The sequence below is a fragment of the Pagrus pagrus genome, assembly GCF_965226575.1.
Source record: "Pagrus pagrus genome assembly, chromosome: 16".
Lineage (NCBI taxonomy): Eukaryota > Metazoa > Chordata > Actinopteri > Spariformes > Sparidae > Pagrus > Pagrus pagrus.
The window spans coordinates 1,001,052-1,143,820 of NC_140200.1; the positions used below are offsets into that span (position 1 = coordinate 1,001,052).

Genomic DNA, 142,769 nt, shown 5'->3' on the forward strand with positions numbered 1-142,769 from the left:
TTGTAAACATTTAACAAAGGTTGTAACTGTCAATACAGCATACCGGTAGAAATTGTTCTGGGCAGATTTGACCTGTTCCTGGACTTTGGTTTGTCCTCCATCCTAGTTTTACCGAAGAAATTACAGCAGTTAATTTAATGACAGTGCCATTGGCTTAGCAAACAAGATAATACACATCACATGTTGGTTGGCTTGGTGAACCTATGAAAATATTTACAGGCATTTTATGATTTCATGTTCACATATTGAACACTACAAGGTATGAATTTTTAAATAATAAATCTTACTTGATCAGGCGCTGGTTGTGGGCGTCTAGAAGGTCTGGAAATACCAAAAAACAAATTAATTTAAGTGCTGTACTGTCAATACATTACGCTTCTTGTGCAACAGGATATCATGTCGACAGTGTTGTATTTTACCCAGGCAAAATGTGCTCCATTTTTGGTGTGCTCACTTTATCTGGATCATCCCAAACCTGTATACAACACACAAATGACAGATTTGATCAAATGAAAATGTTATCAATTCACTTGGCTTAGAGAGAAATGCCATGATAGATGCAAACTGACCACGGTGTCAGAAAGTGGACTGTCTCCAGATGGCAAATTAATATGGACCACACTGTCATCATCACTTGAAGACTGTCCACTGCAACCTTTGAAAAACAATAATTGTCATGATTACTATGGGTATAAAGATGAATTTCATTAATCTCCCCAATTTTACCTGTAATTAAATGTTTTTTTGAATCCTTAAATCTTACATTTCCATCAATCATAAATGTTAAAATTAAAACTCACTATGTACATTTGGTGAAATGGTAGAAGCACGTGGTAACTGCACACTACAGTGTTCACCTCTGCCACCAGTCAAGGTTATTATAGTTAAGTAAAACTAAACTAAAAACTAAAACTAGGTGTGAAAAAAACATTTGAGTTAACTGAAATTTAAAAAAAAAACTAGACTTTAAAAAAAAGGATAACTGAAATGGTATTGTGTGCTTACAAAACTAACTTAAATAAAGTAAAAATTCATGGAAAATGTCTTTAGTTTTAGTCTTTGTCAATTTGGTGAAATTTGTCTACACATCAAGCATGAGGAGGAGTTGGCGCTTATGTTTATTGAAACTAGGATGTCTACATGAGTCAATTAACTTCACAAAGTGTATTGTATTTTAATACCTATTCTGAACTTCTTAAATCTTACCCCTGACAAATACCCCCATATTATAATTGTTTTAAAAACTAAATCTAATACTGAAACTAATAAAAACTAAACTATAACTTAACATTTTTAAACAATAAAAACTAAACTGAAACAAGCAAACCCACTATGGAAACTCACTGAAACTTTACTAAATTTAGAACAAAAATTAAAAACGAAATACAAACTAATGAAAAATACAAAACTATAATAACTCTGCCACCGTCATACCAGAACATTTGACAACACACATGTAAAACCAGACAGTGTAACAGATCATGGGTGGAATTTATCTTGTACAGAACATCAGATGTAGATTGAAAAATCTGTGATATTTAAATCTAGCATATAATAGAGTGGAGCTTAATACAAGGTGGAAGATGTGTCAGAAGCACTTACAAATGTTTTCAAAGTCCTCAACAGTACAAATGTATAATGTTAATCTTTGGTAGGACTTTCCAATTGCCTCCTTGTATTTCTGCACTGTGAAAGGGGTGTCTGTTCCTGGGATGTTTTTTACTTCCTTGGCATCAGGATACAACAAAACATGGGCACGATCTTCCATATCCTGGTTGAAATCTTTCTGCTTCTTTACAGCGGCAGCGAGCACTTGTTCAGATGACCATTGAGGTTGAATATCAAGGGGAAGTGCCTTCCCTCTCACGGGTTTAAGGGTGTCACCTTTCATCCTCATAACTCCAACATAAATCTAAAGAAAGAAAAGAAAATTAACATAATAAAATTATATTAATTGTTATTGTCTGTCATTTTAGTGTACGAGTCTACATTGGTCACTTGTGCGTGAGCATACCTTCACTATTTGCTGTTTCTGTTCCTTCCTAGAGTTCTGACGTGTCTTTGAAAAGAATGTCTTTCTCTCCCTCTCTTTGCTTTCCCTAAATATATTAAAGGACTCTAGAACTGAGATCCCTACTACAAGAAAAAATAAAATCAGACATTAGTAACTTATTATTAAAATCTCACTAGGAGTCTCATCATTTTTTCCTGCATGGCCTTTTAGGACACCTTGTTAGTTGTTGAACTAGGCAGGCTACATAGTGCTGAGATGTATTTAATACAAGAACATATTTGTCTATTTACCTGCACTAGTGCTTGGCTGTGCATTAGGTTGTGCACTGGTGGTGGGCATCTCCTCAGGGACTTTGTTTGCCACATCTTTTAGAAATCTGATGTTTCTGCCACACAGGCAACAAAAGCCAGGGGAAGCTGTCAGGGCAGATCCACAGAATGGACAAAACATCTATAGGGGAAATGAGGACAGTTTGCTAAGTCGTTGAGGTTATGTTTTTATGAAGTTTTTAAATAAGTTTTTTTTTTTTTTATCAATTTTCGGTTAATTATATGGGTTTTTACTGTGTTATATGTGTTTTGGTCTCCTTTTAACCTCTCTCCACCTTCCTCTTATTCATTTTCCCCCTCGCTGATCAATTAAGTGTCTCAGTGGTGTTGCTTATTTCAGCTAGCTAAGCTAAGCTAAGCTAGCTAAACTAAGCTAAGCTAAAAACAAACAAACAGAAAACGTACAATCAGCTAGCGTTAGGCCTACGTAAATCTGTTAATCTTTTTGAACTGTTATTGTTATATTATTGTAAAAGATTACAACCAAATGTTTAAACCACGTACCTTTTTATGTCGCCTCTGTAAAAGTTTTGCTCACTCTCGTCAGGTACAATACAGACTGGTCTATACAGTAATAGGTCCAGGTCGCGAGGTCGGGACCCCCTAGCGGCCTGGCGCTTTTCCGTTGTGTGGACACTTCCGTTGTGTTGACTCAATATGCCGCATTTCTCTATTGCATGTGTTTTGGGGGTTTGTGTCGTTTTGGTTTTGCATCTTTTCTGTATTTGCAGCATTTTGTTATCGCATTTGTTTTGTGTGTTTGTGCGTCTTTGGTTCTGCATCGTTTCTTTGTTTGCAGCATTTTTCCGTTGCAGCATTTTGTTGTTGCATGTGTTTTGTGTGTCTTTGGGTCTGCATCTTGTGTATTTGCAGCGTTTGGCCGTTGCTGCGCGTTTGTCCTTGTCGGCCACCGTACTTATCAGCTCAAAGCAGGTTTATTTTTGATTGTGCTCAGTGCCATCTAATATTCCTCCCTTGCTCGTGTTCTGATATGTTTTTCCGACAAATGTTCAAACGTGCCACTGTTATTTGCTTCTTGGTCAGACTCACCAAGTACACGCCTGTGTACTGAGCTCTGTCCTATCAGCTGAAACAGATTGACTCTATTATTCTGTTAAATCTTTTAGTTGGTCTACCTTTCATTTGTTCACTTCTCTACACGGAAATACAATAATTTAGTAATGAAGTTGACAACGACTCGTTTCATCACAACAAAATGAATCCCAAAGAGATGAAGTAGATATAGAAACAATATGAACTGAAGGTGTTGGTGTCTCACAGAGGACACATTTCAGCAGTGGTCTTCAGTCAATACTGTGTTTGTGTCCACAAGAGGAGACTCTTCCTCCTACACTGAACACAGAGACACTGAGGAACCGAAGTCCAAGAACCCAAACCCAGGATAAAGAGGTTCAGTGAATGTGGTGTTGAAGGTGTGGAGGTGGATCAGTTTACCAGAGGAGACTTTGTAGAAGGACAGAGTGCCAGCAGGACAGTCCACATACACTGCTACTCTACCAGAGGAGGAGGAGAGAGGGAGGACTGTTTGTCTGTTATTGTGCAAGACAGAGAAACCATGATCATCAGAGCAGAACAGACTCAAGGACTGATCATTTTTTCCAAACACACAGTCTGTTCTGATTCCTCTCCTGGTGATTTCTCTGTAAGTCACTGCTATATAAACCCATCCTCTCCACTCAACCTCCCAGTAACAGCGACCAGTCAGACCAGTGCTACACAGCAGCTGAGACCAGGGGTCAAATCTCTCTGGATGATCAGGATATGGCTGCTCCTCTCTCACATATGTCACCTTCTTGTTGTTGTCAGACAGTTTGAGGTTTCTGTTCACTGTGTTTGTGTCCACTGTGAGTTCACAGAGATCTGATGGAGAGAAAAAGACACAACACAGCAGCAGGTTATCAGCTAATACAACTGTTGGGTTGTTTATTTATTAATGAGTTGATCATTTCTATTAATTTATAGATTGTTTAAATATTACTAGGAGACTGTATCTTATTGCAGATACAGATTGTTAACACTGAGGATGGTACATATGTTGAGCCATCTATTGTTTGTCGGGTTTGAATAAACAAATATCACAATTATTGATGATATTGATTGTGATAACCACTTCGGCCGGCCAAACAACGCCCCCTAGCTGTGATATTATCACAGTATATCACAGCCTGTCATGAGCTATTGCTTTCATATTGTAAATATGATTTTAAAGACGACTTGACTGTGTGCTGTTGTGTTCTCATGAATCAAACTGGATCCACACTCACACTTCTTCAGACCAGGTTTCAGTCTCTGTTCTCCACCATGGTCCAGCCTGGAAGAAGAAACACAGTCAGAGCAGCTTATTAAACTTTATTGATCCCCAGAGGAGAAATTCAGGAATCACAGCAGCACAAGGACAGAAATGAGTCCAGATAAACAGAGAAAAGAAACAAACAATTAACAGAATATAAAATAAAACAATGAATAAAATTGAAACTATACAAGAAGATTTGGACTCAAAATGCAAAATTACAGGCAGTAAAGGAAAACATACAACTATGTTGTCGAACTAATAGAGAAACTGTTTTCTGTCGTCTGCTCTAGTGAAGTCGGCTCGTTCAAGCAGACTATCTGCTGTAATTCAGTCGTGTCTGTATGAAGCAGAACAAACTGAAGTTCCTGTAAACTCGCTGGCTGTTCACCATAGCAGTTCGTTCTCTACCTTGTTGGTGATCGACCTCACACCCGAGAGTCTTTTTTCTGTCCCTTTTGCTCCCCATGCCAACAAATCTGTACAAATTGCTCTTCAGTTCCTCTGTTTTCTGTTTGTAGTGTGTCATCCAAGGCACTACTCTCTTGCTCTGGGGACAGCATTGCCTCATATCTTGTGGTATGTGTACAGAAACAACTCCAGGTCCATGCCGGTAGTAAAGTAATAATATGTATTTCTAAGCGCTGTATCATAGGCAACTGGACTTGTTTCAGTTTCTTGAAGCAGTTTCACCTCTCATCCAAGAGGCTTCTTCAGTTCTAACTAGCTAGAGGGGAGATGCAGGCTTTTAAACTCTGTGTGGGAGTGTCCTTACAGAGTCGTTGAGGACACGTGTGAGCTATGAGTTTCAGAGGCGTAAGGGCCACTTGCAGGTCATTGACCCAAGCGACCTTCATGTGAGTTGCTAGGGCTAGGTGAGCCCAGGTGTAAATAGCTGTTAAGCTGTCTGGGGAGGGAACTCAGTACAGCATTGTAGGTGGGTGATAAGTAATGTCGTAGGCCATCTCCTATGCTAAAAGACGGCCGTTTCGGTTTGACATAGATGGAGTCTTAAAAACCATCTGTCTTCACTGGCCAAGATATTTATATTGTATGTTTAACAGAGAAACAGTGTGTGAGCTCTCGTACCTGAGAGTTTCCAGTCTCCAGTCTGGATCATCGAGTCCAGCAGTCAGCATCTTCACTCCTGAGTCTCCTGGATGATTGTAGCTCAGGTCAAGCTCTCTCAGATGGGAGGGGTTGGAGTTCAGAGCTGAGGCCAGAGAAGTACAGCCTTCCTCTGTGATCAGACAGCCTGACAGTCTGGAAATAGAAAATGGTTGACAACCGTTTAAGAAACTGCAGGAACCTGTTCTAGAGAGATGCTGATATATAGACATAAATCAATCAAGAATCGGACTAATGGCCCACTGAGAGAAGGCAGGTGACTAAGCCCCAGGAAAATCCTTTATTTTTGCAAAACTATAAACTTCAAAGCTGCTTCCATTACGACCAAATTGATGCAGGATCTATTGAAAAACCTAGTGTCATGCTCTTTTCAAAAAAGTTGATGCGAGTGGAAAGAAGAAGTGAATTGCCACAGCGGAGAAAACACAAAAGATCACTGAGGATAACCAGTGCCCTCGAGGACGCGATAACTCAAAAAATTGCCACTATGATCAAGGGGAAGTTTAATTACTTCACTTAAACTTTGGAGAAACTTCCTGAGTGCCTTTAAAATCATTCCATATGAATAGATGAAGCCAAAACATGCATTTCCAGTGCTGAGGATTAGGGATGGACAATGATTTTCGATTATTCGACTAGTCGTTAATTCATAAATAATCGATTAGTAAATCATGTCTGAAAAAAAATATTCCTTTGTTTGACTGGTGCCTGCCGCACGGGAGCAGTATAGCATTTGATCACTGTGTGATGAGCTGACGTTAGATGCCACCGTAGAAGAAGAAACAAGCAGGAGCCATGGAGAGAGTGCTGCAGCCGTCCAAAAGTTCAGTGTGGAACTATTTCAAAAAAACAAGTCGAAAAATAATCGATTAGTTCCCTGTGATTATCGAATTGTAGTTCTGCTTGAAATGCCCATCCCTACTGAGGATCTGACAAGTGAAATACAAGGCAGTCTCAGTGAATGGCAAGTAAAGTTAACAGCTGCGGAAAAGAACATTGAGCAGCTCATTGCAAAGCTGATCGAAATGGATGGACGTGGATGCAGGAATAATATTAGAATTTACGGATTAAGTGAGAAGACGGAAGGTGAGGATCTAGTGTGCTTCTTTGAATTCTGGGGGACAAAGAAATGAGACGCCTCGGGTGTTTGTTATCAAGCTCCATAACTATACTGACAAGGCCAAAGTTTTGGGGTTAGAGAAATTGTCTGGTGACTGGTATAATCCTGTGTTTTTTTGGTGAGGATAGCCTGGGTTTGTGGTTTTTTGTTCTTTTTTTGCAGACTGCTCTTTGTTAAACTTCTATTGGTATTAAATGTATTATGGAAACATTTCCACTGCTATGCGGACGACACTCAGCTGTATGTGCCCATCAAAGCTGATGATAAATCTCAAATCACCAAATTGGAGACCTGCCTGTGTGCAATGAAGAACTGGATGTCAGAAAATGTCCTGCTCCTAAATTCGGATAAAACTGAGATGCTGGTCATTGCTCCCCCTCGACAGAGACACCACTGATCACGTGACAGTAACTCTCGACAATTGTGTTATTTCTCAAAGTTCAACTGTTAAGAATTTAGTGGTTACTTTTGACTCTAGCCTCTCTTTCGATCAGCACATAAAAGAAATGACCAAGATCGCTTTTTACCACCTGCACAATATAGCCAAGTTTAGGTCCTTCCTGTCCACAGCTGACGCAGAGATCTTGATTCATGCCTTCATTTCGTCCAGGCTGGATTACTGCAATGCCTTATTTTCAGGTCTTCCACGTGAAAGCACTAAAAGTCTTCAGATGGCTCAAAATGCTGCAGCTAGAGTCTTAACACGTACAAGAAAATTTGATCATATTACACCAATCCTAGCCTCACTGCACTGGCTCCCAATACATATAAGATCAGACTTTAAAGCAACACTAGGTAGTTGGACTCATTACTACCCCCGGCTGGATGGAAAAGGGCAATTATCTGTTACTAGTGTCGTAAATACTTTCACTTTATGAACATCCCTGGGGAAAATGAATACAAGTGAATTTGTTGACAGAGCCGGCGAATCACGAAGCCTCATTTGGAAACATCAAAAACATGAAACCTCAATCGAGTGCCAACAACAAGCTAGATTCAGAGATAGCCGTTGGTAGTTTGTTAGCATATAGGCTGCACAGCACATTAGCATGCTAGAATTATTATCATACCGAGTTGGTTTTAGTGATTGCACCAACTAAGTTACTTCCAAAACACTACGTTTTCAGGAGTTACTGAATACAATCGCAAGTTGACGTTGTGTTCGGCGTAATAACTACAACCAACTCGGTATGACAACAGTAAGTAGCATGCTAATGTTACCTCCTGATCACACTGTTCAACAATTATGTTGATTATCTGCATGAACTAAGGAATCTGCAACTTTTCAAGACAAGACGTTCGTAGTGTTTTAGTAACTCATCGTTTACAGTCACTACATGAAAACGTGCAAGCTATCGAAACTGACAGCATTAGCTTATCTCCCGGCTTTATTACGGTTATAAACTGTGGACAAATAGTGCCCCAATGAACACCACATAACAACAAATCAACTCAAAGTAAAAGTCGGTAAGATAATAAATATGTATATATGTAATATATGACTTACAGATCTTATTATACCGTATACTCCAACTCGTGCATTACACTCTCAAAATTCAGGGCTCCTGATGGTTCCCAGGGTTAAGAAGAAGTCAGCTGGCTGCAGGGCTTTCTCCTATTGGGCCCCCTTCCTCTGGAATAACCTCCCAGCTGATATTAGACAATCTGGCTCTATTGACGTCTTTAATTCTAAACTCAAAACTCACTTTTTTGAATTAGCCTTTAATTAGTCCTTGACATCGACAGCGAGCTTCCTCAGTGGGTCGGTCTCAATCTCAATGAGTGAACTATAGTATTAGACTCCACATTGTCCTGCCGATGAGTAATAATCTGCTTATTCTGATTAACATTGCATTTCTATAACCTTGTTTTGCTTTCTGTTCCCAAAAGCTGCAAGCTGTGTCACTTTCTCCTCCTCTCTTTTCATTCAGGCTCCCTTCTGATGACCTCGGGCCCCAGGGACCATCTACCTCTCCTGGCTCCTACAGCCCCACATGCTGTCGGATCTGGAATGTCACACCCGGGCTCCATTGGATCATTTCCTCTCCTTGTTTCGCTATTTCCTTATAACTGTATTCCTGTATCCTGTTTGGCCTGCCCTCTTCCAGGTCACCACGGTGGACAGGAGGTCATGTGGCTCGGGCACCACCTGGCGATGCCTCGTCCCGCTCAGTCGTCTCCTGGATCGACAGACTTTACATATATAATTTATATATTTTGTATCAGATTTTCTGTCAATGCAACCTGTAAACTGTGATTTGCTGTTCTTTCTGTACATGCAACATCTATTGCATGACTGTCCGTCCTGGAAGAGGGATCCCTCCTCTGTGGCTCTTCCTGAGGTTTCTTCCATCGTCTTTTTTTTTTTCCCTGTTAAAAGGGTCTTTTTTTCCATCAAGATGGCAAGTTTTTACTCACTCGAATCGAGGGTCTAAAGGACAGAGGATGTCGTTCACTGTACAGACTGTAAAGCCCATTGAGGCAATGTGATTGTGATTTTGGGCTATATAAATAAAATTTGATTTGATTTGATTTATTAAATTACCTAGATTACCTTATTAGGTGTTGCAATTTTGGTACATAAATGTCTGCCTCTCACAATAGAAAAGGAAATAGTAGATGAAAAGGGCTGCCTTGTATGCATTTCTTGTTTCCTATTTGGAGAACATCTGTTAATTGTAGTGCTTATTCACCGACTATATATGAATCACAATTTTACTCTAGCAAGTCAATGTCTCAAATATTTCCACAAACTTGGTTATATTGGGATTGAACTACAACTGTGCTTTGACTCCTGTAGCTGATCGTCAATCTCACACACAACACTCAATTGTGTAAGGAGCTGACCTTATTTGATGTTTGGAGAATTCTTAATCCAAAATAGATTGACTTGACTTTTTTCTCACACACTCATCAATCATTTTCAAGAATTGATTATTATCCTGACTTCTAAGGCAATATTCGAAAGAACAGAGAATTGTAAAATTGGCTCTAGAACATTAAGTGACCATTCAACTATATTCTTATTCCCTTTCATACAGAGACTCTGCAAAGAGGCATTGATGACCAAATCCATATCTGTTAAATAATGATATCTTCTGTACCTATCTTAAAGAGCAATTAGATATTTATATTCAAGCCAGTGATAGAGAGGACGCTGACCCATCTATGGTATGGGAAGCTGCCAAATTATACACGAGAGGTTGTATTATGTAATTTATGGCCGCAAAAGAAAAAGAAGGAATCAAGCATCACAACCCAGCTGAAGCTTGAAAGTGAATTAAAAACTTTGGAGATACAGCTTAAAGCAAAGCCAACCAAGACTCTATGTAGACAGGAAAGTGAGAAAGCATTATTCTTTCCAAAACACAGGATATTTAAGGCAGGAAATAAACCAGGGAAATTACTGGCACAGCTTGTTAGGACAAGAGGGGACACAAACTTAATATCACAAATTAGGAATGATAACGGAGAACTGCATCACAAAAATTAAGACTTGTCTGATATCATGCAGGGTGTTTACAAGAACTTATATACACAAGTGAATGCTGTAAAGATGTGGAGAAAGTAAATACTTTTTTCAACAAAATTCAATTACCATGTGCGAGCAAGGACTATAGAGATAGTCTATGCAAACCCTTATCAGAAACAGAGGTTCTAGAGTCTATTAATTCTTAACAAAGCAGGAAAGCAGCAGGGCCTGATGGATATGGCCCAGATTTCTTTAAAAAGTTTGGGGCAAAAATATCCAGTCTTTTAACTAGAATGTATATTGACTCTTTCCAAAAGCAAAGGCTGCCTCAAACTATCACTATGGCAGATATTGTTTTGATTCATAAAAAAGGCAAATCACCTGATTAAAGTAGTGCTTAGAGATCTGTCAGCCTCATTAATGTTGAGAGTAAAATCATCTAAAAAAATCTTGCAAAACAAATTGAAAATATAATCCCTGAATTTGTCAAACCAGATCAAACAGGCTTAATCAGATTAAGAATGTCTAGTCACAATATGAAATGTCTAATAAACATCGTACATCAATCTTAAATTACCTCATCAAAATATCTGGTTATCTCTCTCAGTGCTGAAAAAACATTCGAGAGAATTGAATGGAATTACTTATTTAGAGTGCTTAACAAGTTTGGGGAAGAAGAAGTGGAGTTTAATAAATGGATACAGCTGCTGTACTCTGCGCCAAGGGGGTTATTGTAAGCGGAATACATTCACAGGATTTTCTCCTCAATTCTGACCTGAGCGTTTCCAGTTCACAGTGTGGACTCTTCAGTCCTGATGACAGCAGCTTCACTCCTGAATCCTGCAGGTTGTTGTTACTCAGGTCCAGCTCTCTCAGACTAGAGGACTGGGAGCTGAGGACTGAGGACAGAGCTTCACAGTTTCTCTTTGATAGGCTACAGCTACTCAGCCTGAAGAAGAGTTGGAAATGAAGACAAGAAACAACATTTTTTGTCAAATGAATGATGCCTATTTTAGATATAGTTGATTGATCTCATACCATTCCACCTACAGAGCTTTGTTGGAGGCTCTGACCACTGGCAGCAGCCTCAGAAGAGCCTCCTCTGAAGCACAGTATTTCTTCAGGTCAAACAGGTTCAGATCTTTTTCTGATGACAGTAAGATGAAGACCAGAGCTGACCACTGAGCAGGAGACAGTTTATCTGTGGAGAGACTTCCTGATCTCAGGTACTGTTGGATCTCCTCCACTAGAGAACGATCATTCAGTTCATTCAGACAGTGGAACAGATTGATGCTTCTCTCTGGAGACAGATTCTCACTAATCTTCTTCTTGATATACTGGACTCTTTCCTGATTGGTCTCTGAGCTACTTCCTGTCTCTGTCAGCAGACCTCGTAAGAGATTCTGATTGGTCTCCAGTGAAAGACCCAGGAGGAAGCGGAGAAACAAGTCCAGGTGTCCATTTGGACTCTGTAAGGCCTTGTCCACAGCCCTCTGGTAGAGATGTATAGGTTTAGGTTTACTTCTAAATAGTTTAGGCCACCATGTTGCTTCTGCCAGCAGATTGACTCCAGAGTTGATGAATGTCAGATGGACATGAAGAGCAGCCAGAAACTCCTGAACATTCAGATGGACGAAGCAGAACACCTTGTCCTGGTACAGTCCACTCTCCTCTTTAAAGATCTGTGTGAACACTCCTGAGTACACTGAGGCTGCTGTGATATCGATGCCACACTCTGTCAGGTCTGATTCATAGAAGATCAGGTTTCCTTTCTGCAGCTGCTCAAAAGCCAGTTTTCCCAGAGACTCAATCATCTTCCTGCTCTCTGGAGTCCAGTGTGGATCTCTCTCAGATTTTCCATGATATTTGACATTCTTCAGTTTGTACAGAACCACCAGGAAGTGGATGTACATCTGAGTCAGGGTCCTGGGCAGCTCTCCTCCCTCTCTGGTCTTCAACACATCCTCCAGAACTGTAGCAGTGATCCAGCAGAAGACTGGGATGTGGCACATGATGTGGAGGCTTCGTGATGTCTTGATGTGGGAGATGATTTTGCTGGCCTGCTCCTCATCTCTGAATCTCTTCCTGAAGTACTCCTCCTTCTGTGGGTCAGTGAACCCTCTGACCTCTGTCACCACGTCAACACACTCACGAGGGATCTGATTGGCTGCTGCAGGTCGTGTGGTTATCCAGAGGCGAGCAGAGGGAAGCAGTTTCCCCCTGATGAGGTTTGTCAGCAGCACATCCACTGAGGTGGACTCTGTAACATCAGTCAGGATCTCAGTGTTGTGGAAGTCCAGAGGAAGTCGACACTCGTCCAGACCGTCAAAGATGAACACAACCTGGAACTCTTCAAACCTGCAGATTCCTGCTTCTTTGGTTTCAGTGAAGAAGTGATGAACAAGCTCCACCAAGCTGAACTTTTTCTCTTTCAGCACATTCAGCTCTCTGAAAGTGAATGGAAATGTGAACTGTATGTCCTGGTTGGCTTTGTCTTCAGCCCAGTCCAGAGTGAACTTCTGTGTTAAGACTGTTTTCCCAATGCCAGCCACTCCCTTTGTCATCATTGTTCTGATTGGTTCATCTCCTCCAGGTGAAGCTTTAAAGATGTCTTCACATCTGATTGTTGTTTCCAGTGTTGCTGGTTTCCAGGTTGCAGTTTCAATCTGTCTGACCTCATGTTCCATGTTGACCTCTCCTGTTTCTTCCATCATGATATAGATCTCAGTGTAGATCTCACGGAGAGGTTTTGAACTTCCTGCTTTTGTGATTTTCTCAAACAAACAGTGAAACTTCTTCTTTAGGTTGGTTTTGAGTTTGAGCTGGCACTCAGCAAGAATCTCTGAATGAACAAAAATGATATGACACAATTGAGAAGACGCCCCAGCAAATGTCATGAGAAACATTTCCACATAAGTGTGCACATCTCTAAGTTTTCATTTACCCTTTATCAAAATACTTTTTGTATCTTGCTGCAACATACATACATAATCTGGTGTAATCCCCATGAGGTTGCTTGTTTTCAAGGCTGTTCAAAGTTCTGTAATAATTTTTGGTCTGACCCTGGGACTAATTTGCCTTTGGTGACCTTACTGGGCCCTTTCAGGGTCTTTAAGGTACCCAAAACCCTCCAACACGTTTTAGGGGTCCTTCTTGATATCAGAAAGGCAAAATCAATATCTTATTTTCTATCATGTATGTATGTATGTATCAATTATCACTGTAATGTAAGTTGACTAACCATAGTCTGCTATATGTTGCATACTTCTTAATTTTTCATATCCTTTTTTTAAACCAACCTGTTGGTTCTGAGATGTTTGATAATTTCTTCCGTAGATCATTCTGATTCATCTCCTGCAAAACCGTTCTGGTCACTTTGATGGTGTTTATACAGTAGGTCTGCACCATCTGATCCACTGTGTCCATCCTGTCTGCTTTCTCCAGTCGACTCTTTCTGATTGCTGCAAAGCCTTCCAGCACTCCCTCCTGCTGCAGGAGCCACTTGAATTTTTTGAAGTCATCCTCTCCCAAATCCTCCAAAGTTCCCAAGAGGGCCTGTTTAGGTGTCGCCATCTACCCTCCCTGCAGAGATACAAAAGAAAGATGGTTTGAAGATATATTTTATAATTTTCAAAATATCACAGGCCACAAACACAGAAGCACCCCATCAGCGGGACGCTGCCTGAATGGATGATCTCCTCTGAAAAGAGTGTATGTGAAAAATCTTGGTGAGAGTGCTTATGAGTGAAGCTGCTTGTCATGATAGCATCCCTGTCTGTATATTAAAAACATGGGCCAATGAGCTACATGTAACTGTAGGGTTGGGCAATATGTTAAAATTTTCCAACCAGCCACCATCAGCCCATCAATCGCTGATTGCCGATCAATTTGCTGAGGTGTGCACTAGTACATGCAGTGGGTGGGGAATAGCTTGTCACGATACTAAAATTTTCAACTCGATACCGATACTCAGGAAAATATTCGATACTCGATACCATTTTCGATACCACAAGGATAAAACAAAAGACCCCAAAATTTAAAAGAAATACTTTTATTAACGAGAAAAATGCAAAAATAACCTCTGTTACAACATGTAACAATTAACAGAACCACACGTTAAATATTCTGGGGACTTGGCATCATATTGTCAGTGTTGGTCACACACAGGTGGAGTCGGTGTGTGTGCTGCTGTTTGGTTGCAGGTCGACTTTTCTCTGCTTCATTCTGGGACTTTAACAGAGAAAATAACACTTTTCAGTCATCAACATCTATGTAAACTTAGTATACTGACACTGTGTCTATTAACGTAATATGGGCATGCCTGATTTTTTTTTAATTTTTTTTACGTTGTTTATAATCATTAACGTGACGTCAGTCTTTAATCGCTAGCTGCGGCTAATGGCTAATAATAACACGGACAACAACAATGCGGGCCACCGGCCACGATAACATCAGTAATAAGTTTGAAACGAAAGACACTAACTTGTCGACATTCACTGTAAAGGCCAGGGTGTCGGTCCTTAAGATGTGTCGCGAAGTTGGAAGTATTACTTGACTTGGTCGCCGCCGCCTTGTAGCAGAGTTTGCACACAGGCTTATCCACGTCCTTCGGCTTTCCGTGCTCGTTAGACCCGAAGGCAAAATACCTCCAAACACTTTTCCCTCTTTCATTTTCAACCAAAACTGGTTGATTTGGCCTCCTGCAGCAGCACCGGCCATGCTCTGTTGTTGTTGTGCACGTCACGATGAGGGGGAGGTGCCGCTGTGTGAAGGCGGAGGGAGGAGGACGCAGCGTCGGCGGCTCGGCGTCGGGGAGGGGAGGGGTGCCGGGCGGGGGGGCGGGGGGGGTATCGATACTTTTGAAAATGAATATCGTATCCGGATACAACATTTTAGTATCGATACTTTTTTGAATTTCGATACTTTTGACAACCCTACAACAGCGTGGCTCGTAGTAAAACAGCGCAGGTACTGGCCCGGCTGCAGTCCAGACCCGTCTCCCATTGAAAATGTGTGGTGCATTATGAATCGCAAAATACGACAGCTGAGACCCCAGACTGCCGAGGACCTGAAGTCGTACATGGAGCAAGAATGGGAAAGAATTCCACCTACAAAGCTTCAACAATCAGTGTCCTCACTTCCTAAATGCTTAGTGAGCATTGTTAAAAAGAAAGCTGATGTAACACAGTGGTAAACATGCAGCTGTCCCAGCTTTTTTGGGACGTGTTGCAGGCATCAAATTCAAATTGAGTGAATATTTGCAAAAAAATAAATAAAGTTTATCAGTTTGAACATTAAATATCTTGTCTTTGTAGTGTATTCAACTGAATGTAAGTTAAAAATGATTTGCAAATTATTGTATTCTGTTTTTATTTACGTTATACACAATGTCCCAACTTCATTGGAATTGGGGTTTGTATTTGGAGAACATCTGTTGATTGTAAGTGCTTATTCACCAACTATATGTGAATCACAATTTTACTCTAGCAAAATCCCTGCCAGCCTGGACCCTTACCAGTATCCATAAAGAATGCCATGTCCACTGCCCTCCACTTAGTCGTCAGGCATCCCGAAATTACGAGCACCCACATTAAAGCTGCTGTATGCATTGTTGTAATTTCAGCTAACTCCCTGTCCGTTTTGCTGTTAGCGATCCCCTCCCTTCACTCCACATCACCACACTTGCACAACTCCTTTCTTTTTCGGAGGCAGCTCTCTGTGCCTCCTCCTCCTGTCTGCTTGGAGAACATGAGACAGCAGCATCTTCCTGTTCTCATATCTGCACTGACAATAGCTGAACAGAGTAAGCTGCCAATTCCACCGCTCCCGGTGACAGTCTGTGCTACCAGAAAGGACTCGCATTAAAAACGCTTGAAGGAATGAAACAGGCACAGAGAGCTGATGAGAGCTCATGATTACACTACATATAATCAAAAATGAGTTGACAACTATTCCAACACAGCTTAACATATAGCAAGTGCAACCTCACAAGACATTATCAGGCCAACTAATATTACTAAGTTGTCAACTGCAACAAGTCCAGCTCAGAATCTGTCTTATGTAATTTTATTTCTTGAAGCTCTTACCAACAACTCAAAGCCAGTCCAAGATGCTCAGTCTCTCTTTCTGTCTTTCTACGGTTCCAGTGCCCATTCAGGCACTTGGGCAGTCCACTCCTATTTGCCAGATCTTAGCCACAAGCAGGCCATACCAAGGCCACATATCAGCCAGGAGCAAACCAAATAAACCAGAACTGGCAAACAGGAGCAGACCATCATTCTACATGGTATGTGGGTCATACAAGAGAGTCTGGTACAATTTTGTTATCTGGGCTGAAACCTCCTCCTGCTCTGGTGAGCCAAAGCTCCTATGCTAGCAGTGTAAACACCAAAAGTCACCCAGTGTAGGTAGAGTCAGCTTGGTAAACAGCTAGCACAAGCTAAGTTTAGCAGAAGATGGAGGTTACTTTAGCAACAAGAAAAGCTATCTGTACACCAGGAAACTCTGTAAATCACAAAGAGTTCAGGCAGAACAGCTGGAGGTCATCAGAAGGAGAACCAGAAAACATTTTCTCCATGAAATATGATTTTGTCATCGACATAGTTGGTGTTGGTAAATGTTATTCTTGACATGTTCCACTGATCACCAAGATGGTTTTTAGGGGTTGGGTTCAAAGAGCCAGTTTGGAATCCGACTCAAATTTCCAAGAAATGTGGATTCAATAAGACAAGTGTATTTCAAAGGTGCTCATCAGTTCCATACTTTCATATTTCAGCTGAGATCCTGAGTGAACTGCAGTGACCATTTTACAGTCCATAAAAACTACTTCTCTGCTACACCAACGTGAACATCACATCATCAGGCAATCAGCATTTTACTGTTACTACTGTGCAACATAGCAAACTCATGCTCACATAAATCTATCTGCTGAAAGTATGGGGCTATCAAACTATCACCTCTTGAGGTACAAAGTGGTATTAGGAGACAGAACGTTAGCATGCTAACTTCAGATAAAATGTCTGCAACGAAAGTACGCAGATGTCTTTGACAGGCTGTCAACATTGTTGTTTCTTCACTCTCTTGGTGATTATAGTTCGTTTTTTTTATATTTTGACTAAAATTCTTGGACATTGTCCCTTTAAGCATCAACTGTTGTGTTGCAACTTTTGGAAGAAACCAATACCTCAGGGAAAGAGGGTGTGTGATTTTTGAGATATTATCTCTTACATAATAGGAAGAATACATTTGACTCATAATGATCATGACTGCATCTTAAAGAAATAAAAGTGATGAAATGAAATAAAATGAAAATATAAAAAAATCTGAATGACTCGTTCAGTCACAGTTTAAGTGGAAATGATAATTGCTGCATTAAAGTTTCAGTGAAAGTGGTCTGTGCCATACAAACATGTAAACTGACATCTGGAGAATATGATCCATAGGCCGGGCGTCTCTGTAACACCACAGTACTTCATGTATATTAATGATATATCGAAACATATTTAACCTTCATAAAAATGTACAGCTCCTGCTTTTTTAATATTTTGTATCACACAGATTGTAATTTGGGTAACATTTAAATTAATTCTGCAGCCATGATTACATCACATGACACATTTCAGTAAAATGGGCAGTCATGTGTTATTTGTGTTTCAAGTTAATGTCAGATTGTTATATTCAAATGAAGCAGACTGAATGTCCACAATCTGTCCAAGAGAAAAGAAATCTGACAAAAACACATATTTTACATCATATAAATAAATAATATAAATAATGACTGAGCTATCATTTCATTTTTGTAGCTTACATTTGGTGTCAAGTAAATAAAAAAATAAAAAATGTGATTTTGTTTTTCTTCTTTCCTCCAGAGACACAGAAGCACCGTAGTTGAAGAGTCACTCTGAACCGTCATATTTCAAACTTCTACAGCTGTTGTGTTTTTATTCCACATACAGTCCTCACCTGTTCTCAGTGATTCAATTAGTTTGTGACTAACACGCCCGCAGCAGCAACATGGTGTCTTCTCTCTACTCACCTGAGCAAACAGGCCCCGTCCAGAAGCTACATACACCTGTCCACAGGTAGGAAGTCCGTCTTTACTTTCTCCACTTGTTCTAAGGAACCGAATCATCAGCTCTGGATCAACTCTCCAACAATCAGCCAGACTCCCCACATGTTCAAATCAACACCCAGAACCGACGACAGACCAGCTCCCTGAAGGACTACAGAGCTGCTCTATTAACAACAGGATGCTCACTCTCATCCGGTTCTGTTGGCGAACTCTTTGACTGAACTCAGCTCCTTCTCTCTTTATTGTATATTTTAACTTAAAGAGATCAGTTAATATTTCTCGTTGGAAAGCCAAATAATAACTACAAGTGACTTAAAAAAAAACCCATTTAATTTTCAATTTACCTCACAGAACATGAATTCAGGCAGATCCACATATTTTGTTCTGTCAAAATCCAGTTTTAGGTGTCAGTTCAGGAAGATTCACCACAAGAACAACATCATACAGGAAAAGTTGTGATTCATCAGTTTAACTCAAACAAAGAGACAGTTAGAGACACAGTGTTAGCAGCAGTGGACAGAAAGACGTTTTTAAAGTGTCTCTCAGTCATTTTAGAGCTTCTTACCGAATCTTTGTTTCAGAAGTCGTGTTCAGTTCCTGCTGGTGGAAACATTTCCTGATTTTCATTTCCTTCTTTATAATAAAAGCTTTTAAATAACTAAATAATGGAGACTTTTATTGTGAAGAGGTAATACGAAATTAAACGTGTGTCTGATTTAGCGGAGCTTTGTCAGCGGCTCTTCTTCGATACTGCTGGGAGGAAGAGGATTTACAGCCGCTCCTCTGACACAAGACCAGTCATCAGGTACGGACACACCTTCACACAGGTAGCTCTATTGTCATGGAGATGTAAATCCCTGCCGCGCTGAGCCGACGTGTTGAGTCAAACCGAGCCGACTTGTGTGTTTGGAAACACCCACGCTGCTGTTTGCCCCGGGGCCCCTCACAGGTTTCTCCGGCCCTGCTGGTGATGTATGAGCTCAAATCACAAACTTGCTTTTACTCAGCAAAAAACTAGAACTAAACTACTGTCATTATGCTTTTGCAATGCATGATGGGTAATGGTTAGATGCTGTGAACCTGAAGTTTATATGTTGTTATTTATAAATTCACTGATTTGAATGAAGACAGATGGTGTTTGTGTTGTTTCTGATCCATTTGTTATTTTGATGAAGTCTGCGAGAACAAAAGTGTTTTTATTCTCTTAATAAGTCGACGACATTGAGATAGTGTGTGAGGACAGTGTGTTTGTGTGAGGACAGTGTGTGTGTGTGTGAGGACAGTGTGTGTGAGGACAGTGTGTGTGTGAGGACAGTGTGTTAGCAGATCAGGACACAACCAAAGCACGAGAATCAGAGGAGCTGGACACAATTTATATCTTTTACAATGAGAAGATTAATATGAGATCTCAACAGCTGAGTCACTGAGCTCTGATGACAAAACCTAATGATGACGTTTGACAACGACTCGTTTCATCACAACAAAATGAATCCCAAAGTGATGAAGTAGATATAGAAACAATATGAACTGAAGGTTTTGGTGTCTCACAGAGGACACATTTCAGCAGTCGTCTTCAGTCAATACTGTGTTTGTGTCCACAGGAGGAGACTCTTCCTCCTACACTGAACACAGAGACACTGAGGAACCGAAGTCCACCAACCCAAACCCAGGATAAAGAGGTTCAGTGAATGTGGTGTTGAAGGTGTGGAGGTGGATCAGTGAGTCAGAGGAGACTCTGTAGAAGGACAGAGTGCCAGCAGGACAGTCCACATACACTGCTACTCTGTTAGAGACAGAAGAGGAGGGGGAGAGAGGGAGGACTGTTCTTCTGTTATTGTGCCAGACAAAGTAACCACGATCAGAGCAGTCCAGACTCCAGGACTGATCGTTCCAGCCAAACAAACAGTCTGTTCTGATTTCTCTGTAAGTCACTGCTATATAAACCCATCCTCTCCACTCGACCTCCCAGTAACAGCAACCGGTCAGACCAGTTCTACACAGCATCTGAGGCCAGTAGTCAAATCTCTCTGGATGATCAGGATATGACTGCTTCTCTCTCACATGTGCCACCTTCTTGTTGTTGTCAGACAGTTTGAGTTTTCTGTTCACTGTGTTTGTGTCCACTGTGAGTTCACAGACATCTGATGGAGAGCAAAAGACACAACACAGCAGCAGGTTATCAGCTAATACAACTGTTGGGTTGTTTATTTATTAATGAGTTGATCATTTCTATTAATTTATAGATTGTTTAAATATTACTAGGAGACTGTATCTTATTGCAGATACAGATTGTTAACACTGAGGATGGTACATATGTTGAGCCATCTATTGTTTGTCGGGTTTGAATAAACAAACATCACAATTATTGATGATATTGATTGTGATAACCACTTCGGCCGGCCAAACAACGCCCCCTAGCTGTGATATTATCACAGTATATCACAGCCTGTCATGAGCTATTGCTTTCATATTGTAAATATGATTTTAAAGACAACTTGACTGTGTGCTGTTGTGTTCTCATGAATCAAACTGGATCCACACTCACACTTCTTCAGACCAGGTTTCAGTCTCTGTTCTCCACCATGGTCCAGCCTGGAAGAAGAAACACAGTCAGAGCAGCTTATTAAACTTTATTGATCCCCAGAGGAGAAATTCAGGAATCACAGCAGCACAAGGACAGAAATTAGTCCAGATAAACAGAGAAAAGAAACAAACAATTAACAGAATATAAAATAAAACAATGAATAAAATTGAAACTATACAAGAAGATTTGGACTCAAAATGCAAAATTACAGGCAGTAAAAGAAAACACACAACTATGTTGTTGAACTAATAGAGAAACTGTTTTCTGTTGTCTGCTCTAGTGAAGTCGGCTAGTTCAAGCAGACTATCTGCTATCATTCAGTTGTGTCTGTATGAAGCAGAACAAACTGAAGTTCCTGTAAGTTCCTGTTGGTGATCGACCTCACATCCCCCAAATTAACCGATGGAAGGAACAGTGTAGGTATTTACTTTTCCACAAGGGTGCAGTATTGTTTCAGTTGCTTTCTTTTACCCCAGCTGCTTGAGATCAGGAGAGCTGATTAGTTTGAGTGGAGTGGTGGTGGGAAAAACACAGTTTTTCCACAACAGCCAGAGAAGTAATAGAAAACCTTTTGTTTTGTCAACTTACCTCATCTTTTTGTTGAAATAAACGGGAACCTCACCCAAAGAGATCACCTTTGCAACCTTTCTTTTTTATTCACTCTGGAATCGAGTCAAGAACCATCCCAAACCACCATCAGGTGACAAGTTTTGTTTTTTATTGAATAGTCACCACAAACAGTTTAAACTTCCTGTCTCTCTCAATCCTCTCTCTGACGTTCACACCGGCTCTCTTGCAGTGTTGGGCAAGTTACTTCCAAAAAGTAGTTATTATCATTTGAGAGTAATAAGTTACTTTACAATATTACTGTCTGTGCAGAGTAATGTGTGTTTGTGTCTCTTTCACCAAAATAACCTCAGAAGTGTGACTGTTACTACACTACAGCCTCAGATGAACCTGGTCTCTGTCGCCTATAAAACCTTTGACTATCATTCAAAACTTATTATCATCATTTTCCTTCTGTTCTGAGTTCAGCTGCATTTAGAAAACAACTGAAAAAGACGAATCTGACTGAAATAAATAAATGTGCTCTGTCTGATCACAGCTGATTGACCTTCCAAACTGGGAGTGCTTGCTGTCCTCCAGGGGCTGTCCTGGGGTAAAATTAAACAGAAAAAGGTAGAGAAACATTCATGTTGTAGGCAGCAACATGAAGAAAACAAATGAAGAAGAGGAATGTCTCCTGTTCTGTAAGTTAGTTTAGTTTTTTAATATTCACAACTTTTATGTTTTAAAGGTTAATGGTCATAATTCTCTTGGATGAAACAGGAACATTTCAAAACCCTCCCTGAGTGATTTTACATCCAACATGAGTCATAACTGCTGTCCAACAGGAAGCAGTGTTCCTCAGTTCATAAGTGTAACAGAGAAACAGTGTGTGAGCTCTTGTACCTGAGAGTTTCCAGGCTCCAGTGTGGATCCTCCAGTCCAGCAGTCAGCAGCTTCACTCCTGAGTCTCCTGGATGATTGTAGCTCAGGTCCAGTTCTTTCAGATAAGAGGGGTTGCAGCTCAGTGCTGAGGCCAGAGAAGAACAGCCTTCTTCTGAAAGCAGACAGCCTGACAGTCTGGAAATAGAAAATGGTTGATACCAGTTCAAGAAAATGCAGGAAGATGCAACCTGTTCTAGAGAGATGCTGACATACAGACATAAATCAGAGGATTGGAAATCGACTTGAAAATAACTCTGACTAATTCAACTAGTAAAGATCATCCTTTTTTGATACCACGTTTCAGAAAGTTATAGAAGAATCGGACAGATTTCAAGTCTTTTCATCAACATTGACCTGAGTGCAGTCAACAATTAAATGATCAATTGATAGCAAACAGCTGTATCCTGACCTTAGAGTTTCCAGTTCACAGTGTGGACTCTCCAATCCAGCAGACAGGTGCTTCACTCCTGAATCCTGCAGGTCGTTTTTACTCAGGTCCAGTGCTCTCAGACTAGAGGACTGGGAGCTGAGAACTGAAGACAGAGCTTCACAGCTTCTCTCTGACAGGTTACAGTCACTCAGCCTAAAGGCGAATCCGACAAAAGACAGGCAAACTAGTTTACGAGACAGCTTTAACTTATAAGCACATTTGATAATATTTATCCTTCAAGTGAGTCGCAGGAATGCAGGAAGATGCAACCTGTTCTAGAGAGATGCTGACATATAGACATGAATCAAACAAGAATCAGAAATCAACATATTAAACTCTGACTGATTCAACTTGTCAATATTATTCACAGTTGTGAGTGTGCAGCTTTCACATTATTTAACAATATTTCAGACAGTTTCGTAAGTAGAAGAATCTTACAGATGTCGAGTCTCTTCTTCAACATCGACCTGAGTGTAATCAAGATTTAAATGATTGACTGATAACAAACAGCTGCATTCTGACCTGAGAGTTTCCAGTTTCCAGTGTGGAGTCTTAAGTCCTGATGACAGCTGCTTCACTCCTGAATCCTGCAGGTCGTTGTTACTCAGGTCCAGCTCTCTCAGACTAGAGGACTGGGAGCTGAGAACTGAAGACAGAGCTTCACAGCTTCTCTTTGACAGATTACAGCCACTCAGCCTGGAGAACAATCAGATAAAAAGACAAAGGTAAAATTGTTTACTTGACAGCTTTCACTTTTATGTTTGATTACTTTTTGATAACATTAATCCTTCAAGTATCATATCCACCTACAGAGCTTTGTTGCAGGCTTTGACCACTGGCAGCAGCCTCAGAAGAGCCTCCTCTGAAGCAGAGTATTTCTTCAGGTTGAACAGGTTAAGATCTTTTTCTGATGACAGTAAGATGAAGACCAGAGCTGACCACTGAGCAGGAGACAGTTTATCTGTGGAGAGACTTCCTGATCTCAGGTACTGTTGGATCTCCTCCACTAGAGACCGATCATTCAGTTCATTCAGACAGTGGAACAGATTGATGCTTCTCTCTGGAGACAGATTCTCACTAATCTTCTTCTTGATATACTGGACTCTTTCCTGATTAGTTTCTGAGATACTTCCTGTCTGTGTCAGCAGACCTCGTAGGAGATTCTGATTGGTCTCCAGTGAAAGACCCAGGAGAAAGCGGAGAAACAGGTCCAGGTGTCCATTTGGACTCTGTAAGGCCTCGTCCACAGCACTCTGGTAGAGATCTGTAGGTTTAGGTTTACGTCTAAATAGTTTAGACCACCATGTTGCTTCTGCCAGCAGATTGACTCCAGAGTTGATAAATGTCAGATGGACATGAAGAGCAGCCAGAAACTCCTGAACACTCAGATGGATGAAGCAGAACAACTTGTCCTGGTACAGTCCACTCTCCTCTTTAAAGATCTGTGTGAACACTCCTGAGTACACTGAGGCTGCTGTGATATCGATGCCACACTCTGTCAGGTCTGATTCATAGAAGATCAGGTTTCCTTTCTGCAGCTGCTCAAAAGCCAGTTTTCCCAGAGACTCAATCATCTTCCTGCTCTCTGGAGTCCAGTGTGGATCTCTCTCAGATTTTCCATCATACTTGACATTCTTCACTTTGGACTGAACCACCAGGAAGTGGATGTACATCTCAGTCAGGGTCTTGGGCAGCTCTCCTCCCTCTCTGGTCTTCAACAAATTCTCCAGAACTGTAGCAGTGATCCAGCAGAAGACTGGGATGTGGCACATGATGTGGAGGCTTCGTGATGTCTTGATGTGGGAGATGATTCTGCTGGCCTGCTCCTCATCTCTGAATCTCTTCCTGAAGTACTCCTCCTTTTGTAGATCAGTGAAACCTCTGATCTCTGTCACCATGGAAACACACTCACGAGGAATCTGATTGGCTGCTGCAGGTCGTGTGGTTATCCAGAGGCGAGCAGAGGGAAGCAGTTTCCCCCTGATGAGGTTTGTCAGCAGCACATCCAGTGAGGTGGACTCTGTAACATCAGTCAGGATCTCAGTGTTGTGGAAGTCCAGAGGAAGTCGACACTCGTCCAGACCGTCAAAGATGAACACAACCTGGAACTCTTCAAACCTGCAGATTCCTGCTTCTTTGGTTTCAGTGAAGAAGTGATGAACAAGCTCCACCAAGCTGAACTTTTTCTCTTTCAGCACATTCAGCTCTCTGAAAGTGAATGGAAATGTGAACTGTATGTCCTGGTTGGCTTTGTCTTCAGCCCAGTCCAAAGTGAACTTCTGTGTTAGGACTGTTTTCCCAATGCCAGCCACTCCCTGTGTCATCACTGCTCTGACTGGTTCATCTCCTCCAGGTGAGGCTTTAAAGATGTCTTCTTGTCTGATTGTTGTTTCCAGTGTTGCTGGTTTCCAGGTTGCTGTTTCAATCTGTCTAACTTCATGTTCCATGTTGACCTCTCCTGTTTCTTCCATCATGATATAGATCTCAGTGTAGATCTCACACAGAGTTTTCGAACTTCCTGCTTTTGTGATTTTCTCGAACACACAGTGAAACTTCTTCTTCAGGTTGGTTTTGAGTTTTCGCTGGCACTCAGCGAGAATCTCTGAATGAAGAAAAATGAGATGACACAACTGAGAGAACGCCACAATAAATGTGATCTTGAGCTTATCCAAAATTTTGCTTGTGTATCTAAAATGAAAACTGTCGCATTCAAAGGCAATATTTTTTTCACCGAATGAAGTGCTGTAGAACTGATGTGTTGATGTGTAGTCTGCCTTCAGCACACCATGCCCTTAACTCCTATTGCCCACACACACTTTACCCTGACATCCATTTTTCTAAAACTTCATGTCCACCAGAGCTTCCCTCAGTCCTGGGTTCATGAAGAGGCCCTAGTCTAATCTAATCCCAGTGAGGTGTCTCTTTTTCTAGGTTGCTGCTCTTTAAGGGTTCTTAAATCCTTATTTGTCTGACCAGGGGTGGTTCCTCATATGGGCACCCGCCCAGGGCAGCATTTGTGGAGGGGCTGCTAGAGTGCCCGCCCAAACAAAAAGCAAGCGGACAGTCGCCCACAGTAACCAGCTCTGTAACAGCCGCCTCTGGGCTTATCTCGTCATCTCACTGGATCGACCCAAGTGCTGACCCATACTGACTGCCTTCAATTTGTTTGCATTCATTTCATCCGGTTTTTGTATTGCTCATTTCCACTTGGAGTCAATTGTTGTGTCATGTCATGTTGCCGTGTGGGGAGTGGACAGCTAATAGTCTAATAGTGCACAACTAATATGGATGGATGGATGGATGGATGGATAGATAGATATCTATCTGGCAAATATATAAACAATAAAATACTATATACAATATACAAAAAACAATTAAGCACTTTTGCGCTGAAGGTGCAGTTCGCCCAGGGCGTCATGCAAGCGAGGACTGTCACTGTGGCTGACACTTGACTTGAGAGACCCCATAAGAAAGATGTGATGCATGATTGCAACATATGCAACTTCTTTCTTTGTCACAATTGTTTAATGACCTACCTGTTGGTTCTGAGATGGTGTTTGATAATTTCTCCCGCAGATCATTCTGATTCATCTCCCCCAAAACAATTCTGGTCACTTTGATGGTGTTTATACAGTAGGTCTGCACCATCTGATCCACTGTGTCCATCCTGTTGGCTTTTTCCAGTCGACATTTTGGGATTGCTGGGAAGCCTTCCAGAACCCCCTGAAGGTGCCACTTAAATCCTTGAAAGTCCTCGTCTCCCAAATTCTCTAAAGTTCTGAAGATGATCTGTTTAGGTGTCGCCATCTGCCCTCCCTGTAAATTTACAAACAATAGATTGTTATAAGATACAACCTTCCTTCTGGTTTCAACCTTCTCTTACTTACTCCATAATACTACATACCTCAGTTGAGGTTATTAAATCACTGTACTTCACCAAATCTTCCTCAATCTTCTTTATTTGGGTCCTTCCTCTGCACTGTAGCTACCCTGCTAGTACTGATCATGTCCGTACAATCTGGCCGGTCATGGACCCAGCAGATGGACTTTTTGAGAATAAACTGTATGGTTTGTCTTGTCTCCTGTGCATCTATTGTTGTTAGACGACTACAAAGAAGGAGCTCTTGACTATGACATATAGAAGAAGATGGCAGATGCGGAGCGCTGCGGGTCAGCTGGCTGCGGGCCTCGTACTAAACCTGAGATCTACATAACCAACGATGGAAAGGTTATTGTAGAGCATGAATTTCTTAACTTTCTTGCTGTGAAAATGAGTGACTCAAGATGAGGTCGTTACACTGGCAGAGAGTCCTGTTTGAGGTGTGCTCCACCACGCAGCGCTGTGTGTCACACAAAGGGGCACAGAAAGACGTATGTAAAGAGTACAACAATGTACAATGAACAATGTAAAGAGCTGCCTTAAAGTAATGGACGAGTGTGGTGAGAATATGCCAAGATTTGTTTCGCATTACCTGGATGAGCTGCCACCCATCACGTTCACAAGCCTGGATGTTTCAAGCCCGCTGGTGAAACCTGAACATTTACAGGCAGATGTTTGCGCAATGAAACGCGCCATGCAGCTCCAGGCTAACGTCAGCGAGGATACACGAGCTATCACTGCGGATCTTGACCGACGAGTGGCAGCATTGGAAGAACCAACAGACCGAGCTGCAGGAGAAGGCCAGGTGGGATCGAGGGGGGACCGGGGGTTGCACCGGTGCAGTGGCTGAGCCGCGGGGCACCCTCGTGGGTGATGCCTCGCCTGAAGCGACACGGGAGAGAGCCTCGGTCCCCACCGGCAGGGACGGAACACCGGCGATTGCTCCGAGTGTGGTCAACCTGCCAGATGTCCCGGAGGATTGGCTTCTGTAACTCGCTCCCCGAAGTGGAGTCAGATTGTGAAGAAAGGACGCCATCCTGAAACCATGTTGACAGCTCAGCCGAAAAAAACGCCCGCATCTCGGAATTGTCAGGGGTAGGATACCTGGGGGTGTAGCGATTCTTTGGAGGAAGTCGCTAGATCCGCTGATAAATATAATCAGAGTTGAATGCTGACTGGCGCATTGCAATAAACTACAAACATAACAATAAGGAATTTGTGATTATGAATGTGTACACACCTTTTGAGTGTGATCAGAATGAAGATGAATATTGAAATAAGCTTGCTTTTATCAAATCTTTTGTGTGTATGTCATTGGGGACGTTACATTTAAAAAGTAATTAGTTATAGTTACTAGTTACTTCTCCCAAAAAGTAACTGAATTAGTAACTGAATTACTCCACTATAAAAGTAACTAGTTACCAGGGAAAGTAACTATTGCGTTAGCTTTTTTTTTTTTTTTAAGTTTGAATACGTCTAAAAATTTGGATTTTTTTCTAAGCGAGGTTCACAAGGGTTTTTGAGTCAACTGTTGCTCACGGGAGCATGTTCTCAACAACATACCTGTCATTATCATTGCATTCAGTTCAGTCTGTGTCACAAGCTTTTGTGAAGCTGGAGCAGAAAAATCCAGCTTCAGCTGCTTGGACGGCGTAGCTCCGTGTCCTTCTTTGTTAGCAGAGTTCACGTTAGCCACACCTGGCCTGCTATCATCATCAACAGTGTCAACAACAGTGTTTTTGGCCACTAGTTTTGTAGAAGCGTGTGCCGTTGTGAGATGCTTCATTAGATTAGAGTTGCTTACTGTACAACGGACGTGGACAAACACTTCGCTCTGGGACATAATGTACACTTCACATGTACAGATCAATCCTTGAGTAACACCCACATACCAAGAGATGCTGTTATATGTAATGATGTTAACTGTTCCAGTGTGGAGCATCGAAATGCTGTCTGCTCTGTGTATGACTCCATTGCAAAATCGCTACATGAGGGCAGTAAGCACCTCTACAAACACAAGCAAAGGATACCCAACACAAAACCAGGATGGAATCACTATGTAGCCATGTACCATGATGAGGCACGAGAGGCATTCAAAACCTGGGTAGCTTCAGGACGACCAAGACAAGGTCCAGTATTTGAACACAAGAAGTCTACCACTGCAAGATATAAGTATGCTGTGCGCTTTATTTGCAAAAACGAGCAGGCAATGAGAGCTGACTCACTAGCTAAAAAACTGTCTCATAATAATGTTTTTGGGTTCTGGAAGGAGGTGAGAGCACTCAATAACTCCAAAACATCTTTACCCTGCACCATGGAAGGCATATCTGAAACAAATAATATTGCAGAACTATGGAGACATCATTATAATGTGTTGTTCAATACCATTAAAAGTGATGTTTATAGAGTAGGCAGTATTGCAAGCAATGAGCTAGTGGGGGTCACACCATATCAAGTCTGTGAAGCGGTAAAAAGCTATCCAATAATAAAGCTAGTGGCTTAGACCAAATTCAGCTGAGCACCTTAAATTTGCTAGTCCGAGGATTTTTCCTCTTCTTTCAATTTGTTTCACAGACTTCCTGACACATGGGATCTTGCCGGATTCAATGCTATCAGTCCTGCTGGTTCCAGTTATTAAAGACAAAGTTGGCAAGCTATGTAACATTGACAATTACAGGCCTATAGCCTTAGCCAGCATAGTCTCTAAAGTGCTGGACACTATACTGCTTGATAGATTAATTAATGTCATCAATTCTTCAGATAATCAGTTTGGCTTTAAGCGTAACCATGGCACCGACTTGTGTATCTATGCTCTAAAAGAAATTGCTAGAAGGTATAAAAATCCGAATTTGTCAGTTCTCATGTGTTTTATCGATGCCTCCAAGGCCTTTGATCGAGTTAACCATAAAAAACTGGCTGAAAGAGGGGTGCCCGCAAGCATAGTGAGGGTGCTGGCATATTGGTGCGCCAATCAAACTATGCAGGTTAAATGGGGACACAGTCTGTCTGCCCCTTTTGGTGTGAGCAATGGTGTCAGACAGGGGAGCATATTGTCCCCCTTTCTCTTTAACCTGTATATGGACGACCTATCATGGCAACTCACAGCCTGTGGGACTGGTTGTATGATTGGTGACAAAAAAGTAAACCATTTGATGTATGCGGATGATTTGGTTGTTTTTTCCCCGAGCTGTGCTGGTCTCCAACAGCTGCTGAATGTCTGCTCTGTATATGGTGCTGAACACGACATAAAATATAATGCCAGCAAGAGTTATGTTCTGATCTGCCGCACTAGAGAGGACCAAAAAATGACTTTTCCTGTTTTTAATGTCAAATAATAATATTGCTCCCTGTAAAAAGGTCAAATGCTTTGTCCATTTCCTTACAGAGGACATGACAGATGATGATGACATTAGAAGGCAGTGCTGCAAAATGTATGTGCAGGCAAATACTCTTGCTCGGAGGTTTCATTAGTGTACAGATGACGTCAAAATATCTCTGTTTAAAGCGTACTGTACACCGTATACCTGTGGGTTAACTATAAGAAAGCAAGCATGAAAAAACTACAGGTTGCTTAAAAACGCGTTATTAAGTAATGCGTTACAGTAACAACGTTACTTTTGCGGTTAAGAGCACTGTAGCTAATTACTTTGTCAAAATCAGTAACGCGTTTATCATTACTGCGATTTGAACAGGCTCGTTACTTGTTACTTCACATGCATAACTCAGGACTACAGTTTCCGTGGTGGATGTGAAGTGGATGTGAGTCACGTGACGCAGCGACGTGCAAGTAAATGAATGAAAACAACAATGGCGGCAGTCGACGATAGTCCAGGCGTTGGATTTCTCTCGTGGAAATATGCACATTATTTTTTCTTTCTGACCGTAAAAGACAAGAGGAATATTTTGGTGACCTGTCATCTATGTGGAGGTTCGAAAAGGTTTATGTCGAAAAATCTATTGTATCAGTTTTGCACTATTATTGATTCCTACAGTTGCTAAGTGGTCTGAGGCACAGTTTAATTTTTGCACTGCCAAAAGTATACTTTATACCTGTTTCAATGGCTACAATAAATATGCCTATCAAAAGTTTCAAAACATACTGTATGTTGTGTTTTGTTGATCCACTGCTTCATCGTAGTGATACTGGGTATAATGATCAAATTTTACAGTTGTTTTGTCAAACACTATGCAACATCAACCCCAAAATAATGTGTGTGCATTTGTAGAGGGTTGGAAACAGTCGGAAACAGTAGAAATATTTCATTCATTTGCACTCACACTACTACACTGCTATGGCACGTTCAGGTCACTAGGTGGTGCATTGCGCTTGTGGTAGGATAGGACTTTCATGTAAGCAAGCCAGCGGACTGGCAGCCTCCCTAGCTATCCAGTTAGGGAGGCAACACATTAATAAGAGAATTTAGAGTTAAAAAAAATAAAGTTACTTTCCCTAGTAACTAGTTACCTTGAAAGTAACGAGTAACTTAAAGTAACTGAGTTACTTTTGAAAGAAGTAACTAGTAACTGTAACTAAGTTACTAGTCTAAAGTAACTTGCCCAACACTGCTTATAACGATGCATTAAGAATCTTACTTAAAAGACACTGATGGCTGAGTGCGAGTGAAATGTTTGTAAATACACGTGTCAACACCTTTAACAGCGTACTCAGAAACCTGATGTATAGATTTATGTGTCGGCTTGATGCCTCAGAAAATCATATAAGTAATTGTTTGATCCACATAAACTGTAGCTCCACCAGGTATCAATCTCTGTTCTGGAGACACTGGTACAGTTGTCTCTTTTTAACTTTATAGCAAATTCTATTTTTGATATTAACTATGTAAAAAACCTGATTTCTATGTTTTAAGCTTTATTCTCTTTTATTGTTTGTGTTGTCTGTTGTCGTGTTTGTGTTTGTCTTGCTATGGACCCTGAGTCTGAAATAAAGATGTATATATATGGACTGCAAGGAAGTCTCCTCTAAGTCTTGGCTGAAGAATTCTATACCTTTATGGGCTAAAGAACATCCTAAACATCCCCAATTTCCCAGCTCCCCTGTACCCTGCTTACTAGCATCCAGCTGGACTGTCTTGAGCCAGCTAGTGCACCTCAAGCCTGTTTTAATCCTGCCTGTTCTGTTATGAGCTGGGTTCCTCAACTTGACAGCTGACTTTAGAAAGACCCATGCTGCCCATCACCCTCTTCTCATCAACGGTTCTGCGTGGAGCAAGTCAGGAGCACCAGGTTTCTGGGTGCACATTGCTGATGGAGAATTAACATAGAAACCAAGTCTCTGGGGACTTCAATCGTGCCTCTCTGTCCTCCACCCTGCCTACATTCATACAGTATGTCACATGCCTCACCAAAGACAATAAAACACTGGACTTATTTTATGCCAACAGCAAGGAGGCATACAACTCATCCCCCCTCCCTCCCCTGGTAAGATCTGACCACAACCTGGTGCATCTCCTGTCTGTGTACAAGCCCCTGGTCAACAGGCAACCAGCAGAAACCACGCAGTTAAGGCATGGACTGAGGAGTCTGAAGAGGCTCTGAGGGACTGTTTTAACTCAACTGTGTGGGAGGAAGTGTGCGTTTCCCATGGGGAGGACATTGACAGTTTAACAGGCTGCAGACGGACTACATAAACTTCTGTGTGGATAACACTGTACCCACCAGGAATGTACGGTGTTTTTCAAACAACAAACCCTGGATTAATCCTGACATGAAGGCGCTCCTTAAGGAGAAAAAGAGGGCCTTTAGGTCAGAAAACAAGGAGGAGCTGAAGGTTGTGCAGAAGGAGCTGAGGAAGAAGATCAGAGAGGGGAGGAACAGCTACAGGAGGAAGATGGAGGTCCAGCTGCAGCAGAGCAACATCAGTGGAAAAGCCTTAAAACCATCTCAGGGTAGAGGAAACCAGCCTCTCAGGCTGCCGGGGATCAGACGTGAACGACCTGAAGCTATTCTTCAATAGGTTTGACCAGAGGATCATGTTCTTTGATTCCTCCAGTGCTTTCAACACCATACAGCCTGCACTTCTGGGGGGCGAGCTGGAGCTCACAGGTACGGACCAATACATCACATCCTGGATCCTCAACTACCTCATCAATCGGCCACAGTATCTGAAGACTCGGGACTGTGTGTCGGACACAGTTGTCTCCAGTACGGGGACCGGCAGGGAACAGTCCTGGCCCCTTTCCTGTTCACCCTGTACACTGCAGACTTCTCCCACCAAACACCCCACAGCCATCTACAAAAGTTCTCTGATGACTCTGCTATTGTCGGCCTCATCAGGGACGGGGACGACGGAGCCTACAGAGAACTTATTCAGGACTTTGTGGACTGGTGCCAGCGGAACCACCTCCAGCTCAACGCCGGGAAGACCAAAGAGCTGGTGGTGGATTTCTGCAGGCACAGACAACCCTGCACACAGGTGAACATCCTGGGAACAGACATTGAGATGGTGACGTCTTACAGGTACCTGGGAGTTCACCTGAACAATAAACTGGACTGAACTGATCACACTGCAGCAACATACAAGAAAGGTCAGAGCAGACTCCATCTGCTGAGGAGGCTCAGGTCCTTTGGAGTGCAGGGGGCGCTCCTGACAACCTTCTATGACTCTGTGGTGGCATCAGCCATTTTCTATGGTATAGTCTGCTGGAGCAGCAGCATCTCGGCAGCAGGCAGGAAGAGACTTGATAAACTTATCAAGAAGGCCAGCTCCATCCTGGGATGCCCTCTTGACCCAGTGCAGGTGGTGGGAGAGAGCAGGATGATGGACAAGCTGTCATCGCTGCTGGTGAAGGAGTCCCGCCCCCTGCAGGTCACTATCGCCGCACTGGGCAGCTCCTTCAGCGACAGGCTGATACACCCCAAGTGTGCGAAGGAGAGGTACCACAGGTCCAAGTGTGTGAAGGAGAGGTATCACAGGTCCAAGTGTGTGAAGGAGAGGTACCACAGGTCCAAGTGTGTGAAGGAGAGGTACCGCAGGTCCAAGTGTGTGAAGGAGTGGTACCACAGGTCCAAGTGTGTGAAGGAGAGGTATCGCAGGTCCAAGTGTGTGAAGGAGTGGTACCACAGGTCCAAGTGTGTGAAGGAGAGGTACCACAGGTCCAAGTGTGTGAAGGAGAGGTATCACAGGTCCAAGTGTGTGAAGGAGAGGTACCACAGGTCCAAGTGTGTGAAGGAGTGGTATCACAGGTCCTTCCTTCCTGCTGCTGTCAGACTGTACAATCAGCACTGCTCCCATTAGACCTCACTGCACTGTGCAATAAAACTCTATACATAACTCATTTCGGTTTGCAGTAACTGTGCAATTTTTATATTCGTATTCATTATTTATTAATAACAATACACTGTTAATAATTACACTGTTTATATTGTACATACAATGTATATACGAGTATTTTTATTTCTTACCTTTTTAATGTATTGTTTATTTTTTTACTATTTGTATTGTTTATTGTTAAATTGAAGTGTCCTTTGGCTACTGTGACACGGAAATTTCCCTGTTTGCAGGACTAATAAAGGAATTCAGATTCAGATTTTTTGCCCTTAGCACACAGTTAAGTTAGCTGACTCGACAGAATTGTCCTGTTAAAGGCTCATGTGCTGATGACATTTGAGAAGCTGTGTCCATATAGAGTAGCAAAGTTTAACTTCCTCATTCTGAGTGTAGATGAACAGCCTGTTTGTTGGTTTACGTGATGACTGACATGAGAACAGAAACCACACTAACCACCTGTCATCTGATTCTTGAGACATGAACTGTGTAAACTTTATAAACAGTGTGAATTCGACCTCAATGGGACTTGCCTGATTAAGTAAAGTTTATTATTAATGGGAAATAAAGTCTGTGTCAGTGCTGGTAAGATGATATTTTGAACTCTTGCAGTGTTAACATTAAAAAACACCTAAGTCAAGTTGATCTAAACTTTCTGACCAGTCAACACTCGCTGTGTTTTCTACTGATCGTATCTCAGATTATAATCAAACTGCTGTTGATTCCACTTGTGAACGACTGAAGTGATTCATGAGAATAATCCTCAAATCATTGTCCTTCACCTCAAGTGATGTCCAGAATATTTATACCTGCAACAAATACATATCTACAGCACAAACAAAAGTGATGTTGATAATCAAACATGTCCAGATTTGTCTGGTAGGATTCTCACCTGCTGAACTCACCTCAGGCCAACTTACAGACACTTTCCAGCTTCGTGTAGAAGAAGCTGCTCATTTCCTCCTCGTCAGTCCTGGTGTCTGTGTGCATCTGATCCGAGGACGCCGTCACACCCTCATAACATCAGAGTGACGTCAGAACCAGTCAGTATCAGAGAAATCACACATCAGATGTAGTTCTAGTATCTGTCCACCAGATGGTACTAACTAACCATCTAATGAGCCAAAGATCAGCTCAGTTCAGAAACATTTAATGAAGGAGCAGCAATTTGATCTCATGTAGTCAAGCTGATGAGACACAATGTGAAGTTTATATGTTGTTATCTATAAATTCACTATTTTGGATGAAGAAACAACTCACCAATGAAGCGTCCTGCTGTTTCAGAGGTGCATCAAACTTCTACAAGAACTGTCTTCTCTTATTATATTCACACAAACACAGTACTTTAAATGCTAGTAATGAATTTGTTTAAATGAAGAAATGATGATGGCCCACAGTCACTCTGCAACCAAAATAAAACCCTTGCAGGCCCGAGTCCCTCTCCTCTCTCCTGGGCCACTTACGAGCCAGTCTCTGGATGATTGATGCATCATGTAGCCAGTGAAATTTCAAACCTGGTATTTTATAATTTAAATGGATTAGAAATGAAATTAGAAATGATGCAAGTTTATACAGTTTTACACATTTTGCTCTTTGTGTCAGCTGTCTCTCCACCTAAATACTTGTTTTTGACTATTTTATATGCAAGAAGTTACTCTCAAGCATGGGTAATTTGAGGTCATAAAATGGCTTTTTTGTACCAGGTACCTGGATATTTCCCAAGAAAAACATGTGCTAAGTTGTTTTTGTCACTGATTGTGTTATCAAGTTTGAACGTGGGCCATGTAAGGCTTTTACGTTGTGGACACATTTTCCAGCTACAGGGCAGTTACAGGTAATCTGCAGGCTTATTTTAAAATTAAAAAAATCAGGTGAGAATGGAAAATAAAAGTCTTTTCAAACTGTTACAGATCAATGACAGAAGCACTTATAGAGCTTCTGACAGTTTTGGGGGAAAAAACCCAAACTTCTCAAAAAAAGCTGAAAACCATGTTTGTTCTCCAAATGGTTCAGCAACAGCTATGAATTGACTCTGGGATAAGTGTTTTAGGAACATTTTAGATTACCAGGAAATGTAACAGATTTTGAGATTGAAGGAAATGCAAGTGCGTTTTCATCTGTCCAAGACGCTTCACTTGCCTTAGGAAGGGGAACAGCAACACTTCACCTGTGACAAACAAAGCTGCAGAGTTCAGAAACCCATTTGACAGTGACATGAATTAAATGAAAAAGAGACTGGGTAGGAAACATAGTGCATAGTTCTTATTTAAGCAAAATAAATGGTGTGGTTATCTTATTTAAGAGGAATTTATATGAATCTTTTGTAACAATACTAGGATGACCAAGCAATAGTTATTTGTTTTGAAACCATATTGTCTGGGGTTAAAATCTTTGTCATATCTATGCTCAGGATCTTGTTTTTTCATGAGCTAAATGATATTTTTTTCTACCATGGCAGAAGGTTTTATAATCCTGGCAGGTTATTTGACCTGAAAGTGCAGTATGGTTGCATGGTTAGCACAACATTTACAAGAGTTATTCCAAAGGAAGATTTTTATTGAGCCAATTTGCACTTCAGTCCAGCAGCTCCATAGAGATTAAAAAAATGAAATTATATCAGTATGTCAAAATTCTTATTTTCTATCTACAGAATGTGTTCATCAGCAGTTATAATATTCATCTTTTTTATTCATATTTACATAACTCAATATGTGGAGAAATATTCATTATCTCAGCCTGGTTTCAGATCAGTAGAAAGCATCATTCTTCAAGTGTGCACTTTATTCTGTCCCTCCAAATACCCAGTAACCAGCTCACAGAACAATGAGGCTCAAAATGTGAGGAACTTTCAACAACATTGCTCGGCCTGCAGGTTGGATTACACATCTGTTAGCAATAAGTTTAGATTGCTTCCCAGGACCTGAAACCCTGCTATACATGAAAAATATATAAAGGTTTATTCATACAAGGAAATAATCATCATCTTCATGACAAGTATATAATGAACTCTTCCTCAGTTGCAGACAAAACACATGAGAGCTTCAAGAGGAATACATTTAGTATAAAGTGAGGCTCTATAATATCTCACACTGACACGTTCCAACTATCAGCGTTTTTCCGTATACAACTGCCAGCCTGGCTCTACTCGGTTGGACTTGGTGTGGCCGCCCAGTGCAACTGGGGTTTGCATTTCCACCACAACTGGGCTACCTGCTTGAAGTTGTGTTTTTAGCTAATGATGCACTTGTCTCAACGGCCACAGTACCATCGAAGAATCATTCATTCAATTGCAAAACAGGCTTGTTTGAGGGAGAGACAGGAGCTTGTTAAGGGTTGGCCACAGTCATGAGACGTCACAGCAGACTGCTTGGAAGCTGGGCCCTGCTCCGGAGTAGGTCCATCGCAGGTGCAGCTCAGCTCAACTTGGTGCAGTAAAACTGCTGATGGATAAGGAAATAAACATAGCTTGGTGTGACTCAACATGGCCAAAAGAGCTGGTAGAAAAATATAATTTTTTCTAACTCAATTACAAACATAACTTAAATATTGCTGCTGCCATCTGCTGGCTACTGTGGGAACTTTTAGTTACAGATTTCTGTGTTTCAAATATAATCATTATGTTAAACATATGTAAAAGGACTTCAGTGAACTGAAAATCCCTCTCTGCTCTTATAATTACCTGAGTCTGTGTGTTTAGGTATCTCCTGGCTGGCTTGCCAGATTTAATTTTGGCGAGCCAGATCTTTAGGCTATAGATAGATATGCTCACAAATATTTTTTTACGAATCCAAGTCAAGTCTCAAGTCTTTGAGCTAAAGTCCAAGTCAAGTCTCAAGCGTTTGGTCACAAGTCCAAATCAAGTCTCTTATGGTTGTAATTAGCATTCTGTCATCTGCTGCACGCCACCCAGTCTGCTTAGAGCACTGCACAGTTGTATCCAAGAGACTTAAAGCATGCACTGTATAATCATCACTCCTTTATCTACCAGCATAGATTATTATCAGCACCGATGAGTTGTTTGGTATATGATCACTTTAAACAGGCTATTGCAATGCAATATAAAAAAAACACAATGAAAGCTTTCCTTTAAAATTAAGTTCTGTATGTTGCTTTGCAATATGAATACACAGCTACAGTAGCTAAATGCAAAACACTATTGCTGACAAAATATCTGAAATATACTGCAAGTCCATACATTTGTGATATCAAAACATGAATAGTTTTGTGTAAAACGAGATCATTTGGCATCTTTCTTTGAGTGACAAAAATTATTCCTTACATGAATCTAAAACTTGTTAACTGATTGTTTACCAGTAAACATCAGTTAATTTTTATTCTTGTAAGAAATGTTTGTGTTTTGGAATGAAACCCATCAAGTAGCACACTGTACTAAATATGTGTAGTACATTTGGTTCAAGTCATTTAGAATTAAACCAATTTGAAATGTAAAAAGACAGGGCAGTTTACTTTCTTATTAAAGAGCATCAGTGATCAGTAATTTACTCACTGGCTGGATAGCACAGCCTTCTTATGCTTAACATTTTTCAGTGTTTAAATTAGTGAAGAAAAATTCTGAACTTAAAGTGAACTGACCCCTTAAATGATGTTCATGCTGAACTAAACATCAAATCAAATCAAATTTTATATATATAGCCTAAAATCACAATCACATTGCCTCAATGGGCTTTACAGTCTGTACAGTGAACGACATCCTCTGTCCTTAGACCCTCGATTCGAGTGAGGAAAAACTTGCCATGTTGTTGGAAAAAAAGACCCTTTTAACAGGGAAAAAAAAAACGATGGAAGAAACCTCAGGAGGACCCACAGAGGAGGGATCCCTCTTCCAGGACGGACAGACATGCAATAGATGTTGCATGTACAGAAAGAACAGCAAATCACAGTTTACAAGTTGCATTGACAGAATATCTGATACAAATTAACATGTTTGCTAACCGTCCATAGGCACTGAGGTTTCACATCCTTTAAATTCGTTCTGCAAATGTTGCATTTGGTGATTACTTTGTTTGTGCCTTGTGTGTAGTTCTTATAGGCAAAGCTTATGACAAATGGCAGAGCAGCAGCAGTTGTTGTGCTAGTCGCCATAGTGTTGCTGTCAGCTGTGGCAGCGCTCACCAGATGTGTAAGGTCAGGCATGAGGGAATGATGTTCAACTCGTCAGACATTTTCTTAATGTTGATGTGCCAAAAATTAAAGATTCCAAGTTCAAGTCGAGTCTCAAGTCTTTTGAGGACGAGTCTCAAGTCAAGTTTCAAGTCACTGAGTGTGCAACTTGAATCCAAGCCGCAAGCTGGAGTCCCCATGTCTATCTCTAGATCAACTGAAGTTGCAACATAAATACAATATCTCTTATGTGGTCTTTTAGAACCACCAGGTGCGTCATTGAACAGTTCGACATTTTCTCGGAAACAATTACCTTGGCCGTTATTTTCCCAGATTTAGTGGACAGTAGAATACAGACCACCTGTCTCCACTCTATCCTTTCAATGTGCTAAAGCTTGCTAATTTTTTCATTGTTATACCTTTTCTTGGGTATGCTTGGGACCAGTTTTGGATCATTTCAAAAGACACACTGGGTGTTCTCACCATCCTGTTAATCCATCCTGTTATATTCACACAAATTACGTTTATATTTATCCCTTTTTGCTGATGTAGTGAGATGAGTCTGTTTCTAAAATAAAAAGCTTGAAGACTGCAACAAATTTGTATAACGTGTTGATTGCCAAATCGGAGTGCAGGACTGTTCATAGCAGGTCAGCGTGTCCTTCTGTGTCAACATGTTGACAGCAGAATGTTTCTTAATTTGCTACAATAGGTTTCTTAATAGTAATTAAGATTCCCACAACACAATGAGATCACAACAGCTGAATCACAGTGTCAGTGTTCTTGAACAATAGTGAATAGTGCACAATAACTAAACTATGTTTAGTTACCACAAAGAATCTACCCACTTTTGCAATGAATCATGGTCTTTCCAAACAGAAACGAAAATTAAACAGAGAGGATAGAAATGCAAATATCAGCGTCAGATGTTTGTGTGTGATGGTGCACAGGGCAAACGGTTTGTTTCAGCTGCTGTTAATATTGTGAGTGTTTCTGTTCATAGGAGGAAACTCTTCCTCCTACACTGAACACAGAGACACTGAGGAGTCAGACCAGAACCCAAACCCAGGATAAAGAGGTTCAGTGAATGTGGTGTTCAAGGTGTGGAGGTGGATCAGGGTGTCAGAGGAGACTCTGTAGAAGGACAGAGCGCCAGCAGGACAGTCCACATACACTGCTACTCTGTTAGGGACAGAGGAGGAGGAGGAGAGAGGGAGGACTGTTTGTCTGTTATTGTACCAGACAGAGTAACCATCACTATCAGAGCACTTCAGACTCCAGGACTGATCATTACCCCCAAACAAACAGTCATAACTGCCTCCTTTCCTTCTGATTCCTTTGTATGTGACTGTTATATAAACCTCTCCTCTCCACTCGACCTCCCAGTAACAGCGACCAGTCAGACCATTTTTACACAGCAGCTGAAGGAATTTATCAAATCTCTCTTGATGATCAGGATACGGCTGCTCCTCTCTCACCACTGTCACCCTACTGTTGTTGTCAGTCAATTTCAAGCGTCTGTTGAGTGTGTTTGTGTCCACTGTGAGTTCACAGAAATCTGATGAAGAGAAAAGACAAAACACAGCAGCAGGTTATCAGCTAATACAACAGTTTTTTATTCTTAAAATGTCTTAATTTGTTTATAATTTATTTAACTTTGACATTGTTATTCAAACATTAATAAAAGACTGCATTGTATACCCTAGAAATGTTGTAAATATTCAAAAGGGTAGTTGTTGAGTCGTCTATTGTCTGTAAATTATAAACTTATAAAAAATGGACTTGACTGTGTGCTGTTGTGTTCTCATGAATCAAACTGAATCCACACTTACACTTCATCAGACCAGGTTTCAGTCTCTGTTCTCCGCAATGGTCCACTCTGTAAGAAGAAACACATTCAGTCCAGCATATTCTCTTGTTTTATAAAAAAATAAACATTTAACAACCTTCCCTGTGAGTGCTAACTGCTGTTCAACCTAGAAGAGTTCCCCAGTTTGTCAGTGTAACAGAGCTCTTATACCTGAGAATGTCCAGTCTCCAGTCTGGATCCTCCCGTTGAGCAGTCAGCAGCTTCACTCCTGAGTCTCCAGGATGATTGTAGCTCAGGTCCAGCTCTCTTAGATGGGAGGGGTTGGAGCTAAGAGCTGAGGCCACAGCCGAGCAGCCTTTCTCTGTGACCAGACAGCCTGACAGTCTGGAATTAGACATCAAAATTCAGTCAAATGTTACAAATACAAAATGATGAGCTGCCAAGTGTTTTTAATCTGTTCATTTTAAAGGTTCTCTAATTTGCAGAAAGTTAGAGAACAGCGTTAAGTTTAAGACTTAAGGCCAACTAAGGAAAATATCAAAACATTCAACAGAAAAAGCTATTCCCAGGAACAAACATGTTATTGCCAATAGTTGGAAAACAACTCAGTTACAGTTTTGTACGGACACATACACACTTCATTAAAACTACTTTCAGTGTCATGAAATCTTTAAAGAGTGTTACTGACTCTTACATTCTGACCTGAGAGTTTCCAGTTTACATTGCAGACTCTCCAGTCCAGCACAGAGCAGCTTCACTCCTGAATCCTGAAGGTTGTTGTCCCTCAGGTCCAGCTCTCTCAGACTAGAGGACTGGGAGCTGAGGACTGAGGACAGAGCTTCACAGCTTCTCTTTGACAGGCTACAGCTACTCAGGCTAAGGAAGATGAAAATGAAGCCATTAGAAAAATGTTTTCTGTAAGAAGTCCAGTTTAAAAAAAAAATGTTTTACATACATTATTGGCCAAGTATCAGTCCACTTACAGAGCTTTGTTGGAGGCTTTAACCACTGGCAGAAGCCTCAGAAGAGCCTCCTCTGAAGCAGAGTATTTCTTCAGGTCAAACACGTTCAGATCTTTTTCTGATGACAGTAAGATGAAGACCAGAGCTGACCACTGAGCAGGAGACAGTTTATCTGTGGAGAGACTTCCTGATCTCAGGTACTGTTGGATCTCCTCCACTAGAGAACCATCATTCAGTTCATTCAGACAGTGGAACAGATTGATGCTTCTCTCTGGAGACTGATTCTCACTGATCATCTTCTTGATGTACTGGACAGTTTCCTGATTGGTCTCTAAGCTACTTCCTGTCTGTGTCAGCAGACCTCGTAGGAGATTCTGATTTGTATCCAGTGAAAGACCCAGGAGGAAGCGGAGGAACAAGTCCAGGTGTCCATTTGGACTCTGTAAGGCCTTCTTCACAGCACTCTGGTGGACATGTGATAGTTTAGAGTTATCTCCAAATACTATAGACCACAGGTAGGCCAAAGTTCTAGCCCACCACCATGTTGCTTCTGCCAGCAGATTGACTCCAGAGTTGATGAATGTCAGGTGGACGTGAAGAGCAGCCAGAAACTCCTGAACACTCAGATGGACGAAGCAGAACACCTTGTCCTGGTACAGTCCACTCTCCTCTTTAAAGATCTGTGTGAACACTCCTGAGTACACTGAGGCTGCTCTGATATCGATGCCACACTCTGTCAGGTCTGGTTCATAGAAGATCAGGTTTCCTTTCTGCAGCTGCTCAAAAGCCAGTTTTCCCAGAGACTCAATCATCTTCCTGCTCTCTGGAGTCCAGTGTGAATCTCTCTCAGATTTTCCATCATACTTGACAATCTTCACTTTGGACTGAACCACCAGGAAGTGGATGTACATCTCAGTCAGGGTCCTGGGCAGCTCTCCTCCCTCTCTGGTCTTCAACACATCCTCCAGAACTGTAGCAGTGATCCAGCAGAAGACTGGGATGTGGCACATGATGTGGAGGCTTCGTGATGTCTTGATGTGGGAGATGATTCTGCTGGCCTGCTCCTCATCTCTGAATCTCTTCCTGAAGTACTCCTCCTTCTGTGGGTCATTGAACCCTCTGACCTCTGTCACCATGTCAACACACTCAGGAGGGATCTGATTGGCTGCTGCAGGTCGTGTGGTTATCCAGAGGCGAGCAGAGGGAAGCAGTTTCCCCCTGATGAGGTTTGTCAGCAGCACATCCACTGAGGTGGACTCTGTAACATCAGTCAGGATCTCAGTGTTGTGGAAGTCCAGAGGAAGTCGACACTCGTCCAGACCGTCAAAGATGAACACAACCTGGAAGTTTTCAAACCTGCAGATTCCTGCTTCTTTGGTTTCAGTGAAGAAGTGATGAACAAGCTCCACCAAGCTGAACTTTTTCTCTTTCAGCACATTCAGCTCTCTGAAAGTGAATGGAAATGTGAACTGTATGTCCTGGTTGGCTTTGTCTTCAGCCCAGTCCAGGGTGAACTTCTGTGTTAAGACTGTTTTCCCAATGCCAGCCACTCCCTTTGTCATCATTGTTCTGATTGGTTCGTCTCTTCCAGGTGAGGCTTTAAAGATGTCCTCACATCTGATTGTTGTTTCCAGTGTTGCTGGTTTCCAGGTTGCAGTTTCAATCTTTCTGACCTCATGTTCCATGTTGACCTCTCCTGTTTCTTCCTTCATGATATAGATCTCAGTGTAGATCTCATGGAGAGGTTTCGAACTTCCTGCTTTTCTGATTTTCTCAAACACACAGTGAAACCTCTTCTTCAGGTTGGTTTTGAGTTTTCGCTGGCACTCAGCAAGAATCTCTGATAAAAACGAGATGACACAACTGAGAAGACTGCCAAAGTAAATGTGATTCATTAAAAACATTCCCAGAGTTTTAATTCATCGTTTATCAAGATTCGGTTTGTATCTTTCTGCAACATACAAACTATATTTGATGTAATCTCAGTGAGGTTGCTTGCTTTCAAGGCTGTTCAAGGTACTGCCATCATTCTTGCTCTGACCCTGGGACTAATTTCCCTTTGGTTACCTTACTGGGACCTTTCAGGGTCTTTGAGATACCCAAATCCCTCCAACACGGAAGGCAAAATCAATATCTTATTTTCTAATGTATCAATTATCACTGTAATCCAAGTTAATTTACCAGTCTGTTATATGTTGCATACATCTTAATTTTTCATATCCTTTTTTTGATACCAACCTGTTGGTTCTGAGATGTTTAATAATTTCTCCCGCAGATCATTCTGATTAATCTGCCCCAAAACAGTTCTGGTCACTTTGATGGTGTTTATACAGTAGGTCTGCACCATGTGATCCACTGTGTCCATCCTGTCTGCTTTCTCCAGTCGACTCTTTCTGATTGCTGCAAAGCCCTCCAGCACTCCCTCCTGCTGCAGGAGCCATTTGAATTTTTTGAAGTCATCCTTTCCTAAATCCTCCAAAGTTCCCAAGAGGGCCTGTTTAGGTGTCGCCATCTACCCTCCCTGCTGAAAAACACAAGATAGATTGTTTGAAGATATAATTTGTCATTTTCAAAATATAACAGGCTACAAGTGCACGTGAGGCCACGTTGGCGATAAGCTAAACACAATTTTAAGTTTGCACTCATCACCTGAGCAAAGAGTCAGCTGTAAAGTCTACTCCGCAGTGGAAGTGATAAAATCCTACTGAGAGTGAATATGAGTGAAGCTGCAGGTCCTGATAACTAGGGGTGGGCAATACTGGCAAAAAATAATATCTCGATATTTTCTGGGATTTTGGCGATAACGATAATCAGTCGATATCTTTTGAAATGTGATTGTAATTGTTAGGGCTTGTGAGCACCAAACCCGTTTTTAGCGCTGAGAGCGCTCAAAAACTCATTTAAAATAATCATTCGTTGTTCTAAAGATGTTCTAAATCATCATGTAGCTTCAGGGACTGGAGGTGCCTGCATTTTCTCTTTACCATCGTAACATGTTGCTAAACTGTTGCACGGAGGATGCTAGCTAGAGGTCATGTGATCACGTAGGCCCACTAGTCGTGTGACTGAGGCCCTGTCCACACGTTTTTCCAAGGAAACCAGAATCGTTTGTGTGGACCGATAATGAGGTCAAACTGCTGCTGGGACTCACACTCGACTACAAGGCAAGTAACTTACAAGAAACACAAACACAAGCATGTAGTCTGCCATTGTTGTTGTTGTTGTTGTTGTTGTTATGAGATGTCGCAGAGTTCAGAGGTCGAAGGCAAGAGGTCGAGGGGTGGGGCAAATCCAGCCATGCTGTAGAGAGCATTGCTGCACCGTGTATTCAGGGGCAGACTTACCATTAGGCAAAACTAGGCGGTTGCCTAGGGCCCCAAGTTCCTGAGGGCCCCATAAAAATCCTCATACACTTATGGTTAATACAGTTATTACTTATTTGCGCACATTAATTATGTTTTTGATTAAAATCCAATCGCTAAAATTCAGCAGAATGCTAATCGTATTATGTGTGTGTCAGGCCCCCCCTTCAGTCTCTACTACATTGGATCAGTCCATCTTACTGCACATGTGCAGAACGGATCCAGGAAGACAGCAGCAAAACGAAAACAAACGGCGCGAAGTGGCGAGAGAAGAAGAGGAGAGTGTAGAAGAGAAAAGTAAAGAAAAGAGACAGAAGAAGCTGCCCCAGCCGAGCTGACAAGAGGAGAGAGAAGGAGGAAACAGAAAGCTGATCTCAAGTTACAGAAAGTGACGACTGGCAGCAGCAGCAGCAGTAACTACACTGGCTGCATGAGATACGCCTCTTGTTTTTACATTTTGAACCTCTAAATATTTTCTATTATTTTTCATATGCAAATATTAGCAATTTAGCTCAATAGCTTCCAGGTAATGCGATCAACAGACTCAAAATCATGTTGGGATCATGTAACTACACTGGCTGCATGAGATACACCTCTTGTTTTTACATTTTGAACCTCTAAATATTTTTTATTGATTTTTATTAATTTTTTATAATTTTTTACATGCAAATATTAGCATTTTAGCTCAATAGCTTCCAGGTAATGTGATCAACTGACTCAAAGTCATGTTGGGATCATGTAACTACACTGGCTGCATGAGATACACCTCTTGTTTTTACGTTTTACATCTGTTCATAATTTTTTATTAATTTTTAGGCTATATGTAAATATTAGCATTTTAGCTCAATAGCTTCTCAATAGCTTTAAACACAGTATCTCTGCTTTAAATATCCCACATTTTTATTTTGAAAACAGGAAGTCGGTACACGCTGTAGCCGTCTTCGCTGTGTGTTTACTGTAAAGTCTGTAATACGGGTGCACTTGAAATGTTGGAGTGGCTGCGAATGTCGAATATCCAACTTAAAACTAACTTCACTGAAGTCTTGTCATGATGTATTTTCCAGCTGGCCCAAGACGATTTTTTAAGAAGTCGCCCCACAAAGGAAGACTCTTTCAGTTTATCACAAATATCAGCATTAAATCATCATTTTGAGGGTACATGGTTTTCACTGGGCAGGAAGGGTTTGAAATATGTAACCAGCAACGTAAATGATGTACAGTAGTGGAGTAGAAAGTGCAGTATTTGCCTCTGAGATACAGCGGAGCAGACAAAACTGAAGTTGCATGAAATCCTAAAATGTCTACGTCAGCACTTGAGTAAATATACTTACACTTCACCACTGGGTCAGAGCCTGATACTGTGTTTGTGTGTTTGTTTTCAGAATGAGGGAGAGAGACAACGTGAAAAAGGGACAGGAAGAGAGGGACAACAGGTAAAACACATAATACATGTGTATTCTGTTAAAATGTATCTATCTGTATAATTGACCTGTTGTTTTGTGTGTTGTCTTCTCATTTCAGAGGGCCCCATGCCTGCCTTTGCCTTGGGCCCCAAATTTCTTAAATCCGCCACTGCGTGTATTAAGTGGCTGTGAGGAGTTTCTGCGTGCGTTTCAATATTTTAGGCAAAGTAATTTAAATACTCGATATTGGAAATTTGCACATCGTCAAAACAACAATGACCATATTATCGCAAACGACATATATCGCCCACCCCTACTGATAACAGCCATGGTTGTGTACTAAAAACTTGTGCTAATTAGCTGGTCGATGTTATTACCAACATTTTTCAACATCTCCCTCTCACAAGAGACTGTTCCCACCTGCTTTAAGACACCCACCATTGTTCCTGTACCTAAAAAGTCTGCAGTGATGAGGCTGACTGACTACCGCCCCCTGCCAGCTGATGATAGTAGAGCGAAGTGCTCGCGCTGGGGCGTGTGGTCTGACCAGTGTTTAGAGGGAGATGGGTGCAGTTCCGTTGACGGCCTTGAAGGCCAGCACCTTCGTCTTTAATCGATGTGGGCTGCAACAGGAAGCCAGTGGAGGTCACAGAGGAAGGGGGTCACATGGGAGAATTTGGGTAGATTGAAAACGAGGCGCAGTCGCAGAGGCTGGGAGTCCAGCCAAGAGCGAGTTGCAGTAGTGCAATTCATCGTCAACACTCCACCATAAAGAATATTTTTTCTTGTGTTGCATAAAGGGACTTTAACTTGCATTTCATTGCACAATCGTTTTGCCTGTACTGGATCACCAAAGCAGGTAAATGCTGCAGATTTACAGGGGCCCCAAAGGAGACAAGGTCACTGTGTCGGTTGCATTGTGGTAATTTTATGACTGGTAAAATTTGTTTGCAAATTTGCACCACTTAAGTGCAACATGGATTGTCAGCTTTGTATTATTGTGTCTTAGGGTTTGCGACAGTATGACATTTTTATATGATGATCTCAGAAGGGATCACAATTTCAGGGTATATAGCACCACACAATAACTGAAAGACTGTATACTTTAATAACCAGTTCTGCTTAGGAGGATGACTGGACCATAGAACCTCTGATTGGTGTGCACATTCAAACACAAGGATCCAGGAGCCACTGAACCATTTATTGAGTGTGGAATGGTTGATCAGATGGATGGATGGGTGATAGGATGAGGGGATGGATGATTTTTAGTGTGGGAACATGGTCTTGAAGAAAAGAACAAAAGGACTATATGAGGGCACACCTGGCTCTTATAAGCTCTCCTTCTCATAATATATCAGACTGTGGTCCTTTGTCCGTCTGCTCATCACTGAGTCCAAGACCATCATTTAACAGATCTCGGCTGTTTCATTGTTCTATAGAGGTTATTTGGGCATTTTGTTGAAAGTAACTAAAAAGTCATGTAATGAAGTACTAATGTAATAATTGACACATTATTTTATTTGACCCAGAGTGTTTAACTGCTGCTAACTCTTCATCCACGTATGTTGTTCACACACACTCACATGTACATACTGTAGCCGGGTGGAACTGACGCAGGTGTGTGGTCTAGTCGGACCTGTGAATCAGTACGGATGGGTTGATTACGAGATAAAAGGCACCTGTTGGCAACCTGTGCGGATATTTCTGTGCTTTGTGTTTTCCGCGGAGGGCTGGCATGCTGCCCGCTGTGTGCTCCGTGGGGGAAGAAAGTAGCTGACTGGGGCGGCGCTGAGTCTCGCTTTGGTGAGCAGAAGTTAACTGTGCGCGATAACGTTGTGGCGTCCTGGTTGTGCTTCATAAGATTTTAATGAATTAATCTGTTCTTAGAAAGTCCCAGCGTCGGGGGGGCGTCTTGCCTTTGTGTGTCAGGTTGCGTGGGCAGATCGTCAGTATCATGACTGTATCATTGGTGGGTTTAATATATTAATTATATTTTCTATTGTGTTTTTTTTCAAACATGTTATTTTGTTTGGGATTAATGATGTTTGGTTTGGCGTTAGTGAGCCACGGCCTTGGTGGTATTTATTTTTGTTTGCTGTTTTAACTTAAGTATTATTCTTTTCTTTTGTATCAGTCCCACTTGTACTGGGTGAAGGAAAACGGGAACCGACCTGTTTCTTTTTGAATAAAGGATTTACATTTGCAAACTTATGCTGGCGTTTGTCTATATCTACGTAATATATCACTTTAAAATGAAGCTAAGGTTGAAAGTTACTTGCCCAACCCTGCTACAGAACATAACAACAATATAATATACTATAAAGTCATGTTATGTCTAAAATACAAGACTTATAAGAAGCTACTTCACGTTCACATCGTTTTTTTGTTGAGCTGGACTATTGTTTGCAGGAATGGAGGACATTAAAGCTTTTCTAAGACTAACGCTCATGTGCTTATCAGCTGTGAGAGGATGCGTCCACAGATAGTCACAAAACCACAGCAGAGTTCAACTTCCTCATTCCGAGTGTAGATGAACATCTCGTTTGTTGGTCTACGTGATGCCTGATACGAGAACAGTTACCACACGTCAGCTCTTCAGACATGAGCTGTGTAAATGTGAGATAAAGTGTGCGTCAGTGCTGGTAAGATGAATATGCAGGGACATTGGGACATGAGTGAATATATACACGCGTGGATAGCACAATAAAAACCAAACAAAAATGTGATGCATTATCTTATTATCGTATATATTGGACAGATAAATTATCGGCCCAATAATGGAAGATTTACATTATCGGTTATCAGCAGATGATGATACAAAGACAGAGTGCAGCACCTGCACACAGCAGGTGGTGGTGCCACCTTCACAGCTGTTTTATGAATAATAACAACAGGAGGGTTTAAAGTCTGATCACAGCTGGAATATCAAATAAAACATCTTCGCTCTCTATGAGCATAAAATGTTGGTTTTCATTATCGGTATCAACCATGAGAGTGAGGTAATTATCGGTTATGAAAGAAATCCATATCGTGCATCCGTAGAAAATTTAAATTGAGATGTTGCAGAACAAACAGTGAAGTGAAACACTTAAACCTCCCTGACTCATTCTGATGAGTGTATTCTGAAGTCTTGCACCTTTAACATTGAAAACAGCTCAGTCAGCTCGCATTATAACACACCTGTGTGAAAACACACCGAGGGACAACATGTCCAACACTCACCTGCTGAACTCACCTCAGGCTACAGACTCTGCAGCCTCGTTCCCTCCTCGTCTGCTCACAACACTCAGAAACCTGATCAGAAGGTTCCGGATGCTGAACTCTTCATCGTCTCAGTCAACGATTAAAATCCTCTCGCTGACTTTTTACCGAGTGTTTCAAAAACATTCGCAAAGTTTGAGCACGATGATCCGAAACGATCAGATAAACGTGTCGTCGCACCGCCGCAGCTGCGCAGTGAACACCAACATGGCGGCCCGCTGCAGACCGCTCAGCTCTCCGTACAAACCGCTTCTGCTCCGGCTTCACACTGAAGCACAGTCGGTACTACACGACTGACAAGCGCGATGTCATGCTGCAGCTGTCACATACTTAAACAGAGGCCGTAGCGACCGCTGGTTAAACCTGGCGAGCTAACAGGAGCTAACAGGAGCTAACACGAGCTAACACGAGCTAACACCTCCGTTGACTTCTATGTGAAGCAGCTTAGCAGCTAGCCAGCTAGCTAGCTCTGTCGATGTGTGTGGCGGTGTGTGCTCAGGTGAAATAACATGTTCACAGTGTGTATTGAAAAGTTAAAGTGATGAACTGATCATAATACTTAGTTATATGACGTGTTTTCAATAAAGTTTAACGTCTCTGTCTGACCAGGCCACGCCCCTTCCGGTTTCCCTCATGGAGCCTTATTTTGAAAATCTGTGTCTGGCAGTGAGAGCGGATGTACTGGTCCCATCTGGATCATCTCACACACGATGTTTGTCAGTTTGTTGTGTTAAAGTCAAACCTTGTGTAGTTTTGTGTTAAAGCGCTCAGTGAACTACATCGTCTCATCAGCACCAGAACCAACACCAACATGGACCCAGCTGGGCTCAGGAAAGCTCGTAAACAAGATGACCATCACAATAAATCTGCTCATACTGACAACTGCAGTTCTGGTTCTGGTTCAGTTCTGTGAGCTGCTGATATACAGCAGCGGCTCTACAATGCCTCAGTTAGGAGACAACATCACTAACGACACTGACGCAATTCAAACAGGATCAGTACATTGTTTAAAAGTTTTAAGGTCCCGCGGGGTCGAGCAGAAAGGGCACGACCTCCGCTCTCTGACATTGTGACACATGTGACAAGTCGCCCACAGCATCGTCCCATCATTAACTCGGTGTGTGTGTGAGGGCCGAGGCGCTGCACTTCAGTTAAAGAAGGATAAGAAGAAAACTAAGCTTGATAAAATAAATATTCTGATGGTTCGTCATAATTATGAGAAAGGTTAACATTAACATTTTAACTCGTAATGATGTTTACGTATAATTTATGTATAATCACGTACCATGGGAATATATGTGTCTTATCAAAGTTTTCATAATTTTTTTGTCTTTAACTGGCAGAAATATGCGACCATAGAAGGATCATATCAGGGCAGTAAATAAGTCATGTATGCATGAGAAAGAAAGTGTCTTCTTTGTTGTCTTTGATTTAAAACCTCTTGAATGTCACCGTAGATGTCGCAGCATCACTGGGAACAACTACGGCAGACTACATCGACTCTTTACAAGCTCCTGGCCCTGCATGCCGACACTGGCATCCAGAATTATCCTGTGCACACACTGAAATCTGTCTGAAACACGTGGAAATGAAGACAATGACGTCTGTGGTTCTTCCACTACATCAACAAACCAGAACATAAATAACTTGAAGTGATATGTAGAAGTTTGTTCTCGACTTCTGTTGAAGACTTCAGAGACGAGACCGGCTGTCTCCTCTTTTATTTGTTCTCCCGTTGATAAGTCAGACTGCACACTACACTAGACAAGTTTTAATGTAAGTGTGAACATGACTCTCAGGGTGAACTACATTTTAACGCCAGCAGCCGTGAGGCTCAAAGAATAGAAATTATTTCCCCACATTTTTTTTTATCCATCTACCGATTTTGTTTTTTTGGGCAGGAAAAATCTAAATGAACCGTCAGTCTCAGTTTTTTTTTCGAGATCTGCTCACAAAACCAGCCCAGAGCTGCGTTCACAGTGCTCAACCAGAGTTCATGTACGTTTATTCTTGTTGTGGAACATATAAAGATCTCATACTGAAGAAACAACGTCTGTCAAATCAAACATGAGACGTTCTGGATGCAGAGATTTTCTTTTTTTCTCTCTTTACATTTGTTATAACTGTTTTTGTAGTTGTGTCTGTTAGCAACATGATGAGTACAGTCCCGCCCTCCCCCTGACCTCCTGTACATACAGTCTCTCAAATCAAACGCACCCTCCCAGATCGGACCCCCAAAACATCCTGAAACTGAGGATTTTTCCTTAAATACAGAAACAAGTGTTCACCTGCTGGGAAACGTTCAGGTGAGCAGAGTCGTGATTATAAATGAAGATCATTCATCACCAGCTAACGTCACCGAGTCAAATGTACATCTTCTATTTACAGGAGGATGATGGCGGTGGAGGGAAATTTGGGATTTGATTGGTGGAGGACACATACAAAGTTATCAATAAACAGAAAGTAACGCTTGATACTGTTGTGGTTCAGCAAAATACTGATGGTCGAACTGCAGATGGTCGAATGATTCACATTTAAAGTAAAAAACGCCCAAACAACCTATTGCACCAAAACAAAGTACATGACTGAACATCAGTGTTTCCTGTCATACCACATGAGAATAGAGAGGCCTATCTACAACATGTCATTATTTAAATAAATCTGACCCCGCCTCCAAAATCGATCTAACCCCGCCCCCAAAAAACTGAAAGAAACAACCACGTCTGTTTAAAAACATCAAAGACACCCGAGTGCTCTCCACCGTCACACTTTGGTTAAAACAAAACAACAAACTGACAAAAGAATAAAAAATTAAAAATACAAGTATTAAATATTTTTGTATTAAAATTACTTAAAAATCCCAAATAAACATTTTGCGGATGGAGCCGAGGAGCTTTATATATTCTATATATATTCATTTGTATGTAAAAACATTTGTGTTCTGTTCTTTAAATAAAAATATAATAGGAGCCAGTCTGTCACATAGGCGGAGCTGCTTCTAGCGCCACTGAGCGTGCTCCGTGGCGGTGTTCGTGTCACGAGCGGCCAATTTTAAACAGTACTTCACACATGATGGCCGCCACGGAGGAGTTGAGGGCGGCCGACAGCGAGATGTCCAGCAACCGGCTCTCGTGCAGAACAAACTCCGTCCGGTTCTCTTCCACCCTCGCCATGGCCAGCAGCGCCTTGGCGGCACGGCACATCATGTTGATGCTTGGCGGCTCCGGTGGCGCGGCGGCGTGCAGCATGCTGTGCGAGCTCTGCTGGTACTGAGCCATGGCCACACTGTCCTCCAGGAAGCCGATTAGAGTTCCCACGCTGCCCTTCTGCAGGGTGACGCTGCGCGCTGCCGTGGGGTCGCCCTGCGCCAGGTTGGACAGGACGGCCACCGCCATCTCCCGACACACCTGGCTCTTCCTCTCCCCTACGAGGCGCACCAGCGTGGCGTAGAGCTTCTGCTGGCGGCTGAAGGGTGGCGTGGCGAGCAGCAGGTCCACGTTGCAGTCCTGGATGCTCAGCTTGCACAGACACTCCAGCACCAGTCTCTGAGGGGTGAGTGAGGAGAAGCCTCCCGCCAAGGAGAAGGGGTCCTGGGCCTCGGCGGACGGGCACACCATCCAGTGCAGCAGCCCGTCCAGGATGGGCAGGCAGATGTTCTCGGGGTACAGCGACAGGTCCAATTGGCCTGACATGTTGGCCAGCGTCACCAGCGTGTTCTCCCGGAGCGCCGCCAGGCAGTCCCACCACCACTCGTCCCGGCTGCAGGCCAGCCCCTGCTCCTCCTCCCGCTGGTAGCTGGGTGGTGTCCGTTTCCTGCGGGGGTGGTGGTGATGCAGGAGCACCAGCCGGCCCAGGATCAACACCAGGCCCGGGTGCCGTGACATGTCGGCGTCGTTGCCGGGGACGAAGGAGAGGCCGCGTACAATGTTGGATATGCAGACGCAGCGTTTGGCCAGAGAATCCTGCCAGGACTCTGCCGTGGACAGCGGAGCCTCGTCCCAGCAGCGAGGTTCGTCCTCCAGCTGGCTGATGGGACTCTGACTTCTGACCTCCGACTGGGAGCCTGAAGAGGACAGAGAGTGAAAATAACTGGAAACAGACAAACAGAAACATTCCTTTTTTATTTTCCTAATAACGTCTGGTCCAACAGATCCACTCTGTTTTCAGTGAACTTTCTTCCTATCAAATAAAATAATAAACATAAAATAAAAACTAATAAAATAAAATTTCTATAAATTATGTTTCAGTGATTATCCTGGCCTCCTCCTCTTCCTCCTCCTCCTCCTCCTCCTCTTCCTCACCTTCTTGTGTTTCAGGTGGTGTCTCCTCACTGGCTGGCAGGTTCTTCTCCTCGCCTCCCTCAGCCGCCTCCTTACTCTCCTCCTGACTCCTCCCCACCTCTCCTCCCCCCCTCTCCTTTGTGGGGGTGGACTCTCCTGTCTGGATGTGAGAGGTGGAGTCTCCTCCTCCGGCCTTCCAGTGCAGGAGGCCGCTGATGAAGCCGTTGGGCATGCTGAGCCCCGTCCAACGCTCATCCACCTCCTCCCACTCCTCCCCCTTCTCCTCTACCTTGATTGGCAGCTTGTCGTACTTGCTGGCCTGCTGGGGGCGGGGCTCTGCCTGCTCCTGGTGCTCCTCCTTCACCTCCACCTCCTCTTTGACAACAGGTTCCCCGTCTTTCACCTCCTCCTGAGCATTGACGCCGGGTGTAGCTGTAAGTAGCGGTGGTGTTGCCTCCATCTCCTCGGCTGACCTCCGTGGTATCCTCTGCTCCTCAGCTGATTGGCCGTTAGACTGTGAGGCTGGAGCTGGTGTCTCCTTCAGCACCTCCTCCTCCTTTGTGGGGGAGTTGGGCAGAGGTCCCAGCAGGGTCCTCTGGCCCTCGGTTTTCACCTCGTACTCCTCCAGGATACCAAAGATCTGGATGAGGCAGCGGCGGTAAAACTCCACGATGAGCTCGAGGAAACCAGGAAGCTGCAGGAGGACAGGAGGAGGTCAGCTGGTCATTGATTACCATCAGATTATTGATTATTCTTTAAATGAGTCTTTATTTCATTCAACTCAAAATCATTATTCTGATAAAAGTCCTCCATGTGTTTCTGATCTGTGTCGGTTTTCATTTGTCTCCATTAAATCAGCAAAATGTCTGTCGGCACAGAGTCCTGTCACTCAACACAAAACATCCATCCTGAGAGATCTGGCGTCAGTTCACAGCTGATATGAATGTGAGTGACCACCTGTGATGTGATGTCACTTCCTGCTCTATTTAAAACAAACCCGTCTATCACTGAGACAAACAGACTCCATGTTTCTGCTCAAAGACAGAAAGAAGTTCATGTAGAACATTTGCTGAATTTACAAGAAGGAACAAATCAGTCAGAATCAGTCAGAGACAGAGTTTCACACAGTTTATAAAGTGTCTCCAGCTCAACAACTCACTAAACTGACACATTTGTTAAGGGAGTCTGGGGACAAAGAAGAAGCCTATACTGGTTACTGTTTAGTGTGTTTGTAAAATGTGACATGTTTAGATCAATAACATGTTTCTTCTTTCATAAATTGAGTGTAAATGGTGAAATCAGTGTAAACAGTGTGTTCAAACAGCTGCTAAATGTTGGCAGGTAAGACTTTAGCACTTTAGACACAGAAGCAGACAGGCTGGTACAGCCATGCTGCCACAAACTGACACTTTTTACAAGGAAACAAACAACTCACTTTTTTCATTTAATGCTGAATTTACAAGAAGGAGACAATGATTCAGAGTCTGTCAGAGACAGAGTTTCACTACGTTAGAGAGTTTGTTTTAACTCAGCAACTCTTAAAATCACCACATTTGTTAAGGGAGTCTGGAGATGTTGTGGTGACCATAGTTAAAGTAATAAGCAGCAGATTTGCTTCATCATTCCAGCTGTTTAAGGCTGATTTGGAGGATTTGTTCAATTATAATAATTTTATCAAAATGCCAAAAATTTGATGTGAGCATCGCCAGAGCTGCAACAATTAGTTTATTAGCCGACTGAAGGTAAATTAAATCGCCAGCGGACATTTTTGGGGGTCGTCACAACTTCAAAGGATTCATTGAAGGTGAAGACTTTAGGCTAGGTTGTGTGTGTGTGTGTGTGTGTGTGTGTGTGTGTGTGTGTGTGTCTGACCTGTGTGAGGCTGAAGGAGCCCACAGTGCTGTCGTCATACAGCAGGATGTTGATGGTGTCCAGAGCCCAGGTGCTCTCTGCTAATAGGCCGGACTTCAGTGACATCATCACCCGCCACGCCTCCGGGGTTCCTGATTGGACAAGATGACTCACAGAGTTACAGAACTACTGAGCGCGTCGTGTGTGTGTGTGTGTGTGTGTGTGTGTGTGTGTGTGTGTGTGTGTGTGGTCTCACCTATGTCCTTGGCATTGAGCCGGCGTCGTGGCTTCAGTTTGGGGGGTGTGGCCTCCACAGAGCCGGGGGGGAAGCTGACCTCTCTGTGGATGAGGTGGAGGCTCTGAGCTGGCGGGGGGCCGGCGGGGACACCTGGGTGCCCCGGCTTCTTTGTGGAGGGCAGGTAGGGGGCGCTGTTGGGGGACAGAGAGCCCCCCAGAGGCCGGGGGAAGGAGGAGGGGCTGTGAGAGCGGGCCACATGGTTCGGGACAGTGGGCGTGGCCTGGAAGGAGGCGGGGGGCTGTCTGGAGGGCATGGAGGGGGAGGAGGAGGAGTGCGGGGGGTACGGTGGCTGCCGTTGGCCTGGATGACTGGGGGGCCACTGGCTGTCCTGGGGGGCCCTGCCCTCCTGGTCATCTCCTCGGCCCATTCCAGGGTACGGGGGCCCCTGGCCCTGCCGGGTGTATGTGTAGCCCATGTCAGTCCTGGGGTGCCACATGTTGGACTGCGGCCCCTCCCCAGGGCCCCCAGACACCGCTGGTGATCCTGAGCCCATCATGGCGTGCTGTGGAGGTCCCTGCCGTTCCCGTGGGTATGGGTATGGGTACTGACCCTGGACCGGCCGCCGCTCGGGGCCCATGTAGCCCCCACCTCCTCCACCATAGGGCCCGAACATGTCAGGCTGCTGAGAGCCGAACTGCTGCACGCCAAACACTTCGCCTTCATGACGCTTCGCAGGAGGATACAGAGCCTCCATCGGACGCTTGTAACCCTGCAGACGACAGAGAAAAGTTCATACCTGCACTTCGAGCTGTCCACCTGTGATCGGATCACTCAGGATGGATGTTGATACCAGGACCGAGATCCTGATTGGTCAGGACACAGCAGGACTTGTTTTCATGTCAGGTTTTTTGTGATTCAGAGAAGTTGTGAATGTTGATTTCGACTTAGAAACATTTCAGTTCTGTGGTGAGTGATTTTAAAAAGATGAACAGAAAAATATTTGATCCAGTGTCTTTTCATCTAATATCACCTGTTGTAAAGTCAGAGTGCTCACCTGCTGCTGAGGGTACAGGGGCTGATGGGAACTGTAGGCCATGCTGTGAGGATACTGCTGCCCATAACCATCATGTCCGTGCCTGAAGAGACGGAGCAGAATTCATATCCACACCGAGCACACAGACCTTCATTTAAAATACACGCAGATAAAAACCTCAAGTACAAACTTGAAGAACACTTTCTAACAGCCCTCCTCTCACCTCTGATGGGGGTATCTGTTGGGGTACATGCCGGCCTCGTTTCCAGATGGGCCCATGTTGTTCTGTCCTCCTGGGGGCGCCATGCCTGCCTCAGGCCCCATCACATGGTCCGGCCTGCAGGACGGAAGAAAACAACACTCTTATTCCAAATCTTTTTACTTATTTAATGGATGGTCTTTGTAGGTTTAAAGGGAGGAAACTGTGTGTGTGCTCTAAACCTGTGTGGTATCATTTCAGCTCTATCTCAACTGAAGCTCAATCTCAAGATCTCAAGCTGACTTTAAAAAAAAGAATCGGCTAAAAAAATATGTATTTAGATAGAGTCAGTCCTGTAAGACACAAACACAGTGTGAATAGTTGAGACCAAAAAAGCTACGACAAAGAATTTATAACCATAAAATCACGTCCTTCTGCACCAGCATTCATGCTTATTTGGGGAAATTTTACACATATTGTTCACAGAGTCCTAATTTCCACTTCACTAACTGGAACAGGAAGAAGAGGAAGAAGGAAGAGGAGGAAAAGGAGACGAAGGAGTAGAAGGAGAAGAAGACAAAGACGACCTTCACTGCATGCTCAGAGTACACACACTACAATCATGTATAAATTCACAGTGAGCCCTCAGCTGTCTGATCAGTTTACCTCTGCTCGTAGCCAGGCCCGTATGGGTACTGGGGTCTGGGGCCCATCCCTGTCAGGGGCCCAGAGGGCGGCCCGCGGGGGTACATGTCCTGCATGGCACCGCCAGGCATCTGACCAGGACCAAAGGCCTCACCGGGCCCCGGACCTGAAGAACAACAAGAAACAAACACCATAATTTCATTAGGTCGAAATTAAAAAGGACTCAAGAGTCACAGAAAACTGAATAGTTTGGTTCAGGGGTTTATTTTATCAACAATATACTACTGTTAATCAAAACCTGGAAAGTGCTCAGATATGATGTAATGTGAAGGCAATATGAGCACACAGGCTAAAATATGAAACACTGACTGATAAAACAGGGAGGTTTTGACCACCAGAGGGCAGCAGAGCATAACAACTGTTACTAAAGCCCTGAATATAAAGCAGTACTAGTCAATTTCTACACAGCTGCTGCTGTTTTTTATACTGGTTAACTGGTTTTACTTTGCGTCCTGGATCAGCTGGGCAGAGGACAAAGAAAGAAAACTTCATGTAGAACGTTTGCTGAATTTACAAGAAGGCCCAAACAATGAAGAATTTGTCAGACAGCGTTTCACAAAGTTATAAAGTTTCTCCAAACTCAACAACTCTTAAAATCACTACATTTGTTAAGGGAGTTTGTTGTTATTGTGGTTATATATTAGTTCAATGGTTGTGGTCAACCAATGTGGTCCGACTAAGAGCTGTCCACTCCTCACCTTTCCTTGGTCCTCCATATGGGTCTTTGTTGGCATCATACTGCATCCTCATTGAGGGGTCCGCTGGGCCTCCTCCCTGCTGGTAGGGGGCGCTGCCTCGCTTGTTGTGGAAAGCTGGATCGCTGCCCTCAGAGAACGGGTCCTGGATGCTCACTCCTCCCATGTTCCTGAGAGAAACAACAGCAGAACGTGAGAACGGAAATGTAAAATATTCATAAGATGTGCAATGAATGAGATTTTTTAAAATGATGCGTCACAAAATAAAGTATAATCTGTCAACAGGAAACACAGAGAGCGAGTTCAATCTGAACGGGATTCAATTTTGATCATCAATTTAGTGTTTTTTTCCCCCTCCAGCCCTGCTGAAGAAAAAATACTACACTTCGGAGACAACACAGCTACCTTAGCGTTAGCCTGCAGCGTGACTTCAAGACTCTTCTCCTGCGCGATGAAGACGATTAGCTGACTGATAAAGGAAACTCTGACAGTGTCGGACATGTTGGTTTATTTTATTTTTCAGAGATCCTTTATTGATTTGACTGTGAAGAGGGTTCACTCTGGACAGATTTGAGAAACTGAACTTTGTAACAAACTGAATTTGTATCTTTTGTTGTTCATTGTTGAATCACTGAAGGCTTTTGTTTGTTGTTTGTTTCTGGAGAATATCATTTGAACATGTCAAAAAGACACCAGGATAAAGTCAAGCTGTTGTTGTAAAATACCCATATTTTTGTAAAGAAGTTTGAAAATGTAAATGACTGTTGATCTCTTTACTGTCTGACATCTATCTGAGAATCTTGTATCTTCCTCAAACTGTACCAGGATAAAGCAGATCATTTGGGAATCAGAGTGAAGTTTAATCAAATGCAATCCACCAATCCTCCGATCTACTCTCAAGATATAACAATTCCAGTGTGACCATCACCTACCTGTTTCCAGGCTGGGGGCCCATCTGGCTGTGCGGGGTGGAGGCAGGGGTCGGGGGCTTCAGGTCACCGGGGGCTTCGGTCAGGGAGCTGCTGCTTGATTGAGGGGTGTTGGGGCCCTGCAGAGAGCCCGAGTTGGCTGCAGAGATACAGACCAGACAGATAACCTGCTGAGAACAAGCGTTACGTGTCATCATGTGACGTCACACTGCAGTTACTCAGACATGTAAAAAAAAAAAAAAAAACAGGAGGACCAGCAGCAACCGGGAACATTGATACTGTAAGCCTTCAGGAGCAGACTGGTTATTTTAGGCCTTGTGGGGTCCAGTTTTTGGGGCCAACAGCTTCCTGAATACATGAAACAGCTGGCTGAGTGCCATGTGCTTCAGCATATTTACGTGGGTGGGACTTGTCACAGATACTGATTGATGTTAACAGGAGTCAATAGCGATGAATGCGAGTTACGTCCTTCCACTGACTCTGATCAGCCCGGCAGTCAGACCGGGACGGAGCAGCACAGCCACAGAGAAGATGGAGGGACAGGGGGTATGGTACTGAGGTGGTTTGGCCCGGAGCACCCGAGGGCTGACTCAGCTAACAGGACTGTCACCACCCGATCTGAGTGGCACATGTGCAAGTACGTTAGCCATCTTGGAAAGACAGGTACGGCAAACAGCCGTGGACAAATCACATACACAACTGCAGTAAAGTAGCAGTAACAATGTTTCACTGATGCCTCTGGAGCTACATTGATTATGGTGTTCCAACATGGTGATATCAGATTGTGCCTAGCATACCATTAAAATGCCTACAAAACTACTTCTTATCTGAGATAGAGGTGAGAAAAAGAGCAAGAAACAGTCTGAGTGTTTGGACAAGTTGTGTTTTGATGCTTTGGCAACATTGTTGTACATCAGTTTTGATTTCATGGGAACTTTAAAAGTACCTGAATTTCAGTAGAACCACAGGCTGCAGAGATGGCAGTAACTGCTACTCTAAGCTAGGCTAGTTAGCATTTAGCAGAGTAGTTTACCTGGTGGATTAGATTCAACTACCTTATTTATGTGCAATATCAAACTCAACCACAAAGATGTTTGAGCATCGGACTACAGATTTCATTTACAGGAAACAGAGCAAAGAGCATAAACTAGCTTGAGTTAATGCTATCTCACTAGCTAGCCTTAACTAGCCAAAGTTAGTTCAGCTGAGTTTTCATGTTTTGACTTTGTAGGGTCCATATTGTTTAGATGCATTTAAAATCACTTCTGAAGTGAGAAAGAGCCGACAGAGAGGAGCTCCTTTAGAGTTCGAGGCGGGAGTGTTGCATCGCCTCGCTGGTCTGTGCAGAGTTCACACGTACAGAGGGGGCGCTGTTCCTCCGTTAGGCTGAAAGAAGAGGGAGAAACAGAGCCGAGTGTGTGCGTCTAAAATCACATACTGGGCAGCGTCATGCCGACGTGATGACGGCCTTTTATTTAACAGCAGCATTGTGGGATCTCTGTTTCAACAGGGCGAGAGAGAGAGGCAGAGAGAGAGAGAGAGAGGCAGAGAGAGAGAGAGGCAGAGAGAGAGAGAGAGGGGCAGAGAGAGAGAGAGGCAGAGAGAGAGAGAGAGAGAGAGAGACAGAGAGAGAGAGACAGAGAGAGAGAGACAGAGAGAGAGAGAGAGGGAGAGAGAGAGAGAGAGAGAGAGAGGGGCAGAGAGAGGGAGAGAGAGAGGCAGAGAGAGAGAGAGAGAGAGGCAGAGAGAGAGAGAGGCAGAGAGAGAGAGAGAGGCAGAGAGAGAGAGAGAGGCAGAGAGAGAGAGAGGGGCAGAGAGAGAGAGAGAGGCAGAGAGAGAGAGAGAGAGAGAGAGAGAGAGGCAGAGAGAGAGAGAGAGAGAGGGGCAGAGAGAGAGAGAGGCAGAGAGAGAGAGAGGGGCAGAGAGAGAGAGAGAGGCAGAGAGAGAGAGAGGGGCAGAGAGAGAGAGAGAGGCAGAGAGAGAGAGAGAGAGAGAGAGAGAGAGGCAGAGAGAGAGAGAGAGAGAGGGGCAGAGAGAGAGGCAGAGAGAGAGAGAGAGGCAGAGAGAGAGAGAGGCAGAGAGAGCGAGAGAGAGAGGCAGAGAGAGAGAGACAGAGAGAGAGAGAGAGGCATCGTGGGAATTAGGTCAGATTGAGGTCACTATTGTTTACATTCACACTCATGTCTCACAACTCACTCTGCTCCTCTGTTACATCATCAGATGAGTTAGTGTGTGTGTGTGTGTGTGTGTGTGTGTGTGTGTGTGTGTGTTCTTGAACTTGTGACATAGTGAGGACAAGTTTTTCACCCACCGAGTGAGGACATTTTGGAAAGTGAGGACATTTTTAGCTGGTCCTGTTAAGAATTGATTTTGTTTGAAGTGTTAGGTTAGAATTATGTTAGGGTAAGGTTGTGTGTGTGTGTGTGTGTGTGTGTGTGTGTGTGTGTGCGTGGTAAGCTGGCATCCCTTTTCAGACAGAGAATGTGTAACTACTCTTTTTCAAACAGATGAGTCTCTAATGTAAATGGTCCACCGTAGACACTTGTTTTGAGTCCATCTTGCTATGCTGGATTTACGGGAACTTTCCACCATAATAAACTTGTTTTGAGTACTAGTAGGGTCCGCCTTTTTACAGTTGTGTTTAGTTCTTGTCCAGTCCAACTTAATAAACTTGTTTTAATTACTTGCAGGGTCCACCTGAATACTGGTTTTAATACTTGTAGGGTACAACACGTTTAGGTTACGAGAAGCTTACAGGTTGTGTAGTACTTGTTGTGGTTAACGTCTTAAAGAAAACAGGTGAGTCCTAACCTGGGGAGGGTGGCTGGATCTTGGCTTGGAGTGACGGAGGTTTCTTGGTGTCTCCGGTGGGTCCCAGGGCCTCAGGTGGAGGCTCCTCTCCTCGCTCCACCTTACACTCGTATGCGAACAGGTACTGGATGTACTGCTTCTTCAGAGAGCTGGCCGAGCTGCTGGATGTCCCCACGTTCAACTGTGACGACAACTCCCTCCACTTCTTATTTTTATTCACCTGAGGAGGACGAAGAGGAGGAGGACACCAGATTTATCCATTAAATTCATCGTCAAATCAACAGAAAAATAGACAAGAAGCAGCAACAAAACAGCCGAGACAAACCATGAAAACAAAGATGTTTACAATAATATAAGCTACGTGTTCCTTTGTGAAATCTCTGGTGTTTATTAACGATCAGTATGAACTAAAACTCAATCCAAATGTTTACTCATCACTTTGTGAATGTTAACTGACACGGTTTCAAACTGAAGTGACATTGTCTCCCTGTGTGTGAACAGTTTGTCTGGTTTAGTCATTTTCACTTTTCTTCCTTTTCTTTGTTTGTTTGTTTTTTAAAGCAGACGATGAATCAAGAAAATAATCAGCAGATTAATATTTACTGTAAGTCGTCTTAAATAACAGCTCTCGCCTTTAATTCCTGATGAACAATAATGAAATGACCAAAAGGCGGCTAAAACCAAAACACATATTCAATCAAGACACAGATGCAAACAATAAAACACACAAAATGAAGTCTTATTGTCTAACTGACGTCTCACCATGGCCAGGCCTCCGATCTCTCGGACAGTCAGGTAGAGTCTGCAGAGGTCCAGAGGTTTCTTTCCGACGGCGGGCAGGTTTGGGACGGGTGTCCCTCTCTCCTCCATGAAGGCCAGGTACCGGTCCACCCACAACCTCCTCTCCGGCTCAGAGCCCATCTCATACAGTCGAGTGATCTTCTCGTTGGTCATGGTGGCCACGCTGGGCTTCTGGAGAGACCGAGACATGGAGACCAAGGTCAGCGTCGAGTTTACAGACTGACCAGAGAAGGACTGCACAATAAGACCACCAACAATCACACAGCAGACTAATCTGCTGGTCTGGTTCAAAACCAGCTGCTGGCGCTCATTTTCTTCCATCCATCACGTATTTCAATCAAGTTATTGGGTGGACTGAGCCTTTAAATGCCAATACTTTACATGTGCAGGCTAGTATGGAACAAGTTTATTAAGTCTCAACTGACAAAATAAATCAATGACTGTAGAAGCTCCTTCTAGTTAAAATAAAGTGTTTTATTAAATGTGACACGTTTTGTATTGAACAGGTGAGAAACAATATTTTGGTTTGCCTAGCCGTTCATTAGTCAGTCATTTATAATTAAAAGGTATCACTACAGCAAAAAGTCAAACATGTTATATATTTTAAACATCTGTTGGTAAATCTGGTTGCATGTGGCTGGAAAACCAGTCAAACTGAAGTTAAAATGTTTTGCTTTCCTCGTGGATATTGTGCAGTCCTACACAACAGATACGTACCGTCACATCACAATGACACAAAACCACAGTGCGACCCACCTTTGTCATTTCAGTGCAGAAATACATGTTCATCCAAACACTGAGTCAACTGAGTCAGTGGAGTCAAAACATTTCCTCCAGTTACAGAGTTGGTACCTCGGGTCTTTGTTCTGAAACTTCATTCAACATCAACAAATATTTTATTCAGGGTTGTTTTAAAATCTGGCTCCTGGGCAGAGTTCATACACAACGACCTCAAGGACAAGCATCATTTTATTAAAAGGAACAGTTCGCCCAAAAATGTCAATCCAGTCATCATCTCCTCCCTCCATGCTGATGAAAGTCAGGTGAAGTCTCGTAGTCCACAAAAGATTTCTGGAGCTTCAGCTGTGTGGAGACATCTGATGTTTAAATCATCTCCAGCTGCTTCAGTTTAGCAGAATGCTGCAACTCTGTTTCACTGTGAAGCTCCAGAGATGTTGTGTGGACTACGAGACTTCACTGACTTTATATCAACACGAGTTTAACATGTTTTTGGTGTATTCTTTAATAAAATGATGCTGATCAGACGCCGTTGATTTCAGTCCCTTTGTGCTGAAAACCATTAAGTGAAGTCGTTTTAAACTACAGGAACCAGCTCTGTCTTAAATTCAGAGTAGGTTGGGCAGCACTGTGGCAGACAGTCAGCACTGAAAACACAACCAGAGGATCGACCACTGTACTCATCACAGCTCAATGAAGACTGACACAGAAACAAAGATGGCTGACAGCAAAGTCACAGCTCAAACTGAGAGACTTTCTCATTAAAACAGTTTTAACTATTAAGAGTCCAGCTCGTGTTTCTCACGTTTTCAAAGCTTCGGTTGATTAATAAACTGTTTCTCACTGTTTCATCAAGCGCACAAGATGTCCAAGTTCTTGAATTAAACCAATTTTTTGATCAGATATTTTTTTATGAATCCAACTGAAGTCAACTGGCAGAGGTTGAAGTCTTTCCCACATAATAAGCAGCTGACCTCACCAAGACGACAAACGTCCTTAGTAGAAAAAGTGGTGCTACTCCACTGCTTGCCCTGAAAAGATGAGAATATCTCAACTTCTAAAAAAAAAAACCTTGAAAAACACGACGTGTGGTGAAAGGGAGAGGCGCAAAAAAGATGCCAACACGTGAAAGTCGAGTCATTGATGCAAGTTGAAAATATTGAACTCGAGTGAGGATTTCTTGTGACGCTGTGTTGTGAAAGTCTGTCAGCGTTGACATTCACACCGACGTCATGATGTTAATGTCGCTGATGTTCAGACACTCATAACCAACAATGGAGGATAATAAGCAGTAATTGTGTCTGTTTGCAGACACCCAGAGCTGTCAACGACACGTCTACTGTACTGAGACAGGACAGATAAGGAGCTGGCGTGGAGGGAAGTGAGCGAGGAAGTTGGACTACCAGGTAAGTCATGTAAATACGTCTCCGCACAGCAGAGCTCTGATCGATCCGAACTCCAGTCAGGGAACAAACATTTTAAAAGTTGTTAGCTTGTCATCTGGCTGACAGACCTGACGCAGCATGAGTTCAGGCTTTTTACACGACGACATTATGATGTTGTTATTTCAGCTTCTGATCCGTTTATGGATTCAGGTCACAGAGAAATCTCTTTGTTCTGGTTCAGACTGATGTGGTGAGACAGATTCATTCAGTCTACTTGCTGGTCACAGTTACTATTTATTGATTTTAACACACCTATGAAGAAGCTGCCTCAGTGGAGACAGATGCTCTGCAGCTGAACCTGGACACCGGCCGGCCTCAGGTAGAGCTGGAAGCTGCCGTCATCCAGACGCAGCTCCAGACGCCGACAGTCACCCGGCTGGGTGCTGCGAGAGTAACCGCAATAAAAAGTAATCCCTCCACCAAACTTGCGTATGTTACCGTTTTTGGTCTGATCGCAGCATCATCACAGTTGCTAAAAGAACGTGGTCTCATGTGGTCCAGACCACCTCTGAATGCGTCCTCAGTCTGAACGTCTCTCGTTATAAAGTTACAGGAGATAAAATTTTGTTCACCTTCCATGACGATGCTCAACTCTTCCTTTGTCAACTAGCAGAAATCTTAAACTTTATAATTTTGTCAAATTAAGCAGCAGACGATTAAGTTTTTAAATCAGAAAGTTTGACATGAACTTGAACTCGTTAGATTTTTTTTAAATGAGAAAGTCTCACGTTTAACATGAACAAAGTCAGACTACAATGTGAAAAAACAATCAAAAGAAAGAAAAGAAAGCAGCTTTTGGACTTTCAATTAGAGATCAGATGGGAGCTTGATGCTGCTTCATCCACTGAAAACCTTGCATCTCCAAAAAGTCACATGTTGTAAAACTGGTAAAACTTGTAAAATAAAAGAAACGTGTGACTTCAACATGGTTTATAACAGAGCGGGACCAAAAGCAACAGAACCTGGAGTTACAAGGTTTTCACACATCAGCAGCAGGAAGTAGGTGATGAAGGTGCGTCGTGAAAATCTTCCAAAATGTAAAGACAAAAAATAAATACACCAAATAAATGTGCTTCGCTTTGCACTTACGGGGCTGGTTGACGTCTTGGGCCAAGCAGGGCTGCTAATGCTATCACTGTCCTCCCCGTGACAGGAGGACAGACTAGCTGAGCTGGGGGACATGGGGGAGGGAGTGGGGGGCTTGGACACACGCTGAGAGCTGTAGCTGTCCTGTGACACAAAACACACACACACACACACACACACACACACACACACACACACACACACACACACACACACACACACACACACACACACACACACACACACACACACAGCCATGTGGTGAGGGGACGTCAGGACGGCGAGTATTTGTTGTAACGTTTCAGAGAGCACAAACACAACTGGACATTCACAGAGCCGACAAGCGCAGTGAAAACCTTTAGCGTTAGCGTTTAGCAGCTGGGAGCAGATGGACAGGTTTATGTTGCTCGTTAAATCACACAGCAGACAGAAAGCAACAAACAACAAGAAGTCTGGTTATCAGCCCAGAAGACCAAACCTTCAGCCACAAGCAGCTGAGTTAAAAGGTGGACTTAGTGCAACCGCTAACTGCTGCTCACTGTACTCTTTGCTGTAGCGACTAGCTGTTGTTAGCAAGTAGCTCAGTTAGCCGTGGAGCTAAGTGGCCCTGTTAGCTGACTGGAGTCACGTGTGCACAACAGACTGGGACTGAACTCAGCCTCTGAGAGAGAAGGAGGTCAGTGTGAAGACAGAGGACACAGTACAGAGGTGATTTACAGCAGCTCTGACCAGGACTAGGACTCCAGGGACGAGAAGACACGGCAGGAGAGGACAGAGAGAGGACAGAGAGAGGACAGAGAGAGAGAGTCGGACATCATCAGCGTGTAGAGACAGAATATTTTCACGTTCCTCTGTGAACTGAGGATTTATCTGGACCGAACCAGAGGTGACTGTGGAGACAAACCAGCACTGGTCTGGTGACTTTGACTCAGTTTATGTCCACGGACTTCAACGTCATTATGACTTTTATTTCTTCAGAATTCTTCCCACTTTTTTCTCTTGGAGTTTAAAGGTACTATTTGTAAGGAAAGTATATTTTTTGAGTCTCGTTCCCAACTCATCAAAAACTGACTGTTCTGGGACGGTGGCCGACCCGTCCTACAATCACAAAGCGCCAGTTTTTGACTCAAAAAATGTACTTTTCTTTCAAATAGTATCTTTAAGGCCAGAATTCTGATGAGTTAACAAGGCAATTTAGCTCAGCCAAAGAGAGAAACTTGAAGTCAGACGGTGAACGTTGTATTTTTCTGTTTAGTAAAGACAATAGGTGTCAAAATATTTCCTTTCTTGACAATTTGAGAGTTTATTTTGTTGACTTATTAGACTGAAACTACGGGGCTGTCAGACTATCACCTCTTGAGCTACAAAGTGGGCGATGACAGATGTTCACAGTTGCAGCGTTTACGTTCACAATATTCTGAATAACATTCATTATGATCATAATATTAATAGTGGAGCATCAGTGTGCATGTTTCTTTAAACTCTGTTGATAATGTTCGCTCATGCTCTGGCCATATCTTTCATACTGCCCCTTTAAGTCTAATGAAATATTTATCTGTCATTACACGTCTGAAGGTAATTTAATACGATGTGTAAACGCAAATTGAACCAAATATCAAGTATCAGAAACACAGCGGCAGGTGTTCACCTCTGCTCTTATTTCGAGTTATTCTCCAAAATCAATCGACTTATCTGAGAAAATAGTGCAACTGCTATGATTTCTAACAGCCAACTGAGCTTCTAGACTTTGAAGTTTCCACCCTGTTGTCTCACATCTATTCTGAGGTCTCTCTGACAGCTTACATGAAAAACCCCACACCTAACCTGCAGAGCGTCAAACTCTGAGCAAACTGCTTCAGCACAAAACACCAAGCAGCAAAAATTAACAGCAACACAGCGTCTCTGGAGAAACACTCCAGAGCAACTCCTCGACAAACTGCAGACACAAAGTCATCAAGTGAAGCCGAGTCGGAGCAGAGACAAAGACGAGTCGTCTCACGTAACCCCGACCGCCAGATCTCCATCCTGCACAGATCTGTGATCAAGGCCGACTCTTCACTATCGGATAATGAGGCGAGGCAAGTCAAAGGAGAGCAGTGAGGAGGAGAAGTCAGAGCTTTCAAAACTCTCCAGCTGCTGAGCTGAGAGTGAACTAAACAAGGAGGGGAAAACAAGATAAAACACGCAGGAGAAGAAGAAAAGATCTGCGTCTGAAGGAACTCACGACTCTCTGGCTCGTGTTGGCAGGAACTGGTTATTTTGGGTTTTCTATAACTCTTCCAAAGCAGCCAAACCCAGATGAAGTGTAACGAACACCATGCTGCTGGAAACAAATTGATCAATACTGTCGAATAAAATGAGGAGCGCCAACTACGAATCATTTGTCAAACTTCTCCTGGAACAAACAGACTCCACTAAAAAGTGAACATGTCAACCTGGATGACAGTTTTCTTCTACGAGCTGCCGACAAAGTCTGACAGATGCTGTTTTTAAAACCTTCTGTTGTCCAAATCTCTTTCTGACCTCCGGGTCCTCTTCGTTTCCCAACATCACCTGCTAATGAGTTGATTCATTTAACAGGAAACATCCTTAAACTCTTTTTCAACAACCCACAAGGCAACATGACGTACTGTCAGTCATGTCCCGCGTTGACAAAGGTCGATAATCGTCTCTTTAAAGGGGAATCATGTTGTTCTGGAGAAGAAATTCAAACTGAATTTTAATATTTACAATATTAATGAAGTAAAAATACAAACTGTTTCCATCAGTGAATAAACAAGCTGAGGAAAATAAGGTCCCAGAACACTGTGGCAGGGTCCGCCACATATAAACACAGTAAAACAGTATAAAGTGTGTTGTCCTTTAAGGTCAGTTTGTTTATTCAGTCATGAAAACAAAGAGAGTTTGTTTATTTAGTTTGTTTCAGCCAATGAGGATCTGTCTCTGCTCATTAACATTTCTTCACCTAAACTACAGACTGCTCCTTTAAGTTGTATCATCCAATCTGTGGCCGTATTCAAGATTTTTTTATATATCTGTAGAAAATCTCTCAACATCCAGACAGCAATCAATAAAATGTTCTGACAAATAAAAAAGAAAAGAAATATCGGAATGTGAGGCCGTTGCAGTGATGACGTATTTTTGTAGCTAACCCTGAAGTTAGCATCGCCCTGAATCCCTCCCTAAAATTGGATTATTACAGAAACACCACCACTTTTGAAGCGCAATGTTAGGCTACAAACAGACGACATCACGGTCACATGACTTAAATGTCACCGCCACTAAGCATCCTACTGCACAATGACTATACAGGTTTTCCACATCCAAATCTTGACCTGACGTCAGGAGGTCTGGGAACTGTGGGAACACAAAATCAATATCAGTTCCTTTGAGGGGTGTCTGGGCTTCACCTGACACACCTGGTTAGTTACACAGAACCATCTGGGAAGTCATCAGTGGACACTGTTTAGAAAAAGGGCCGACACTTTCAAAAAATCCTTGGCAGGCGATCGGCCGAACCATCTGTCTAACTCACTTCAACCAATCAGATCAACAGTAGAAGGGCGCTGCCACCGGTGGAGCCAGCTGGTAAATCAAACTGACAGAAGAACAGAAACATCTTTTCCACCAAGAGAAGCTTTCAGTGAAGCTTTTCAGTGAAGAAATACTCTCCAGTTCTGACAAAGCTGATGCTACAGCGGCTACGCTAACCTGCGGAGGACCTGCCATTGTTGTTTTCAAGCAAACAGGCGCTTCCCTCGCTGGTTGTCACACCTGATAAGCTGTTGTTACATGAAGCGCTGTGGAAACTGTTTGGAAAAGGGCGGCACTTTCAAGAAATACTTGGCAGGTGGTTGGATGAACCACCCGTCTATCACAGGTTAATTCAGCCAATCAGGTCAACTGTAGTAGAGTCAGCTTGTAAATCAATCTAGTTCTGAAATCAGTGGAGAGAAGAGTAAAAACACGTTTTCTTCAGCGTTGTTCTTTGCTCTTCCTCAAAATAAGCTCTCCTGTTCTGATACAACTGATGCTAAAGCAGCTACGCTAACCTCTGGAGGAGCCGCCATTTTTGTTTTCAAACCAACAGGCGTTTCTCTTGCTAGGTGTCACACCCTGAACCACAACTGTATCTGTGAGTGGTTCCTCATAGGACGCTGAACCACTGTGTTTCAGCCACAAGCTCATAGCTTGAAGTCTGGCAAGATGGATGCTCATGAAATGAGTTCAGAGGGGAACCACTGCAGGGGAGGTGGTTCAGGAATCTGATCTTGGTGCCTCCATGATGTCCTAAAAGGAGACTAATCTGGAGGAGGTCCAGAACACACTGAAGGGATTATAAATCTGCACCCAAAGTGCTCCACAAATACGCACTGCTGCCATTCAAAAACCTGCATCACTGCTGTTAAGATGCATTCCTGCATTAGGCTCAGCACACATGCATGTGTTAGAGCATGCTGCGAGCTGCCGTTATCTGCAAGGCAAACAGCCTCTGTGATTGGTTAAAAAAGCCGAAGGACGCACCTTGGGTTTGGTTGGTTCGGTGGCAGGACAGACTCCCTCTTTACTGAGCTCAACCCTCTGCTTGGCATCTGGATGAGCTCCCATCACCTCCGCTGGCATCATCATGGGGCCTGAACGATAAACCACGAGGTCATTAATGAAACTGTTCCAAAGATACTCCTGATGCTAACAGGCGCTGGGATCTACGGTCCTACCTGAGGACGGGGCGCTGTAGGGGGGTCCCTGTGGTGTCATCCTCCCAGAGCTGCTGCCTGGTTGCTGGCTGTAGTGACCTGCAGGGCCTCCAGGACCTCCAGGACCTCCAGGGCCCATGCCTCCCATCGTTGCCATGCCCAGATAGCTGCCCTGCCTGGACACCACAGAAGAAAAAGGGCTTTAATTATTACAATGAGATGTGATCGAACCGATGAGGCAGCAGCTCGCATGCAGGAGGTTACACTGAGGAAGGAGATGAGGAATAAAGCGTATGTCTCCAGGAGTCGTGCAGTTAGGACACGTGTCCACATAGCGTTTTTGCCAGCCAGTACCACTGGCGTCCACGGCAGCAGGCTGACGCCCAGAGAAAAGACACAGCGTCCAGCATCTTTTCTCTGAACGCTCTGCCTTTTTAGCTCGGCTGCTCCGTGGCGCCTTTTCTTTTTCTTGGCCTTGCCGATAATATTCACCATATTTTTGTCTCATGTCATCACCCACATCCTCCTCGCTCTGATGTCCCAATGTCAAATAAAAGACAAACAGATAGTAAACCTCATGCACAGCTTTTTCTCTCAGTGCTCCCGAGTGCACAGCCAGCGCTTTTCTGCCCGAGAGGAACACTACGTGGACACGGGTCTTATTGGAGAGAGAAACACAGCAGCATAAGAGAAAAAGGAGAGAAAGACTGAAGGATTTCTTATAATCTGTTCTCGTATTCTCAGGCTCAGTGGCAGGTTAGCTTAGCACCTCTCCAGCATGCTACCTTAGCTTTTTGTTTTCTCGTGTTGAGAGCCCGACTGATGTATCATGTACATGTTTCACACTTCATCTTTTGTCATTAAGCTTCAGCAGCTGTGGATATTAAAACTGTTGTTTTATTTATGGATGAAGACACATTAACAGCAGCAGCAGCCTCACTGAAGCCATGCAGGACTCGTCAGAGGACAGGAAGTGGTCCGGTTAGTAAAACATCCCATAACCTGTCAGTGTGCAGCAGAGCCTGACACATACATACACACACCTTCATCATGTGGCATTTTTTAGTTTCAAATTCTCGTTTCTCAAAATCGTGTGTTTTAAGAAGCAACCTGCCGATTGATAACGATTATAATCCAACCAATGAAGGGTCATTATGTCAATGCATCTCACTTTGGGCCAGACTGTGGCGTCAGCTGTATTGAAGTCAATGGGAGATGATGGAGAAACACACTAAGACCCAACATAGCTTAGAGATATAACTTCATCATTTGGTGGAAAACTCCTCTCTGAATGTCTTCTTTCATTTTCTGGAGGCATTTCTTCATCAGAAGTCATCTGACGTAGATCTGTTGGGTTTTGGTGTTTCCGGCACCACTGTCTGGCCCCAAAGCAAGATTCGGTTACGTAATGACCCTTCCTTATATTTTAAGTTCCTTGAATCCAATGAAGAACCACTTCAGGAAAGAAAACAGAACTTAAGTTAAATATTTGCGTATCTGTCGGGCTCTGCTACCAAACCTACCCATAATGCTCAGGGGGGGTCTGCAAGGTGGGCTTGGGCTGAACATAGGTTTCCTGCTGGGAGTGGTGAGGAGGAGGAGGGTGAGGAGGAGGAGGATGAGGGGGCTGAAGGGTAGGAGAGAGGGCAGGTCGACCACCGGGCCAGGACTGGTTGTGGTAGGCAGGGGAACGAGCGAAGGGAGGCCTGGAGGGAGGGAGGGACGAGGGAGAAGCAACAAAAACTGACAACTTTCTTCTGCAGCTTCAAACAATAACAAATATTTAAAAAAATGTCAAACACAAAACTCTGCAACCAACTAATGAGAGGATTTATTTCTTTTTTGGATCTGATCTGCCGAGCATCTCTCTCCTCATCTTCAGTATTAGCACAGATAAATGTCAAAAACACAGCTAATGTTGTTGTCGCTGCTTCAAATGACAGATTTTGAAAATGAAATACTGAAGGACTGGATTTAACAACTGAGCTCCAACCTGTTGGTTTAGTGGATGTTTAGTTTAAAGTGTGATGAATGAATGTGATCACTGTCAGTGATCAGGCCTCATCTTTGAATCTGTTCTTAAAACTGCTTCAAGAACAATAACACTTTAATGACTGAAGCAACGGAAAGTAAGGAAATTCATCTAAAAACTGAAGATGATTGGGAGAATGCTTTCTGATACTTTAGTCAACAGGTTGTTGTCTTTCACAGAACGAGCGCCGACATGTTCATGTCCTTTTCCTTGAACACGAATATTTAAACTGATTCTCTTTGTCCGGACTCACCTGCCCTGGGCGGCTGCTGCAGATGTCGAGGACGATGAGGAGTTGGCACTTGGCCCGACGTTGGGGCCGATCTCGGGCAGTTTGCGGCTGGCATTGGGCCCCGGAGGCCCCATACCCTGCCCGGCAGGCTGTGGCATGCCGGGGGAGGTGGGGGCCATGGCGCTCCCTCCGGCAGGGTAAGGCCGCCCCCCCGGGCCAGGCCCGGGTCCTCGACCTGCCGGGGTGGATGGTCCCTGACCGTGCATGGGACTGCTGGCGTTCAACCCCAAGCTGTTGGCTAAACCAGGGCCCGGGCCAGGGCTGCTGTAGTTGGCACTGGGGGCCCCTCCATAGTGGGGGGGGCGGGGGTAGTTACCTAAAGAGGGTGAGGAAGAAAAATGTATTAAAACTGTTTGAAAGTTTTACTTTTGTTGCTTCTATCAACGTGTTTCCCTTCAAGTCGCAGTGTGTACCTGGTGGGCCGTACTGGCCATATGAGCCGCCCTGCTGGTAGGAGCCGTGGTGCATGGGCCCCCCCGACACCGAGTGAGGGGACATGGGCGGTGCTGACTGCTGGGGGCCAAACTGAGGCCCCTGGGTGCTACGCTGCATGGAGGGAGAGAAACCTGAAGAAACAACAGAAACAAGGAAGGAGAAGGTGAGGCAAGGAGTCTGTGTTTAGCTTAGCTTAGCACAAAGACTGGAAGCAGGGGGAAACTGCTAGCCTAGCTCTATCAAAAGAGGAAATATCAAACAACTGTACAAACAGCCATTATGTGCTCACACCACCGATCAATCAGTACAGAGGTTTTCTCCCCAGGAGATGAATCTGACTGACTTTCTTTTGACTGAATGTGACATTTTGTACGACTGTAGACGGTTTAAATTCTGGGACGGACAGATTTGTTCTGGCAGCAGCTCAGAAATGAAACAAGAGAAAACCAAAGTGTTCCTGAAGGTGAGCAGCTCTGAAGGGCCTGTAGCTCATTTATCAAAGAGACACTGAGCTGATGATGATGACGAGGACGATGATGATGATGGTCAGATGTGTTCAACAGTGAGATAAAGAAGAATGAATCCACAACAGTCTGCCACAGATGAGTGAGTCGTACCTCTGTCCTGAGTCATGACAGACTGGGAGGGAAGAGGACCAACTGATCCAGGACCAGAGACCTGAGGGGTCAGCTGAGAGCCTGTGGGGGGGCACGGAGACAGTGTGTTTGTGTCTTGTTCCATATGCAGAGTACAGACAGGAAATGACATCATCACCCTACCTGGTCCACTGGTGGCAGGAGACATCGGTCCAGATCGCGATTGGCTGCTGGACCCAGCGGGGGATGGTGAGGCAGAGGGAGAGGGTCCGGCGCGAGCTGGTGGGGGGAGTCGAGGTGAGACATGGGGGGAGAAGGGGGAGCGGGCTGGGGTCCCCTGGTCGCCCTGAGCGCTGCCGGAGCCCGACGCCCCCGAACTCACCGCTGCTTCGGTGCCGGTGGGCAAGTCATCGATGGAGCCGGACAAATCCTGAAACACAGACAGACGATGTCACTTCATCAAGTTCTGAATCTCAACATCTTGTTTTGGATCGAAACTATTTCTACAAACATTTTGCTTCTGATGAGTCGATCAATAAAACCACATGAACCGACACTTTTTTTTTTTTTTGTATTGCTGTTTACCTTTGTTTGAGTCCCTGTATGTGTATGTATGTATTGTCTGTTTGATTTGTATTTGTAAAGCGTCTTTGGGTACCCTGAAAAGCGCTATATAAAACCTATGTATTATTATCATTATTATTATTATTATTATTATTATTATTATTATGATGTCATCAGCGGCTGAAGTTCAGTGACGGCTCATAAACGCCTCGTCTGGTTCAACTGACTGACTGCAGCAGTGATCTGGAGGTGACCTCCACTGTCGGGTGTTTCTGCTCTGTGATGTTGACTGCTGACTGGAGCTGGAGGGGAAATGGACTTTACTTCATGAACACAACGTTACAGAGAGGAGAGAGAACCAGAACCAGAACCAGAGTCCCTGCTGAGTGCTGACTTCACTCAGAGGTTAACTCTGTTTGAGGCGAATAAACACAAATGATCCTTCATTCAAACACATCATTAAACAACCACCACTGCTGATGTAAATCTATCTTTGCGACGCAGACGATGATGTTTTAGAGTTTTCTTCACGTTGTGTATCGTCTTCTTGTCTGACTTCCTTCCTCTCTCCGGTAACTTAAATAAAAACTCATCATTACTTTAGTAAACTTGTGGATTTCTCTGGTTTGAACATTGTTGGAAACATTTGGGATAATGCAAGTACACAACTCAACAACATGTAGAACAAAGGTTGAGTCATTTTTGGACATTTTTTAACGCAGAAATATTTCATATTAGATCTTTAACAGTTCGACCAAAACCAACAGAACAAAGAAGAAAAAGCAGATCTTGAACCTGCGTCAGAGTGAATCTCAGAGAGCATCGACTCGGTGACTCAGTGTTGAGTTTGGTGCAGAGAAACATCAGCAGCTCACAGAGACAAAGAGCAGCTAACAGAGACAACCAGAGAAAACAGATTTCAGATCTGTGTCGATTCTGTTTTCTCTTTTACATCGTTGTTAATTCATGTTTGGGACCAATGTTGTAATCCAGTCGGGGATCCTGTGAGGGTGTGTTGGACATAAACATGCGTTGGATTCAGTCACAGACAAAACTGGTAAACATTTTCCAGGAGACTCTGGAGCTGCAAAGGAGTGAGACATCTCACTTCTCCCTCATCTCTGTTGAGAGGCTGGCAAGGATCCGGTACTGACGATGTAACGCTGGTTCTGTTTTAAATGTCTCACTTCAGTCTCTCTTTTAAACTCAGCGCCGACATAACGAGATGGAATGCGGCCCTTCGCGTCGAGGCTGGAAAATTAGCACTTTCATCCGGCTTTCACATGCCGATTGTGCACATTCACATCGAAGACAAAAGCCAGATGTTACAGGGGTCTGGTCCAGTGTGAGGAGGGTAACAGGTCGATGCAGTGACGTGTGTTGACTTCTGCCGACGAGCACATGCATAACTCGAATAGAGATTAAATTATTTAATCTTGCGGCTCAAGACTTTTATTGGACCAAATTCTGATCGGCAAAAGAGTCATTTCATATTTTATGGGAGTTGTGATGCTCAAGAAAATGTTTCCACCATTTCAGCGACGTTATTACACATGAAAACTGACTCCAAAGCCTAGCGCTCTTCCTGGGGAGTGATTTAGTAATAGTGTTCACAACTGGTTGTTGGTAAGACGCAAAAAGTAGAGACAAGAGGAGCGAAGGGAAAGAAAGACAGGAGAGGTGAGATAGGAAAGAAGAGAAAGAAAGCAGAGAGGAGAAGAAAGAATAAGAAAAGCCATCGGAGGAGGACAGAGACACTGAGAGGAGGAAAAAGAAGAGGAAACGGAAAGCAGAGAGGAAGAAGATGACGGGAACAGAAAGGTACGGAAAGAAAGAACGTGGGAGGAGAAAAGAGAAAAGATGACGGAGAAGGAAAAAGACAAAAGAGGAGAGGGAAGAGATGAAGATGAGAGAAGAAGAAGAAGGAGGAGAGTCAAAGAAGAAGAGGAGCACTGCGCTGAAATCTCCCATCTGCCCCTGGGCCTCGAGCCAGCCAATCCCAGCGCAGCAACCCATCCTCCCTCCCCCCCTTGCCAACAGCTCAGCCAATCAGCTGCTGCGCTGCATCTCTCACACACACACACACACACACACACACACACACACACACACACACACACACACACACACACACACACACACTCCTGGTGTGTGTTCTAATTATAAAGAGTGAGAGAGTGTGTGTCTCGAGCCTCACTCGACCTTCCTCTACTCCTCTTCGTCTTCTCCTCTTTCTCCTCCTCTGCTCAACTTCCTCTTCCCTCCCCTCTTCTTCCTCCTTCTGGCCTCCTCTTCGTTTCCTCTCATTACCTCATACTTCATCTTCCTTCACTTTTCATCCTCCTCTCGTTTCCTTGCATCTTTTCCTTCATCTCCTCCTCCTCCTCCTCACCTCCCTGAACTTCTCTGCTTACCGACTTACAGCCCTTCATCTCCTCCCTCCTGCCTTTCTTCTTTCATCCTCTTCTCCTTTCCTACTCCTCATCACCTCCTCTGTTCCTTATCTCACCTCCTTTCTTTGTCCTCATGTACCTCTTCTCTTCCCTTCCTTCTCCACATCTCCCTCAGTTCCTCTCCTCCCCTCTTTCTCCTCTTTCCTCTCACCTTTGCCTTCTCCTTTCACCTCCTCCGTTCTTTCTCCTCCTTTCTTTGTCTTTATTGCCTCTGCTCTGTTAATCAGCCTGTACACCTCATTCTCTCCTCCTTTCCTACTCCTCCACCTCCTCCTTCCTGCTTTCTCTTCCCTCGCCTCCTATCTTTGTCCTCATTTACCACTTCTCTCGTCCTTTCTCCTGTTTCTCTCCCCATTTCTGTCTTTCTCCTCCACGTTGTCTTTATTTCCTCTCCTCCTTTCTGTGTCCTTGTTTTCCTCCTCCTCTTGTAACCAGCCTGTTCACCTCCTTCTCTCCTCCTCTCCCTCTATCACCCTCTCTTCTTCTCTTCCTCTGTTTTGTGATTTAAATGTGTCTCTTGGCTCGACTGGATGGGAGTTGCATGATTCATTCTGTCTCTCTCTTCCTCCTCTCCTTCTTCCTTCACCTCCTCCTCTCATGCTCCCTCTCTCGTCTTGTCTCCTCTGTCCTCCTTCTCTTCCTCTTCCTCTACTTCCTCTTCCTCCCTCTCTTCAACCCTCACCTCCTTCTTCTCTCTTCCTATGCTCTTCGTTGACTTCCTTCTTTTTCCATCTATTTTCTCCTCCATCCTCCCGATCATCTGCAGCGGCCATTTTTAATTCCTCTGAGGAGGTTCGACGAACTGAATGATGGAGGAAAAATGTCTTCACTGATTTAAAAAGAGATTTTATGAAGAAAGTCGGCTGCTGCAGCCGAAGTCAAACTGCTTTCTGTGTTTTGAAGACACAAAGTTAAAACAGTTTTGTTACGTTTTGTCTGTGTTTGTGTGAAACACGGCGGAGGATCACTTTCACTGTTGCATTTATCACGAAAAAATCTCCTCCTCACGCTTAAACGAATTCACAATTACATTTTTAATGGAAACTTTTGTTTTCAGCACTGACGTCATCGTTCAGGCCTCTGCACACCAAGTCTGTTTTGTTTTATGGGGGATGCGTTTTTCTATTCGTCATCTGGTATAAAACTGAAACCTTGCACACTGCGTCTGATGCGTCAATAAAGCTATTCACTGCGAAATTCACAATATGAGACAAGACAGAGTCGTTCGGCAGTGAAGATGATTTGTGGTCCTCGCACGTCTTTACAAATAAAAATAAAATACTAGGTCCATCCAATCCTCAAGATAACACAAGAGTTTAAGTTTAACTCACAGATCAGATTTTTTGTATTGTATTGCTTCAGTCTTGATTTGACTTGAAAATCACTCACGTTTAAATTTGTTTTTTTAAATTTATTTTTATTTCAGTAACATTAAAATTAGGATGAAATGTCCGCTGTGTTTCCAAACAGCAGCACTGCTTCACTGTGAGGTTTAAGTTTCATCTCATTAAGAAGAGACAATGAGAGATTTAAATAAATCAGATTTAAGTCTCAGTCGACTGTTTGAACAGGAGGAAATAAAAAAGAGGTCTGACTATCATGAAGTCAACTTATTAAAGAGTCTATGAGGCCTTCGGGTGCAGCTGATTTTTTTTTTTTCTTCCTGCAACAGAGCCGTCTCCCCTCCGCCTGTCGCCATGGCAACTGCATCAGCACCCCTGGCTTCAAAAGGAGGCTCCGAAGAGAGAGAGAGGAAGAGAGGAAGAGAGAGAGAAGGAGGCCAACAGAGAGAGAGAGAGAGAGAAATGAGAAACAAGACCAAGAGGGAGAGGAGGAATTTAAAAGGGATGATGAAGAGACGGAGGAAAGAAAGAGAGAGAGGCGGAGACGAGAGATGAAAAAGAGAAATAATTAAAGGAGAACAGGGAGAGCCGGAGCAGTGGGCAGATGGAGAGAACAAGCAGCGTTCACAGTCTGGAAATGATTTTGAGCAGCTTTAAAACAGTTTTCCAACTGAGTGAAACGTCTGCAGTCCAACGTGACGGAGAAATGTGGATCTAATCTGGAGAAGGTGTTCCCCAGGGCTCCGTTATCGGACCTCCGTTATCTCTAACTGATGCTAATGTCGTGAAATTCAGATTAATAAAAAAATCTGAGATCAGTCTTTCAATACATGCCTCTTCCTCTGGATGCATGACAGGCTTTGAAACTAACGTTCACCGAGCACTAAATGTGGGAAGATTTTCAGTTTGGCGAGTTTTTCCTCTGAAGGCTCTCCGCCACACGACCAGTCGAATGTTTGTACCAGAACGGTCAAGAGTCTCGTACCACCTTGTGACGTCATTTACAGGGACAGGGACTTCATGATACAATCACGATCTCGACACTCGAATGGCCACAAAGGCTGTTTAAAAAGAAAAAATTTCTATTTTTGTCTTATTTCCCTTTGTTGAACTACATCCGCCTTCACCTGCCGTTACTCTTTTGTTCTTCCACAACAGCATTTTTAATAATTAGGAGCTAAAATCGACTCGAAAATACGACTCTCCGAAACCACTTGATTCAATTCTTTACATTAATATTTTAATAAATGCAGCAGGTTAGAAGGTTCCTACAAGTTACAGTGAAAGTTCTCAGAATCTCTTTCGATTAAAAATCTAACCAAGGAAAGTTTAATACACACTAGTGACACTCATATCTTATTTGATTTGGTTTATTTGCTCAAGCCGAAAGCTTCAAACTTAAACATCCAAAATCTTCGTCTTGTGATTTTCTCACATTGGTTTAAAAAAAAAAACAAGACTTTAAAAACTGTTTTTAATGTGTAATTTCTTCTTCAACAGATTTCTGTCTTCTTCCACCTTTTCCTCATACAAACCTTAGACTGTAACACGTTTCATCTTTTCTTCATTTCAGGCCCAACAGAGTCAAAAAAGTCATTATGTAGTTGTTTTTAATTTTGAGTTTGTAACTTCCTGAAAAATCATTAAAAATGTTGATGACTCATCCTGCACTCAGGGGAGTGTATTAATTATTTGTCCAATAAATGCTTTCTTTATTTTATGACGCTGCTGTGGATGTATAAGAGCAGAACGTCTCCGGAGCAGAGTTTAGCTTGTGACTGTACAAAAACAACTTCATAACTTCATTCAGTGATTTGAGTGAAACTGGGTCGTTTAATGGAGACAGCTTCACTATCATCTTTCAATGTTTTAATTTAACAATGACTTGAGAAAATAATCAACAGATTAAAAGATAATAATAAAAATAAAACTAGAATGAATGTTGACTTGTGAGAAATATTTGTGATATTTTACAAACATATCAGACTAAATGGTAAAATCAGTACAGATGAATTTATTCATATTAAGGATTTAAAATCTCAGGAAGGATTTTTCAGTGAAACCATCTGTTCTTGCAGAGCTGAACGTCTTTTAAATGTAGATTACAGTTCAGTCAGCGTTCATGAGGACAGGTCGTTACTTCAGTTGTGTGTCTCAGTGTGAGGTCCCGCCAACACAGTGACGACCCAGCAGGAAGCGTCAGGCGCTCAGAGCGTGATACCTGCCAGGTTCAGCTCCAGAGAAAAGAGGACGGCGCCATTATCGACAACAACGACGCCGAGAACGGTGCAGAACAATGAGAACCAACAGACAGCAGGGAGCTGTGAATCACCACCGCTGAGCCTGACACAACAAACTGCTCCTCATTTCATACAACAGAGCTCTGTCTGTTGGATTTGACCAGTTCTGATCAGAACCAGGGCAGGAAGTCAGGAACTCACAGTTGCTTCATCCCAAAACATATCACCACTTTTATGGGCCTATATGAATCAAACAGGACCTTAAATAAAGTTTGATCTGAGGAACCAAACCGTTCTTTGTCTCATCTGTCGCTCTGAGGAGCTCTGGTCCAGACTGTCACTTTACATTCATCCCTTCAGTGATGTGAAGCAGTTATTTTATGGGTCACGAAGAGATCTGTCAGCACATCCTCCGTGAATCACCAAGCTTGTCAATGAGACACGAGAGGCGTCACTTTGGTGGATTTTCTGATGTATCGAGTCTCAAACTGAGTGTTTTTGTTCCCTGAGATCCTGAAGAAGATTGTTGTTGAGATGAGGACTTGTTCGTTGGTGCTGGTGGTCTGAGGGCATTTTCTCGTTAAGTATCCAGTTATCATTTCTGATTGGTTTTTAATCTAATCACACATTTTGTAAGAAAGTGAAACAATGGGAGAATTTTTATTTGAAAGTGTGACAAACGTAGTTCTGCCTCGAATGTCGTTTTTGGACGTCAGATAAACAAAATGGCGCACTGACTTGTTCTCTGACGCTCAGACTTACCGGCAGGCTGGACGGCCTCTCCTGTTGGCTCAGACTCAACTCCTCATGGTTTGGTTTCCCAGGAGTCATAGCGGCAGACTGGCCCCGCCCCCCGTACGCCTCCTGCGGGACCTCCTGAGTCGAGACACAAAGTTCAAACGCTCAGAGATATTTAACTCTAACTGGAACCGACGACGGTTAACAAATTTAGTTTGAGTAGATGTTCTGGTCCTCATCAGCACACACTCAGTCTGCTGATGAGGACAGTGTGAGAGGTTTGAAACCTCCAGAACGGTTTCGTAATGCACCTCGTGGTTAGATCATTTTGTTTACAAGGTCGAGACGTAAGGGAACGCTCGTCTCGTTCCCCACAGTCCTATCAGGGAATCCCCACTAACAAAGTGGCTCCGCTATTTCAGCTACAAACACGTTTAATTTCCTGTAACTCCTTCACAGTAAAAGCCCCCCTGTTATTGAGTCATTTAAAAGCTTTTATTATGAAGCAGCATCACAGGAAACATTGTGTTTCCAGCAGCAGTAACTAAACATGAAGCAGCTGAAAGTGAACACGATGAAACAGTGAAACACAGCAGATGTTTGAAAGAACAAACAGGACGAGAGAAACTAAAGACATTCAGTCAGAAGCTGCAGACGTCCTGAGAGCTGAACACTTTAAAAAACCTCTGCAGGTTTCCTGCACAGACGTGAGTTCAGTATCAATTTCAGGGGGAGACGGGTGCTTGTTACGGGCTGAGACGATAGAAATATGTAGTACAGTTCATCCTCGTCCATGTATGTCTGAAACATGTCGTTCTGTCAACTTTACCAACAACGTCCACGTAGCAATCAGTGAAGGATTATGAATCATAATGTGAACAGATTTTTCCTCCATCGCTTCTTGTTTTTGCTGTAAAACACTTGATGCCGTATCAATAAAAGTGAAGTTGAAGTCACAGCTGAGGCCACGTTGTAAAGTTCATCCAGTTAATACTGAAGGAAAATAATCTCTGAATTCTGCTGGTTACTCGGAGGTTACATCAGAAACTCAATCTTCCTTTTAAAATAAAAAACTATTCTCAACGTAGTTATTTTGTTCTCTGGAGCTTCTGCCCTCAAATAATTGAATTCAATTTAATCTCTCTACATAAAAGCAGAGTGATAAAGTCGACCCGGTGGCAGACTTTATTTCTTGTTTTAAGAGGATGTTCGGGGACAAAATGTATTTCGTGAAGACATTTTTCGCAGCACCGTCAGAGAGGTGTCGACCCTGCTGAAGCCTCGGGGGCTTCGTGATGATGCAAGAAAAGCTGACGGCTTCACCAGCAGAAACTTTAAACTCTCTGGAGGCTTCGACTGAGACGTCTCCCCCCAGAAACACCCGCCTGTTTCATTCTGGTGCAGAAAATCTCAGCGACAGATCAGTACAGATCAGAGACTCACTCACTGTTTCAATCATCAGCGGCCTTATAATAAATGTTTTAATAAAAAGACTGTCCACAATGTATCAGCGTCGATCAGAATGAATCCACCAGGTGTCTGTGTTCAGTGAGGCTCTCGATCACACCTACCTGTTGCGGCAGTGGGCGGGGCTGCATGTACGGCGGCTGGCTCGGGGCGGCGGGCTGCTGCTGCGGGGGGCTGAAGTACGGCGGCTGGCCCGGCTGACAGTAACCACCCACGCTCTGCTGCTGCTGACTGTACTGAGAACCCATCTGAGGACACAAGAGACAGCAGCCGACTGAGTGACGAGGACGAAGAGACGTGGCCAGGTGACAGTGACAGTGGGAGGAGCTACTCATTTATTTTCATTCAACAGCGACCTGAAACAGGAGCGCAGCAGAGAAACACTGCTGGTTCCTCTCCAACAGAAGGTCACCAAGTCATAGTGAGGTTGTTACTGATCAGCTGATCAGCTGTAGTTTGTGGCCTGGTTCACTGATGATCCACACTGACTGCACACATCATGGCTGACACCTGCTTACATCATCACACTGATGTCACAGCGCCGTTACTGTTGCCTGGTGCCGCCCATTAGACAGCAGTCAGTGTGTGAGTATGTGCAGGAGGTGCTCTTGAGCAAGGCAGTCAATGCAGCAGCAGCTCAGAGCTGCAGCTTTCTCAGATTGCAGCGAGGTTACGTCTTATTGCATTTTGTGGCATTTTATTCCCGAGGAGACGAGGAGAACGCTCTGAGGAGGAAGTGTTGGAACGCACCCCAGCGGCTCTGTGCACCTGAACATTAATGTAGAGCTTTGATATGAGCAGTAGATCCAGTAAAACAGAGAGGCTGATCACACCTGGTACCATCCACCCTGAGGGATCTGATCACACCTGGTACCATCCACCCTGAGGGATCCGATCACACCTGGTACCATCCACCCTGAGGGATCCGATCACACCTGGTACCATCCACCCTGAGTGATCTGATCACACCTGGTACCATCCACCCTGAGTGTTCTGATCACACCTGGTACCATCCACCCTGAGTGTTCTGATCACACCTGGTACCATCCACCCTGAGGGATCTGATCACACCTGGTACCATCCACCCTGAGGGATCTGATCACAGCCCTAAGTACAGGTGTGAATCAGAGCGAATTTAAGTGTGTACACGTATCCTGGGCCTCTCAGGAGGTCAAACATTCAATAATCTCATCTGAGGCTGCAGAAAAACTCTGGATATGTTTGTACATCTCAACCCAAAAACCTGTGGGACGGTCTGCCTGAAGGTCTGGCAGGCTCAGGTGAGTCCACAGGTACGCTGGTACTTTTGAAAACCTCCTGAGAGTTCAACAAGTTGTCTGAGTGCAACAAACCCACAGCTCAACAATACAGTGAGGGACCTCTGACCTCTGACCTCTGACCTCTGCACTGTTTCTGTCGCTCATGGTTCTGGTCCATGTTTGTTTTTCTGGAGTCACGTGACGTGATCGCAGCCGTCTCGCTCACTGACTCCTCTCTCCTGTTACTGACAGACGACCTTCAGTGAACTTCGGTTTGAACATTGTTGGAAATATTTGGGATATTGTGAGAACACAACTCAACATCATGTAGAACAAAGGTCGAGTCGTTTTTAGATGTTTTAATGAAGAATTCTTAACATGTTGGACTTTTAATCTCGAGCTCGGCCGACATGTCGGTTCGTTCACATCGTACCTGTGATCTCTCATTTAAATGTCTTTTATTTAACTGCAGAAGAATCAACCATTTTGTTCATGATTAAAAAAACCTGGTCAGTAAAAACGAAACAGTTTTCTGCCCAAAGGAATGAAGAAATGACAAAACATAACTAGATTTATGTGTTTATCAGCTGGAATGACAGCACAGTCCAACACCTACAGCCTGTTTTAACATTTTTAAGCAGTCGGATAGAAAAAACCTCCTGAAACCAGAATCAGCCTGCGAGCACAGAGGGGGAAGCTGACGGGTCCAATTTCATGTGGAACCAGAGAGTTAATAAAGGACGAGTCCCGGGGCCACCTGGGGCCTCGCTCACACACAAGTCATTACATCTCCTCCCTCTGCCTCCGTGTCTTCATCGAGTCTCAGCGAGCAGAGATGACAACACTGACACAAGTTCCCTCCGGCTGAACAAAAGGAAAATCTCTGTCAACCTGTAATGATGTAATCATGTCACTGTTACTCTGCAGAGGCTTCGGGGAGCGAGGCGACATCAGACAATCCAAGGACTAAAAAAAACCTCCGGGGAAGAAAACTGATGGGAGTTATCTACGAGCGGCGGGAGATGAAGTCTCCCAACACCACCTGAAATCAATCCTGCCCTCATCCAAGGAAATACTGTGAGGTCGGTTAAAACAAAGATCCAGTCCTGGATTCAGACCCGGCACGTTGGGTTCAATCTAAAGTCCCTGCGGTCGGATTCCAGCCAACGCTGCAGAAAACCTGTTTCATCTTTTTGTTTGTGACGCATCAGAGGCAGCGTCAGTCATCAGCAAACCCAAACCAGCAGCCTGGAGGCTAGAAATAGCCTCAGCCCAGTCTGCAGCAGAACACAGCCTGACCCGGCCCGGCTCGGCCCGGCCCGGCCCGGCCCGGCCCGCGGCAGCCACGTCGCAATGACAACGTCAATAGCTCTGTTGTCCACGGTGACGAGGTGGCGGCGCTCAGAATACACAAACTACAACAACTGATGACAGACAGCACAAAGGACGCAGCATCATGAGACACAAACACCAACGAAGAAGAGGCCTCATGAGGTTGTGTGTAACGCGGTGGACAGAGCGCCTCCTACCTGTTGCTGATGGTACTGCATCCCTCCCATCCCCATCTGCCCTCTGCCGGGCATTCCCATCGGGTATCTGTGGGCGGAGGGCGAGCCGTAGGGCTGGCCGGAGTACGGCGCCCCCTGCTGCTGGGAGTACGGGTTGTTGCTCATCCCGTAGAGCTGAGAGCGCTTCATCGCCATCGGGTCCATGGGCGCCACCTGGAGGAGATACACATGTGTTTCTAAAAACAAAAGCTTTTTCTGTGTGTTTGGCTTTTCATTCAACGGTGTAACCAGAGTAGTGCTGGTTATAACCTTCTCAAATGTCTACGTATAACTGCAGGTCTACTCTCCCACTGCGTTGAGGAACAGAGGCGTCAGAGTCGCTACAGACCGAGCTGCTGTTGCTACATCCTCCCGCCAACGCCGCCGGTCTTGGACGAGAGCTGGTCGGACAATTTTTGAGAATGAAGTTGTTGTTATTGAACTAAGGCGAGAGAATTTCTGCATCTCGAGGGCATCGCTGTTGTCTTTGAGCGCGCTATTTCACAATGAAGGACATGTGGACAGATTCTTTAAGTACCCGTGTACGTGTGGACTGGACCTGAAACAGAACCAGTTAAAAACTCCTTGCAGAACGTTAAATATCAAGTGTGCCTTTCGCCCAGTGAGACGAGGACAGTAAACACATCAGGCTACTGTACCATCATGTGAGAGTCAGGTGGTGCCTTCACTGAACCACAACAAAAAAACAAAAACTGACAACTGAGACTAAACTCCTGGTGTCAGCGCCGATTCAAGTGAAGCAGCACTCAGACACAATGTGAGCCTGCGAGGCCACTTCAGACTCAGTCAACAGTCACGCCTGGGTACGCTTTAATACACACACACACACACACACACACACACACACTGTATTTGACACACTGACATAATAGTAGGTGAGCAGTGACTCAGATGTTTCACTGCCGCTCAGACGACTGCGGCTAAAAATAGAAAGCGTTGATGGATTTTAGGAACAAAACTCCGTCCAGACGTTTGATCCTCGTCTTTGATCTTCTCTCTGGAGGACACGTCTCCGTCCGTCAGCTGAGACGAGGAAACACAAACCGTCCCCAGCGCTGGATGCTGTCAGAGACGATCGGGCTGGAAAACACTGGATCAATAATCCAGATGTGAGCAGCTGACTGGAGTTTGATTACGTTCAATAAATCAAACTGGAGACGTGAGATTTGTTATAAAGAGGAGATGTTAACGGATGTTTGATTTATTTCACTAAATACTAATAATTCATCAATATGACGATATAAACGAGGCTGTTTATTTGATTTGATTTCTTATGTTGTTATTCTTATATTGTTATGTTTTATTAGGTCTTTAATATACTTTTTAAATTAAAAGACGATGAATGATGATTATCTGTAGATCAACTAATCCATTAAATAACCAATAACTGCAGCTGTGATGTAACAGGAAGTAACATTAATATTCACAAATATAACTCGTTAAAAATGTTTGTATTTTCATCACATCCTGCAAAACGAGCAAGGACACATTTAAATTCTTCATCTGGGAAACAGGTCAACAACTCAGGGAAAAACAACAACAACAACAACAACAACAACAATAAAGTGGTTTTCGTGGATAAATATGTAACAACTATTAATTACAAAAACAAAAGTATTTCTTATTTTGGGGATAAACTAAATGAAAAGCACTGGATGTTTGTCACAGAGCGTCGAGGATTCACCGTTATCTTTTATATTATTATTTTATATTTATATTTATCTTTTATACTTATATTTATCTGTCAGTCCGTTCTGTGACTAAACGTGACGTCAGGAGTTTCCTCTGTCAGACCTCCTGTCGAGCTGCAACAATTAATCGATCATCTGATTATTAAAACTAAAGAAAATGAATCCACGACTATTTTCATCATTAATCACTGAAGTCATATTTAAAGTAATAAATCCAAACTCTTTGATGGTTGAACTTGATGTTTTTTTTGGTTTTAACTGAATATTTTTGGGCTGTTGGTCGTTGATGTAATGATATTTAATAATCTTGTTTACGCTGCAGCGACGTGAGGTCACCATGTACATCTGTTTACCTACAGCACTGAATCCTTCTGTATTAATGTTATTTAAACACATTTAATTTAAGTTTATATCCAAAGTAAAGTTATAATACAGCGTTTGTTCAACCACTGAACTGAGATATAGCTGAAATGATGCTGAGCTGCAGAGACGTCCTGACTTACAGAACTTCTGCTGTTTGTTCGGTCCCGATCCAAACACACTTCAGTTCAGTGGAAATAAACAGGATTAGTTTTGATGCATTTAAAAGCTTCTGTTTACTGAAACACTGAGAAACTGATGTTTTCTGACTCTTTTCAAACCGCTGTGATGAATCTTCTGTTTCTGACGTTTGAACTCTGAACCAGAGTCACGTTCATCAGATCAACTGATGATGAAAATGTTATTGTATTAAATGTATAAATAATATTATTGTGAACAATATATCTCTTAATATCGTCAAGTCTCCTCAGGACTCACACCTTGATGTCAACACTGCAAAGACATAAGGATCATTACTTTCACAATAAAGCAGACAAACAGCTGATGATAATTTAGCCCTGATTAAATGAAATAAGTCTCTTTTTATCTCGTAATTTTTGACTTACAGTGGAAATATTTCTTCATTCAGCTCAGTTTAATGTTTCTTGTTTAACCAGCAGTGATGAGCCTCCACAGTCTCTCTCACTTATCAGGTGCATTTCTTTATCTCTGGTCCCAACATGATTCATCTGAACATCATAACTCGTCTCTGTCTTTATGTGGCTGCTGTGTAAAGCAGTAATGAGCCTCAGTGCACTCGGACAGCGGCGGTGACGGTCAACTGTCCCCCACATGAGGGAGGGATGACCGGCCGGTGACAGGGGGACGCAGCGGGGCAGAGGCCTCCAGCAGGCCGGGGCCGCGGTGGAGGGCAGCCGGGGGAGCAGCACGAACATGTGGCTCCAGTGTTGTGCCGGTGGTGATGGCCACATGGCTAATCTGCATGTGTGAAGGTCAGGGCTCTGGTGTGGAGATGGGGCCACAGCGGGCTCCCTGCCAACCCGAAGAGGAGGCCAGATCACGGGCAGAGGGGAGCGACACACACCGCTCAGACCAGCTGACCCTCGGCACCCGGCGGTCTGTTAGTTAGCATGACAGAGAGGCGAACTGAAGCTGTGGAGACGACCGACCGACCGGGGACACGTCCACCGACTCAGGACAGATAATCAGCACATGTGAGGCGATTAGATGATGTCAGATGTGAACGGAGCTGTCAGAGGACCGTCAGCTAACCGTCCTGTCAGCTAACCGTCCTGCTAGCATGTTCTCTGACTGTGTGTCACCAAACACCCCCAAATACAACCACAGTATATTTAATGTACACACACGCGCGCGCGCGCGCGCGCGCACACACACACACACACACACACACACACTCTCTCTTCAGGCCTGTTCGGCTCCGTCAACAGCAGCTAAAATGCTAAAGCTAGCTTAGCCTAGCAAGCTAAAAACGGAGTCACCTTGGACGCGGAACAGAAACACTGACTTTACTCACAACTGTCAGCTCGTACGGCTGTTATTTAATGCTTAGTATGCAACTAACACATTAAGGAAGAGTCTTTATATACGTTATTGTTAAAATACTCAGATGTGTGAGTCATGTTGCATAAATGACGTCTATGCAGTGGAGCTAAAAAAAACACACCTAGCTTACCAGCTAACTGACGTGTTAGCATAGCGGCTAACGTAGGTTAGCTGTCATAAAACGTCTCCGTCTCATTAGTCAGCCTAGTTTATCAGCAGCTAACAGCGGTGGACGGGACTTTAATAAAGCAGTATTCACCTGGGACCGGCCGCTGCCCTGCCCGGTGTTCCCCGGGCTCATGGCCGGGTGATTTCTTTGTTGCCCTCCCCAGCCGTGAGCAGCCGAGCCGTACTGGGAGCCCATGTCTTTAGCCAGCCCCATGCTCGGCTGTTGTTGTGCAGAAGGATTATTATAATCTGGATATCCACTTCCATAACCCCGCATCATCGTGCTCGGAGACGTCAATAACTGGTTTAAAGTCGGTGTGGCTCCGGAAGGGTGCAGCTGCTGCTGACTCTGTCCGGGAAACCGCTGAAATCCTCCGTTGTTGCCGCCGCCAACTCCTCCTCCAGCCGGGGAGCTGGTAGCAGTCATAGCCGCTTTGCTGTGGTTAGCCGCGGCCGAGCCGCCGCTGCCCGGGCCCAGCAGGTTGTTCCCCTGGCGTGAGGGGCTCATCATGCCTCCATATCCACTGTTCCCATAGCCGGGTCGATAGTTCGGGTAGTGGTTATACGGGCTGTTGTTGTTGTAGCCTTCGTGGGAGTTCTGAACCTGATCCATGGTGCTGTGTGCCGAGAGCGCCGCTGTTACCCCAGTCCCTGGGCTTTGTTGTCCGCCATGTTGATCGAAGCTGGGCCCTCCTCTTCCATTCCCATAATAATGATTAAACCCGGAGCTGGTCCCACTCGGAGGAGGGTTGTTGTTGGTGCTGTTGGCGGCTGATCGCAGACTGGCATCCATCCGCTCCTCCTCTTCCTCCTCCTCCTCTTCCTCCTCCTCCTCGCTGGTGTTCAGCTGGTGCTGGTGATGGCGCTGCTCCGCTCGGCTGTTCCCCACCAGGAGGAGGGTTTCTGTCCCTCCATGATGCTGTCGGCTCCCGCCGCTCTCTCCTCTCCCCTGCTGGCTGCTGTTGTTGTTGTTGTTGTTGTTGTTGTTGTTGTGGGTTTGCCGCTGCTGCTGCTGGATGAACAGTCTGAACGGCGGAGGTGTGTGGTGGGATGATGATGATGATGATGATGGAGGAGGAAGAGGAGGTTCAGCAGCAGCTCCTCCACTGCTGCCGACGTGTGTCACTCTCTGCCCGCCGAGCCTCCGTGTCTCCATGCCGGTCACAGTACAGCCGCAGCCCGGCCTGTCCCCTCCTCTCCCCCCGCTGCTTCACCTCCTCCAGCGGCGGTTTTCCCAGGAACACGCCGGGGCTGACGCCTCCTGAGCGGCCGCGGTCAGATGACATGTCCGGAGCTTCTGGAGGAAACTTCAGCATCATTTTAGTTTGTGTCACCGACAACAGCACTGTGGTCCATAAACACACACATGTATTTATATTATTTTATATTAGTTTTCTTTGCACAACAACAAACTCTTTATATTCTGTAGTTATGTGTTTACATGTGTAGATAGTAACAGTTTACACATCTTGTCCCTAATTATCCTATTTTATTCTGTGTACTTTGTTTTTGTTTTCCTTCATTTAATATTGTTTCATCATTATTATATTTACAGGTTGCTGTTAGTAATTAGTGAATAAAACAGTAGAAACTGCTCCTCACAGTTTTCCAAACATAAAACCAAAAGTCAAAAACTAAAAATCTTCATTATTTTTCATAGCGACGACAAAAACACAACAATTAACTGAACTGGTGATGAAAATAGTTGTTTAATTTTCTGTCAGTTCACTTATTGATCAGATCAACAGGTTCATCCATCAGTCAAACGTTACCACAACAAACATGTTTGTTTATGATGACTGCATCATTAAAGGAGCAGTCTGTAGTTTAATGAGCAGAGAAAGATCCTCATCGACTGAATAAACAAACTGACCTTAAAGGACAACACAGACTGTTCACTGTGTTTATATGTGGCGGACCCTGCCACCTGTCTAGCTTCAGACAGTGTTCTGGGACCTTATTGTCCTCTGAGAGCAGCTGGTTTCTTCACTGATGGAAACAGTTTGTATTGTTACTCATTCATATTGTAAATATTTAAATTCTGCAGAGTGCTCCTTTAAGTCCAACATGCAGCTCAGCACGTCATGCATGATGTTGAATACGACGACGAGGTGGTGTCACCTGTCTTGACAGTAAATGTAATAATTTCACCAAAGTCCTTAAAGTAACGCTTTAATATCTTTATTAATATCTTTATTAATATCTTTATTAATAGAGGAGGAGGAGGAGGAGGAGGAAGAGGAGGAAGAGGAGGAGGAGGGGGAGGAAGCGGAGGAGGAGGAGGAGGAGTTCAGTGTAACGTGTTATACAGGAATGTTTCACTTTCAGCAGTAAAATGTGGTTTTAACATCAGTTTGAGGATTTTGGTGAAATTATTACATTTACTGTCAAGAAACACGACGTTTCTTCTCCAAAACTACAGACTGCTCCTTTAAGAGAACAGACGCTGAGTGTCTTCTTCATTTTTAATGTTGAAAACAGAGTTGTTGTTGTTGTTGTTGTTGTTGTTGTTAGCATTATTGTTAGCCGTCCACTGGCGGTCCCATGATGCACTGGGTGGGTCCGTGGCCTCTGACTGAACAACATCGCCCCCCGCTGGGTTTGTGATGAACTGCAACAAACATGAGCGTCAGAGCTTTGATGAGTCGGTGAGACACTTAGAGCAGAGTCCTGATGAGGAGCGCCACCAACAAGGTCACGAGTCACCGACCCAGCAACCTGGTCGACTTGTGTCCAACAAACACAGCAGAACAAAAAGGAGAGAGTGTGTGTGTGGGTGTGTGTGTGTGTGTGTGTGTGTGCGCTCCCACAGCAGCACTGGAGACAACCCAGTCAAGCCGAGCAGGGGAACTGGGTCAGGAAGCAGCAGCAGCTCTCAGAAACACTCTGATGAAAACACGACGCTCAGAGCTGCTCAGAATCCGGGTCACACTGATGTTCTGGGACCAAACTGTTCACCAGACGGGTCATCAGCACCAAAACATGAACGTGCTCATCCTCCAGCCTCCAGACTATAATCTGTGTCGATCTGATCAGGCTGCTGCTCATGAAAACATCTTGATTTGTTCAGGAGGATCCAAACACGTCACGTCTCACTGAGAGGCTGTCCACACCTGGTGTCAACATCCACCTGAGGACAGGTGTGAATGAGGACACATCCAGAGGTGTTCGCACACGTGTCCTGGACCCACTGAAGGAAGAAGTAGAAGAAGAAGAAGTACAACAACAACAACAACAACAACAACAACAACAACAACAACAACAACAACAGGCAGAATGGATAACACACTGTCTGTTTCAACTGATCCAACCACTGAACCACAAGGTCACCAGACTCCATTAACAAATATAGTGATTTTAAGAGTTGCTGAGTTAAAACAAACGTTATAACGTAGTGAAACTTTCTCCGACAGACTCTGAATCATCGTCTCCTTCTTGTAAATTCAGCAGATGTTCTACATGAACTTCTTTCTGTCTTTGTGTCAAACATGGAGTCTGTTTGTTTCGTACAGAGCAGGAAGTGACATCACATCTGCCAACTAGTGATATTTATGATACCTCCTCAAACACGCTTTTTCTATTATAATACATTTAATCATATTTTAAGATTTAAAACTTGGATGTTTTGGCTCTTTGATGTTTTTTTCACATTTGACTTTAATCAGTGGGTTTAAATTATTATAATTAACTGGTTCTGTATGAATCTGTGTTGACTCTGATTCATGAATCCTGACAGGAAGAAGATTCAGGTGGAAGCCAGCAGAAGTTAAGCGCATGCTGCCCCCTGCTGGAGCTCTCTGGTGATGACTTCCTCACTGACCACAGGTGGTGTTGAAGCCAACAGGTGCAGCGTCACACCTTCAGAGTGCAGCTCTCTAAACTTCACATTACTTGTTCCTGAACTCCGCCCACCTTCAGTCAGGTGTCAAATCATGGAGACTGAAACTGCCAAGATCAAAAATTATAATTAAGCTATAAATGTGACAGAATGTATATTTTTGTTATTTGCTTCTGTATTTATTTACCTTTTTATCAGGAGGGTATGTTGTCACCTGTGTCCTTTTGTTGGCTGGTTTGTCAGCAGGATTTCACAAAAACTGCAGATCGGATTTCCACCAAACTGAAGGACGAGTCTCTGCCCACGAGAACGTGCAGGAAGAAAGATACCGGCAGCTCGTCGCCTCTCTTCGAGGTTTCTTACTTGGTTTTACTTGTTGCAGCGTGGGAACAGTTTGTACCGGCGAGAAGAGTTCAGCCAACCCTAACCCTGTAACATATTCCAGGAAACGTTTGTTTTTAACAGATATTATTATCATCATCTGTGTATGGGGGTGTTACTTTGAATAAGAGACAAAGACAGAAACTGTGTTTGAGCTTTTATTCCTCGACAGCAGCTGTCAGGGTGCAAAACTGTACAAAGACTTCATCTCAATCCATTTCTGTTAGTGATTGATTAGATCTTTTTTACACATGATGAAATCACTGAACTTCAGCTCCATGAAGTTATTAAGATATGAACAGTTGATTATTAACAAGCGTAAACTGTCAACACAGAATGAGGAAGACTTGTTTGCAGCCACTGAACCTGCTGAACACAACACACCTCATCAATCAGCCCAGTGACACAGCACAGTGTGTACCAGAACCACTGATCCACAACAGGACGGTTTGACTCACATGTGTGACAGCGACAGGACGGACGATTCACAAGTTGTTGTTTTGAGTGAAACCGGGATCTTTTCCTTCTGCTGCCACTGAACCAAGTAGTTTTGGTGCCTTTTTTTTAGAGACGTAGACATGTTTCTATCAAATGTCAAGTGAGTTTTAAGCAAACTTTTGAAAGTTCACCAAAAATAAAAAAAAATAAAAAAGATCAAAATGTGAATCTGGTGCGTTTTAATAAACAGTTTTAATTGAATGAACTGGGCGACGCGGTGCCGAGGCTGGAGGTAAACAAACCAGGAGACAAGATGGAGAAGGTCCTCAGGTTTTTATCTTATTTTGCTGTTTCCATAAAATTTCTAATGCGATATTCTTCAATGTGCTTTATTGAAACGTCGCTAGTGACACAGTGGAGCAGCAGTCTATTATACAGTTCGGTGAGACAGCAGGTTGCAGCAGACATAACGTGATTCATACTCCTGTGTTACACCAACACTTTTACAATTACACATTAGACTCAGTAGGAGACAGATTATATCATTATATGAAATGGAGCAGATACAGAATTGCTCCATCTAACCACATATGATGGACATACCAGAGGGCTAATAATCTAATACTTTGAACCAACTCTAGCTAATAATTAATAATAATAACAGAGAGAACGTGTAAAGGGCCGTTAGTGTGAAGTTATGATGCTGTTTAGTTTAACAGCTGTGATCTTAATGACGGGCACTGAACAGGACAACGAACTCTGAAACCAGTAAAAGACAAACAGACAACAAAGTTAATGACCGACATCATAAACATCATCTGACCTGACGAACATGTTTCGGGAACATTTTCAGCTCAGCTACGTCCTGTGAACACAGCTGAATAAATTTAATTACAGCTCAGGCAACAGCTCGACTATTTTGTCTGAGCGACTCAACACAACTCCAACTTCTATTTTTCCTTTTCTATATGTCCTCAACACTCCACCATGAAAAGTTTATTTTCCTGACTTGATTATTATTAGTTTATTATCCTGTATAGTTTTTTGTTTTGCGTGTGTGTAGCTTTGGGAATTACATCAGTAACTTCATTATACAATCTTGTGTTACATGATGACAATTAAATTAATCTTGAATCTTAAGACTCTGACACATCGAGCCGCCGGTCGGCCGTCGAACATCATCAGGGCCGTCAGTGAGCATCAGATCTTCTGTGGCCGAGACACAGGAGACGTGAGGTCACCTGAATGCAGCCTTTTTATTCTGTGCTGAAATTTACTGGCATGTCAGAACTCTTCTTTAAGTTGTGGTAGTCATCTCCAAAACATATGATGTGTTTCAGGGCGCTCAGGATCAGCGAGTCGACGTCACTGTTGAGGTTGAGTTCTTCGTGGTAGTTCCTCACAGGGAAGATGCAGTTCATGGGAATCCCCACGCTCGCACTGAAATCCTCCATCTGAGTTTAAACAAAACAAAACATGACATCTTAATAAACTGATCAATGTACAAGTTGTAAAGTCAGAGTGTGTAACTATAGTGGGCCTGTAAAGACGGACTAGTGAGGAGATGAGTCTCCGTGTTCGCTGTGAGGACGTTTAACTGTCCCCGTTTACAGCCTCATCCGAGTGCCAGACATATTTACAACACATACTGTGATTAGAGGGTGAGACCTCATTTCTTATATGTTTGTTTCTTCTTCCCGTTTATTCATCTTGTTTAATTGTACTTTCATATTGCTGCTGGTCTCTGAGAGCTACCAAACTAAATGTTGTTGTTTTTACATTTTCGGTTAATATTAACGTTATGCAGGGTTGGCAACACTCTCATCTCTCTCAAATGTCATGCACATTAAGAAGAAGCATCAAAGCCAGTCCTCTGCCAACATTTTTTTTTTAAATCCTAGAAATGATAATTAGACTCAGAGTGAGGAACAGGTCACTGGTTTCAGATCAGTAATTAGAATTGGTCATAATTCTTAATATTACTAATTAAACATACCCTGCTCTTCAGAGACTGGACCTTGTAGACATTCTTCAAATCTGCTTTGATTTCCGGACAGACTTCATCAATTTTGGTGAAAATGGCCACTTGAGGAATCTCTGCAGGATAACAGGAAACTGTAACTGACATGAATTCAAACCACAGCTGCTGCTTCACGACTGTTTGACAGACTCCTGTTCTCACCCAGGTCGCTGGCTTCCATCCTGACGGCCCGAATCTTCTTCACAGTTTCATCTTCCATTGGAAACGATGTGCTGGCATCAACGACACAAACCAGAACGTGAACTTTGTCGTTGGAACTTGGAGATCTGTTGTAAAATCCATCTTTCTCTGACAACCTTGATTCAGGATCGAACTGGAAAACACATTTAAATCCAGTAAATTGGCAGCTGCAGTATGTTTGAATACATGTCAGGACCACGTTAACTAACTGTGAGGAACAAACAATCTCCAAAGTCCGCAGCAGCTGTACCTTGTAACCGTCCATCACGTGTCCCCTCAGAGTCAGTTTGACGTCGTCCACATGGACACCTTTGCTTTTTTCCAGGCCCATGATGTCGTTGAAGACAAAAGGGTAAAAGGACTGTTGGCCTTCTTTTGGGATCTTGTAGGTTCTGAACTGTGAAGATCATAAGAAGAAAACTGCAGCTAATATGATCAATATATAGCAACAATAGGCACGTTAACACCAAGCTACTATAAACTGTATTAGATTTGTTTCTTTGTTACAATCCTGTGACTGGTCGTCTGCCAATGTGTTTCCTGACTGCCGGCCTCAGGTGGTCATATAAATGACAATCTGGTCATTTGAAGTGTGTGACTTTGTTGGGACCCACAGATGAAGTCCTTCATTGTGGATTTCAAAACTCTGAACTGAACTCAGTGTCCTAGAATTCCCCATTCTTTACACGTAGGAGCAAAATTCAGCTTTGAGCTACTATTGGTCAGGGTGACAGACGCCCTCTGATCAGAGAGTCAAACTCCAGCTGAGTCCTCCTTTCATCAGTCGTTGCACAGCAAGAACAGCATTCAACATTGGAATCCCAACGTTCTCCTGCAACCACCAGCACCTTTTCTTCAAAGACTGGTAACGTTGAACTGGGCTTAGATAGCATAGCATAGCACGGCTAAGCACAGGACTTTAAACTCTGGTTGATGTGATGCATATGTGTTCAATGTATGTGTGTCCACTGTTTGAGTGTTACTGTGATCTCAGGTCAGGTTATTGGTAGTTTGCTTTCCTAGACGGCTGATTCTAGTTAGTGAATGATGCTTCACACAGACTCAGGGTCTTTGCATGCAACTAACCATCTTCTATAACCTGGCATCACGTCACACACACACACACACACACACACACACACACACACACACACACCTGTATATAGTACATGTTAGTTAGTGTGTTTTCGTCTTTGTGTTGAATAAAAGACTTTTGAACCCACATGTTGTCTATTTAATATTGTACAAGAGTGAATGTTGCCAACCTCGACTCTGTCAAGAGCTCCAAAATCCTTCAACCATTACAGCTGTTATGGTGATATTGGTTGTAGTTAATAAGTTAATTATTAATCAGGGTTTTAAACAGTTTAGTACCTTTTCTGAGACTGATTTGGTGAATTGGCTATCTTTTCCCTTCTTCAAGGGTGTTGCCCCGAGGTGATCTAATGTATATTGGATCTTATTATTAATCATAATTAATAATTATCCCTGATAATCATGAATTATTATTGATAGCCAAATTTAACCCAAAACTCCCTTTTACTGTTGCGTGAAGCACTACATGATGGTGCCTCGTGTGATGTGAGCACGACAACTTTAACACCAGACACTGAAGTTTTAGTTGCATAAACACAACCAGACTCAAGTTTTATTATGAGATGATGAATCTTTGGTGTCGAACAGCCTTCATACCTTTCTGGTGAAAGATGAAGAAGAGATTTTGTCCACCAAAGCCTGCACATACAGTCTGCCTCGTACGATACTCTGGACAGAGTTGATGAAACTGGACTTTCCAGCTCCAGCTGGTCCATGAAGAAGAATCCTGAGCTGCTGACCGTCAGTCTGAGGTTTGTAGTTCTTCACATACTGCAGATCCTTCTCTTTGTCTCTGCTCAGGGAGGGAAACATTACAGTAAAGTCTGATGTTAGGCAGAGTTTCATTCTCTGTTGATAACCAGATGTCACACAACAGTGAATGTAGTTGATGCTGTTCAATGCAGCAGGACTGCACAGATTTGGACATTGGGGAGACAAAACAACTTCTTCATAAATGAATGGCAAAACACAGGAGGGCCAACTCCTCAGGTCCAAGACTCTGCTGTCCACTTACAAAAAATCCTTCCTCTGAGGACAACAATGTCAACATCTTGGCCAGAGAAGACAGATGGTTTGAAAGAAGAAGTAAAAGAATCCATCTATGTCAAACTGGAATGACCGTCTCTGAACAGAGGAGGTGGACTAAGACATCACTGATCACCCACCTACAATGTAGCACTGAGTTCTCTCCAGACAGCTTAACAACCATTCACACCTGGACTCACCTGGCCTTAGTGACCCAGAAACACTCCCACACTATGTACATTTGTGTACACTATGTAAGGACACTCCCACACAGAGTTTAAAAGCCTGCAGCTCCTCCAGTTAGTTAGAAGAAGCCTCTTGGATGAGAGTTGAAACATCTTCAACCAACTGAATCACATCCAGTTGCTACGATACAGAACTTAGAACAACCGTGAAATGTATCAGGACGTCCTCTCATGAGGACATGAACAGTACTCCATCACTACAAGTTAACCGTCACACTGCAGCTGCAGACACACTCACCTCCAGTTTGTTGTCCTCCATGGTTCACTGAGAACTGAAAAATACATGATCATGTTCAGAAAACACAGGAGATCATAGAAACATACAGTCATCATGAAACAATGTGAGATTTTTAAATAATCTTACGCTGTGGCTCAGGTTTGGACTCGTCTGCTCCCATCGCTGCAGAATAAAACAATAACGTTTACAGTTAAACTCTGAGCTGACGCTCAGAGTTTAACTGTTGACGCTCAGACGCTTGCGTGGAAAGCCTGAGGCAGGAAGAGCACACCTTCCTGCCCTTCACGAGCCATCATGAATGGCATAAGCAGGGAGCGCAGCAGCAAAGAAAAACCCAGACAGAGCAGAGCAACCAGCAAGCTACAATGTAAGATTCATAACAGATGACGGGAGGCGCTGGGGTGGAGGTGGGTTGCAAAAAAGCCAGCAGAGGAAGCAGCAAGTGAGGTCGGGCTAGAGCAGTTTAAATAGCGCGCTCTGAATGCAATTTCCCAATAGGAAGCGGGCACAGGGAGTCAGCTGAGCCATCAGCTGATCTGCTCCGTGTTGACAGCTACGCTGTTGATGCTGATTTAGAGCTGACGTCGTGGCCTGCCAGAACTAACGCTACGCTTGATTCATAAGTTTTACGAGTAGAAGTAATTTCACAAACTTGAAGCAGCTTTTGGAACAATAAATGATACGAGAAATAATCAAGTACAGACTTATTAAAATTTCAATGTGCTCCACCAGCACATTCAAGCAAATACTTACACTTCTGGAAACTGAAATCTTGTCGGTAACACAATAATAAAAATATATGTATGCAGATAGAATTATTAGTTTCATTGCGGATACAGCTCGGTCAGACAGATATTATAAAGCAACAGCAACAAGCCATGTAAATATACCATTATTCATAAAGTGAGATAAGAATAACATTAGGCATACTATAGTATAATAAAAACATGCTCACCGTCTTCAGGAAGGCGCACAGACTGTCCTCAGTCCTTCACTGAAACAATGAGCTCACAGTCTCTTAACCACCCGACAGTACAGTGATCAGACAGACTGAACTGGAACAAAGTCCAGCACTGAATATGAACCTTGGACTGGGCGTAGAAATAGTTATTCATATAATCATCAATAATGGCAACACAGTCCTTTTTACTTTAATTTTCATAATTTTCTTTTTTAACACAGTCACTCACAGCAGAGCTCTTTTGTTTCCCTCTGTGTTTTGATCTGATTGAAAGAAGAAACACCATCAGTTTTATTTTTTACCACCACTTGTTGCTACACTTTACATTGAGGTCACAGTCGAGAAGAAAACTACAACGTTTTCAATATAATTTTAGGTTACAGACCTGGACAGTAAGTTGTTTGTTTCCTTGTAAAAAGTGTCAGTTTGTGGCAGCATGGCTGTACCAGCCTGTCTGCTTCTGTGTCTAAAGTGCTAAAGTCTTACCTGCCAACATTTAGCAGCTGTTTGAACACACTGTTTACACTGATTTCACCATTTACACTCAATTTATCAAAGAAGAAACATTTTATTGATCTAAACATGTCACATTTTACAAACACACTAAACAGTAACCAGTATAGGCGACTTCTTTGTCCCCAGACTCCCTTAACAAATGTGTCAGTTTAGTGAGTTGTTGAGTTGGAGACACTTTATAAACTGTGTGAAACTCTGTCTCTGACTGATTCTGACTTATTTGTTCCTTCTTGTAAATTCAGGCAGATTATTTTCTGTGAATGTTGCATCAGAGATGAATTTTCCTGTTTTTAGGAACATTGTATACAATTCTCTGTCTCTATCATGTATTTTTTAAATTTTTAACTATCATCTACTGTGTTATAAAATGACCTGTGTATTGGGATATGTAATTTTGGTTTTGTGACCCCTAGTGGAGGTCCAATCATTTATCATCATCACAGCTTTGACAATTAAATGTGACAGAAGTCTAAATACTGAGCAGATTGTGTTCAGCTGTCATCAGATGACTACATACATACATACAGCCTGAGTAAGAGGTAGTGCCGGAGATAGAGCCACAGTGTGCTACCAGCCCTGTGAAACAGAAGTTTTGTACTTTGCTGTTACTACCATGTGTTTCAGTGAGTCAACTTTAAGAGACAATCTGACTGTTACTGCCCTAGTGCATGTTAATTAATAAACTTAATTATTAATTAGAGTTACAAACTGACAGTTTAGTACCTTTTTATAAGACTGATTTGGTAAATTGGCTTTCTTTTCCCTTCTTCAAGGGTGGTGCCCCCAAGGTGATCTAATGTAAATTGGATGTTATCATTTATCATAATTCATAATTATCCCTGATAAGCATGAATATTTGTTGATAACCAAATTTAACCCAAAACTCCCTATTAAAGCTCTGGTCTACGATCTGAGAAAGGTTTGAAAAAAGCATCCCCCCCACACACACCCCTCCCCTCCGAGCTCGAACCGCTCTCCCCTCGGAGCCCCGCGACACACCCCCTCCCGCAACAAGCACCGAGAGCAACGAGCCGGCAGAAACCAAATACAGCAGCTTTGACTGCGGAGTAACGATGTGGGATTCACAGGTAAAGTTATTACAATGCACGTTGAAACTCACGTAACTCTTGTAAGTCATTACAATGTCCACAGCTAAGCTCCACAGCCAAGCTAGCGTAACGTCATTAGCATGTTACAGCTACGTTACCTTACAGCTACGTAATAAGTTACAACAGCTAAGTTAGCCACTTCTAAAAGTTACTGAGGGCCAAGAGACTAACAGATGCTGCCGATGCTGTTAGCTTACAATGCTAGCATAGAGGCTAACGTCTCTCTCGAACAAGTAAACAAGTGTTGACAACACCGCAGAGACAGACACCGTCCTAATAACACAGAAACAAACTAACGGCAGCTTTCACAGTCATCAGCAGCATCGGCATGAAAGTTATCTGTGTCACAACATCCACAATAGAGACGAAGGTTACCTGCTCAACAGAAACTCGCTGTATCAGCACCGGGTCCATATCTTCACGGACCTTTCGCCACCGTTCAAATGATGACCCGATGTTTATTCGGTTTGAGCCCTCTTTGTTTCACATCTCCGCTTTGTGTCTTTTCAGTGACAGACTTTCTTTCTTTGACTCTTTGTCGGTGGGGCGAGCAGAGGCAGCTGAACTGCTCAGGGCAAAACAAACCTCTTGTCACTTGTAGTTTCAAATGCGGAAGTGGGTCGGGACCAGACGTGAGCAGGAGCAGGAGAGTGAGCGAGGGGATTGGATCGGAAAATTGATCCAATAGGAGCCATCCGGGCCAGATGGTTCCTATTGGTCAATTTCTTTTCAGTTTTGCAGACACTAGAGAGAATGGGTTTTTTTGTTTCCTTTTACTCTCCACATTGTGTAGGTGGTACTATTGGGTCATAACCACCATCTAAATGATGTTAATAATAATAACAAATCTTTCAAATCGTAGACCATAGCTTTAATGTTGCATTAAGCTCTACATGTGGTGCCCCGTGTGAGGCACTGTACCGTTGGCAATAACTCATAATTTTGTAATATTAATTTTAGCATATTTTGGCCAGTGCTGAAATTCGAGATTCACATCTTGAAGTCTTTAGCCCAAAGTCTTTACATTTAGCCCCACTAGTCTACTACAGGAGTAGACGCTGATTTGACTGACATTTTATGTATGATTCATATTATATTCAAAGGTTGACAATAAAAGAGACCTGGTTTGATGAAGAGCAGTTTGACTGAACCTAAAACCTGAACCTCCAACGAGGGTGACTCAACGTTCGGAACAAAACCGGAATAAACACAACAAACAGTTTTAATTCAATTAAAACTTTATTTCAGACTTAAAAGACGCTCCACAGTGACAAAAAAGAGGAAAATAGACAAAAAACATAGAAGATAAAACCTCAACAATTCAACATTCAAATTAAAAAACTCATCACCAGTCATCATCTGAACCTGAATGAGAACTGAGAGCAGCTCCTTCCGGCTGTTTAGTAACACATTAAACTGTATCAGCTGTCTCAGAAGCGGACCAAAGCCTCCTCCCACTGCCCTTCATGTACAGATGAGCTGTACATACTGCAGCTGTGCAGGAAGCTCTAAATAATTTATATTTACATTGACATTACTCACAACAAACCTGTGAGGCTTAAATACAATGACACAAAATAGGAGACAGAGCTCCACCTCCAAACTCTGTTATTTCATCACACAGCAGATACAACCTCAAGTTATATTAGTCTAAAATTATGATACTGTTTAGATTTTGTTTGGGTGTTAAACCCTTTAAACTAAACTTTGAATTAAAACATACAAAGATTAGTGAAGTCAGTTATAGTCAAGTTAGTACTGGCCGGTACTGACTGGTACTGAATGGTACTGACTGGTATTGACTACTGGATCTGTGGTCAGCTCTATCTGCAGCGATTTTTTTAGCATCCGTTTTGTTTTATCTGCGTGCTGCAAGCACATCTGTCAATAAAATGCACTGATAACCTTTTAGAATAAGTGTGTCTGCTGTCTGCCAGCATGTGACTAACAAGAGTATGGCACTTCATTTTTTTCGCTTGAATCACTGGTGTTTATTTATGTTCTTTAAGAATTATTCACACCAGAACATTTCCCCTAGAGCGCCTGAAGAAAAATATCCCTGAAGAAGAGTAGTGTTCCCAAAATGGCTGCAGAGTCAGACATAATCATAACTGGTTAGACTTTGAACGTCTGTCCGCCTGCTCATCTCTGTGTCCAAGGCTATCAGCTTATTTAAAAAAGTGCCTTCTGTTTGATTGCTCTTAATCATCATCACGCTGTTGTAATATAAGCAGGGTTTGATACGCAGGAGTAATCACTGTGGGTGATTACAAGAACGATCTGCGCTCTGGAGGAGAGCCTTCATTTGGCTTTGCAGTGTCGCCCCCCTCTGGATTTGTAATAAACTGCAGCAAACTTCCATTTTATAAAGGCTTGTTACATTTCTGCTGTTACCTTTGGTGAAAGTAATGCAAAAGCAGTGTAATCAGTAATACTGTAAAGTAACTTATTACTATCAAATGAAAGCCACAATTACATTTTGGCTGAACTTGCTCCACACTGTGAAACACAGCCTGCTTACGCTACGTTAAAACCTATCAGTCTGTCATTGCTCTTCTTTACGTTGACGTAGTCATCTCCGTAGTTGATGATGTCTCTCAGGGCGCTCAGGATCAGTGAGTCAACGTCACTGTCGAGGCTGATGTGGTTATGGTAGTTCTCCACAGGGAAGATGCAGTTCATGGGGATTCCCACGTCTGCACTGAACTCCTCCATCTGTGTTCAAAAACACAACATCTGATCAGATTACAGCTCAGAACAATAAAGTTTTAGTCCTCACAGCACAGATCTGATCAGCTGGACTGACCTCATTAAGCAGATCAGTTGTTGGCCAGCTTCCTGTGGTCAGTGTGCAACCTACAATTATTGTAAAAACAGTAATGGCTATTCACCAATCACAGCCACTTCATTAGGGCTCACACAGATGCTTCGAAGCTTTGAAGCATCAACGGTTGCCATGGTAATCAAAGCCCAAATCAGTATTCGATGGTTCATGTTTTGTTTTCTCTAAAAAGATCCCAGGAGCGCCTGTCCCTATTTCACTGTAACGCCCAGGAGCGCCTGTCATTTAAAACGTCTCCCAGTGTATGAAAACATGGAAATATAATCCTGAGCTTTAAATAGAAGATACATTAAGCTGTCATCAATAACTGGAACCAGAAATAACGTCACACATCATAACGTTGAGTTCCTGCAAGCAGTAATGAGCGGGATTCAGCGAAATTTGTGAAATTCTGTCCAACTGGTTTTAAGATACATTTTCGGTATCTGTGGCGCCCCCTATGGTCCCGGCTCAAAATGCCTTCTTTGGTAGACATATTCCAAACCTTTTATGAGGATTGAACCAATGGTTACAGAGTTATGGCCAGTTCATTGTAAGCCCCGCCCTTAATACGGATATTTTGATTGATAGCGCCCATGTTTTTCGACTGATCTTGCTCATCTGTAATAGAAATGTGTTGCTGTTCCACGAGGCCGTATACCACATTTGGTGTTGATTGGGTCAAATTTGAAAAAGTAGATTTCACTTTGAGTGGAGCTCTTTTAATGATGTCATATCCATGCACCCTCTTCTTCTATAATTGTGTAAGGACACTTCACACCTTCCAGTCAGACCTGATATTAGCATAGCCATAGTGGAAACAAGCATCAATTAGCACATTTCGATGGTCACCTGATTTAGGACAAGCAGCTTTTTCCACACAGAGCAAAAACAAATCCAACCGTATTCCTGACCCTTTTCAACGTTGGTGAAGTTATCTTGGCATCTTTTTTTTGTTCCAAGCTGGTAATATTGGCCTTGATGAAAGTTGAATGACCAAACATAGTATTTAATAAATCTGATGAGTAGCTCTCCTGGTAAAGTGCACACCTCATGCAGCTAATGAGGTTGAGGCTCAAGGTTTAAATCCTCCCTGTAGTTTTTGCTGCATCGAGTAAACTATGACCGTCATAAAAACCTTTGAACCACAACAAGTTCTTTAAACGTCTGTGACTGAAGTTAAAAAGATGTTTAACATTACAGAGTAAAAACTTTAATTTTGAACCCCGTAAAGACGTCACCTGGACATCACTTGGACAACACACATCAAAGACGTTGAATTGAGATCTTTTGGAAATGGTTTTGCTCAATGGCTCGCCTCATCTTTGTGTGCAGCTGCTACACAACAATAAACACATAAACAAATTATGATATGGTCACATCATATAAACAGGCATGTGTTACTGGTTGTATCAGGTTGATGAGTTGACAGTTTACGTCTCACAGCTGATCTTAATCCAGACGGAGGACTAAAGATTTTACATTAGGGAGGAACAGCTCACTTGTTGGTTGTCAGATTTATAATAATCATAAACATACCTTCCTCTTCAGGTACTGGACCTTGTACACAGTCTTTAAATCTTTTTTGATTTCAGGACAGGCCTCATCAATTTTGGTGAAAATGGCCACTTGAGGAATTCCTGCAGGAGAACAGAATAAAACAACCTGCTGTTAGTGACATAAACACAGCTGCTGTTTCTCCGTCATCATGGACGCTACAAACAGCCACAGGAAGTGACTGTTCATCATTTCATCAGACGGCATCAAACAGATTGAAACAGATTCCTGTTCTCACCCAGATCACTGGCGTCCCTCCTGATGTCCTGAAGCGTCTGCACAATTTCATCCTTCATCACAGACCCTGTGTTGGCATCAATGACCAGAACCAGAACGTGAACTCTGTCGTTGGTACTTGGGTTTTTGTTGTAGAATGGATCATCCTCTGACAGCTTAGATACAGGATTGAACTGGAAAACAAATTAACATCTGATCAAAGGGTAGTAGTAACTGACAGGAATAAAACACATTTAAATTCAGTCAGCTGCTAGTTTCAACATGTAAAAGAAAGAAAAGATTCACATTGATTTTGTAGAAGAAACGTCTGCAGCAGCTGTACCTTGTAACCGTCTCTCATGTGTCCCCTCAGAGCCAGTTTGACGTCATCCACAAGGACTCCGTCTTTTTCCAAGCCCATCATGTCGTTGAAGACAAAAGGATAAAAGGACTGTCCGTCTTCTTTTCTGATCTTGTAGGTTGTGAACTGTAACGATCATACAGAGAAAAGTTCAGTTAATATGATCAGTTTAGAGACACAACAGACACTTTAGTGCTTTAGTAACTGTAACTGTAATATATTTAGTAATTGTAATAGATTTTATTTAGCAGCTTTAGATTCATCAGTTTGGTTTAGTTAGTTAGTATTTTGTGGATTTTAACTTTTCAAACTACCACAGAATGAAAATTCAGAGAGGAAAACTTTCTGCAACTCAGCAGCAGAAAGCTCGAGATTTACTTCAATCATGAAGAACAAAGGACAGCAAAGAAATCTCAACGCGGCTTAAAGAGATCAGAGTTTTCTGTCCGACAATCAAGAAGCATTGTCACACCCGGATCAGAAGCTGCTCTCAATCGATTAGGAGTCAGTCTCCACACCTGCGCAACAGGTGACCTGAGTCTACTCCAATCAGTCCTGAGGGACTTTGACATTCTGCTACAAGAAAGCAACGACTAGAGCGACTACAACCACAGTGGATCGTAACGTCACGTTTCATGTGTTTTCACTCAGTCTGGCTTTGAGCACCAGTTTAAAACACATCCGTGGATGCCGACGATTACTGTAGGACCGGCATGCTAGTAGCATAACAACATAGCAGCTTCGTCTTTCAGCAAACTGATCAGTGGGGGTTCCCAACACATCAAACACACGGACCATGGAGTGACACTCCCACCACCTGAATTGGTCTGAATCCAGCCTAACAGACTACATTCCCAGGTGTTAGCTTCCAGATCTTAAGGTTTTAAAGAGGTTTGCAATGTTTTTATATGACATGATGGTTTTTTTTCCTCATCCACACAATCAAAAGTTCTTCATACCTCTCTGGTGAAAGATGAAGAAGAGGCGTTATCCACCAAAGCCTGTGAACACATTTTGCCTTGTAAGACACTCTGGACAGAGTTGATGAAACTGGACTTTCCAGCTCCAACTGGTCCAAAAGGAAGAATCCTGATCTGATGTCTGTCAGTAGGAGGTTTGTAGTCCTTCACATGCTGCAGAACGCTCTGATTGTCTCTGTTCAGGGAGGAAACATGCAGCACATCAACAACACATGTATGTGTAACACATGGAGCCCAGTAATCACAAATTACTCTCAAAATACTTTTAGGTCATTATTTGTGCTCTGAAATTTGTGTTTTTACACATTACTCAGTTTTCCCACTTCTCAGGGAAAAACAGCTTTTAACATTTCAACAGCTGACACCCACAGAACAGATGAAGTCTGTGTGACATGCTGCCACGTACTGACCATGAACGAGTTATTGCTTCTTATTCGCTACGTGTGTGAGACGAGTTATCAGGACATATTTTATTAGTTAGTGAAAGGAAAACTGTAGAATCAAGATTTTGTTCAGCAATATAGTTGGAAATAATTTACTCTTTGTTTCACAGTTATTTACCTGAAGTTAACGTTCTTCGTGATAATTTCCTTAAAAGAGGATTTAACTCATGTAACTGTTGTTTCTTTGTTTCTTTCTGTCTGTCGTTGTATTCTCAGTTCACATGATGCTTATTTTAACTACTTTAATGGGTCATGGTGGATGACATACAGTATGTGCGTTTTTAGGATGTTGATGTGTTTTAATAATTTACTGTTCCAAAGATTTCCGTCTCAAACAATGCAAAGAGTAAACTCTGAAGGAGGAGACTCCTGATTGGTTGACTGACTGTAGCCAGGCTGTCTCCTGTTTTCATAAAACTCACAGTAAACAACTCTTTCTTTGTTTCGTCTTTTCAGTTTTAAGGTTACCTTTTTGTTTTAGCACAAGTTTCTATTTTTAATTTAACAGCCAAGTTTCAACTCCTGCTGAGTCTATTATAACTCTGCCACCAGTTCTATACAACCTTGTGGTTTTCCCGAAGACTTTGAAAGTTTTGTGTCGTTTGGAAAATCTTATTTTAGTTATGTGGCAAAGTCAATAACACTGGATTAATATTTTGCGATCCACCAGCTGAGAGGGAGACTCAAACAGACAGCCTGCCCGGTCTGACGTCTACAATCCCTGAACTGTGACGAGTGAAAGTCTTTTACTCAGTTAATTAACATTTTCATTTGGACCCGGTCGTGGTTCTGTGATAATGGAGATCAATTTAATTGAGAAGTCACACTTTTAGATATTTGACTGATAACTTAAGAAATTATTGATTTGATTTAAATGTTTTCCTCTTCGGAGGTGATGCCTCTGAAACAGATGCAAAAGCATTGAGATTCAGCTGCACACACAACAACTGTGAAGTTCATCAGGACGTCGTCTCATAAAGACATGAACAGTAATCATCACTACGAGTTAACTCAGTCACACTGAAGCTGCACACACACTCACCCCCAGTGAATCGTCCTCCATGGTTCACTGAGAACTGAAAAATATGCAAAAGTTCATGAAAACAAACAGTCGTCGTGAAACAATGTGAGATTTATTTTTATCAATAAGAACTATTTTAAATAAACTCACGTGGTGAAGGAGGTTGTGCAGGAGGTGCATCAGGTCTGGAGGATCGTGCTCCCATCACTGGAGAGTAAAGCAGCAACACTCACAGTGAAACTCATGTTTGAATGAACTCTTTACTTTTTGCTTTGAAGTGAAATAACTGGACACTTTGGGAGAAAAGAGGTAAAATGAATGATGAGAAATATTTAAACTGGAGCTGTCAAACAATCACATTTTTTTCGAGGGCTCGATGTTACATATGGGATCTGGACACACACACACACACACACACACACACGCGCACACACACACACACACACACACACACACACACAGAAAACAGAAGCAGCTTTACACTTTAAATCTATTGGGGCTGATTTTATCATCTAATCATTAGTGCTGCAGTAAAAAACAGCTGAGGACGTGCTGAACAGGAACATGGTGACGTTTGTAGACAACAACTTGATTTGATCTGTCAGTGTAGTACTGCAGTACTTATACTGCAGTACTGATACTGCAGTACTAATACTGCATGTGTAATGTGTAAGACGGAAGTATATATTTCAACAAAGGAAGATAAGACAGAAAATAGAATCTGTCCTATTTTAAACAACTGTCGCACTCATGGCAGTACATATTCCTGAGTTTACGACCTGCTCTTGAATGCACCATGAAGCGCACCAACGCACTTTCCCGTGGCTCGGCTCGGCTCGGCTCGGCGGATAAACACCGTTATATTTAATTAGCTTGGTGACAAACTGAGACTTTCTCAAGTTGAACAATGATTCATGACTCAGTTCAAACAGGATCAATACATGATTTGTCTCAAAGTGTCTCAAAGTGTCTCTCGCGTTTACTTTCGTTTTCATCGAGCTGTCTGTCCCTGTCTCTGTCTCTGTCTCTGGGTCTGTCTCTGGGTCTGGGTCTGAACGGGTTTCTGGTTCTGCCGTTTGTTCCTGATTTGTCAGCACAGACTCACACATGCAGGTGAGATTAAATAAGACCTGTGTTCACAGCTGACTGCTACATGAGCTGCCACACTGAGCACCTACCTGCTGGAGACCATCAGCCAAACTGAAAGTAAAGTGGACACGGAGGAAGTTCAGCTTCCTTATATGGTCCGAGGAGGGGCAGGAGCTGATTGGCTCACAGGAGCAGAGCCGGTCTGGACCTCTCCGTCGTCTATTTTGGTATAATACAGTTTTTCTCAATAGCTAAAACACAATTTCTGAAACCTTGCTCCATTTTCTGAAAACATTAAACACAAAACCTCTGACTCCTCGTGCAAAATGAAACTTTCGCCTCAAAACAGATTTACCTGCTCAAAACCAAACACTGCTCTCAAACCATAAACAAAGCCTTCAAAATGATACACACTATCGAGCAGTCAGTAAACGATACACCAAAACATAGAAAACACGATGTTCGAAACATACAGTTTCAGGGAGAAGTACATTTTTAATCTCAAAACAAATTTCATATTTTCCGTCATTGTCTTTTGATGAATGAAAACATGTTCGATCATAGCAGCTCAACATTCATCAGAAATTAAACTCTGCTTTGCTCTTTGCAATTTTTTTTGTTCTTCCTCCTCCTTGTATTTTTACAGTTCTGTACCCTGCATCTCACAAACGTGTCCTTTGTTTCTGTGATACTGTAATTCTTGTTCTTTGTTGATATGAACCTGCAACCAGTCAACATCTATTGAGCAGTCGGTACTGTGAACAATGGAAAGCACAATGTTCAGGGCCAGACAGTTTGTTTCTTCCTGTGAGGACGTTTAATGTCCCCGACAGCCTCTGTAGTCTCATTTAGACACTTGTTAGCAACCGCTAACTGTTTTTAACACATGAAGAGCTTTATAATTAAACTGTGGACATTAATGATGAGTTTTATGTTGGAGAACAAAACATGTAAATATGTTCAGCCTGAGGTGACCACACAGCTTATTTCACACATTTAACTGAAAACACATTCAAATTGTCAGTGTTTAGGTGGATAAATGATAGTATGACCTTTTTCAATGTTTCTGCTGCTTTGCTAATATCTTCAATATCTACACAACAGCTCACAACAATTATGTAATATTGTGAAGCAGTCACAGTTTATTTATTTAAGTAGCATGCTAGGCTAACATGGTTTGCTTCTGATTTGGAGCCTGATTGGTTTCTGGTGTATCAAGTATCCCGCGATTGTCAAAGCAAGCGGAAAAATACAAATCCAGTGTGTGTAGCACCCATCGTTATCTTTGCATTCTAATTAGGGAGCGTTAGGTAATTAAGTTGCTCCAAATGTTCCTTAAAGCAAGTAAAAGTCTCGATGTTAAAGTATTACACTTCCATAACGTTTGAGATTTAAATGGTCCAAATCAAAGCAGTAAAGACTCAGGAATTAAAAGTTCATGGAATGACATTTGAGTATGAAAAGTTTAAGAGGCTTTGCTGCCCAGTGAATAAAAAATATGAAAAAAAAATGTGAATATGTACGGAAGCCCTAAAGGGCCATGCATTCATACATTTTATTTCCTCTGTTTTCCTGTGATAACAAGTTAATTTCATTTGCTTTCTCGAGATCTCGAGTTATTGTCTCGAAATAACGACTGCGGTTTTCCCGAGATAACGAAACTGGAGACGCCCGGGACCTCGTTAATGACGACATCAGGCTCACTTAGATTGCGCTGCCGATATAGCTGAAGCCTTGCTAACTGTCTTTTTAGATTAAGCACACTAATGTGTATATCATCTGTTGTTATTTTGAGATAATAACTTGAGATCTCGAGAAAACAACTGAAATTAAATCTTTATCACGGGAAAATGGAGGAAATAAAATGTATGAATGCATGGCCCTTCAGGGCTTCTGTAAATATGAGCCTCATAAAGGAGGAACATTGAAGTTAATAGTGAGAAACTTCTGTTGGTCCATCTTGTTACTGAAGGTATGATGTTCACATTAAAGGTTCAAACACAAGACACAGCATGTTTTTTATGCTGCGTCATTCATCAAATACAAATATTCAAGATGTTTTGCATAATTGAATAAAGTTTACACTGAATACAAGTCAAACAAACAAATCAGTAAAAGTGAATACTGAACAGTGAAAATGAGCCAAGATCTTTTGTCTGCTTTGTGTTTAAGCATATCTAACTGAACCATCAGCCTGATTCTTGAAGTTGATGTAGTCTTCTCCGTAGTTGATGATGTGTTTCAGGGCGCTCAGGATCAGTGAGTCGACGTCACTGTTGAGGTCAATTTCATCATGGTAGTTCTTCACAGGGAAGATGCAGTTCATGGGGATTCCCACGTCTGCACTGAACTGCTCCATCTAAGTTTCAAAACAAGGGAGATCACATCTCAGTTCACAATCAGGCCTTTCTTTGTGTTCATATACCAAGAATGTCCCAAAATGTAACGATATTTCAAATGTGGTTCTTTACAAACTGACGATAAATAAATATATATATTAAAAAAAACATACCTTCTCCCTCACGTAGCTGCTCAAGTAAACTTTCTTTACATCGCCTGCAATCTCAGGACAGGTCTCATCGATTTTGGTGAGAATGGCCACTTGAGGAATCCCTGCCAGGAGAAGTGTAACGGACGTACATGCAAACAACACAGCTGCAGTTTCTCTGAGACAGACCACACTGACAGTCTTTCAATAGATAAATAATTAATTAAAATGATGAAGTGATTTTCCTTTACCTATGTCTGTGACATTTTCTACAGATACAGATGTTAAAGCTGCTATGATCTCAATATGATAATATTTTATGTCTTACCAATTTAAGATGATGTTTTCAGGCAGCCTTCATGTCTTAGATAACCTTTAGTGACATTTGCTGGTCACTCCTTGTGGCGCCAAGTCTATCTTAGTTATCAGGGCTAAGCTAACGGCAGGTCACTGTGTTCTCTTTGTTTGTTTTAACACTCGGTACTTGGAGGAGTGACTGATGTGCACTGTCTTGTAAAGCTCTGAGCTCCTTGCTCATAAACTTGAAGGTGCATTTCTGTATTTAAGTAGCCTGCTAGGCTAACTGACTTGAGTGAGTTTGATTATCAAGATGAAAAAATCACTATAAACAGTCAATACTGTTACCGTACTGCAATATGTTCAAGGCTGAACTAACGTAAGGATGAGAAAGCTCCGTGATCACTGAGGTTGGAGATGAACGTAAAGTTATTGCAGAGTTGAGAGGAGATAAACAGACGTGCAGTTCATATATTTGTTTTTAGTCTGTGGTTTTAATTTTCTGCTTTTTAACCTGTAAAGTGTCTTTGAGTACCTTGAAAAGCGCTATATAAAATAAATGTATTATAATTATAATTATTATTATTATTATAAAACACACTTACAATGTGCAAGCGTAAAAGAATGAAGATAGTGATTTTCTTCTCTTACCCAGGGAACTGGCCTCCGCTCTGATTTCCCGAATCTTCTTCACCATTTCATCTTTTGTTTGAGACACTGTGTTCGCAGGAACAACACAAACCAGAACATGCACTATGTCGTTGGCAGCTGGGGATTGGTTGAAATATGGATCATCATTTGACATCTTGGACACAGGATTGAACTGGAAAACATCGATGACAGTTTCTCTTTCAGTATAATTTAAAGTAAAGGCATTAACTACTGTTAGTGAATAATGTTAAGTTTGAAAAAAGTAGTACCAAGTAACCGTCCTTCACATGTCCCTTCAAAGCCAGTTTGACGTCGTCCACAAGGACCCCTTTGACTGCGTCCAGACCCATGATGTCATTGAAGACAAAAGGGTAAAAGGTGTCTGGGCCTCCTTTTTGGATCTTGTAGGTTGTGTACTGTGAAGGCAATAAGGACAAAACTGCAGTGAATATGATCTCTGTAAACAAACCTGATACATCAACACTCATCTAACACAAAGGGATCCACTCGGTGTTGGACTCGCTCGATCAGAGAGCATGTGTGTATGTTAAACTTTGACCCACGTGTACGAACGTTTTGCAGACTGGGGAAACTGGCGACACAGAGGTGGTTAATTAAAGCAGGAGTCACCACACAAGACCTGAAATTGGACATACAGGACCAGCTTAAAGTGGCTGTGGCACCTGGTGGAACATGATGTGCTAATTAGCATAAGCTGAAAAACCCTAAAGTGACATCTACTTTTTAATTCGACTCTATCAACACCAAATTGGGTATACAGCATCGTGGGACAGGGATACACATTCCTATTATAAATGAGCAGAAAAACATGGCCGCTATCAATCCAAATATCCTCGTAAAGGGCGGGACTTAGTACAAATTTGCCACGAATCAATAGTCATTGGTCCAATCACCAAAAAACCCGCTAGATATCTTTAGGTTAGGAACAGGTCTACAAAAGCACATGTTAAACGGCTGTTACGTTAACAAACTCCTCCTGGAGCTTTGACCAGATTGACTTCTAATGCTCACAGGCCAATCTCAACACCTTTGCAATGAAAAGTTATTAAAAGCTTGAGTTGTCGTGGAGCAGCGTGGCCGTGGCCAGCAGGAAATATCGATGACTTGCTGCAACAGGTAGTTGCTGTTATTAGTAAATCTCTACCAGATTTAACACGTTTGATGAGAGTCCCAGCCTGAACACATTAACATGCCACATTTTGCACAGTTATAGTGCCACCTAGTGCAACAGGAGATAACATGTTCTCTCACTTCTGTGTTCTCCTGCTAGCAGGTTGAAAAACCTCAAGGACTTTATGATGGTAAACGGTGAAGATTCTGAGTTTTAATTCAACGCTGATGCAGTGGCAAGGAATTATTCACCATGAAACAGGAAGTATGTATAACTTCTGTGTAAATGGTCCAATCTTTCCAAAATGTAAAGTGTTTGATCAGAGTCCAATCACTTCTACATGCCAATAGGAGCTATAGTCATCATAACACCTCCTGGCAACTTACAATGGCCAAGAAACGTTTAACCAAATCTTAGAAGTACTGTATGTTACAGTTATGTTCACATGTTCAGAAGACCTATTATAAATTAATTATTAAACCAAACTTCATGAATGTTTTTGTGACAAAGTAGTTTGTGTTCACAGAAACATGAGAGCTGTAGAAATCATTGGGACTGAAGACTGACATGATGTTCATGTTCTTTATCAGTGGATGTAAACTTTTGACCATGACTGTTCAATCAGAACAAATGTTCATACCTTTTTGGTGAAACTGTCATGAGAGAGGTTCTCCACCAAAGCCTGGACAGTCATTCTGCCATGTAGGACACTCTGGACAGAGTTGATGAAACTGGACTTTCCAGCTCCAACTGGTCCATGAAGAAGAATCCTGACCTGCTGATCTTTAACATGAGGTTTGTAGTTCTTCACGTTCTGCAGAGCGCTCCGTTTGTCTCTGTTCAGGGAAACAAAACACAACATAACAGACTTTAGATTTTAGTTTAAACTCAGTTTTTGTGTTCAAAGCTCAGATGTTGCAGGCAATTCATCAGAACATTTCCAAAGTGCAGGTGAGGATAATACGTTATTTTTTATCATGTCAAAGATGTGAAAAACGCCCTTATATAACATGCAGACACACTCACTCCCACTTTATCTCCCTCCATGGTTGGCAGAGAACTGAAAAATACATGATAAAGGTTTAGATGAGAAAGATATTGTATCATCATAATGCAAAGCATTTAAATGATCTATGAATGATAATAAGAACATGTTACAAGTAACCCCACATGCAGCATCTGGTGACGTGGACTGTTCTGCTCCCATGGCTGGAAGAGAAGAAAGATGCAAAGGAAATGTGAGAAACCACAAAGTACACATGGTTGATGTCAGTTTTTACAGTCAGCACATTTGGTGACTTTGTTCTGCAGGAAGTACAATAAAAAGTCAAAATGAGAATAAACTGTTGTTATATAAGAGGGTTCGTACCTGTTGTTGCACTTCAGCAGTGACAGTCAGAAAGTCTTCAGACTTATCACGATCGTTTCTGTTGTTTCCACTAATGTATAAACACAGTAATTAGCATATCAGATGATCCTCCCATTCCTGTGTTAGTTTCACTTTTGGTCAAAAACGTGACTTATGCTCACACCCTCGTCTCTAACATTTCTCTCTATCTTCAGACCACAGACCACATGTTATTTCCTCTCAGGCTGACAGACGTTTGTCTTTCTCACGTCTCCTCAAACAGGTTCACAAGACATGTTTTGTCTACCCAGTTTTTTATTCCCATTGTGCACCAGTAACACTAATTTTAATTGTCTGCACAACTAAATTTCAAATTGACGCCATCGCTGATCAATCAGTAAGAATGGTCTCTAAACTTTTTATTTTTATTGTGTCACATTCTGGCATTTTTACCTCTATGGACAGACAGAGTGAGCCTGTTAGTCTCTTCCAGTCACTGACCCTCAAACATGATTACATACTCAGTGTCTGCAGCCAAACTTTATTTAAACTCACAGAACTTTATTTTAAATTCAAGTGAAGATGTTTACAATGATACTGTGATAGACCTGGCTAAATGTGAAAGTAAGGAGAGCCTCGCTGGAGGGGCTGCTGGTTGTGCAGCAGTAAAAACAGTAATAACACAATATAACACAATACTAAAAAACACAGAGGCACTTGATAATTATTATAGTATTATATGATAATATAATCAGCACTAGTAGCTCTGCCATTGTGGTGGCTTAAACACACCACATGACTTTTCACTTCCCCTTCACACCACATAACATCCTGTCAGGATGGATGAAGATGGGCGGTCAGCAAAGATTATTTTTGCATTGAAAACCTACGATTGCTCGTGTCGTGGTTCAGCAAGGATGAATGGCTACAGATGCTGAAACACTTGTGTGTATGTATATTGATATTAACTAAAGCTATTATTGTGCCCGGTCCATACGCATGTCGGGTCGGACTGGGTTCAGAGAGCTGCAGCTGATGACAGCAGAGGACAGGAGGGTCTGCTCTCATTGGCTGAGCCTGTTTCCTGGCTACTTTAATGTTTTAGTAATCGCTGATGGCCCTAATATTCATGAACAACAATGGAGGAGAGGATAATAATCAGTAATCAGCACAGCCGACCTCTGATTGATCTGAACTCCAGTCAGGGAACAAACATTTTAAAAGTTGTTAGCTTGTCGTCTGGCCGACGCACCTGACGCAGCAGAGTTCAGCCTTTTTACAAGGCGACATTATGATGTTGTTATTTCAGCGTCTTCTGATCCATTTATTGAGTCGGATCACAGAGAAATCTCTTTGTTCTGGTCCAGACTGACGTGGTAACACAGATTCACAGATTCATTCAGTCTACTTGCTGCTCTCAGTTACTATTTATTGATGTTAACACACCTGTGGGGAAGCTGCCTCAGTGGGACAGATGGACAGTAGACACAATTAAAATTGAACAGGCCCGCAATGAAACTTGTGCGAGTAACGCAACACATATATTTTCTTGGCATTTGGTCTGAACGCAGCATTGGGCCCGCCTTTAATCGAAAACCCAAATGTTGGTTGGCTCGCTCAAGTCAACACACACCCACTAAAAAGAAGAAGAAGAAGCAGAATTTTTTTTTTTAAAGATGTCCACGTTTCTCTTCTGTTGTTGAATTTAGCAGAACTTCTACGTTCTTCAAGCACATCTGACTGATCTTTGTGCATTCTTATGGTTAAAGAAGTCATCTCCGAAGTTGATGATGTTTCTCAGGGCGTTCAGAATCAGAGTGCTGGTGTCGGTATCGAGGTCCGTTTCATCGTGGTAGTTCTTCACAGGGAAGATGCAGTTCAGAGGAATCCCTACGTCTGCACTGAACTTCTCCATCTTCATTTAAAAATCAGAAGATGAGTTCAGACATGACAGCTCAGAACAACTGAGAGCTTTATGCTCAAATACTGAAAATGTTTTGACTGTATCAAGTGATATTATCTCTTTGTGCAAACTCAATAAATGATTAATAATAATTACCTTTTCCTTGAGCAATTTGCTCCTGTAGACATTCTTTACATCTTTCGCGATTTCAGGACAGGCCTGGTCAATTTTGGTGAAAATGGCCACTTGGGGGATTCCTGCCAGGAGGATGTAAACTTTATTATGAACCTAAAAATGTGACTTTTATCCAAACGGACCATAGCTGCTGTTCTCTGTGAGGATGGGGTCCACTACAGAAATCAGCTGGAGGTAACTTTAAGATGTTCAACCCCAGTGTGAGTAAATGTGTTGTTTTGCTCTCACCCAGTTCACTGGCCTCATCTCGAATGTCCTGCATTGCCCTCAGAACGTCATCTTTTATCAGTGCTTCTGTGTTGGCATCGATAACACTAACCAGAACGTGCACTTTGTCGTTGAAAGTTGGGGATGTGTTGTAGTGTCGATCATCCTTCGATATCTTACAATCAGCATTGAACTGAAAAACAATAACCGAGATGAATATAATGGAAAATGGATTTGAAAATGTCAAACTATAAAAAATGCAGAAACTTTACCGTGTAACCGTCTTTCACATGTCCCTTCAACACCCGTTTCACATCTTTCACATGGATTTTCATGTTTCTTCTGTTGCTGCATTTCAGACCCATGAGATCATTGAGGACAAAAGGGTAAAAGGTGTCTGGGCTTCCTTTTTGGATCTTGTAGGTTGTGTACTGTGAATCACATATGGAGAAAAATGATTCAAATGAACATCCTGATTTGTGAATACAACAGAAAAGAAACACATCAGCACCTTCGGGTTGACCGAACCTGTGTGAGTCGCTCACACAATGAGACCAAGAGGCAATATCTTTGTCTCACACACACACACACACACACACACACACACACACACACACACACACACACAGAAACACTTTAGATTTCTGCTACACTTATGAATGGATTAACAAATGTCAAAAGTGGATTTTCTAAATGATTATCAATGATGTGATGTCGACGGGAGAAAAACAGGGGAACTCAACTGCGCGGCAGCACCTGGACAATTAACAGTGCGCACCTGCTAAAGTCGTTTGTAGTTTATTAAAAAAAGGCAGCAGTTGCAATCACTTACTGACTGAATAATTACCTTTTTGAGGAAAACAAGAAGTATGTTAGGAATACTTTGCATTGACAGCGAGAGCAGAGCGGAGCAGCGTACTGACGCACCGAGACCGTCCGACCAACTCACACTGCAGTGCACTGGAGAGCGAGTAGTGAGTGACTCATGCAGCTAACAGTGCTTTCACTACCCGGCTGTCTTAATGATACATTAAACAGTTTACATGCGCAGTATTGTTAGTTGTCGGATCAGTTCTGATATGATCTATAAATATTTTCAAAGCTTTAACCAAGATATATTCAAGACGATTTCCTTCTCACTATATAAACACAATTAAACTTTCTTCATACCCGTCTGGTGAAGCAGCCATGAGCATTCTCCACCAAAGCCAGTGTGTACATTCTGCCATTTAGGATACTCTGAACAGAGTTGATGAAACTGGACTTTCCAGCTCCAACCGGTCCATGAAGGAGAATCCTGATCTGCTGACCTTTAATCTGAGGTTTGTAGCTGTTCACATACTGCAGAGCGCTCTGATTGTCTCTGCTCAGGGAGGGAAACATCACATCACACAGACTCAAAAACTAAAATAACACAACTGGGTGGTTAATTGGGAAATTACTGAAAGAGGAAAAACAACAGAAAAATAAATCACTTTGTGCATTTTGAAGTTTTATGATGTAAACGATGTTTATAAAGTTACGACACTCACCTCCAATCCACTTGTCTCCATGGTTTATCAAGAACTGTGAAGTTAAAGACAAATGTTGACATCGTTGGACAACATGTGAATGAATGGGAACTTCAGTTTTTAAGTAATCTTACGTGGAGCTTCAGCAGCAGGTTTGGACTTCCCTCCTCCCATCGCTGGAAGTAAAGCATTTAGTTCATAAAAACACTAAACACAAAGAACACGTCCTGCACGTTGACTTTCAGTTCTGACAATGTTCATATTTTCTTTAGCCTCTGTGTTCACTGATAACGACTTTAAAAGCAGTTTAATAAGAAAAATAAACCATAAATCTGACAACATCATTGAAAACGTCTTACCTTTGTTGTGCTGGAATGAAGGAACGAGTGTGAGCCTTCTGCAGACCGGCAGCAGTGAAAACAATGCGCATTTACATACAGTGTGAAATGATCCTCCCACTAATGTTTAATGTCACATGTAAACACGTGACTCAACAGAAGTTCAGTCTCTTTAGACCTCACAGACCTCAAACTTTCACTCTCATCAGGCTGGTTATCTCTCTGAAGAGCTGAACATTGTCACACTTCTGCAAAATGTCTGACAGCGTGACACGTCTCAAAACCACGTCACAAAAGTTTGTACTTTTTTACTGAACATTCTGGTACACATGAGGACTATGAGCCTATTTTACAAATCTTCTTTATTTGTCTTAAAAGTGGATTAAGATAAATTTGAATGTTTCAGATTTGATGAAATATTGATTCTTACCGATTCTAAAGATTGAAAGTATCCATTATTATTGATGTTGGTGCGAGGTAAAATCTTACGAGTCAATGCAGAAGCCTGACAATTTATTAGAGCTGTGTCACTTGTAGATACCAGCCAGTTAACACACCAGATTTTCTTCATCCAGATCTATGCATTATTGCCTGAGAAATTAACAAATCTCACAATGTTAAAGAAAGCATGGAAGATGTCCTGGATCGGTCCCTTTATCTGGATCCACACTAAAGCTCAATGGGGTCTGTTCTGGGCTGAGACCGATCCTCCGTCCAAGTTTGGTGGAAATCCGTTTAGTAGTTTTTGTGTAATTGTGTAAATTGCTGACAAACCACCACACCACACATGAGTGAAAACATAATGTCCTCGACAGAAACATTTGACATTAACCGCCTTATAAGAGTTACTAACAATATATATATATATATATATATAAATATACATAATATTTAATATATAAATAACAGAAATATATCGAACATCATTTAAATCAAACACTGGAATACAATAAAAACTGATTTACTGCAGAGCTGTCGTGTTAGAGCAGCTGTTCCTAATAAAGTGGCCACTCAGTGAGCACCAGTGTGAAACCGTAAATAACAGCATGCTGCCCCCTGCTGGCTCTCTCTGGTGATGCACTGCAGTCGGGGCAGTAACAGACATCCTAATGAGGCGAACAGCTCCATCTGCTGGACGACAACAAGTACAAATACAAATCTACACTCAGCTGAACATAACTCATATTTAAAACAACCTTCCACACATTAAATGCATGAATATATTTTAATATAAACCCTTTTAGACCACATGTGTGGTACCACTCACCACCTACTGTACAGTATACCCTCCATACAAAGAGCTGCAGGGATGACGCATTTCTGCATGCACAAAATGTTTGTTGGAAACAGTTTTGCTGAATAAACTCTGGCGTAGCGAACATTCATACGACTCACATGACTGATCAGCTGTTTCCTGTCTGCATTATCATCATTGCTTTTCTTGGTCATCTCCGGACAGCAGGCAATGGCCGATGCTAGCTGACCAGCAAGAACAGTTACAACTCGCCCTGTGGAAAGTAATTCCTGAAGACCTCTCTCCGTTTTGTCTCCTGGTTTGTTTACCTCCAGCCTCTATTTACTTCTGCATCCACCTGTCACGCAGCCACGTAGCTACACTGCGTCATCCTCTGACCAAGTTACGCTCTACGTACCCCAGTTCATTCACTCAGAACAGTTCAGGGAAACGCACCAGATTCACATTATGAATTAATGAATCTATTTACAGACCAAACATTTCCCCCACGAGCCAGAACTTGATGAAAAAACTGGATTTTAACAGGCAGAAACCTCGAGTGGAACTGGACTCAATGGTGGGCAGCCATCTGCCTCGAACAGACCTCAACCATCTACAGAGCATCAGTGACATCGGTGAAGTCAGATGTCTGCACAGAGCTCAAAGGACTAAAAGACGACAACCACCTCGGCCACAGTCTGTTCACCCTGCTGCCACATGGCAGGAGATCCAAACCACCAGACCACGGAGCAGCTTCACTCCTCGGGCTGTAAATTTCATTTTTCATTCTTTTGTTTCATAATGAGAAAATTAATCTTGGAGCTTGAATCATTCAGCCAGAGTAACAGACAACTGCTGCTAGCTATTCTTGGCTGTGGCTATCTACTGTTAGCTAATTAGCTCATGGTTAGCTGTGGAGCCAGTGGCCCTAAAGTTTGTCTGGACTGGGACCTCAGATCACAGAGGGTGTCGGGGCCCAGCTGGACTGTATTTGGTGTAACAGTATGGAGATGATACAGCAGCTCAGGGACGAGAAGACTCGGCAGGAGAGGACAGGAGAGGACAGAGAGAGAGAGTTGGACATCATCAGCATGTAGAGACAGAATATTTCCACGTTACTCTGTGAACTGAGGATTTATTTGGACCGAACCAGAGGTGACTGTGGAGACGAACCAACACTGTTCAGGTGACTTCAACACCACAATTATGACTTTTATTTCCTCAGAGTTCTTCCAACTTTTTTCTCTTGAATTCTGAGTTTAAAATCTGAATTCTGACTATTTTCTCAGAAACAAACATCAGTCTGAATGAAGTGTGTTACGATGAGTTAACAAGGTGATTAAACTCGTTTTAGTTCAGTCAGAGAGAGAAACTTGAATTCAGACGGTTTGCAGTTGCATTTTTCTGTTTATGAGGAAAATAGGTGTCAAAATATTTCCTTTCTTTACATTTTGTGAGTTTATTTTGTTGACTTTAGACACAGTAGCAAACTGGCTGCTTTAACATCTCGCAGCTGAAACTATCAGACTATCACCTCTGAGCTAGAGTGCTGTGAGGAAACACGATGGGCCAGGGCTAGCTGGTTAGCATGCTAACTTCAGTAGACATCTCTGTAACACAGAACATCAACACTGTCGTTTCTTCACTCTGTTCATAATGTTGTTTCATTTTTGAACGTTTTAAACTCAAAGTCTTGTCAAATCTTACAAACTGCTGCTAAACTAAAACCTTTAGTTTAGCAGAGTATCCATTACATCGTGCAATCAATATTTAGTTCATAATGACACGTTGATGCAAAAAGAAGTTGTAACAGAACAACAAAGAAACAGAGGAAACATATTGTTTCATTAAAGAATAAATCAGGAGCTCAGTGAGGTTTTCAGTCCAGACCGGATTTTATTAGCTGACAGATAAAAACACGTTCTGTACGTGAACACATGAATCCAGACGGATCAGATACATTCAGATTGTTTAAATGAATGTTGAACAGTTTCATGATCGTCACCCCTTCAAACTCTTTTTATGATTGATCGGTGATGTAACGTCTAAAAACCTGAAAGAAAGAAAGTTGACACAAAGTTTGAGCAAGAGATAAAATGTGAAATGTACAGAAATGAGATTCTCATGTAAAATTTCTGCTTTGACTGTTTTTATCTTTGTGTTTTAAAGTCTCTGTCAATGTTACGTCCACTAAGTGTTTTGTCTCTGACAGGCTGAGGTCTTTATTCTAACTCTGCTGGATCCATGTCCTGTGCAGAACGGCTCCGGTACAGTTTTGTTCCGTCATCTGGCTGCGTTTTGGGCCGGCACAGCGCAGCACGACAGCTGGAGTTATGACGCCGAGGAGTTTGATAATTACATAATAATCATACATAATCACACACAACTGCAGCTATACGTATGTGTTATAAGCACAGCAACAAACAGACAAAAGGTTAGTTTCCCAACTGAAGGATTAGAAGGAGGATGTGTCTCTTTTTTGAGTTTTAGAGTGTTTTATTCTGAAAATTAACCAGGTGTAATGTTGTTGTTTCGGCGTCTGACTTCCTGTCTGCTCTGTGCTGAATTCAGCTGAACTGATGCGTCGTGCTCCGGCATCCAGCAGAAATAGAAACCTTACGTATCGGAGCAGATACGCGACACAGTGGAAACCTGTCAGCTCTGCTGCCGTGGTGGACCAGAGACGGACCGGACACGGATCTGGTGGAGTTTAGGGGTCAGAGTGACAACATCACAGAAATGTTCCTACAGAGAAACCTTTTATTAAATAATTGTGTTAAAGTAAGTCATCTAGTTTCAAACAAGTGATTTACTGAATCTGGGTGGGATTTATCTGATTATGCTAAGCTAACAAGCTATACAGCCATTTAGTTTGACATTTTAGCAGAATGATTTATAATTTGAGGTGAACGGTTTCTGTAACGTCGTAACAACATCAGACCGCGGAGACAAAAACACTTTTTGCTGTCGCTCCAAAGTTAAACTGCAGCTGTCAGACGAGGCGATCTTCTGGACCGAATCCACAAGCTTTTGGTGCGTATGAATCATTTACGCACCAAAACATGTAAATAAAAGGATTAAAAATGCCAGAATCGCCCTTTAATGACAAAAGACACAATATGGATTCCCAGATTTTCAAACATCACTGTGGAGGTAAAGAGACATTTTTTGAGCCAAACATGTTGCTTCATGGACGAGAAATTATTTATTTGTTTTATATTGTAACTTTGTCAGAAGGAAGTTACCTCACATGATGTTCAGACGGAGAGGAAAGAAATCAAAATCAGAGACGTGAAAGACAAAATACAGATGAAAGCTGTTGAACATGTAGAAGGACATTCGAGTGCTCTGGCTTTGGGTTCAGAAAATGTTTGTGAGCATCAGAATTGTCCAAAAACTTCAGTTTTTCATCCTAAAAGCAGCAAAAAGCAGCAACACAGGATACATGAATCGTTCTGTTGGCGTCGTGTGTTTGTGAGTCCACTCGTATTTTCTCACCTAAATGTGTTTTTCTGCAGGTTTTCCTGAGAGGCGGTGTGGGCGGTGTGGGTGGTGTAGGTGGTGTGGGCGTTCAGCTCAGCAATTTCTTTCTGATTCAGTTCAGAGGAGTGTTGGCAGGTTTGACTGACAGCTCACCTCAGGTTAGAGGACAACCGCCCACCGACTGTTCACAACACTACAGACTGCTGCGTCTCCATCAGGCTGTAAGTTACATCCTGCAGATGACTGGATGTCCTTCTCGTACAGCTGAAGGAGGGTGGAGGAGGTGGAGGAGGTGGAGGGGGTGTGCAGTGTGCATCCAGCCGTGGTGAGAGGATAATGGGAAAGCAAAGAGCATCATTACCTCTCTCCACGCTGCGCTGCACCTCTCGCCTCCCTCTGGACCGCCGTGAAAAGATGGAGTGGACGCCGTCGTTCTGACGCTTTGGATCTGGACTCGGTTTGTATTTTATAAAACATCAGCCATGTTTTTTTGCTTCAGGCGCAGCCCCTCTACGACGGACTGAAGTCAAGCTGTAAGCAGCATCTAAAGCACAGACAGCATGCAGCCAGAGGCCGGCCTACAGTTCAGCTCAGAGCCGGTCCAGAGCCGGTCCAGAGCAGACGTGACGAGGAGACGTTAACCAGCCGGGTTACTGTCTGTACCAGCTGAACGTTTGTTGGTTTCTCTAGCAACCATTTCTTTTAATAATCATAACTTAAGATACACTCCATGTTTTGTTGTCGTGCTCAACAGCAGCGTAACAAAAGTCTAAATAATAATCTGTATTCCAACGCTCCGACACAAAATGCACCGTTTATTTTGCTATATTTGATCTTTTATCTTTATTTTCATATTTTACTTTTAAAAATGTAGAAATGTTTTGGAATTTGAGTTTGAAGAGAGCAAAAACAAAAAACATGTTTTCTTCAGTATTTTATGTTTGGTATTTATTTTTTGTACTTTATTTGTCTACGTTCCATGAAAGATCTTTACAGGAGGTTGTTTGAACTTTAAAAAGGTTTCTGTTCTGATCTAGTGAACGTGACGTGTCTGCAAACACTAGAAACACAAAACTGGTTCAGTAACTGTTTGTTTCGCTGCTCGTTCCTCAGCACAGTCTAAGCTACGCTACATGATTAGCATCAGTGCACAAATAGTAGAGAAGATTTTTAAATGTACTTCTGTCATATATCTTCTGATTTGATATATTCTTAAAGGAACAGTTCACCAAGTTAAATTCAGGACGAGCTGTTTGGAGACATCTGATGTTTCTTTGGTTGTTTCTTCGTCATTGTGTTTTTACTTAAAATGTAAAACTCAACTCATAAAACTAAAAACTTAATCTAATCTAAGTCAGTAAATTAGTTTCAAACGAGTGATTTACTGAATCTGGGTCGGATATATCTAATTATGCTAAGCTAACAAGCTATTCAGCCATTATTTTGACATTTTGAGCATCATGTCAGTTGAGTCGACTTCATGACCCGTCACATGTTTTACACTTCAGTTTAATCTGGTCAGTTATTTTGCAAGTGAACGTAAATTAGTGGCAACCGGCTCCAAACTTTGTCAGGACTTTTGGACTCTTCAGTCATTGGCTGATATCTAGAGCTGTGTCTCTAAACATTTTACAGTTTGTACCATCTTAGAAAAAAACAGACGCTGCAAGTAGCATCAATCTGACTGACGTCGAGTCAACGTTAGCAGCTGTCCTGAACAAACACCTGCTTTGATGCAACAGAAACAGCCACACATGTAAACTGGACACGTGTGGTTTGCAGAGACGTTAACATTAGTTCAGTCGTTAACTCAAGATGTTTTATATAAAGTTCTGTTTGTCGTCTTTATAAATGATAAATGACGTGCATGAAGAAAAAACTCATTTTAAATTACATTTAATTTGAACTATTTTAAATTCTGCTGTATTTTGACAGTATCAGCTTTATGTTTTTAAATTAACTTACTTCATTTTCATTTCTGGGATTCGTCCGCTGTGCGTACAGAATAATTTGAACCTCGATGCTCAAAAGGATTTTTAAATTTTTGGAGCTATAACTAAAACATAAAGTGTCTCTTAAAGTTACAACACCTCCTCTGTTTTTTATGCATTTTAATTATTTTAAAATAAATCTTCATCACTTTCTTTGTTGGTTGAATCCTCAGACAGTTCTGGTCCGGCCCGGCCTGAACACCAGTTAATCTCAGACACGTCTACAGCTGGATGATGATGCTTTCAGTCGCAGGCAGAGCTCAGATGGTTTCATTGTGATCAGCAGGTTCAGCTCTTTATGTTTTCTTCAGCTCTTTGGTTCAGAGAAGCTGCAGCAGTCTTTAAAGGATTTACAGCGTTTGTCGTCTGTGGTGTCTCGTCCTCCGCAGAGCTCCGTTCCTCTGCGTTTCGTCTCATGCGGCTGAATCCACAATCTGTTTTTTTCTGACATTTGGTAATTATTCCCCCTCAGCCCACCTCCCCCTGTCAGAGAGCCAGAAAGCCTCAGCTGAAAACTCCACATTTCACCTCTCAGGGGTGAGGGTTAAACATACTCCTGGAGGCTGTAGCTGTCCTTGATGTCTTTGGGAGGGAGTTTGGAGGGAGACGAGTAGACTTTCTGCTCCTGGTCCTGTCCAGGTTTCTCCTGAGGTTGTTTCTCCTGCCTCACTCCGTCCATCTGCAGATGAACCTTCTTGTTTTGCCTGTTTTTCGGCTGCATGCGCTCCGTCTGCAGCACCCGCCTCCGCTGCTCGCCTCGGTGCATCAGAAGTCTGTCGGGGTCCGTGGGGGAATCGTAGTCCGGTCGTCCTGTCCTCTTTCCGGGACACGACAAACAAAAAATGACCCCTCCAGCCAGGAGGAAGCCAGCGGAGATAAACGTCACACACAGAGCTCCTCCAGGCTGATATTTACTGCTGTCCGGCAGGTCGGTGGTCAGGAAGGCGGTGATGACTTCGTTGGTGAACCAGGACGCGGGGACCAGGCACAGGAAGCTGGCCAGGACGAAGCAGCCCCCTGCAGCGATGGCCGTGTGCCCCTTCGCTCGGTGGCTGCCCCCCCAGCGGGTACATTTGAGCCCCAGGGAGGCGAGGCAGAGACCGAACGCCGCCACCAGGCAGGACAGAACCATGGCAGCCCGTGTGGTCTGCAGATACGCCGGCAGCGACAGCATTGAGTTCTTCATGGTGCAGCTGAAGACGCCGGAGCTGTACCAGACGCAGTCCATCCACAGACCCTGCATCTGAGAAATGGGGGTCATGACGCTGGACCAGGCGTTGATGCTCACCTTCCAGTTGGGCAGCAGAGTGGCCACGGTGGTGCCGAGGACGCCCAGGAGCGCCAAAGCGAACGCCAGGATCTGAATGGCGGCGGACAGCATGGCTCAGCCCCCCCGTCCAGCTCCGGTCCCTGTTGGCGCGGCGGCGGCGTCCCGGACAGGTCCTGACAGCAGATAATTCCTCAGCGCTGCTCCAGCGAGCTGCAACCAGAGGAGAAATGAGAAGTGAAGTGAGCGTGACGGACGCACAGCTGAGGCTGCTGACGGCGTCCTCGCTCTCTGATGTGTGTTTGTGTGAGTGCTGATTGCCTGCATTAGTTTCTCTGCAGCTGATGATCATTGACACTCAATTATGTCCATTTAAAGCTGCAGCGTCTCCGGGGATTACTGCAGGAGACATCACCACAGAGGGAGAACTAACAGCTCTGTTGGAGTGAACTTACTTCTCCTCATCTAATCATCCTTTAATCTCACCTCAGCACCTGCAGCCGGAGCAGAACGGGTCGTCTGTTCAGGTGGACTTGTGTGAACGCCTGTGTCCTACCTGTGTTGAGTCTCTGGCAGCGTCTCCTCAAGTGATTCCTGAGGACGGAGCGGAGAGGAGCCGTGTGAATGAAAACACAGGGTGTGGGTTAACAGCCTCTAACTACCTCTCTGACTGCGTCTCCTTGGCAACTGTACATACAGTTTCATCCCATTCTGGGAAACATGCAGCAGGAGTCCTTTTCTTTATTTCTCTGTGAGCTCGAAACCTTTGTACGAACACGACTGACCGTTCAGGAAACAGGTTTTTGTTTCCAACCTGAAGGTCACCGCCGGCTCTGCTGAAGGAGCCGCAGAGCAGCGTTCTTATCTGATGAGTTGATGGCGAGTATGACTGTGCGGCGCCGAGACGATTCTGACCGCACCAAAGCAGCCGTTTACCTGAAAATGATTGTTTTTCATTCTTTTCTTTGGACGATTGTGTTTTCGTCTCGTCGCTTTGTGAGAAACAGTCGGGAAGAGTTTTACGAGCAGTTTGAAAAATGCGGCGCCGTCTCTTCAAACTGATCCTGAACCTCATTACTGATTATCACTGATCATATCTGTGGTCAGGATCCTTCGCTGCTCTGCGACGGGATCGTTCGTGCTTTTAAAACACTCGTGCACCCCCGCTCTGTCATTTTCGTCGTGTTTGGTGATAAAACCGCTGAGCTGTTCTTTGTCCAGCTGCAGTGTGAATCAAGGTGTCGCCCGTCATGTGACTGTGTGAAGAATCGCCCGCTGCAACGCGGTGATAAGCGCCCGCAGCCCGCCCACCCATCCGGCTGTGATGGGACCCAGCAGTCAGCCGGTGGCAGCCTGTTATTACCATAATCCTCCAGTCTGAGTCTTATCAGCCTCAGACCTGCACAGACACGAGCAGCTTCACCAAACTGCAAACAATAAACACACATTTTCTCCCCGTTCCAGCCTCCCTGTGGGAAAACACCACTTTAAAGTCCCCGTGAGCTTCATGTGAGCTTCATGTGAGCCTCAGCACGGCTTAATGAATGTTGTCGCGTCGATGGAGGAACTCACAACAAACACAAACTCAACGGAGACGACGTTTCCCACCAGAGGTGCAGAGCGGTGAGGTCATCCTGTACCAGGAGCCACTGGAGCTTCAATGCAGCAGAATTCTGATGGAGGTTCTGAACTGTGGTCGGATCAAACAGAACGTTTCAGCCTTAAAAACGGGCTTTATATACGACACATGGACGGTCCTGGCCTCAGTTTGGACACGTGAGACTCAGGCAGTTCAAGTTATTTTACATGATGTCATGTTGGACGTTTGAAGGCCTGAAGAGGTGAAAACAATTTAATTAAAAGTAAGAAAATTTTAATCACTTTCAGATTTTGTGACTTCTTCGAATGAACTCTGATATTCAGATAAATACAAACATGATCTCAGATATAAAAACAAGCCTGGAGTCGCAGAGTCACACTGTTTGATTGTAATCAGATAATTTATTACATTTGTATTTAACAAGGACGCTTTGATCCAAACCAGCAGGACTGAATGGGAAATGTTATAGTTCATTAAATTAATTGAATTAAATTAAATGCTTTATTAAACATTATTTATTGTAAAGTTGCTGCTGATGTTTATAAACTTTTACGATGACTCATATTAAAAAAATAACTGAAGTTTGAATTTACAGTTTATTAATGATGGTTATTATAGTTTCAACAACCAGCTTATTGTTTTAAATCCTCCATCAGTTTTAAATGAAACAGATCATCAGTAATAGATTAATGTGTTCATGGCGACAGCTTCTTCACTCCGAACTCTGAGTCGCCTTCATGTGTCCGACTGAAGCGAGCTGAGACTCGCTCACATTAATCTGACATCAATTCAGAGTCAAAGGAAAAAGATTCATTTACAATCAGCAGTCACGCTGCAGCGGAGAGAGCAAGGGCTGCTGGGAAAACCCTCTGCTGGTGCGTTCAAGGACGCTCTGACATCTGAGGCAGAGTTTAAATATGTTTGATTGTTGTTACTGATGAGAGTCCGTTAAACCTTTAAACCAGAGTTAATTTAAAACAACAGACCTGGTGAAAATGTTTCCAGACTTTTATTTAAAGAATAACTGGTGTTTTATTTGTTATATTAATTTGTCTGTTGTTCAGAGCGACGGTCGGCCTCGATGGATAAAGAGCTCGATTTAAAAAAGACAGAAGCAGATGAACTTTTATAAAAAACTGACTGTAGATGATGTTTCCATCATTTACTGTCCTGCAGCCGAACATCAGCACAAAACTGTGTTTTTACAAGATGAAATAAATAAATACATTTTGTTTTGTACATTTTTATATTTGTGTTTTAGTTTAGTTCATCAGAAGATTTCCAGCAGCTCCCGAGTCTGAAGACTGACACCTGAATAATAATGTTTAATTATGAGACGGTCATAAAATGATACAGTTAAAAAACAATTACATGTTGTTTTGCTTTTAAATTATTATGATTTTGTTGGGACACTTCAAACATTTCAGTGTCCAAACAAAATCCTGAGATTGATTTAAAAGAAGAATCAGTTATTAAATCAGCTGATTGATTCAGAGATGAATCAGATCCAACCTGCTGCTGTGATGTGTTGGACACACAAACAGCGGTCTGTTCCTTTAAGTCGTGTGTGTAATAACTCATGTTGAGGTGCTGCAGTGTGTCCGAACACACACACACACACACACACACACACACACACACACACACACAGTGCGCAGTGTGTGTGAACATGCAGCTGCTGGTGTGTTTGACTCGACGCCTGCAGGCGTCTGTACGTTTGAATCAGACGAAGGACAAACTGAACGCTCGTCTTTGTGTCCCGACCGACGTGTTTTTATTAATTCTGTTTAATTTCAACGTTTTGTTTTTAATTTTGTGACATTTGATCAAAATCTTTTGTTTCATATTTTAATTTAAATCTTTTTTTGTATTTTTCTGATTTTTCTTTTAATATTTTCTTTTTTCTTTTAGTTTTGATTTTTAGTTTTTTGTTATTTGAAAATGCATTGAAAATGTTGATTTTATTTGTTGTGGTTTATTAATTTTAATTCATGATTTAGATTTCTGTTGGTTTATTGTTTGTTTGTTTGTTTGTTTGTTTAATTTAGATTTTTGTTGGGATTGTTTTAATAATTCATGTTTTGTTTGTTTAATGTTTAAATATTTAGTTTGTTGTGTTCTTTGTTGTGTTGTTTTAGTTTCTATTGAGTTTTTGTTTAATCTTTAATTTTGTTAATTGTTTTTGTTTGTTGTTTTTTTATCTGATTGTTGTTTTAATATTTTTTTGTTCATTTGATTGTCAATTTGTTTTTTCATTTAATTCCTCAGTTTTTATTTTTTTGTCTTTTTATTATTTATGGTTGTCACATTTTGAGTGTTTACATTTCTTTGTTTAATCTTTAATCTCATTTTCATGTCCTGATTGTTGTGTTTGTGTAATTCTCATGTTTTGTTGGGACTCTTGTTTTAGTTTATATTTAGTTTAATGTTAATTGCTTTTGTTACATTTGTCTTTCATCTGATTGTTGTTTTAATTATTTTTTGTTTAATCTTACATTTTTTGTTCATTTGATTGTTAATTTGTTTTTGTGTTTTCATTTATTAGTTGTTTGTTTATTCTTCCAATTTTGTTTTTAGTATTTTGTTGTGGTTGTCACATTTTGAGTGTTTAATTTTTTTTTTGTTTAATCTTTAATCTTATTTTTATGTTTTGATTGTTGTGTTTGTGTAATTTTCATGTTTTGTCGGGACTCTGTTTTACTTTATTACTGAAATGTGTGTTGGAGTTCTGTGTTAATGATGCTTTGTTAATAAAAGTCATGTGATCAATCAGCTGATTTACTTCTTATTTGTATTAATTTGTTATGTAGAATGAGAAGTGTTTTAATTTGAAAGGATTTCAGGACGTATTAGATTAAATTAATCACAGAAGAAGAGGACGAGGACGAGGACGTTGCAGATGAACTCATGAAGAAGTCGTTCCTCCACATCGACGCTGAGACTCCGGCTTTCATCCAACACGACTGAAATTAGCTTCACATTAAAGCAAACAGTTTGACCTTCGACCCCAAACAGTCACAGTGATAATAGTCTGGAGCCGAGTCCAACCATCTGGCACGCACACACACACACACACACACGCACACACACACACACACACACACACACACACATCCAACCCCCTGAGGCTCCATCAGCCATCAATCAGCAACAGACAGGAATATAAATGAACTGCTTTATCTCAGCTGAACACTCACACACACACACACACACACAACACACACACACACACACACACGACACATGACACACACACACACACACACACACACACACACACACACATTTTTTTCATAATTATCTTTTTTTGTCTTCTGAAACAAACATTTACATCTTCTGTTAAGAAATTAAATTGTTGTGTAGAGCTGACGACACTCCTCGTCCAGTCGACCTCACGGGACCTTGTGTTAGAAAATGTACAACGTCAGCTAACGCTAGCTAACGTTAATGTTGCTATCACTAGCTTACATTAACAATGCTATCGATGATGCTAATGTTCATGATAGCTAATGCTAGCTATCATGAACATTGCTAACACTAGCTTGCTTACATTAGGGCAGTGCAGTTGCTGGGCACAATATGGCCGCTACAAACACTGTTGATGATGAAACACAGAGATCACATGACACCAACGGAGTGATTCTATTGGCTGACTGTCAGAATTCTGACTCAGATACAAAACAATTATTTTGGACCTGACAAACATTTTTAAATTATTAATTCACAACCAGAATAATGATCCTGCACCTTCACACAAGATCTACAGATGTGTTATTAAAAATGATTTGTCTTCATTAAAACTTCAATATGACCTTTAACTAAGTAAATCAGAGTATAAATGATTTAATTTGACGGCACAAAGTGTTTTATTTTTACAAATGTCTCCTCCTGGACTCTGTAGAAGACGTGACTTTATAGATAAAATCGACCATGTAGGATAAAATGTAATTAATGATAAATAAACACGTTTTTATTTCACTCAGAGTGATTTAAATGTCTCGTCAGACTCGTCAGTCATGTGATTGGCTGTCCATTTAATCAACAGCCAATCACAAAACTGCCTGTCGGATTTTTTTCACAATTACACGTTTAACCTTGTTAATTAGGCTTCACTTCACACACACACACACACACACACACACACACACACGTTACTACCTTTAAAAACATGAATCAGCCCTTTAAATTTAAAATACATCATTTTTAAAAAAGTAAAAAAGTAAAAACTCACCAGCTGACGGAGACGTGACATGTTCGTCATCCTACAGTCACTGTGAGGAGACACACACACACACACACACACACACACACACACACACACACACACACACCTGACAGGGACACCAACCAGCTGTCAACCTGTGTGTGTGTGTGTGTGTGTGTGTGTGTGTGTGTTCAGCACATTCCTGCTGTTCAACACAACACACTGGCTGAATGAGGCAGCGGGGGGCAAACAGCGGCCTGTGGGCTCAAACCGGGTCCTCCAACAACAACATGTGGCCTCCTGCTGGGAGCTGAAGTGTCTCTGCTCGTCATCACATCGAAACGTTTATATTCATAGATCTGCTGCAGACGACAACGGAAACATTTCCAGGAATAAAAAACACGTTATTGATCCCCGACATGATCGTTACTGTCGTTCTTTGGCGGAGATGATCATGAGTTAATAAACAGACGTCATGATGCCAAAACTGTGCTGCAAAGAAGTTAGCATGCTAACCAGCTAGCCCCGGCCCGTCCCGGTCTAAAGCTCCTCTAAAACACCAACACACATCTTGTCTCCTGATCTCCCAGTCCAGACCACTAGCTGCATGGCTAACTGTGCTAACCAGCTAATAGCAGCGTCAGTTGGAGGTAGTTAGCGGTCACTGGTGAGATGCTGCTCCGTGTCGGCTTTGAGTTTGAACTCGACAGGAGACATCATGAAGAACGAGCTGATCATCCAGCTGCTAAATGTGCTCCTCCATACTGCAGTTACTGTGGCAACAAGAGCTGAAGTGACTCACCACACACACACACACACACACACACACACACACACACACACACACACACACACACACACACACACAGACACACACACACACGCACACACACACAATAAATCCGTGGACACACACACAAACACAGCTTTACATGTGACTTCAGGGAGACGTTCAGGTCAGATCAGGTCTTTTTAATGTCCGGACCCACGTTTGTACGTCTGACGGACGCTCAGAACGGGTTTAACACCTGAACGTCTGACTGGACCCTTTCTTGGACATCTGTATGTTTGTTTAATTGACGTCTTTTGTTCGTGTCTGCGCTCAGTGCAACTGTCACCTGCTGTAAAATCTCACAGAAGAAGAACACATGTTTTAAAGAGGCAATATGAAATAATTTAGTTAAAAACATTTAAAAAATTACTAAAAATCATCAACAGACTGAAGAAATAACAGTTCTGACGTTATGACGTATATTTATCATGTTGCAAAGAAGCTAGCATGCTAACCAGCTAGCCTCAGCCCCTCCGGGTGTAAAGCGGCACAGAAACCAACACACATCTTCATTTGTGTTAAATGTGTTTGTTTGTATCCAAAACTCTGTGATGGTGGTTTAAATGGGGGTGATAGCACCCCTAGTGGTACTTTGGAGTACTGCAGTCTGTTGACTGTGAGAGACAACGGAAGAAAACCAGGAAGTGAAAGTTAAAAACAATTAAATACTTTGTCTTTTTATTGGACCGTCGTTAAAAAGATGTACACAAATATTTAAGAAAATAAATTACCAAATACTTTAACAGTAAAAATACGGTGAGAGGTTCATTTCAAACGAGACGCTGCCGCCGTGACAAAACATGTAAATACAATTATTCATCCTGGCAGTTACACGAAGGCTTCGATCCGATCCAGCAGCTTCACTCCAAACTGCTTTTGTCAAGAACACATCTGTTACACAGAAACTACACAACACACACAAACTGTACACGTAAAATATGTACAACACCGACAGGTGAACAGGTGAACAGGTGAGTCCAACAGATCAGCGAGCGCTCATCAGACAGAAACTAAATGAAAATGTAAAACGTTTTCAGAGACTCAGCTGCATGAACTCAAGAACTGAGCTCCAGATGTTTGTGAGGTCACTCGTAGTGTTTGAGTCTCACAGACTTCAGTCCTCGTGAAAAATGTTTGAATCAGCTGTGATTTAAAAAACACGAAGAGAAAACGACATTTTAACCAGATGAAAAAGTTAAAAAATGATCCCGTTGTTCCTAAAAGAGTTTCGGAGGTTTGTGGTTTGTTTCTAAGAGCTGATGAGAGAAACAGGAAGAATCTGGAGTTCAGAGTCAAAGTGAGGAAACAAAACTATTCTGACATTTTACAGAAAAGACTGAACGAATGAAGTCACGAGTTTTAGGAGAATTGTCATATTCTTACAAAAAGGACCAGCTGGAAATAAAGTCACGACCCCGACCCCTCACTTAAAGGTGCCATTTTAAGAATGAAGTCACAATTTTGTGAAAAAAGTAAAAAGATTTTACAAAAACAGCTTCAAGTCAGAAAAACTTTCAAGTTTCAAGTCAGAATCTTTGAGTCAAGTGTGAAAGAAAGTCATTTTTTGATAAAAACTCAGATTTTCTGGGTATAAAAGTCGTTTAAGATTAAACTGTGGACGACTCAACGTTTTTATTTCCTCACAGCGGCTCTGAAACTCTGAACTTGTACGTGAGTATTGACTCCACGTCTCCACGTTCATGACGTTGTTTGATCGATCAGCTGACCGTCGTCCTCGTGTCTGAAACGTCTTTATTGAACTCTCAGCCAATCAGACGGCTGCCTGAGGTCGTCCTGCTGTAGAGACAGTTCGTCCTTCAGTGTGTCTGAGAAGTGAGACCTTCAGTTTCCGTCTCTGTGGTCCAGCTTCTCCTGCCGCCTGCAGTCTTCTCCCTGTTAGCATGTTAGCCTGTTAGCATCAGCTGTGCAGCGTGGAGACAGCAGCCGGCTGAATGCCCAGCATGGAGTCGTAGAAGCAGTCCTCGTTGATCATGGAGGTCATGCTCTGCACGCTGAAGTCTCTCTCCAGCAGCTCCAGCGCCTCTCCTGCAGGACTTCGTCTCAGACTGGAGCTCCGTCTCTTCTCCTCGCTCGGCGCCGCTCCTCGCTCGGCCTCGTCCTCGGTGAAGTTCAGTCTCTGCAGCTGGGCCTCCAGCTCGCTGGTGAGGGAGCACAGTCTGCTCCGCTTCCCCGCAGAGTCGGCGGCGGCGTGGCTCGGCAGCAGAGGCTCCGAGCAGGTGTCTCCCAGGACGGAGCCGCCGGCGGGTCTGCGGCCGTCCTCCGGCTGACGGTGAGCCGTCCTCTGGGCGTCGGAGCGACATCGCTGCTGCCTCCTCCTCCAGGAGCTGCTCCTGTCCGCCGTCGACAGCCTCGTCCTCCTCAGGGAGCCGCCGGGCGCTCGCTCTCTGAGGAGGGAGCGCAGAGCTCGCAGGACGCTGGCCTTCGTCTCCAAACCACTGAAACACAAACGGGTCAGAGGTGAACGGCTGCCAGCGATACCGTCACTACTGACGAACCTGGTGGTTAGAAAACATCAGAGGAACGTCGGTCACAGCGTCTGAAGACGTCAAATGACCTGATTTGCCCCAAACGTTTAAAATAAAATATAAATCTGAGAAGACGCAAACTCAGAAGTTGAAGCTGTAGCTTAAAAAACAGACTCAAAACAATAAACGGATTATCAAACAGCCGCTGATTCATTTTCTGTCATCTGAATAATCCGAGTCGACTTATTGAACCTGAAACTGAGTCTGAAGATCTGAAACTGATAAACCGATAAAACTTCAGCTTCAAAAACTTTTCTTGAGAAAATCTTTTGATATTTTTGAAAATTTGTCAACATTTCTTTGATTAAAGGAGTCAGTCATATTTAAATTCAATAATAATTCTGTGTTTTCGGATCATGAATACGTTGAACAGATCAGTGACGAGCTCTCTGGCGTCTTCAGCTCGTCTGGATGTTTTTACCTGCTGCACAGCTGGAACACGGTCTCCGGTCGTCCCTCGACCTCCGACCGGCTGTGGACCAGCTCCCACACACACGGGTTCTCTGAGCCTGAACACAAACACATCGTTACTCGTTTATGATTTTATAATGTTGATTTCTTCATGTGTTCAGCTGTGAAGGTGTGAAGTTCATCTTCACCTCTAAACATAACAACGTGTTTGTTATTGATCATTAATCTGATCTATAGATCTGTCAGGTCACAGCGCCCCCTGCTGGACAGCTTCTGGTCGGTCACTCACCTGTGATTTTGGCCGGTCGGACCTGAACTGCTGAAACTGGGATTAACCAGCGGAACCTGAAGGGGTCCAGATCAGCCGAGCGGGAGCCGGTCTGTGGGACAGAGAGCACAGATTACAGATTATTAATCTGACGGGCTTCATGTTTCACAGTCTGACGTGGTCCAGGAGCTCCAGCTGAACTCACCATCCTCTTCTTCAGCTTGATGCTCTCGCGGTAAACCAGGATGACGGCTCGTTTGAACACTGAAGGAAGAAACACAACGTTACTCACAACGTTCTCACGCTGCTGCTGCCAGCTGTGACCACCAGAGTCTGAACCCACCGAACAGAGTGAGCTCCGGTTCTTTCCTCAGCCGGCCCAGAGAGGGCAGCGGGTTCAACCAGACCACCGACGAGTGGACCAGAAACTCCCCCATCGAGATCTCTGTCACCTGGAGACGAGAGGGGGAGAACGACTTCAATAAACCAATCAGCTGAGTGCTGAGTCACTGAGCTGATGTGAGACGCTCAGTCAGTGAGTCTCAGGTGTTGCTACCTGTTTGTGAGGTCCGCTCTGCTCTGCAGCCAGCTGGTCGAACACCGAGCCGTAGTCCTCGTAGATCTTCTGCATCTCATTGATGTGACTCGCCACCTTCTCCATCGCTCTCAGCGCCTCTGTGTGGACCACAGGTGAGTTACAGGTGAGTTACAGATGAGTTACAGGTGTGTGTGTGTGTGTGTGTGTGTTGTACCTGTCAGGTGTGTGTGTACCTGTGAGGTGTGTGTGTGTACCTGTCAGGTGTGTGTGTACCTGTCAGGTGTGTGTTGAACCTGTGAGGTGTGTGTGGTACCTGTTAGGTGTGTGTGTGTACCTGTCAGGTGTGTGTGTGTACCTGTCAGGTGTGTGTGTGTACCTGTGAGGTGTGTGTGTACCTGTCAGGTGTGTGTTGTACCTGTGAGGTGTGTGTGGTACCTGTTAGGTGTGTGTGTGTACCTGTGAGGTGTGTATGTGTACCTGTGAGGTGTGTGTGTTGTACCTGTCAGGTGTGTTAGTGTACCTGTCAGGTGTGTGTGTGTACCTGTGAGGTGTGTGTTGTACCTGTCAGGTGTGTGTGTGTACCTGTCAGGTGTGTGTGTGTACCTGTGAGGTGTGTGTGTGTACCTGTGAGGTGTGTATGTGTACCTGTGAGGTGTGTGTGTTGTACCTGTCAGGTGTGTTAGTGTACCTGTGAGGTGTGTGTGTGTACCTGTGAGGTGTGTGTGGTACCTGTCAGGTGTATTAGTGTACCTGTCAGGTGTGTGTGTGTACCTGTCAGGTGCGTGTTGTACCTGTGAGGTGTGTGTGTGTACCTGTGAGGTGTGTTAGTGTACCTGTGAGGTGTGTGTGTTGTACCTGTCAGGTGTGTTAGTGTACCTGTGAGGTGTGTGTGTGTACCTGTGAGGTGTGTATGTGTACCTGTCAGGTGCGTGTTGTACCTGTCAGGTGCGTGTTGTACCTGTCAGGTGTGTATGTGTACCTGTGAGGTGTGTGTGTACCTGTCAGGTGTGTGTGTACCTGTCAGGTGTGTGTGTGTACCTGTCAGGTGTGTATGTGTACCTGTGAGGTGTGTGTGTACCTGTCAGGTGTGTGTGTACCTGTCAGGTGTGTGTGTACACCTGTCAGGTGTGTATGTGTACCTGTCAGGTGTGTGTGTACCTGTCAGGTGTGTGTGTTGTACCTGTCAGGTGTGTGTGTACCTGTCAGGTGTGTGTGTACCTGTCAGGTGTGTGTGCTCGGGGCTCTCGGGGTCGGTCAGAGACACCAGCTCTCGGAGCAGCAGTGGATACTTCAGGACTCTCTGAACAGGTTTGATCAGGTACGACTCCAGAGAGGACGAGTGCTGATTGGTCGGATTCCTCGCTTCCAGGAAGTGTTTGAAGGCGGTGTCTGTCTTGGCTGTAAGAATGACATCATCATTTATTGATTAATGATTGATCTAGTTAATCGTAGCCTTGAACAGATAGAGAATTGAACTGGACGTTCTGGTCCGGTGCAGGCGGGTCGGTCGTCACCTCTCTCCAGGACTTTCTGGACTTTGATGTGGTTGGCACAGAAGCCGCTGTAGTGCTTGAAGTGGTCGGCGTAGTAGAGAAAAGATCCTCCCAGAGAGAAGAGGAGCGTCTTGGAGCAAAGACAGAGAACATCTGTAAATAATCTGAAGCGGAACCAGACCGGTTCTGTGAAACGGATCGCGTGATGAATCTACCTTGAACTGTCCAGGTGTCTCCAGGCTGCTGAAGTCGGGACAGGAAGTGATTCTCTCCTCCAGCGTCTGAAGAAAAACTCTCTGGAAGTCCAACATCTCAGGCAGACTGCCGAACAGCGCCTCCATCTGAGGGAGAGACGCCGGGTCAGAGACAGCGACAACAAGCCGCCGACTCAGCGGTTTAAACGTGTTCTCACCTCGTCTTTACTGAGGAACGTCTCCTTCTGCAGGGGCGTCAGGTAGACGTCGAACAGACACACCAGGTCCTGACGGACAGAACAGAGACGCTCGTTAACACGCTGACGACCAGAATCACGAGGAGCAAAACAAACACGTTGTTGTTTGTTAGATCGGATCGTTAAAGAGCGTTTGGACCAGCCGGTCTTTATCAGGGCTCAAACTAAAAGCACCATGTGGTTCTAAAGAACTTTATGTTTTTAAAAGAGTTTACATGAGACGGTTTGTTTCACATGTTATTAACGTGTGTGAAGGCAGCAGTGACGAGAACAAGTAGTTCAAGTTATCTACTAGTTTTATTAGAGGCAGCATCAGCAGTACTGTGAAGGTGCAGTATTATTACTGCAGTAGTAGTAGTACTGCAGTAGTCTGACAGCAGTACTGACCTTGACGTAGGACTTCTCCGTGTCCACCAGCTCCTCGATGACTCTTCTCAGGCGCTGACACACACTCAGGTGGGCCGGGCTCGCGGGCTGCTCTCTGCTGTACGGGTTCCTGGGGACATCAGCCTCGGCCGCTCCGCCTTCTGGGAAGGTCTGGTACAGAGAGTAGACCCGGTCCACGTTCTGAAGGGGGACAGAGGAAAACCACAGATGATTTTGTTCTTCCTGGAACGATGAGCCTCAGTCCGACCCTGAAGGAGGACGAGCTTCAGACCCTCGTTCATCTTCATGGTCTGTGCTGCCGGACGCTACAGGACGCTGCACAGTCACAGCACGACCACCGTCCACGACCCACAGAGAGTCTCGTCTCTGAGGACAGTTGTGAGGACACAACTGTTGTCTCAAAGCAACAAGGACACGTACAAATCAAACACAGCAGCTCAGCCCTCCAGAGACACAAGAGTCTGTCCATCCTCCCCTCAGTGAGGAGGACGAGGACACACAGCACAGCAGACAGTAGCTGCACAGCCAGAATCAGGTCATCGGGACAAAAAGGGGACAAAGGTGTGAGGAGGACACCGGGAGAGGACGACGAACACTGGAAGTCTTGCTACATCAGGAGGGACGGATGTGGGACAGACAAGTCAAACCTGAACATGGGAACATGATCCAGCTGAAACTAAACGATCAGGTGACACAGAACAGACGACCTGCGGCTGTTTACCAGCAGGACGTCGGGCCGCCGGCAGCTCAGGCAGCAGGTCGCCTCGTCCAGCAGCCGCTCCACCAGGCCGGCAAACACCTCCTCGTCCTCCTCCTCCTCCTCCCCCTCCTCCTCCAGCATCTCCTCGTCCTCCTCCAGCGGCAGCACCCAGCACAGAGCGCCCATGTTCAGAGAGCGGGATGTGGAAGAAGCCTCGGCCGGGGTCAGAGGTCGCCGCCGGGAACCCTTACTCCTGCCACCACCACCGGAGGAGGAGCCGGTCAGGAACAACATCTACGAGCTCTCTCCGGTTCGACTGGACGCCGTTAATCCTCCTCAGGTCAGACAAACACTCCCGAGGCTGTAAGCTGGATTAACAGTCTGAGCAGAGGTCATGTGACACTGAAGGTGTCGGAGGAGCTCCAGGAAGCACAAGAGGATTGTGGGAAAAGGATTCAGGCCAACA

The 142,769-nt window shown here is 43.1% G+C and overlaps 8 protein-coding genes across 16 annotated transcripts in view; all 8 read right to left on the reverse strand.

Annotated features, from left to right (window-relative positions):
• Nucleotides 1-2,464, reverse strand: part of LOC311271207 (G2/M phase-specific E3 ubiquitin-protein ligase-like) — a gene marked incomplete at its 5' end in the record, with an annotated part of 5,950 nt that extends 3,486 nt beyond the window's left edge. Inside the window, 7 exons of one of the 2 annotated variants that reach the window (XM_084376781.1) lie at nt 44-102; nt 288-321; nt 420-475; nt 570-655; nt 1,603-1,912; nt 2,015-2,136; nt 2,305-2,464. In XM_084376781.1, coding sequence (XP_084232907.1) covers nt 44-102; nt 288-321; nt 420-475; nt 570-655; nt 1,603-1,912; nt 2,015-2,136; nt 2,305-2,464 — 827 coding nt within the window. The remainder of the gene's footprint in view (nt 1-43; nt 103-287; nt 322-419; nt 476-569; nt 656-1,602; nt 1,913-2,014; nt 2,137-2,304) is intronic. The other variant, XM_084376782.1, reaches the window with a different exon arrangement.
• Nucleotides 1-50,434, reverse strand: part of LOC311271337 (uncharacterized protein) — a gene marked incomplete at its 3' end in the record, with an annotated part of 304,448 nt that extends 254,014 nt beyond the window's left edge. The window contains exons 1-13 of the mRNA XM_084376952.1: nt 49,996-50,434; nt 44,247-44,532; nt 42,030-43,848; nt 41,749-41,922; nt 23,473-23,646; nt 22,930-23,103; nt 22,482-22,655; nt 20,991-21,037; nt 20,067-20,586; nt 18,410-18,488; nt 13,674-13,947; nt 11,425-13,216; nt 11,150-11,323 (exon numbers count right to left, since the gene is read on the reverse strand). Of these exons, the coding sequence (XP_084233078.1) occupies nt 11,150-11,323; nt 11,425-13,216; nt 13,674-13,947; nt 18,410-18,488; nt 20,067-20,586; nt 20,991-21,037; nt 22,482-22,655; nt 22,930-23,103; nt 23,473-23,646; nt 41,749-41,922; nt 42,030-43,848; nt 44,247-44,520 (5,675 nt within the window). The 5' untranslated portion in view covers nt 44,521-44,532; nt 49,996-50,434. The remainder of the gene's footprint in view (nt 1-11,149; nt 11,324-11,424; nt 13,217-13,673; nt 13,948-18,409; nt 18,489-20,066; nt 20,587-20,990; nt 21,038-22,481; nt 22,656-22,929; nt 23,104-23,472; nt 23,647-41,748; nt 41,923-42,029; nt 43,849-44,246; nt 44,533-49,995) is intronic.
• Nucleotides 50,435-52,007: 1,573 nt separating this feature from the next.
• On the reverse strand, nt 52,008-91,740 carry arid1b (AT-rich interactive domain 1B). 5 transcript variants are annotated; one of them, XM_084376732.1, is made up of 23 exons: nt 90,364-91,740; nt 86,491-86,682; nt 83,807-83,950; nt 82,260-82,373; nt 75,081-75,327; nt 74,919-74,999; nt 74,280-74,432; nt 73,828-74,182; nt 73,066-73,248; nt 71,564-71,718; nt 71,370-71,479; nt 66,849-66,989; nt 63,538-63,747; nt 62,776-62,995; nt 59,968-60,103; nt 59,039-59,205; nt 58,302-58,446; nt 57,660-57,773; nt 57,458-57,539; nt 56,422-57,172; nt 56,187-56,317; nt 54,336-55,008; nt 52,008-54,097 (listed from the first exon to the last, which is right to left on the reverse strand). In XM_084376732.1, exons 1-23 carry the CDS (start codon nt 91,426-91,428, stop codon nt 53,070-53,072), a joined length of 6,597 nt encoding a protein of 2,198 aa, XP_084232858.1. In that variant the 5' UTR covers nt 91,429-91,740; the 3' UTR covers nt 52,008-53,069. The 5 variants fall into 5 exon arrangements, with proteins under 5 accessions (XP_084232858.1, XP_084232860.1, XP_084232861.1 ...); XM_084376734.1 differs by lacking the exon at nt 83,807-83,950; XM_084376735.1 differs by lacking the exon at nt 73,066-73,248 and having other exon boundaries at nt 90,364-91,739.
• An 11,829-nt stretch (nt 91,741-103,569) lies between these two features.
• LOC311271338 (interferon-induced protein 44-like) lies at nt 103,570-109,944 on the reverse strand (the record flags this gene model as incomplete). The annotated part of the gene is made up of 7 exons (XM_084376953.1): nt 103,570-105,055; nt 106,701-106,801; nt 106,957-107,128; nt 107,278-107,421; nt 108,255-108,450; nt 109,761-109,794; nt 109,890-109,944. The coding sequence occupies 7 exons, from the start codon at nt 109,942-109,944 to the stop codon at nt 104,858-104,860; spliced, it is 900 nt and encodes a 299-aa protein (XP_084233079.1). The 3' UTR covers nt 103,570-104,857.
• A 2,951-nt stretch (nt 109,945-112,895) lies between these two features.
• On the reverse strand, nt 112,896-116,836 carry LOC311271238 (interferon-induced protein 44-like). The gene is made up of 8 exons (XM_084376840.1): nt 116,766-116,836; nt 116,567-116,605; nt 116,423-116,456; nt 116,037-116,232; nt 114,534-114,680; nt 114,265-114,436; nt 113,341-113,441; nt 112,896-113,187 (listed from the first exon to the last, which is right to left on the reverse strand). The coding sequence occupies exons 2-8, from the start codon at nt 116,601-116,603 to the stop codon at nt 112,996-112,998; spliced, it is 879 nt and encodes a 292-aa protein (XP_084232966.1). The 5' UTR covers nt 116,604-116,605; nt 116,766-116,836; the 3' UTR covers nt 112,896-112,995.
• A 1,421-nt stretch (nt 116,837-118,257) lies between these two features.
• LOC311271237 (interferon-induced protein 44-like) lies at nt 118,258-120,988 on the reverse strand. Its single transcript, XM_084376839.1, has 8 exons — nt 120,920-120,988; nt 120,695-120,736; nt 120,582-120,615; nt 120,220-120,412; nt 119,322-119,480; nt 119,071-119,242; nt 118,804-118,904; nt 118,258-118,659 (listed from the first exon to the last, which is right to left on the reverse strand). Exons 2-8 carry the CDS (start codon nt 120,732-120,734, stop codon nt 118,471-118,473), a joined length of 888 nt encoding a protein of 295 aa, XP_084232965.1. The 5' UTR covers nt 120,735-120,736; nt 120,920-120,988; the 3' UTR covers nt 118,258-118,470.
• Nucleotides 120,989-124,607: 3,619 nt separating this feature from the next.
• Nucleotides 124,608-129,516, reverse strand: LOC311271239 (claudin-20-like). Of its 2 annotated transcripts, none has more exons than XM_084376842.1 (2): nt 129,430-129,516; nt 124,608-129,086 (listed from the first exon to the last, which is right to left on the reverse strand). In XM_084376842.1, the coding sequence occupies exon 2, from the start codon at nt 128,985-128,987 to the stop codon at nt 128,151-128,153; it is 837 nt and encodes a 278-aa protein (XP_084232968.1). In that variant the 5' UTR covers nt 128,988-129,086; nt 129,430-129,516; the 3' UTR covers nt 124,608-128,150. The 2 variants fall into 2 exon arrangements, with proteins under 2 accessions (XP_084232968.1, XP_084232967.1); XM_084376841.1 differs by having other exon boundaries at nt 129,360-129,477.
• Nucleotides 129,517-136,165: 6,649 nt separating this feature from the next.
• tiam2b (TIAM Rac1 associated GEF 2b) overlaps nt 136,166-142,769 on the reverse strand; it is a gene marked incomplete at its 5' end in the record, with an annotated part of 43,196 nt that continues 36,592 nt past the window's right edge. For all 3 annotated transcript variants that reach the window (XM_084376751.1, XM_084376752.1, XM_084376750.1), the window contains 11 exons: nt 136,166-137,965; nt 138,477-138,564; nt 138,756-138,846; nt 138,940-138,998; nt 139,078-139,186; nt 139,291-139,409; nt 140,491-140,670; nt 140,787-140,895; nt 140,981-141,106; nt 141,178-141,246; nt 141,604-141,783. In XM_084376751.1, the coding sequence (XP_084232877.1) occupies nt 137,428-137,965; nt 138,477-138,564; nt 138,756-138,846; nt 138,940-138,998; nt 139,078-139,186; nt 139,291-139,409; nt 140,491-140,670; nt 140,787-140,895; nt 140,981-141,106; nt 141,178-141,246; nt 141,604-141,783 (1,668 nt within the window). In that variant the 3' untranslated portion in view covers nt 136,166-137,427. The remainder of the gene's footprint in view (nt 137,966-138,476; nt 138,565-138,755; nt 138,847-138,939; nt 138,999-139,077; nt 139,187-139,290; nt 139,410-140,490; nt 140,671-140,786; nt 140,896-140,980; nt 141,107-141,177; nt 141,247-141,603; nt 141,784-142,769) is intronic.

What these genes read in the sequence shown, in the direction of transcription:
- arid1b (XM_084376732.1), bottom strand. Translation starts at nt 91,428, where the DNA reads ATGGAGACACGGAGGCTCGGCGGGCAGAGAGTGACACACGTCGGCAGC. An exon ending in CCGAACCAACCAAACCCAAG is followed by an intron (nt 66,990 to 71,369) that starts GTGCGTCCTTCG and finishes TTTGTGTCACAG; the next exon opens with GACAGCTACAGCTCTCAGCG. An exon ending in GGCCCCCAGCCTGGAAACAG is followed by an intron (nt 59,206 to 59,967) that starts GTAGGTGATGGT and finishes TGTTTCTCTCAG; the next exon opens with GAACATGGGAGGAGTGAGCA.
- LOC311271238 (XM_084376840.1), bottom strand. Translation starts at nt 116,603, where the DNA reads ATGGGAGCAGAACAGTCCACGTCACCAGATGCTGCAT. An exon ending in AGCGGAGGCCAGTTCCCTGG is followed by an intron (nt 113,442 to 114,264) that starts GTAAGAGAAGAA and finishes TTCTCCTGGCAG; the next exon opens with GGATTCCTCAAGTGGCCATT. An exon ending in GCAGCTACGTGAGGGAGAAG is followed by an intron (nt 113,188 to 113,340) that starts GTATGTTTTTTT and finishes TTTGAAACTTAG; the next exon opens with ATGGAGCAGTTCAGTGCAGA.
- LOC311271237 (XM_084376839.1), bottom strand. Translation starts at nt 120,734, where the DNA reads ATGGGAGGAGGGAAGTCCAAACCTGCTGCTGAAGCTCCAC. An exon ending in ATGTGAAAGACGGTTACACG is followed by an intron (nt 119,243 to 119,321) that starts GTAAAGTTTCTG and finishes ATTGTTTTTCAG; the next exon opens with TTCAATGCTGATTGTAAGAT. An exon ending in GCAAATTGCTCAAGGAAAAG is followed by an intron (nt 118,660 to 118,803) that starts GTAATTATTATT and finishes TTTTAAATGAAG; the next exon opens with ATGGAGAAGTTCAGTGCAGA.
- LOC311271239 (XM_084376842.1), bottom strand. Translation starts at nt 128,987, where the DNA reads ATGCTGTCCGCCGCCATTCAGATCCTGGCGTTCGCTTTGGCGCTCCTG.